This window comes from Indicator indicator, chromosome 1 (assembly GCF_027791375.1).
Source record: "Indicator indicator isolate 239-I01 chromosome 1, UM_Iind_1.1, whole genome shotgun sequence".
In the NCBI taxonomy this organism is placed as follows: domain Eukaryota; kingdom Metazoa; phylum Chordata; class Aves; order Piciformes; family Indicatoridae; genus Indicator; species Indicator indicator.
In genome coordinates this window covers 128,869,971-128,991,866 of record NC_072010.1, presented here as the reverse complement: position 1 = coordinate 128,991,866, position 121,896 = coordinate 128,869,971, and the positions used below count along the sequence as shown (strand labels likewise).

General features: G+C 43.1%; 1 protein-coding gene across 1 annotated transcript; it reads right to left on the bottom strand.

Moving 5' to 3' along the window:
• Nucleotides 1–975: 975 nt before the first annotated feature.
• RPS6KA3 (ribosomal protein S6 kinase A3) lies at nt 976–74,934 on the bottom strand. The gene is made up of 22 exons (XM_054391016.1): nt 74,863–74,934; nt 58,576–58,632; nt 40,024–40,140; nt 38,232–38,313; nt 32,562–32,642; nt 31,518–31,597; nt 28,459–28,565; nt 26,298–26,335; nt 25,211–25,353; nt 21,879–21,949; nt 18,471–18,559; nt 18,150–18,214; nt 17,946–18,048; nt 17,012–17,136; nt 14,962–15,087; nt 13,049–13,138; nt 7,771–7,929; nt 6,171–6,332; nt 5,905–5,981; nt 3,919–4,036; nt 2,801–2,941; nt 976–1,098 (listed from the first exon to the last, which is right to left on the bottom strand). Exons 1-22 carry the CDS (start codon nt 74,932–74,934, stop codon nt 976–978), a joined length of 2,226 nt encoding a protein of 741 aa, XP_054246991.1.
• Nucleotides 74,935–121,896: the final 46,962 nt, after the last annotated feature.

Below are 121,896 nucleotides of genomic sequence, written 5' to 3'. Positions count from 1 at the left end.
AGATGGGAGAGAACAAAAAAACAAGGGAGGGGGAAACAAAACAGAGTGAAATATGGAGCAGGTGATCTTTTCTCTGGGTTGTATTACCCTATTGTATGGTGAGAGAGATCCTCTGCTGAAATTTTCACTGCTAGAAACAGTTTCCTGATTTTCATAACATGACATGCAGTGCCAAAAAAACCCCAAAAAAACCAAAAACCAAAACAACTAACCAACCCCATGGAAATGTAGAAGAGACACAGCAAGGAGCAATCATATACTCATAGTATTACATTCAATAGCTGTTTAACAGTCAGGCTTCTCTTAGAGCTGTCTAACCATCCTGATTAAGCCAGGTGAACTGTTTAATCAGACTTACTTGTGTCAGGGATTAATAATATCTAAGTCAAACAAGGCAGGGATACATTAAAGAAAACCAGCACAGAAATGTCCTGCTTTGGGAAACTGCTAACAAAAAAAACCAAAACAACCAAACCATGAAAAAAAAAAAAAAAAAAAAGTTGGATGGCACAAAGTATATATATAGTGCTAATATAAACAGATGGTTTAAGCTAAGTGCTTAACAAACTGTCCATCTCTACAGGTAACAAGGAATAGTTTAGGGGACAAAAAACCCAAACAAAACCCCAACCATAATATTCCTTATAAAAATAATGCTATGTGGTGCAGAGTGCTTGATTCAGTGTAGTTTTGGACAGAGGTGGCATTGGTAATTTTGCTTTGTTCAGCGGTGAAGGTGATGGTTTTGAGTTGTGTGTCCTCTTGTCACCCCATCTGAAGCTCCAGGAAGATCAGTAACTTGCCATCAATGGTTGAAAGTGAGAATAGCTGAAAGCAGCAGCAGGAGCAGCAGCATTAGAGGTACCAGCTGGGACAGAGTGTGCTTGCAGGTATCTGTCAGATAGGTGCTACCTGTCGCCATGGGTTGTGCTATCATCGTAGACCACGGTACCAAACCATCTGCTTGAGGTCACTTCACAGGGCTGTTGAGGTGATCTTTTTTATCCCTCTCCTCTGAGCAAGGGTGGAGCGGCCAACAGGCTCCAGAACTGGTGACTGATTACGATTCAAAGCAGAGTAAGTTGCTGCCATTGCACCCTGCGGGGCAGAAGGGAACGAGACAAGGTTGTGACTGATGGGACTCACACCAGGGACCACACAGCACTAAATGCCACAGCTTCTGAAGGAGTTTTAACCTACAACACACAAACATGCCACGGGAGTTTTAACTTCCAGTCTGCTTTCACCTACAACACACAAACATGCCACGGGAGTTTTAACTTCCAGTCTGCTTTCACCTACAACACACAAACATGCCACGGGAGTTTTAACTTCCAGTCTGCTTTCACCTACAACACACAAACATGCCACGGGAGTTTTAACTTCCAGTCTGCTTTCACCTACAACACACAAAGATACCTCTGCGTTGCTCAAATAGCAGCAGTGTGAGGAGGGAGTGGTTTTCAGGGTAACGAATCCTTCTCAGATCAATCTAAAGCCACTCTGCCTTGCTTAGAAAGTCATACCCAGAAGCTACGCGGTTGTGGAATCTCTTTTTCATTCACATTTATAAAGATGTGAAGGGCAATGCTGGAGGATAGAGCCAGGCTCTGCTCAGGGATGTCCAAGGACAGCACAAGGGGCACTGGGTGCCAGCTGGAGCAGAGGAGGTGCCATGGGAACAGAAGGAAAAACTTTTTGCCTGTGAGGGTGGCAGAGGGCTGGGGCAGGCTGCCCAGAGAGGTTGTGGAGTCTCCTTGTCTGGAGACATTCCAAACGCAGCTGGCTGTGTTCCTGTGTGAGCTGCCCTGGGTGCTGCTGCTCTGGCATGGGGGTTGGACTGGATGATCTCTGGAGGTCACTTCCAACCCCTCACATTCTGTTATTATGTATTAGACAGATTGCTAAATGAAGTTCTCTCTCCATGCTTTATGAGACAGTTGGGGAATGAAATCCCCCTGGTAGGCTGTCTCTGCTTATCACTTTTATAGCCATTTCAGTTTTCAACAAAATACCTTAAAAATCACCCATGTTATTCTTCAGATGAACATTTATTTATTTACTTCACTAAATTACTAAGTTAGAAAGCTGTGAGCTGTGGGATCAGAACTTGTCCCTCTTTCTGTTTGTATTTTTGGATTCAAGGAATGTTTAATAGCTGTCTCAGAGTGTTAATTATAGTCTCTTCTGATCACTTTCATGTTGCCTGCAGGAGATTCTTGGATGTAGGACTGAAGGAATACAGAGAAAGTATCTCCCTCTGCTTGTTCAAAGGGAAAAAGCAGATTGTGTTCCAGACAAATAGCAGAACAGAGCCATACCATATTAATTAACATTACCTTTGGACTTGTTTTTAGCTTACATTGTGATCATGAAGTATACTAGGATTTTTTTAGCCACTAACAGTTAAGTTAACCTCTTCTGAAAGCATAAAATCAGCCAAACTGTTTTTCAACTCCACTATTATAACCCAACAACATTTCTCACTCAGGAGGATGTTTTCTTCTCTGCTGGTTTCCTAAGGCAAGTTAAGCCTCCCAGTGTCAGTCAGTCCAGTAAATTTCAAACCCAAGGAAATTAAAGCCTTTTGCAGGAGCCTTAGATTTACTCCCCACAAGTGGGTTCTTACAAAATCCTCTTAATTATTACAAGTTCACTTCATGGTATAGTGCAACTCCCAGTGATAACAACTTTTCAATAGGATTTAGAGGAACCCTACGCTACAGTAGCTTTTTTTTTTTTAATCCTTTTGTTCCCACTAATTTTAGCTGAATTGCATGCTAAGCAAATTTCTACTTACCTTCACTAAATGGGGAGCATCCTGCCTGTTCAGCTGGTATTGAGGCAGCTGGTCACAGTGAACTATCCAGGGGTGACTAAGAACTTGGGCTGCAGTCAGTCTTTGATGTGGGTCAACATGAAGCATTTTTGAAACGAGGTCCTGTCAATAGGTTACAAAGAGTCAAGGCAAATAGCAATAAACATGTCCAGAGAAGGGCCATGACGATGAGCAGAGAGCTGGAGCTCCTCTCTTATGAGGACAGACTGAGAGAGTTTGGGGTTGTTCAGTTTGGAGAAGAGAAGGCTCCCAGGAGACCTTCTTGTGGCCTTCCAGTATCTGAAGGGGGCTACAAGAAAGCTGGGGAGGGACTTTTGAGGGTGTCAGGAAGTGATAGGAATGGGGGGAATGGATTCAAAAGCTAGAGGAGGGAAGATTTAGATTAGACATTAGGAAGAAGTTCTTCACCATGAAGGTGAAGAGAATGAGACACTGGCACAGGTTGCCCAAGGAGGTGGTGGAAGCCTCATCCCTGGAGGTTTTTTGCAGCCAGGCTGGATGTGGCTGTGAGCAACCTGCTGTAGTGTGAGGTGTCCCTGCCCATAGCAGGGGGTGGGAACTAGATGATCCTTGGGGTCCATTCCAACCCTGATGTTTCTGTGATTCTGTAAAACTTCAGATTATAGTTTAAATCTGAAGCATTCTTTAGTGGCACAAAAATATGTTCATAAAGTCAGTTTGAAACAAGCTGCAAAACTGCCCAGCAATGCTAACACTGTGTCTTTGAATTATGTGATTTAATGGATCTTGGGCAACACAACAGGAAGGTATCCAATGAAGTGAGGCACATAAAGGATCAGATTGGTATTTTAAAGTAATAATGGATGGAGGTTGTGGAGTCTCCTTCTCTGGAGGCTTTCAAGCCCCGTCTGGATGTGTTCCTGTGCGACTTGTGCTGGATTCTGTGGTCCTGCTCTGGCAGGAGGGTTGGATTCAAGGATCTCCAGAGGTTCCTTCCAACCCCTAACACCCTGGGATCCTGTGAAATTCCCTAATCAAACATGGTACATACATGATAAACAATGTGTTACACTGGCATTTATTTCTCATCCCCCAAAGGACAAAGCAAATATACTTGCCTTAGCTGTATCTGAAACAGTGTTCCAATAACCACCGCTGAGAGAGAACTTTCCACTACCTATCCGGGCCAAAATCTCCTCTGGAGTGTCATCAGGACCATTTGCAAAAGGAGTGTAGCTATTCAACCAAAATAAATAAATAAATTCATTGTCAAGAACTTCAAACAGTTATTCTAAAGCTGATCAGAACCTTCAGTGAGTCCAACACCATTAGAGGCAACAGAGAGGCAAATAGGAACTATTTCTTTTTTTACACCTAACACATGAACGTGCAAAAGCACTGAACACAGAACTGGTTCTGCTGGAAGTGTTCCTTCTGTGTCTGAAAACCAGATTTTTCCTATAGCAATAGTGGTGCTCCATGAAACACAGGAAGTATTCTTTAAGCCTTCATGTCTTACAGTGAGGTAGTAAAACAATCTGTCCTAACATGAGATGTGAAGACTTAACCTTGAGCCTGCAGAAGAGCAAATGCTGTTTTGATACTAGAGGAAGGAACTGGTTTTGCTCTAGGTGTTCCTTCTGTATCAGGTTTGAAAACCAGATTTTTCCTATAGCAATAGTGGTGCTCCATGAAATACAGAAAGTATTCCTTAAGCCTTCATGTGTTACAGTGAGGTAATAAAACAATCTGTCCTAACATGAGATGTGAAGACTTCATGATGAGCCTGCAAGAGAGCAAATGCTCTTTTGATACTAGAGGAAGGAAGGTGCAGCCATTTTCCTTGCTTCCCTATAAGCGTTCTTGCTTCTACCAAAATATCCACAATCAAAAAAAAAAACAAGCCACAAAAAAGAGGCATTTAAAACTAAATGTGTGTCACCTGCTAAAATGTCTTTTAACCCAAGTGGCAATCTAAATAATCCATCACCAGGGAGGTGGTTGAGTCACTAACCCTGGCTGTGTTTAAAGGTGGTTTGGATGTGGTGCTTGGGGATGTGGTTTAGGGGTGACCCTTGCAGAGTAGGGTTAATGGTTTGACTTGGTGATCCTGAGGCTCTTTTCCAACCTGAATGTGTCTGTGATTCTGTGATCATAAAAAAAATAACAAATGTTTGGCAGGTGCAGCAGCAATATTTTTATCCTTTCAGCTTGTGAAATTCTAGTTGAATTAATTATTTTTTTTCCTCTTCTCCACTTAATTTCTGTTGCATACACACATGCATGTCTCTTGCACTTACTATATGCTAACTACATCATTCAAACCATCCGGTGGCTGAATTTTGCACACAATCATGCTTTAGTGCATTGCAATTCTAGTTCCTTCAACATATATGCTGCCTAACTACCTAATTTCCACATGAAACAACCAATTCTTACTCTTAAATCACCACAAACCACAAATTAAGCACCCAAAATAAATGAGACATGAGGCTAAGGATTTTTCAGATCAGTCCCTTGTATTCTACTAAAGGCAAGGCATACTCTTCCCTCACTGAAACCAAAGGTGAGGTTAATCAGTGCCTTGGTAGAAACATCCTCAGCAGTAAGCCTATGTTTATTAATACTTATAGCCTATGGTTATAAATATCTGAGGGCTGGGTGTCAGGAGGGAGGGGACATGCTCCATTGTCCCCTCTGATAGGACAAGGGGCACTGGATATAAGCTACAGCACAGGAAGTTTCAGCTCAACATGAGGAGGCTCTGCTCAGTGATGTCCAATGATAGGACGAACAATGGGTGTGAGCTGGGGCAGAGGAGGTGCCACAGGAACAGAAGGAAAAACTTCTTCCCTGTGAGGGTCCCAGAGCACTGGAACAGGCTGCCCAGAGAGGTTGTGGAGTCTCCTTCTCTGGAGGCTTTCAAGACACATCTGGATGCATTCCTGTGCAACCTGTGCTACATTCTATGGTCCTGCTCTGGAAGGAGGGTTGGACTGGATGATCTCTGCAGGTCCCTTCCAACCCCTAACATCCTGTGAGCCTGTGATCTTCTTATTGTTGGTTTGCTAATCTACAACAAAGCAAACTAAAATTCCACTTACCCAGTAAGCATGGTGTAAAGCAGAACCCCAAGGCTCCATATGTCACATGCAGCATCATAACCTTGTCTCTTCAAAACCTGAGGGAGACAAATACATTTATATATGCCTAGCAGTGCTTTGATTTATGTCACAGTTAGTGAGACTTCAAACTCGCAGTGTTCACAAAGTGATTTCACTTGTTACACAAGAAGGAAACAAATGTCTTACAAGCAAAGTAACATCCCATCCAAATAAACCCAGGCAGATAAAATGTCCTAGGTGCTTACCTCTGGTGCCACAAAATTTGCTGTGTAACATGGAGTCATCAGGAGACCGTTTTCTGCTCGGAGTTGTTTTGCAAAGCCAAAGTCACAAATTCTAATCGATTCTGGATTCCCAGATTCATCAACATAAAGAATATTGCTAGGCTTCAGGTCTCTGTGAACAACCTTTTAAAAAAAAAAAAAAAACAACCAAAAAACAACACAAAGCACTTTATAATTATCAATTTGTTAGTTCATTTCAAATCTCCCATCAACAATCAGTTTCCAGATTTCCAGCTTGCAATTTTCTGGTGCTCAGTGGTGTCCAGACTACTACAGTTCTCCCTTTGGAAACTCTTAACCTCCCACAAGATATCCTTCTTCTCCCTAAGAGGTTTGAAAAGGCAGTTCCAGATGTCCTGTTCTAATAGGTATTTCCTACTTTAACATGCATGCCTGCAAGGCTCTTTCAACCAGACCCTTTGCCTTGTAATACCTACAGGAGTCACAGACTTCCACAGCTGCTGATGTGCTGCTGTGCTACGTAACCATGCAGCAGTTCCTGCTCCAGTAACCCTCTGGAGTGCACTCTCTTAATTCAAATCACCTCAGTTAATCTCAGTGGAAACATTGAGGGCCTGATTAGGAAGGAATTTTAATAGAGTTCTGCCAAGATGATCAGGGGGCTGGAGCACCTCTGCTACGAGGACAGGCTGAGGGAGCTGAGAGGCATAGAATGCACTGGCTTGGAAGGGACCTGAGAGATCATCTACTTCCAACCTCCCTGCCATGTCTAGCAGGAGCCCTCCTACTAGGCCAGGCTGTGCTCAACCTAGTCACAAGCACTCAAATTGTTAGTTACTCCATTTTGGACATTAAAGTACCTGAACTGAAGCATCTTTATGGGATACACTGTAAGAGAGATCTTGCCACTTCTGGAATGGTGCTTTTTAGCATTCCTAGTCTAAGTATACCCAGGCTGTTCCAACAACCATGTCACAATCAGAGATGGTCCTTCCCCAGATCTTCTTGGTTTACATAAAAACCTGTAGATAGCCATTTTGTACATGCTGCAGAAACACCACAATTCTACTTGATGTAAGATTACTTCCAGGGTCATTAGGTCAGGACAGCTCTTCTATAAATGTGTATTGAGAAGGTGAGGACAAAACCAAAGGCCTGAGGCTCCCAGGCTGGACACACACATTTGTTGTGCCATCCAGCTGTCTTGGCACATTCTGAAGACTGGCAGCTCTCCTACACCAGCTAGTCCAAACATTTTCTTGTAGGTACCTTCATTACTTGACTTGAGGCAGTTACACAGAAATATAACATAAAACTATTTCCACAGAATGTGCTTCAATAGGCCAGAAGCCTACAATCTGTTATGTTCCACTGCTGATTTTAATGGAAGGAACTAATTCTTGTTATCAATCTGTACTGAAATGGGAATAGCAAACATCACTGATCTTATTATTTCAACACAAATCCCTGCTGCAGTGTAATTAGGTACCAAAAAACTACTTAATTATCACACAGAAGAACACAACAGGATGTGAGTTTATACTTCTGAAAGAGAACAACATTAACATTTATAAGCAAATGGAAGAGGATGAAAACTTACCCCTTGTGCATGGAGATATTCAACTGTTTTGGTTATTGTGAAGAGCACTGCACTGGCTTCTCTTTCTGAGAAAAATTTTTGCCTAAGAATTTTATCCAGCAGTTCTCCTCCCTTCATAAGTTCTGTTACTACATAGACATATTTTCCATCATCATACACCTGTAGAAAGTACAGAAAGATGTCAACTTCAAAACATTTATTCTCTGCTACCTCCCTGTGAAATGCACAGAGATATTACAGGTGTGTCCACAAGCTGCTTTCTCTAATTATTTCTCCTGTGTTTCTCACCCCACACAACATCCAAATGTTCTTCGTCATCACACATGAACACAAAGCCTTCTAAAAAAGGTAGTAGAGTAATGGAATAACATAAAAATACTGGAATGTAAATGTTTAACATCTAAAAAAGAGTGCCTTAACATGAAATATTCCCCAAGTTTTACTGAGAGAGTCCTCAACACAGGAAGGACATGGACCTGATGGACAAGGTTCAGGGGAGGGCCACAAAGATGATCAGGGGGCTGGAACACCTCTGCTATGAGGACAGGCTGAGGGAGCTGGGGGTGTTCAGCCTGGAGAAGAGAAGGCTCCCTGGAGACCTAAGAGCAGCCTGCCAGTACCTGAAGGGGACTACAAGAAGGCTGCAGAGGGACTGGTTACAAAGGCAAGGAGTGATATGACAAGAGGGAATGGATTGAAGCTTCAGGAGGGGAGATTTAGACTGGAGATGAGGAACAAATTCTGCACCATGAGGGTGGTGGAACACTGGAACAGGTTGCCCAGGGAGGTAGTTGAGGCCTCACCCTTAGAGACATTCCAGGTCAGGCTTGAAAGGCTCTGGGCAACTTGCTCTAGTGGAGGATGTCCCTTGCTGACTGCAGAGGGGTTGGACTGGATGACCTTTGGAGGTCCCTTCCAATCCAAACCATTCTCTGACTGTATGAAAGAAATTAAGAAGTAGTAACGAAGAGAAACCAGTCTAATTAAGGCAAACCCAGAGCTAATTCTAGAAGCAATTATTGCCCCAAATCACAAATATGAATAGAGATGATTCCAACTGAACAGGCAGACAAAAAAAAATCCAAGTTAATGTCAAATACTCTTTGTAAATTGAAGTTAATGCATCCAAAGCTGCTATGATACGATAAAAGCTTACAACTTACACATTACTCTGCACACAAAACCTATACCACAGTCTAAATTTCCATGGATTTATCTTCTACAGAAATAACACTTGAGAATTTTCACCAGAGGGCACTAGAGACTGAACTATACCAAAGCATGTTTGAAGGTATATTTAAGCACTGCATTTCAGCTGCAGTTTCTTGTGGTTTAAAGTTAATCCAGAAAGTGATTCCTGCTTTACCACAACTTTTTAGAGACTCTCTTCTCTATTATTTCAACCTGGTTTTTATGGTGATGCTGGAATTGGTCAGATTCATAGAATGGTTTAGGTTGGAAGGGATCTTAAAAATCATCTAATGCCACCCTCTGCCATGGGCAGGGACACCTTCCACTAGCTCAGGTTGCTCCAGGCCTCATCCTTGAACACCTCCAGGGAGGGGGCATCCATGACCTCCCTAGACACCCTGTTCCAGTGTCTCACCACCCTCACTGGAAAAAATTTCTTCCTGATCTCCAGTTTAAATTTGTCCTCCTCAAGCTTCAATCCATTCCCTCTCATCCTATTGTAAAAAAAAAAAAAAAAAAAAAAAAAGGGTAACAAGTAAATTTATATAAAACAATACTTTTAATCTGAATTTCCTTGTCCTAAGATGTCTGTAAAATATAGGCTACTAAAATTCTAAGCTTAGAATTTTTTTGTGCTCTTAACTATGCTAAAAGGATTCATTTTCTCACCAAATTAAAAAAAGAAAGGAGGAAGAGTGTTAAAAGAAATCATTGTGCAGGTTTTACAAGCTTATGATCTTAAGGAGAGGAAGACAGGATGGGTTTCTATCTTCTTATTTTTTCCCCCCGCAATGAAATACAAATGGCTGATCATCTGACCGTATTTGTATTCAGACTTTAAACATTGCCCAGTATTTAAAAGCAGAATTATCTAATTCTAGATACTAAACTGGCATTTCAGATTGTAATTTCTGTTTTAAACAGGCATACTCCCTCTAATCCTGGTATAACATGAGGAAATAAGCTTATTTCATTTGACATGACAGAGCACACACATCTCAGTACTGCAGGGGTATTCGAGCAAAATTTGCACCTGGTTACTATTTTACCTGCTTAACCCTTGCTGGTCCTGTCTGCCTGCAATAAAAAAAATAAACCCTACCCCAAACAAACCTCCCTCTCCACCCAGCCTCCCTAATAGGGTGACCAGTTTAGCTGTTTGCACTGAAGAAATACTGGTGAAGTTTTCTCCAGCTAGGTGCACAGCATCATGGGATGCTAGCTTTTAAAATGAACTCCTGGCACATCAATTAGCTGCCAGGCAAATTGGAAGAACCTATAGCAGAGAAATAGATGTAGGGGGATGAACAATGCAGTGAAGAAAGAGGGCATGGCTTCTGCAATGTGAAATGAGATTTCACATGTACCTACACCCAGGTAGGGGAAATCCCAAGCACAGATACAGGTGGGTGAAGAGTGGCTCAAGAGCAGACTTGAGAAGGACTTGTGGGTGTGAGTTGATGAAAAGAAGGCTCCAGTGAGACCTTAGAGCAGCCTTCCAGTACCTGAAGGGGGCCTACAAGAAAACCAGGAAGGGACTTTTTACAAGGGCTTGTAGTGACAGAACAAGAGGGAAGGGAGTGAAGCTTGAGGAGGTCAGATTGAGACTGGAGATTAGGAAGAAATTCTTTCTAGCGAAGGTGGTGAGACATTGGAACAGGTTGTCCAGGGTGGCTGTGGATGTCCCCTCCCTAGAGGTGTTCAAGGCCAGGCTGGATGAGGCCTTGAGCAACCTGGGCTAGTGGAAGGTGTGCCTGCCCATGGCAGGGGATTGGGAACTAGATGATCTTTAAGGTCCCTTCCAACCTAAACCATTCTATGAATATATATGAGACAGGAAGACAGGATATCCTGTATTCAGGTCTCTAAAACGCTTCTGAAAAGATTCTCTAGCTCATGCTGTAAATAACTCACAACAGGACAGAAGTTCTGTTACAGAGTGATGGCTAATAGGTAATAAAGGGTCAAACATATAAAATAGTCTGGCACAGGAAGTTTCTAGGTAATGCTTTGTTGGAAGCTGTTTCCTAGGCATCCACTAATGGCCACTGTCAGAGGCAGGATATTGGTTAAGAAGGACACCTGATTCAGCACAATATAGCTCCTGCTTTTGTTTGCATATCATGCAACTGAAAAAGACCACTGATAACAATCAGAAGGAAAAATCCCAGAGGACTGACCACTGCAGGAAGAACTTAAGTCTTTCAAATATCTATTGTTTCAAATCAAACACCTTCAGGATTAAACTGCATGAAAAAGCTGAGGCAAGAATGAAAATGTCCATCCTAAGCTGATTTCCAATATTCTTACATTTCTTCTTGAAATACATGGAAAAAATTATAGAATTTCTTGCAGAATAGTAATTTCCAATGCCATGCACTTAAATCCTGAAACATTGTATTTGCCATTTCCAAATGGAAATGTTTGAGTTTTGGTGTGGAACCAAAGGAAAAATTGAGTCAAGTCACACAGAATCACTTGGAGGGGACCTCCAGAGATCATCAGGTTCAACCCCCCTGCCAGAGCAGCAGCACCCAGGGCAGGCTACACAGGAACACATCCAGGTGGCTTTGGAATGTCTCCAGAGAAGGAGACTTCACAACCTCTGTGGGCAGCCTGTTCCAGGGCTCCATCACACTCACCATACAGAAGTTTCTCCTTGTGTTGAGGTGGAATCTCCTGTGTTCCAGCTTGTACCTGTTATTCCTTCTCCTATCAGTGGGCACCACCAAAAAGAGCTTGGCACCTTCACCTTGACCCCCACCCCTCAGCTATTGATAGACATTGATCAGATCCCCTCTCAGTCTTCTCTTCTCTACACTAAACAGCCCCAGGGCTCTCAGCCTTTCTTCACAGCAGAGATGCTCAAGTCCCCCATTCATCCTCATAGCCTCTGTTTGACTCTCTCCAGCAGATCCCTGTTTCTCTTGAATTGGGGAGCCCAAACCACACAGTTTTATTTGTACAATGGCACACAGTGCTCTTGATGGGTTTGAGGCCTAAAGGCTGAGTGCTCCTTTACTCTGACAGCTGCAATAGCACAGCACTATCCTGTGGGATATACAAGCAGACCAACTCATGCTGCTATATTAGACCTACACATCTCACCTCATGCATCTATATCAGACCTGGACAGGCTGGGGAGTTGGGTGGAGAGAAACTGAATGAAATACAAGGACAAGTGTAGAGTCTTGCATATATGAAAAAAACAACCCCATGGACCAGGATAGGTTGGGGGCTGACCTGTTGGAGAACATTCAGGTTGGAAAAGACTCTTGAGATCACCAGGTCCAAGTTCACCACCAAACCACATTACTAAGCTCCACAACTAAATGACTTTTAAACACACCCAGGGATGATGACTCATCCACCTCCCTAGGCAGCCTATTCCAATGCTTGACCACTCTTGCAGGGAGAAAGTGTTTCCTGATGTCCAGCCTAAACCCCCCCTGGTGCAGCTTGAGGCCATTCCCCCTTGTTCTATCACTTATTATCTACTCTCTCAGGTAGAAGAGACCAGCACCTACCTCTCTACATTGTCCTTTCAGGGAGCTGTAGAGGGTTTCCCCTTAGTCTCCTCTTCTTCACACTAAACAGTCCTAGTTCCCTCAGCTGCTCTTCACCAGACTCATTCTCTAGGCTCTTCTCTGCACCCACTCCAGCCCCTCAATGACCTTCTTGTACTGAGGTGCTCCAAACCGAACGCAGAACTCGAGGTGTGGCCTCACCAGTGCTAAGTACAAGGGGACAAATCCCTGCCCTACTCCTGCTGGTCACAGCATTGCTGATCCAAGCCAGGATGCCATTGGCTTTCTTTGCCACCTGGGCAGAGCACTGGCTCCTATTCAGCTGCTTGTCCATTAGAACCCTCAAGTTCCTTTCTGCTGGAAAACTTTCCAGCCACACTTCCTCAAGCCTGGAGTGCTGCATGGGGTTGTTATGGCCCAAATGCAGGGCCCAGCACTCAGCCTTGTTGAACTCGCATTAGGACACCTTTTTATTTTTAAATACTGAAAAATATGAATGTTTGGCATCTCTCAAATTAGAAAGTGATACGCAGTAAGGTCTTTAACAACATGCTACTTACATCTTTTAGGGTAATAATATTTGGATGCTGTCCATAGCGCAGTAAGATTTCAATCTCCTCCGTTGGATCTCTTTTACTCTTGTCAATAATCTATAAGAGCAAATAGATAGATACTGGTGTCATGCTTTTTGTCAACATCACATAGTGGAACAGTTTGCTGTGCTTACTAGCATAAAGAGAGCAGCAGTGTTTATTGTTGTTGGTAAATGGCATGGATTACAACCACAACAAAGCTTGTTCAATTGGAACAGTAAGGCAAAGCACAAAAAAAATGTTGGAAAAAGATGGAAAAAAAATTTGACTGTTGAAAATAATTTTGGAGGGTAATTAATCTGAGCCCTCAGTCTGGGATAAATAACACGAGGCTGTTTAGTAGGTAAGACCTCAGGCACTCATCATTTAGTCAAATAGGAAGTTCCTAATTTGACCTGAGATATTGGTTTGATGATGCTAAGGAACTGACTGTCATGAAGTTCATCTCAAACAAATATTTGTGCACCAGAGGATAAACAGGAAATTAAGGGAATCAAAAATAAGAAAAAGGAAACATTTCTGAAGAGTTAATTCAGATAAGCATTCCAGTATGGAAGTTCACTTCAATCACAGGAGGCTTGCTGCCAGGCTCGGAAGTTCTCCCTGTGCAAACAAGCAAAATATTCTTTTTCTCCACCCAAAAAGTATTCTTATGCCTCTCCTTTTTTTAACCCCCTCTCCTTCTGAACTACAAAATTTCCTCTAATGTATTCTCTGTCTTATCCTTTGTTCCTCTGGAAATCCTTAAATCTTTATGGCTACCAGCATCAACCCAACACTGGACACTAATCACTTGATTATTTTTTCTTGATTCCTTGAGACAAAAAACAAAAACAAACAAACAAACAAAAAACCCAAAAACAAAACAACCAACCAACACCAAAAAAACCCAACCTCAACAGGAGAGGAAGGCAATATTCAGAACAATCATTGCAGCTCAAAGAATTAACAGCTGTGCCAGTACTTCCTTCCAGCTTCAAGCCAAATTTCAAGTCAAATCTGTTCCTGGCCAGAGCCAGACTACAGACAAGTATGTAACCACCAAATTGAAACTGCATGGTTTCCAGTAGACAATCTGCATACAAGAACACAGCCAAAGAAACTAAAATACGTCAAATGAGGAGATAAACGAAGTAGTAAACTTCTCAGTTCAAAAAGTATGGGATTTTATTTATTTTTCCTCCTCTCCTTTTTTTTTTTTCTTCCTTTTTTTAAATTAAAATCTGCTCATTTGTACTTCTGCTTTCATAGCAACAATTCAGCCCCACAGTGTTATACAGACAAACAAAAAACCCTTAGCATTCCACTTCTGGGAACTCAACTGATTTCAGCCTTCAAAAAAGTGCTAGAAGGCCTAATAGAGTAACATAAAAAGAACATTAGAAATCCTGTAAAATAAAAGTTAAACCAAAAGCTGAAATTTATTCTGGAAGCTCTACCAGAGTTATACATTGTTATAAGCTTCTAGCTATCAGACAATTTATGGATCTCCTTTGGAAGCAAACTCCACATATACATCTATATTTAAATAAAACTAATCAGTCATATTCTTAACATATTATGGAAAGTCATGTTAGCTTTTCCTCCTAGAAGCAGTCATGGAACTCCCATCATTCTTACCCTAACTACAAAGGTGCTTCAAAGAGCTAAGGTTCCTTTTCACCACCCAAACCAGCAGATAGATAACAAACCCCATAGCAATTCAGTCTATCTGCCAGGAAACGTTCTGTTTGCTTGATGATCAAAAGTCACATTTGCATCTGAAATTCTTTAATATTTAAAAAAGTTCTTTATTTTCTATTTTCTTTATAGCCAATAAATTAATGATGCCCAACATCTACGGTGCTAAACCCTGAAAATTGTGTTTTGTAACAAATTACCTTCACAGCATATTCCATGTTGGAAGCTTTATGAATACACCTCTTGCAGATGGAGTAAGATCCAACTCCAATATCTTCCTTTACTTCATATCCATCAGTAAACTGGATGCTGTTCCTGTGCAACTGCTACCAAAATAACATTATCAATTAATGAATATTCTAAATATATAACTGATCACAGAATATATCTGATTGGAAGCTCATCCAATCCAACCTTCGACCCAGCACTGAAGGGTCAACACTCAATCATGTCCCTAAGCACCAGGACCACAGGCTGCTTGACCACCCCCAGGGACAGTGACTCCAGCACTGCCCTGGGCAGACCATTCCAATGGTTGAGAATCCTTTCAGAAAAGAAATATTTCCTACTGATCTTTATATTAAAAAGAAGTTTTTGAAATCCTGCTGATTTGCTTCAGATTTTGAACTGATGGCTCTGAGTTGGTCCAAGTGGTCTAAATAACTGCTACCTTTGCCTTGAGACAGCATGAGAAAACTCAGACATTAGCCACGTTATAAATAATGCACACTAGACTTTAGAAACTGTCAACATTATATTTCTGGCTATCAGTTCATTAAAGACAGACCCTCCAAAGCAAAGATGATCAAAACGTTGCATGATAAAATAATGGTATAGCAAAAGCATCACTCGTTCTATTCTCTGAATAGCTGTACGCCAGCTGAAAAATTCAGACATACTAAGCAGAAACATTTTAAGTGGAAGCTGCATGGAATGGCAGTCAAAAAGCCTGTCCCAGGAATGAAAAAATGCAAGAAGGACAAGTGTTGACTCTTGCAATGGAAGGAAGTGGTGTTCTGGAAGGAGGAGTTTGTGCAAAGGATGCAAAGCGTTGGCAGGAAACCATCTGGGCATCCTGCAGCACAGAAAAGAGGAAATAGGAGCGAGGAAGCGGTTGAGGGGCACAGAGGAAAGGCAGCAGAGAAATAAACTTTTACCAGAGAAGGAAACAATATACAAAGAGGAAGAATGGCATCCACAAAACTATGTGGGAATGAAGGAGCACAGAAAAGCTTGCAGAAGTTTTGAGCCAGGCTCCAGAAGCAGAAATCATTTTGATATAGACCAAATCAGCTTCTTTGCAATGAAAAAGGATCTAAACCCCCTTGAAATGTAAAAATTTATGACCCATGAAACATGAAATGTGTACAAATGAGAGTGCTGTGATTATACAAGACTTAATGAGAGGATTAAAGAAATATGAAAACTGTTTGTGTTCTGAATCAATTGTTTTTAAAAGAATCTCTCAAGCATTTACAAACTACCCTTGCAGTGAAAAATGCTCAAGCATACAGCAAACCTTTTGATTCCTACCTACATACCAATGCATTTTCAACACAACTTAGAGCACCAGTTTGCTTTCACAATCTGCTCTTCCTCAGTAATTGGACTTATTACAGAATCACAGAATGTTAGGGGTTGGAAGAGACCTCCAAAGATCATCCAGTCCAACCCCCCTGCCAGAGCAGGAGCACCCAGAGTAGGTCACACAGGAATAGATCCATGCGTTTTTTGTCTCCAGAGAAGGAGACTCCACAACCTCTCTGGGCAGCCTCTTACAGACCTCTGGCATCCTCACAGGGAAAAAGTTTTCCTTTCTGTTCCTCTGCAACCTCCTCTGCTCCAGCTGGCACCCAGTGCCCCTTGGCCTGGTATTGGTCACCCCTGAGCAGAGCCTCGCTCCATCCTTCCCACACTGCCCTGCACATCTTTATCTCCAGCTCCCTCAGCCTGGCCTCACAGCGAGATGTTCTACTGCCTTCAGCATCTTTGTGATTCTCTGCTGGACTCTTTCAAGCAGTTCCCTCAGGTCCTTCTTGAACTGAGGGGCCCAGAACTGGACACAATATTGCAGTTAATTAAACAGGTCTGCTCCTTTGGAGGTTTGTTCTGATAAAAGAATTTATTTTTCTTGTGAAGCTGGAAATGTCTGTCAGGATACTTCCTTCTGTGATGAAAGAAAAAAATCCCTCCACCAAGACACAGCAACGCTGCTTTACTGACTTATTTTTGTAAAGCAGAGATACTCACCTGGACAATTGAATGCACTCCAACTGTCTGCATTGCTTGGCTTTCATCATCTGATGTAATAGCTACAAAACTAAATCCCCGGAAAAGCTGATGTGCATTGGCACTAGGTGGGATACCAGGAGAATCTGAAAAAAGAATTCATCTACTTACAGGCAGAGTTTGTGAAGTTTAGAGATGAGGTTATGTCTAAGTCTGAAGAGCAACCCACACCTTTATTCTACAAAGTACACAGAAAGCAGAATTTGCAGAAAGTGCTTCTGAGGATCAAAGTACAAATCATTCCTGAAGTGTTTTGCATAAACCATCAAGTGACAAACAATGGCTACAGAGCTCCTACTGCTGCCAGACAATTTCCCTGTACAGAAAGCAGTGCTCTGCAGAAAATATTTACATATGGCAGCACGTCTGTTATATTTATAGAGAAGTAGTCAAATATTGGCAACACCCTAAATTAGCAAAGACACAAATTTCTATCATGTTTTGAACAAAGAAGTAGAAAGCTACGTAGAGACAGATTGTGCTGAAAGCACAACTTGGCCACCCAAAGTCTGCAATGACTTAGCTTCTACATAGAGATACTATGCAGAGTCACCACCATGAATTAAATGAAGCCACAGACTATAGCCTTTAAGGAGACAGAGACACAGAGAATCATTCTGAGTTCAAATAAGATTACTTGGATAAGTAGAGTTGAACTTCAGCATAGTTTTTTTAGCTGAGGGTGACTATTTTTAACCCAGGACAATTCAGTTGTCTTTCATGATATATTTAAGCCAAAGATCACAAAACCTTCTGTGAACAATGGAATACTTGTGTGTGAGCATTCATTTAACCCAACACCACCTGGATGGTCAAGACACTTTACATAAGCTGAACAGGAAGAATGTTTGTAACTTTTGAATATGCAAATGGTTTAATTCATCTCTTTTTTTACCTTTTGGAGTTTTTGCTGTAAACTCAGGGTCAAAATAAAATGTATCTTCTGGTCTGCCAGTTGCAGGTTTAAAAGGGGGATGGATTTCTCTCCTGTACAATTTCTGAAGAGAGCACATAGGCCAGGGTGAATTAAAAAGTTACACAACACCACCAAACACTGCACTCAGAAATTTAGTGAATTAATTTTGAATTAGGTACTCACATTCCAATCTATTTTGGAAAAGAACGCATGCCTCTTAATTTCTTCAACCCCATCTGGACCTGCTCCTTTTGTAAGGAAGAAAAATGTCTGTGAATTATCTTCTTCTCAGTCAAAAGAAGTAAAATTGCATTCTTTATGTCTTCTGTGTTACATTTACAGGTGGAAATAGTAGAAATGATACATTTTTGGATCATTAGAAGAGCAAACAGGCACTCTGTGTTCTCACTTCAGTCTACACAACAAACTGAATTCATTTAGTCAGTTTAGTGAACATTGATGTTATCAATATTGTGATCAAAAGTATTCTGCTAAACACTTTACCTAATCTGTTTGCTGGGTTTCTTTTGAAGAGCATTCGCAGAAGACTTTGTGCTTCAGGACTCAAGAACTGGGGCATTCCAAGTTTGGCCCTAGAGAACAAAAATAATTAATAGCATACAAACATATTGAAGGAAAAATTAACTCTTCATTCCTCCTGTCCTCTGTCATTAAAAAAATTCCTATCACACAAGATTGGCATCACTTACAAATTGCCTTCAGACATCAGAAACAGAGCAGAAGTGCTGTCAGTCATGTAAAATTGGAATTTTGATTCTTTTTCTCCTCTCTATTTTGACTTGTACATTCTTTTCAGTAGAGAAATTCAGAAACTTCAGTAGATGACAGTGAAAAAAAGCCCGTGGAAAAGAATACTTACAGGATAACAGTTTACAAACCTGCATGCTTTTGTAATATGCTTTGACCTGCTTCTAAGTCCAGTTCCTACCAAATGACACCAAACAAGAGGGCCACAAAGATGATCCAAGGGCTGGAACACCTCTGCTATGAAGATAGGCTGAAGGAATGGCGCTTGTTCAGTCTGGAGAAGAGAGGGCTCCAGAAGGACCTTAGAGCTGCCTTCCAGTAGCTGAAGGGATCCAACAGAAAGGCTGCAGAGGGTCTTTTCATAAGGGTGTCTAGCAATAGGACAAGGGGGAACAGTTTGAAGCTGAGGGAGAATAGGGTTTGACTGGATCTTAGGAAGAAGTTCTTCAGTAGGAGGGTGCTGGGATTGGAAACCAAGTGAGGTTGTGGATGCCTCCTCCCTGGGGGTGTTCAAGGCCAGGCTGGATGAGGCCTTGAGCAGCTGAGTCTCGTTGCGAGGTGTCCCTGCCTATGGCAGGGAGGTTGGAGTAGCTGATCTCTAAGGTCCTTTCCCACCCGAGCCCTTCCAGGCTTCACAGCACAGGTTTATAACTGTTGCTGCTGTGACTAGTTTCAGTTGCAGAACGCATCTTCGTCTATAGAAACTGTGAAAACTAATGTCAACCTTTCATTTAACATGAGGTGCAAGGGAAGGCAATCTAGTAGTACACTAAAACAATGACTACAGCTCTTTTCTCCCTCTTTTCAGCATTAAGGAAGCTGGGACAGGAGGGAGAAGTATGAGAAGCTTTGCCTGCTTTGGGGTCTCCATTAACACACTACAAGCAGATGTCTTTCCATCACAAAGGAGCACTTTCCACCAAATCCTCTCCTGGCCACAGGACACAGCAGCAGAAAGGACAATCACCAGGTCCTCAGAGTTCCCAGGCCATAGAACCACATGACTGACAGCAATTTCTTTCTGAGATTCATGATGGCTGAAGACAAAACTTTGTATGAAGGCAAATCTCTTCAGAGAAAAGATGCTTTAAAAAGTTAACTTCATTGCTGCAAACTATGATTTCTTCAAATTGCAGAGTTTCTCAGTTTTAGGTAAAGCACAGAAGAATAAACAACATTTCTTGCTAATGTAAGAAATCAAAAGCCCAGAAACACAGGTCTTCTAAGGAGAACACATTTGCTGTGGATTTTCAGGAACAGAAGATGAGAAAAGTAATTTATCTTAAATGATACATGATGAAAATATTAATTCATATGCACATCTGTCCATTTTAAATAGTTTAATGAGAATTTTTAGGAGGAATATAATACATTGACTACTATACAGAAAACAAAAATAAAACATACTGACAAAAAATGTGACCTTATCAGAAAAGACTTTCAAATGGCTTTTTTTTTTTTTTTTTTACTGTTCACATCGCCAACACCAAACCAGATTTATCTCTATGTAGTAAGTGTATAGAACATTAAAACAGAGGTAAAATTTCTTGGCTTCATGTCACATTTTTTGTGCAGCTCTCTGAAACTAACAACAAAGATTGGAAGGTGAGAAAAGAAAGAAGTTGGAAAAGGAACTAGAGATGCATGCTCAGATGAAATCTGAAGGTACTCATGAATGCCAATTAACTGGGGAGATACAAGGAGGATATTTTACAGAAGATTTCTTGTAGCAACAGTGGAAAGACTTTGGGGGGACAGAGTGGAGTCACATGCAGGCAGAGGAAAGAGAAAGATGTGACTTGTGAGACATGGATAGAAAAAAGATAAGCATGACTCCTCTGCTGCACTCTAAGTGAGAGTGCAGCAGAATTATCTCAAGCTAGCTTCTTGTAAATAAGAGGTGGTCAGAAGGAGTTTGTGCTTGCTGTGAATAGATAGAACCTTTTAGTTAAAGACATTTAATTATCACAACATGAAGATTTGAATTGGCATGGTGATGAGGCAGCAGAAAGACACTAGCATCACTAAATACATTTATTTGCAGATAGAAGATGAAGGGGGAAAAAAAGGGCAAAGATTAACATATTAAGTATGCAAAACCAAGGAAAAAGAATGAGTTTGTTTTCTAGTGACTTTCAAATTCTAGTTACTTAAACATATGAAATAATTTCATATTTTTCTACTTTTCATAAGAGGTTGTTGGTGCAAGAGAAATGCTGACTTCAATATATGGATAGACAAGCAATAACAGAGCTAAGAACAATGATAAACGATGAAGTGGAAAACAAAATAGTTTTATGAGCTTCCACGAGGAAAAAAAAAAAGGTATTAGTAAAAAGTGGATGGAAACAGAGAAGTGAAACTGTGGTATGAGGAAGCAGTTGTTTGCACAGTGGTAGAGGACAAAAAAAAGTGGGACAGTTGTGTTGTGGGTTGTATTAGCTCAGAGAATGTGTAGGGGTTCAGCAAGAGAGTGGAAAAAAAAAAAGGCAGGCCTTCATCAACAAAATCAAGAATGTTAACTGCATGAAGGAAAGCAACCTCCAAAATAGAGTTAATGCACAATCTGTACTGGAAATAGCAAAGGGGAAAATTAGAGCTTGGGCTAAGTCATAGCAAAGTACATAAGGGAGAATGCACTTCAGCAAATAGGGGAAGTGTCTGGGAAGCAAGTTGTTGTCAGCACCAGTAATATAAAGAAGTAGGGTGGGTCATGAGCTGGTAAGATAGAGAAGGATAAGGAGAGAAAAGTACTTTCTCAATTAAAAAAAATACCCCTAAAACCAACAACAAAAAAGCCCTGAAACAAGCAAACAAACAAAAAAAAACAGCAAAAAATGCACAGGTTATCAAAAAGGACAAGAAAGGTTAAAAATATTATGGAAATAAGATGGGAAAGATTGTATGGTTGGAGAAGTTATTATTACAGATTTAGAGAGCTGCTATGAAATTCTTTGCACCTAGTATGGGGGAGGAATAGAAAGGCAAATTAGATAGGTAGCAAAGGGAATTAATAGTATGGAATAGGGAGTGAGGATTTACCAGTACCTTTGGAAATGAGGGAAGAGTAGAAATTAGATATTGCAGCCCGGAGGGCATCCCTGTAGAATACCTGATGAGATATATAAATAAGAGTGTACTCACTTGAGAATCATAGTCATGGTTTCTTTTCTGTCTTTCCCTTGGAAAGGTAGAGTACCAGTGAGCATTTCAAACTGTATAGAGTAAAACTTTCATCAATTACATTACCTGGACAAAAATCTAATTTTTGACAAAACTACTTTAGCATCTTAACCTTCCAAAACTCATGCATGTTAACAATCAAGTCTGTGCAAAACAACTTCCCATTGTACAATGTCAATTCCTGTGAACACTGAGAGCAGCCTTTACCATTGTTACAGCTGCAAAACATTTTCCTCTGGTGACACCTTGCTTTTTTTTACTGCTCTTCTCTAAACAATTTAGACTATAATGCTCTGTGTTTCACTTCTGCCTAAAAATTTGATTCTTGGAAGACTTTCACCTACACAACTGCATTTTAGTTTTCAAGAGAGTGGGGAGTAGGGGAAAAGATTCCCCTTTTAAAAGTTAGTGATGATGATTTATCCTCATGCAGAGATCATTTTAAAAGTCCTTTTTTAAATTTTTTTTAAACTTGGCATGTACACAGCCTTCATTGGAAAGGGGAAGAAGGTTAGGTGGTTGACAGAGACATGCATGATGAGAAGTGGTTACTGTATGCATACAGTGGAAATAAAGCCTGAAGAAACACATAAGAGACCTCCACAGCGTGTGCATGCACATTTTACAGTGCCTGCTAGCAGGCAACAGACATTGTTAAAATACTGATTTGTTCTGAAAGTGACTGAGTAAAAATAGAGAAAGACAAAGGTGCTGCTGTTGGGCTGCAGGACACTGCAGGGATACCAGATCTAAACCAGGCAGTGAAAGTGCTCTGGCAGCAGTCACAGCAGCCAACACCCACTCTGGGGCAGAGATCCTGATTTTTGGTTTATGACTTGCAAAACAATTTAGTTCAATGAAATTTCAAGTGAGCAAAGTCAAAACAATGCTGAAGGAACCCTCTAAATAATAGATTAGGTCATTTTGAACACAAGGTATATCCTCTGTCCCCCTTTTTTTTAGCAGGACTCAAACACTCAGCCTTCTAAAAGCACTAAAAATGAGCAAGGATAACTTGGGGGAGGGATTTGTGATTGTACTATTCTTAGCCCTACAATAAGAGGATGAAGTTGCACTAACAGCATCCTTTAACCCTCCCTTTTTTAGTAAAATAGAATTTTAATTTCTTACTACCCTATAAAGCACACAGAGAATAACAGCTGCTACTTCTTCCCTACTGCTAGATACTTTTTCCTCTAAATATTATTTCATGTTTTACTAACAAATATTATTTGGTTATTAAATATACTGCCACTGAATATAGTGTCATTATTAAGTATTATGTCATTATTATACATTCTACTATTATATATTATTTTTGTTATTAAATATATAGCTACTGAATAGTTTTACTACCAAATATTATTTGGTTATTAAATATATTGCCACTGAATATTACTTCATTAATTCATTGTTCAATAATTCATTATTTAATTTCAAATATTATTTCATTACTAAATGTTTTACTTTTACATATTTTTGTTATTAAATATGTACTTATTGAATAGTATCTTATTATTAAATACATTGCCACTGAATATTATTTCATTAGTAAATACCTTTATTAATTTTATTTTAATATCAAATATTATGCTATTAGATTGCTATTAAATAGTATTTAATTCTTATAATTTATTAGAAAATATTACTGTCCTAGGTGTTCCTGCTCTGCAGAGGGGTTGGACTGAATGATCTTTTGAGGTCCCCTTCCAACCCCTAACATTCTGTTATTCTGTAACATCCACAGGCCAATAGGACTTCAGGGCTAATATTGATATTCCCTTTTATTTCAGCAGAAGATTACTTCAATAAATACATTATGCTTCTGAACCCTTTATTTACCTATGTTTAGATGTCTGGCATCCCTTAAATCAGTCCCTGTTTTAAAGGACAAATTGGAATATACTTCACAAGAATGGCCAAAACATTTAGTATCTAGCAGCCGGAGAAGAGAGGCCAAATGATTTCTTGAGATTTTTTTCTAGTCTCCACTTTCATGCTATCACTTCTGTTCAAGCTGGATACTGTGTACTCATACCACACCAACAACCACTTTAGTTCTCAATCAACACAGATTAATTAATTAAGAGACTGTCTATGAAAATCATTATGCAAACTAGAAATGCAATTAAATTTGTCTTAGAGGAAACTGCACTGTATTCCATAAACTAATATGGAAAATTTGCTTTTTAAGGTTGCATTTTTGTACCCAGAGTGTTTAAAACACAGGACACAGGCTGTGAAAGCTACACCAGTCACATCTAGTATCTTTCAGCAATTAAACTTACAACTTTATAGGCATTTAATTAAGTTTTCCAGCTTTATAAAGTGAAACTGAAGTTGAACTATGTTTGTGTTAACAAATATTCTGCCCCTCCGCTATAATTATCTTTTAAGTCACTGTGTTCCTACTGATCAAGTGTGCAGTGGTGAGGGATTGTGTGCACCTGGCTGGCAGAAGCTTAGTTATCAGGTGCTACTTTTACATAGTCAGTTTTCAGATCACAACAGCATTCTAGATGATTAGAAGGTGATAGGATGACATTTTCAGACACCAGAGTCCTTCTTGTACTACAAAGCACACACACTAATTGTACTGTTACAGTCATAGGTAGCAGAAGCAGTAAGAAACAAAACCATTCTCCTTAAAAATACAATTATTTCATTTTCAAGTTGAAAATGTACCCAAAGATTACAAATTAAAAGCCATTCAGTGAGCCTAAACCACCAAACAATTTGTCTTTTCCAAAACATATTTGAGACATGTTTTTCCTGATCCTTCAACTTCACCTAAGTTAGCTCCTAGCAGAAACACCATAAGCAAGTGAACAACTATATCCCATATATCAGATGAGTGTCATTTGGATTATTTTGATGTGCAAAAGCAACATCTGTCATTATTCCACTAAGCTGTAATGCCACTGGAGACTAATTCTAAAGCTATCACTCATGGTTTTTCCACTTGACAATGAACTAGGATTTAAAATTTGGATCTTCCCAGCTTTCCATTTTCCTACATACCTCAGTATTAATATTAGCCTCTGCAACATTCAAGCTCCAATAGATGCAGCAGATTGCAACTCAGTAACAAAATGAGGTCAAATAGTTGATGTTGATATGACCCCATTCTCGATCCAAACCTTGAGGTATTGTTACTGATTTTGTATAATTTAAGACTTTTTTTGGTACTTAGAATCCATCTCAAGCTCACCTTAAGAATTTAATGTTTCATTTGTTTCACCCAACCTCACAAAACATAGTTTTGCTATTATTTGTTTTTACCAGAAACCTACCATTAGAACACCAAAAGACCACCAGTCTGCACTCTGTGTATGACCTCGTCTGTTAACAACTTCTGGTGCCATGTATTCCACGGTTCCACAGAAAGAGTAGGCCTTCTTTTCATGATCAATGGATTCCTTACTTAAGCCAAAGTCTGGAAGAGAAAAAAAAAATAGTTTTAAATGTTTGGGGTTTTTTTTTTCCATTTTTTTCCTTTTTTTTTTTTCAAAAGCACCTGTGGTTAACACTTTGTGTGAAATGTCATGCCTATAACATTCACTCTGATCTGCTAAGACCTCACCTGGAGTACTGCATCCAGCTCTGCAGCCCTCAACACAAAGGAAATGGATCTGATGGAGCAGAGGACCAGAGGAGGGCCACAAAGATGATCAGAGGGCTGGAACACCTTCCCTCTGTGGACAGGCTGAAGGAGCTGGGGTGGTTCAGCCTGGAGAAGAGAAGGCTCCAGGGAGACCTAAGAGCAGCCTTCCAGCAGGTGAAGGGGCTAAAAGAAGGCTGCAGAGGGACTGTTCCCAAAGGCCTGCAGTGATAGGATGAGGGACAATGGTTTGAAATTAGAAGAGATTTAGATTGGATGTGAGGAACAAGTTCTGCACCATGTGGGTGGTGTAACACTGCAACAGGTTGCCCAGGGATGTAGTTGAGGCCCCATCCCTGGAGATCTTCAAGGTCAGGCTCAAAATGGCTCTGAGCAACCTGATTTAGTGGAGGATGTCCCTGCTGACTACAGAGGATTGGACTGGATGACCTTTAGAGGTCCCTTCCAAGCCAAACCATTCTATGATTCAATGATATACACCCAAAGACAAGACTTCGGAATTACAGAATTCTCCCCTCCCCACATTATGACATGTGAGATGAGACAATTGGAATGAGATATAATGAGATATAATTGGAAATCAGTTAACTATTTATATATTTAATTTATTTAAAGCTAATTATGGTATTTGCTCCAAAGGAAAATCACCTGCCAGTTAAAATTCCTTATTTTACCATAATGCTTTACCAGTGAAAGAAATCACAAAGATTTTATTATGAACAGAATAGGTTCAGGTGTTGAAATTTCCCCTTATTCACCTGTCAATTTGATATGTCCTTCCTCATCAAGCAGGATGCTGAAAAAACAATGAAAAGATTAGTTAATTCATTAGTTAATTAAAATCTTTTAAACTGTACTGATCACTCTTAAGGATTAACAGCATCCACAAAGACAAGCAGAACTGAACATGCATGAGAATGAATCATTAGGAAGGAATACTTTTCAACTGCACATTTTATTTTCCTTCCTTTTTGTCTTCTTAAAGCTGATGAAATATAATAAGAATATCTTGAACTTTCAGTTTTGGCCATCTGTAGCATGTGTCATTATCACAATTGTTAAAAATAGAGAGACAGCTCTACTTCTCTTAAACTAAGCAAGGCATATTCATGTCTTAAGGTATGTTTGTATGTTACACAAGATAGAGATTCATTTCTAATTACCACTTCAAAGGGTGATGGCCATTTCAAAGGGTGATGGCCACTTCAAATAACATCAAGTGGTGCAGCTGATAAATTTGAAGGATAGGTGCAACCCAGAGAGACCTGGACAGGCTGGGAAGGTTGGCTGAGGAGAATCTCACAAGGTTCAATAAGGCAAAGCGCAAAGGTCCTGCAGCTAGGTCATGGCAATCCTAGATTTCAATACAGGCTGGGGGATGATGAAGTTGAGAGCAACCCTGCAGAAAAGGACTTGGAGGTACTGGTGAGTGAGAAGCTGGACATGAGCTAACAGTGTGAGCTTGCAACCCAGAAGGCCAATGGCAGCCTGGGCTGCATCAAAAAAAGCGTGGCCTGCAGGTCAAGAGGTGACTCTGCCACTTCACTCTGCTCTGATGAGACCTCACCTGGAGTACTGTGTCCAGCTCTGAAGCTGGAGACAGGAAGGACATGGATCTGAAGAAGCATTTCCAGAGGAGGGCAACAAAGGGCTGGAACACCTCTGCTATGAGGACAGGCTGAGGGAGCTGGGGGTGTTCAGCCTGCAGAAGAGAAGGCTCCAGGGAGACCTATGAGCAGCCTCCCAATACCTGATGGGGGCCTACACAAGAAGGCTGCAGAGGGACTGTTTGCAAAGGCCTGCAGTGACAGGACCAGGGACAATGGTTTGAAATGAGAGAGAGGAAATTTAGATTGGATGTTAGGAACAAGTTCTGTACCATGAGAGTGGTGGAACACTGCAACAGGTTGCCCAGGGAGGTGGTTGAGGCCCCATCCCTGGAGATACCCAAGGTCAGTCTGGACAGGGCTCTGGGCAACCTGACCTAGTTGATAATGTCCCTTCTGACTGCAGGGGGGGTTGGATTAGATTAACTTTGGAGGTTCTTCCCAACCCAACCCATTCTATGATTCTATGTTAAGTATCTGATGACACACAACAGAGATGTACATGTTCTACAGTCACTTAGATTGGCCTCCAGGTGGAGAAAAACACAATAGCATACATTTATATCTGAAAGGCTCAAATGTTCCAGATGACAGCACTGACATTTTCTTCTTTACATCTTCTAATACTAAAAAAATAATTAAATTACTGGAGGAAAGATATAAGCAGGAGACAGAGTTCAGTCATTTGAATGAAACATGGATGGCTAACATACTGAGACCATATCTGAATTGTAGCTTCAAGCTTATTTTTTTCTGTGATCATTACTACACTTAATAAAGCCTGTGACTTACTATTTTCATATTTTACTTCTAAAATTTTAAACTCCATTCTACTCTTCCTGCAGTGCCCTTTAAAAACCAGCACTGAAAAAAAAAGTATAATTTGCTGTTAGGCTTTCAAATGCAAAGAAACAATATTCAAATGTAATTCTATGTTATACATTTGCTCTAAGTTTATCTCAAGTCCAGAAATTCTATAACAACGATAAAGACAAGAGGCCAAGAAGACCTCTTCTTGGTACACCCTAAACCACCTGCAAAATGAAAGGTAGAAATATTTCAGTAGGCTTTTTAGTGAAAGGAACATGGATTACAGTAACAGGAATTCTAGCACATCACCCTGAAACTCCTGTACTACTGGAAAAGAAATGCAGCATTTTAATTAAAAGAGTCCACAAGCTTCCCCCACCTCCCTCCTTGTCCAGGTTGTGCCATAAATTGCTGAAATTGATCATCTGGAAAGAGAAGTGCAGAGGTAGAAGTGCTAGGGAAATCAAATGAACACACTCCATTTGCCACAGAGCACTCTTACTTTTCTGGTTTTAGGTCCCGGTATATTATTCCAAGACTATGTAGATGATCTAAAGCAAGTGCTAGTTCTGCCAGGTAAAATTTAACATCATCTTCCGTGAACATCACCTGGAAAGGCAAAACAATGGAATTTACATGTAAAGTTTGTAAAGCTTCTGCCAGTGCCAACTAAGCAATGGTTAACAGGATGTTATGTAGAATGGTTCTTCATAATACTTGAATTAACCTCTATGTGACCCCTAAAAATTCAAATGTGTTGATTAGACAAAACCTAGCAGTTTATCATCAATACTCTTTCACAGAACATTCTTGAAAAAGAACTTGAGAAGCCAATGTATTTCTGTCTGCAAAACTGAGGTTATTTGCTTCTGACATGGACCTGATGGAGTGGGTCTAGAGGAGGACCACAGAGCTGATCAGGGGCTGGAACACTTCTACTATGAGGATAGGCTGAGGGAGCTGGGGGTGTTCAGCCTGCAAAAGAGAAGGCTCCAGGGAGACCTAAGAGCAGCCTGCCAGTACCTGAAGGGATCCTGCAGGAAGGGACTGTTCCCAAAGGCCTGCAGTGATAGGACCAGGGGCAGTGGTTGGAAATGAGAGAAGAGCAGATTTCAACTGGATGTTGGGAACAAGTTCTGCACCATAAGGTGCTGGAATACTGCAACAGGTTGCCCAGGGAGGCAGATGAGACCCCATCCCTGGAGATCTTCAAGGTCAGATTTGACAAGACTCTGAGCAAGCTGATGTGGTGGAGGATGTCTCTGCTTACTGCAGGTGGGTTGGACTAGAAGACCTTTGGAGGTGCCTTCCAACCCAAACCATTCTGTGATTCCATGACAGTTCAAGAGAACAAACAGACTGCAAAGGGACTGAAAAATTTTGGGAAGCATTTAAAGAACGTGACAACCTCCTTCTTGGATGTGACCAGTTCATTTCCACACAACAAACGGACTAAAGAAGTCCAAATCCCTGAATTTCATCTACAAAGTCAGAGAGACATCTTGGTGTTTAGGAGAGAGTCTCCACATACCATGAGAAAGAAGTTACAACAGTGATAAAAACTCCATAGTGCAGCCTGAGATGTAAGCACAGAAAAGGTAGATCAAAGAGCAAACTAAGGAAATAGCAGAAGACAGGTCTCAGGTAGCAATCCTACATTTTCTCCTAGGAATATATACCAATCCCTACTTACAGTCAATGAAATGAACATGTTATCCCCATTATACCAACAACCACTGTGATCCACTGAGAGAAAAAATAATTAAGAACCAAATCAAATAAATTCTTCTGAGAATTGACTAGTTTAAAGAGAGAAAGTGATACCAGAGCTTGTAAAAGAGGCTGTTGCTGATGTTACTTCTACAGAAAAGCCAATACTCAGTAGAGCCACACTCAAGAAGGTAAATCTCTACCTGGAACATTTAAAAGCTCAAGTTATGAAACATTTCATGAGAATGTTAACACACTCATGCTATGTACTGCAAAAACATTGCATGCAATTAATCTTTCTTAATATTGAATATCTGCAGTGTAGACATCCAGCTCTGAATTAATCACTTTCTCCTTTGTAGTCAATGGGGGGAAAGCAGGAAATTTTAGGCTACAGCTCATCTGCTCTATTTTAAAATAGCATTGAGGATGACATTGATTGCAACCAGGATTCCCATTTTACTTGTCAGTTATGAACAACCTGCCTAGACTCAGGTGTCTACAATGAATATTTCTTTCATAGATTCACAGAATGGTTTAGGTTGGAAGGGACCTTGAAGATCATCTACTTCCAACCCTGCTGCCGTGGGCAGGGACACCTTCCACTAGCCCAGGTTGCTCAAGGCCTCATCCAACCTGGCCTTGAACACCTCCAGGGAGGGGGCATCCATGATCTCAATGGGTAACCTGTTCCAGTGTCTCACCACCCTCACTGGAAAGAATTTCTTCCTAATCTCCAGTCTAAATCTGCCCTCCTCTAGCTTCGATGCATTCCCTCTCTTCCTATCACTACAAGCCCTTGCCAAAAGTCTCCTTCCAGCTTTGCTGTAGGCACCCTTCAGGTACTGGAAGGCTGCTTTAAGGTCTCCCCCCAAAGCCTTCTTTTCCCCAGGAACAGCCCCAACTCTCTCAGCCTCTCCCCATAGGGGAGGTTCTGCAGCCCTCTGATCATCTTCCTCTGGATGTGCTCCAGCAGCTCCATGTCTCTTTTTCTGCTGGGGGCACCAGAACTGGACACAGCATTGCAGGTGGGGTCTTCATGAGAGCAGAGTACAGGGGAAGAATCACTTCCCCCATCCTGTTCTTATGTTAAAATATTAAATCTGATAGAATCTGAGTGGCTTAAGATCAATAAGATATCATCAGGAAAGCAATACACATTTCTGCTTTGGAGTCAAGAGAGTACTGCAGATTTTAAGAATAAAGTATCTGTTTTACAGTACTAAGAACTTTGTACTTATCTGTGAGGCAAAGCAAACAGAGTAAATGATGTCATTGAATTAAATGTAACCATTTATACAGTCAGCAGAGAAATTATTGTATGTCTATACACGAGATGCACTGTATTCTACTCTCAATAACCATACAAATATGAATAAGGGAGTGGAACATTTCCCTGTGAGGCCAGGCTGAGGGAGCTGGGGGCTCTTGATCTTGGAGCAGAGGAGCCTGAGGGGTGCCCTCATTCCTGTTGATAAAGATGTGCAGGGCAGTGTCAAAAGGATGGAGCCAGGCTATGCTCAGGGATGCCCAATAACAGCACAAGGGGCAGTGGTGGAAGGTGAGGCATAGGAAGTTCCATGGAAGCATGAGAAAAAATGTTTTTCCCTGTGAGGATGACAGAGCCCTGGAACAGGCTGTTCAGGGGGGTTGTGGAGTCTCATTCTCTGGAGATATTCAAGACCTGTCTAGATGTGTTCCTGTGTGACCTGCTCTAGGTGTTCCTGCTTTGGCAGAGGGGTTGGATTAGGTGATCTCCATAGGTCCCTTCCAACTCGTACCATTCTATGACTTTCTGAATTTATAATCAAATTTTATCATTAGACAAGTATGAAATTAAAAAGAGTTTACCTCTTTGGATAAACGTGTAAACAAGTCTCCTCCCCTGAGAAAATCCAAAATAAGATACAGCTTCCCTTCTGTTTGAAAAGCTGAAAAGATCAATTAAAAAAAATAAATTAAATGTCATGCAATTTTACCCATGATCAGAAGAACAACATAGCCAATAATTCATCTTTATTTTCATTGTCAAAATTAAATCTTCTATTTTTTTTTTTTCTTTGTGGAAAACAAATTACTTAAAGGACTTAAGAAAGTGTTCCTTTCTGATAAATCAAGTAACTCCCATGCTATGCTACAGCAAAGTGAGTCACAAACAGGATTTCTATGAAAAAAATAAACTATACTGAGGTTAGGCAGCATTTCATTCCAGATTTTGGGAGTAAACAGCCTAGATTTAAAAAGGTGCAAATTAGTAACCTCTGGAAACTGAGCTTAACAGGGGAATTTAATCTAGTTTCAAGAGTGACAAGTAAAATAGTGAAAGCAACATTATTTAAGGCACGGTCCAGAGAAATCTATAGGAAATACTGGACTCAAAGAAAAATATAAACTAAAAAAGAACCAAACAAAGCAACTGTTCTCTTTCTGTTCACTTTTGACAAGACCTTAAGAGCCCTGATTTCCTAACCCCTTCACATGAATATTTTTATGGCTGCACATGCTATTAAAATGCAAAGGCATATTCCCACCAATTTGATGCAAAAGGAAGTCATGTCATTGCTTGTGTCTTCTACAGTGTAAATAAAGCAAGAACAGGATAGAATTTGAACAAGTGAATGATATACAAATGGTAAGATATTCTGCAATGGCTAGATACAGACAGACAACTGCTTTTTAATAACTCAAAGGGCTACAGACTGAGTGCTGTAAGGACTCAACACTGCATGAAGTTAGCCATGTGCTTAGTTTGCAAGAGTATTACTATACAGCAAGTCTTTGCACAACCAGGATTTAGGTAGTGCACTAACTTTCTATGATTCTCTTACCCACAAGCCAACTATCTAGACAAGCATGCATTTTTGCAATATAAAAATGATTTTTTCTGCAACTCACCATAGTGTAACTTGACAATAAAAGGATGGTTCACTTCTACTAGGATATCCCGCTCCATTTTTGTCCGAACCCGATCTCGAACTGCAACAGAACATCAGCAAGGTTAAAATAACAAAACTTTCTGTATGGAACAGCATTTCTCCTGAGGTACTTTATATTGTATCTTCATAATAGTACAATGGTCTGCAAGTCAATACACTTCACACAGAAGAGATTGGAGAGCCAATTTTTCATGGTGCAGGGTTTTCCGATACGTCACAGCGGAAGTTCCGACACCTGGGTCAGGGCAATCTCAAGCACAAATATAGGCTGGGCAAGGAGTGGCTTGAGAGCAGTTTTGAGAAGGAGGACTTCAGGGTGTCAGTTGATGAAAAACTCAACATGAGCCAGCAACAGTTGTTGGCAGCCCAGAAAGCAGTTGTGTGCCAAGCTGCATCCAAAGCAGTGACAGCAGGACAAAGAAGCTGATTCTGCCCCTTGTCGCTGCTCTCTTGAGACACCATCTGGAGTATTGCCTCCAGTTCTGATACCCCCAGCATAAGAGAGACATGGAGCTGCTGGAGCAGGTCCAGAGGAGGGCCATGAAGATGATCAGGGGGTTGGAACATCTCTGCTATAAGGACAGGCTGAGGGAGCTGGGATTGTTCAGCCTGAAGGGGGCTACAAGAAGGCTGCAGAGGGACTGTTTCCAAAGGCCTGCAGTAACAGGAGGAGGGGCAATGGTTTCAAATAAAAGAAGAGCAGATATAGACTGAATGTTGGGAACATGTTCTGCACCATGAGAATGCTGGAACACTGGAACAGGTTGCCAGGGAGGTAGTTGAGGCCCCATTCCTGGAGATCTTCAAGATCAGGCTCAAAAAGGCTCTGAGCAACCTAATCAAGTAGAGGATGTCCCTGCTGACTGCAGGGGTGTTGGGCCAGATGACTTTTGGAGGTCCCTTCCAACCCAATGCATTCTATGATTCTGTGTGAGGTAGTGAAGTTTGCTACAGTGCTTTAAGATGCTGCATTTCTTTCTTTCCTTTATTCTATATTTTGTTACTGTCCCTTTCCCTAATATTACAACCAACTCCAATCCAGGCTTTAAGTTGCCAGCATTGCTTGTACAGTTCAGAAGCCTGAGTTCTTGGACATTAAAACATAACAAGGTAGGAAAAAAAAGAAGCAAAAGAATCCTTTAGAAGTTTAGCTACCTGTTCCCAGCAATAGGCACTCACATTAACAGAGGTGCTTGTGAACAAGTTATAAATACATTATCATGACTGAAGCAAGCTATCAAGTTTGCATCTCCCCCCAGAACAGATTCCTAAAAATGGAAGCATATGGAATAAATGCTAGAACATAGAACAAACAACACATTTGAATGTTGACCTTTATATCTAAAGTCATGAAAATGTCACAAGATGATTCTGTGCTTTCACTGTTTCAAGGGTTCATCTAAATTATAGAACTGAAACTCAGAACACTTTTTTTAGGCAAAATCAGCTGAGAAAAAAATAAATCTAAATACTAAAGTGTCTATAGCTGTACAACAGGGCCATGGAAAACAAGCCTTATTTCTGAAAAGATAGAGAAAATCCAGATTTACAACATTTCCTCAAAGCCTAAGGAACTGAGCTCATTTCAGACGTTAGTATTAGTCACTATTTGGCTTAAATTTGATTTCGTTGACTCTAGTTCCACGTGTACTGATGGAGTCCTGATCTTTCTTAATACATGTGATGCCAGACTCCAGCAATGACTTGGCCCTGTTTTTCTCTCTTCTTCATAAAGGCATGCTGAAAGATGATACCTATCAAGAGCATATTATTGAATAAGCCTCTGTATTAAACAAAACTCACAGACTCATAGAATGGTTTAGGTTGGAACAGGCCCCAAAGATGCGATCTAGTTCCAAACCCCCTGCCATGGGCAGGGACACCTTCCACTAGACCAGGTTGCTTGAGACCTCATCTAACCTTGGCCTTGAACACCTCCAGGGAGGGGGCATCCACAACCTCCCTGGGCAATCTGTTCCAGTGTCTCATCACCTTCCCTGGAAAGAATTTCTTCCTAATGTCCAGTTTAAATCAGCCTCCTCAAGCTTCAATTCATTCCCTCTCATCTTACCACTACAAGACCTTGTCAAAAGTCCTTTTCTTGTAGCCCCCTTCAGGTACTAGAAGGCTGCTCTAAGGTCTCCTCACATCCTTCTTTTCTCCAGGCTGAACGACCCCAACTCTCTCAGCCTGTTCCCCACAAGGGAGGTTCTCCAGCCCTCTGATTATCTTCGTGGCACCCCCCTGGATCCCCTCCTCCAGGTCCCTCTTATGCTGGGGACACCAGAACTGGAGGCAGTGCTCCAGGTGGGGTCTGAGCAGTGCAGAGCAGAGGAGTAGAATCCCCTCCCTGTGCTGCTGTTCTCCCTGCTTTGGATGTAGCCCAGCACACAGCTGCCTGCTGGGCTGCCAGGGACCATTGCTGGCTCATGTTGAGATTTCCATCAACTGACACCTTCAAGTCCTTCTCTTTGCTCTGAACATCAGAAGGCTGGACTGTGTAGTTACATCAATGTGTTCTGCTAGTGGAATTGCAGTCCTGTGAAAACATTATCTCTAAATTTTGTTTGTGAATCCTGCACACCACCTCTGATTAAGAAGAAGTCTGGAAGGGCAATTTTATCTTCTATTTTAGAACAGAAAAGTAACTTTGAAATAGATTTGAAAGAGCTAAAGAACCTTTGACAAATCAAGTAATACAGTGTCTTAAAAATTATGATATTAGAGCTCTAAGAAGGTTGCAAAGACTGAAAAAAAATTCAGTAGATTTCATATTAAGATTTCAGCAGTAACCTTCTTTTGCTTGCAACTCTGCTCTTCCTAAAACATGAATTACAACCAAAGGCATCTGAAAGTTCAGATACAAGGTATTGAGATGTATGGCATCCTCCTGCTAGTGTCACCTTTGTGCTCAAGCCTTTTGCATTCTTGAATTCTTAGCACCTCCAACAGTATTCTTTTCCCACTGCAAGTCAAGGTTATGAGTGCTTATCAGTCTCTGCTGTCTGTAGGCAAAACCAGATTCACATCTGCATTAAACCACAATCAAAAGGTGATGGAAAGAAGCCTTCAAATGTCTTAAAGCAACTGCTGAATGACCTTTGACTCCAGTCCGGAGCTATTAACAGGCTGGAGAATGAAAAGCTCTTGAGGACATTGAAGTACCTTAAAGGAGTAGAAATCAGTTTCAGAAAATAGGAAGTAAATGATGAGAGTAACACATGCCACAAATCACAGAGGAATCCAAATATAGGAAACTGTTCAAAACCACTTAAAGCCTCTGCAAGAGTTTTAAGTGAAAGTGGTATCTAATGAGATAAGATATTCAGCACTAGATCTTGAGCAGAAAATTTCAGGTTCAACAGCAGAAGTTCACAGTTTATTGTGAGCTTCTCTTCTCTCCATTATTCTATGAATATTTTCATATGAAGACATATGTTAAAACTGCAAATCAATATTATAAATATCATATAGAGGAAGAAATACTATTTGGTGAAATTAGACCAAATTTATCACTGCAATGTCAGTGCAGTCAGGAGTTAGAACTACTGAGATTAGAAAGAAATATTAAACAATAGCACAAAGCAAGAGGTTAAGGGATTAGTGTTACAAGACAACTTTTATTTTAATCTGAAGGAAAAAATACTTTATCTCTTTTATAGAGAGGTCTGGACAGGTTAAATCCATGGGCTGAGGTCAGTGCAATGAGGTTTAACAAGACCGAGTGTCAGGTCCTGACCTTTGGTCACAACAACCCCAAGCAATGCTGCAGGCTTGGGGCAGAGTGACTGGAAAGCTGCCTGGTAAAAAAGGATCTGGGGTGCTGGTGGATGGCTGAACATGAGCCAGCAGTGTGCCCAGGTGGCCAAGAAGGCCAACAGCAGCCTGGCCTGGATCAAAACCAGGGGTAGGGCAGTGATGGTGCCCCTGGAGTCAGCCCTGGTGAGGCCACAGCTTGAGCACTGGGTTCAGTTTTGGGTGCCACAGCACAGGAAAGACATTGAGGGGCTGGAGAGTGTCCAGAGAAGAGCAATGAGGCTGGGGAGGGGTTTGGAGGCATCATACAAGGAGCAGCTGAGGGAGCTGGGGGTGTTCAGTGTGGAGAAGGCTGAGGGGAGATCTCATTGCTCTCTCCAGCTCCCTGAGAGGAGGTTGGAGTGAGGCTGGGGTTGGTTTCTTCCCCCAGGTAACCAGTGATGAGATGAGAGGCAATGAGTTGAAATTGTGCCCAGAGAGGCTTAGGTTGGACATGAGGAAAAACTCCTTTAGTGAGAGAGTGGTGAGGGGTTGGAACAGGCTGCCCAGGGAGGTGGTAGGGTCACCATCCCTGGAGGTGTTCAAGAAGTGTGTAGCTGTGGTGCTTCAGGATCTGGTTTAGTGGTCATGGTAGTTGGGTAATGGTTGGACTCAGTGGTCTTAAAGGTAATTTCCAACCTTACTGATTCTATGATTCTGTGACTACAGAATTGAGATTGTTCAAGCTTAAACTTATTTTGTTATGGATACCGTTCAAGACCAAAAACATCTGAGGAAAAAAAAAATTACAACTCATTTTTGTTCAAATAACTTAGAATATTAACTTAGTATTTTATCAGCTATATTCTATACCCAGAACAAGTGCCAAAGGTTTTGGAGAAAGGTACTGATTTAATGAAAGACTTAAAACTCCTGTACTTAGAACTTTTAGAATAAAATTGTTGGCATAATGCACTTCAAATATCATGACCTAAATATAAACTGAGCAAAAGGCATTAACTGTATCCTTGGCCATAGGCAGCAAGGGAAAAAAAGGAATGATATTATGTTTCAAATAACAGCTCAGGAGCAAGTCAGGTGGCAGATGTAACACAAACAACTGTCAGCTAACCAGCTTAGCGTGGAAAGCAGCCTCCTTTCCCCTACAACTCATCAATCTAGTACTGCTCTTTATTTAATCCTTCTAGATTTACAGCATAAGGCAGTGCATTCCATGATTTCCTGTTTGACAGAGGACAGTTCTAAGAGACAGTCTGTAGAACAGGATGAATATAAAAAATAAGTTTTAGTGTAATGTCCTTGATTTATCTTTTTTTATCCCCTCTCTCTGCTAAGATCTCACCTGGAATACTGCATCCAGCTCTGGAGCACTAACACAGGAAGAACATGGACCTGATGGAGTGGGTCCAGAGGAGGGCCACAAAAATGCTCAGGGGACTGGAGCACCTCTCCTACAAGGACAGGCTGAGGGAGCTGGGGGTGTTCAGGCTGGAGAAGAGAAGGCTCCAGAGAAACCTAAGATCAGCCTTCCAGTACCTGAAGGGGACCTACAAAAAGGCTGCAGAAGGACTGTCTGCAAAGTCCTGCATTGATAGGATGAGGGGCAATGGTTTGAAATTAGAGAAGAGCAGATTTAGATTGGATATTAGGAACAGGTTCTGCACTATGAGGGTGGTGGAACACTGGAATAGGTTGCCCAGGGAGATAGTTGAGGCCACATCCCTGGAGATCTTCAAGATCAGGCTGGACAAGGCTCTGGGCAACCTTGTCTAGTGGAGGATGTCCCTGCTGAGTGCAGAGGGTGTTGGACTGGATGATTTTTGGAGGTCCTGCCCAACCCAACCCATTCTATGATTCTCTAAACAGTGCTTACCTTTCAAGGTGGCCTTTTTCAATACCTTCATTGCATAAAGCTGTCTAGCATCTGATCCTGAGATTTTTTTGACAAGAAAGACCTGCATGGAAAGTTAAAAAGAATTCTTAAAAGATACTCAAGGCAAGTCAGAACAAGATACTTTGCAATGAAATCAGTCAGTATTATTTCCATGAAACTCAGCCTTGCTATTCCTCCCAGTACTAATCATTACCTTCTTTGACAGTTTTAGATTCTGCAATGCCAAAGCAAACATTTCTTAAATTTTATTCCTACTATTCCTTCATTTTATAATCTGAAAGGTTCATTCAAGACAAACATAACACCAAATTAATTTTGGTTTACCTCAGTTGATTTCAGTAAGTAAAAGAAAGAAAAAAGTTCGATTCTTTCAGAAGCTGACGTATTTGAAACACAAAATTCCACTTTTTAATATCTAAATAGTTTTGTCGTATTGAAATTCATGAGAAGGCATAGCAGAAGTGCTAATGAGATAACTGGCATATTTGAAGAGAAAGGCGTGTACAAAAGTTGATCCAGAAAACTAGATTGATCAATGCATAACAAAATAATTAATCCCAATCCTCAACCTATAAAACTGTAAGAACAGATCCCTTGTGTCACAAAACTGAGGTTTTTTTTATCATGTGCTGTAGATGAGTTTTGCATGTACCAATGGAGAACAACAAGCCACAGCTGAAGTGTGCTTCACTTGACAGAATCATCATAAAAACACATGATAGCTTAGGTTGGAAGCGACTGCAGAGATCATCTGTTCCAACTGACCTTTAGGATCATCAGATCCATCTGTAACCCAGTTACCATGACCACAAGTATATCCTCAAGTGTAGTTGAGGTCCCATCCCTGGAGATATTCAAGGTCAGGCTGGACAAGGCTCTGAGCAAGCTGATCTAGCAGAGGATGTCCCTGCTGCCTGCAGGAAGGTTGGACTGGATGACCTTTGGAGGTCCCTTCCAACTCAAACCATTCCATGATTCCATACTTCATATTCAAGCTAGATTTGGCATTGTATGCTAGAGCTTAACATCACATTCAGCATTGCAACTAAAAATGGGTGTAAAGACTTCAGGTGTAAAGCCTTACACGTCATGCTCCACTCTGTCTCAATGATCTTTCTTGCCACATGAAGTAAATGCTTTGCTTCCTGGTTGAATATGGACAACTAAAAGTATGAATCACATACACCTAGTTAGATCTCAGTGTGGGCAGTTCTCACTGAAGGCTTTTAGAAATATTGAGTCCTTAGCAGATCTTCAAATAAATATTAAGGTACACTGCACCAAATTATGGCAGAGATTGCCTAGCATGAAAATGATCAGGAGAAATAATGTTTAATTCAGTGAAATTTGTTCTTTACAATCTGCTACAAAAATAAATTCTGCCTCGGTAGTGCTGACGACCTACCATTAGCTAGTTAGCAACTAGAAATACTTATCAAAAAAGTTTCAACCCTCATCTCCTCATCATAGAGGAGTAATTATAGAAAAATGACGTTCTATTTTAACACTGAATATCCAATTATTCCATAGCAAGCCAATTTTTCCACAGAACTTTGAGATCTACATATCATACAAACTAGAAAGAGAAAATCTACTGCTTCAAAAAGCTCTGCCACAATGACAGTGGCTGGTGAGCACTCATTTACAAAGCAGTTTTCACTTGCAACGTTGCTTTAATGCAAGGTTGTGGCTGTTGTACATACTTCACTCCTAATGCTCTCTCAAGACTGTATTCCTGAATAATTGGCTCCACAAGAGTTCAGTCACCAACCTTTCCAAAGGATCCTTGTCCTAGTACTTTCAGAAGTTCAAACTGTGAAGGGTCTGCTTTCTCATGTCCTTCCTTTACGTGGTGAGTTATTGCAATTTCCTTGATGTTTCCTTCTTCCTGACAGACGAAAAGAGGGAAATGAAATTCCATTACTGATACATCTTCCAAAAAAATGTTTACACATTCACAGTATGTTGAAAAATACCAGCAACACTGAATCCAACCAACTGTAAATAAAAAACACCCAGTGATCCTATTTGCATAATTAAGAGGTAGTTTTACAATCACAGAACCACAGAATATTAGGGGTTGGAAGGGACCTCCAAAGATCATCCAATCCAAGCCCCCTGCCAGAGCAGGAGCACCTAGGGCAGGTCACACACGAACGCATCCAGGTGGGGTTTGGAATGGCTCCAGAGAAAGAGAATCTCCAACCTTTTTAGGCAGCCTGCTCCAGGGCTCTGGCACCCTCACAGACCAAAAGCTTTTCCTTCTGTTCCCATGGAACCTCCAGCTTGCACCCAGTGCCCCCTGTCCTGTCATTGGACATCCCTGAGCAGAGCCTGGCTCCATCCTCTTGACACTGCCCTGCACATCTTTATCCCTAGCAATAAGGGCACCCCTCAGGCTCCTCTGCTCCAAGACCCAGCTCCATCAAGCCTTTTCTTCCAGTGCCTTCTGCATCTTTGTGGCTCTGTGCTGGACTCTCTCAAGCAGTTCTCTGAGGTCCTTCTTGACCTGAGGGACCCAGAACTGCACACAACATTCCAGTAACAATGTGGCTTAAACTCTTAGGCATGTGCCAGAATCCAAAAAGCAACAGAGTTGATAAACAGTGCTTAGACTATTATTGTTAGATTCAAAATCTTCATTGCAGGTCTACAACCTATGAATGGAAAGCCATCTTCCTAAGAATCTAGTCTTCTTAAAGCATACCTACAGTGCATCAAATTAATCACATCTCTTAGAAAAGCCCTCTTTAGCTGAGCATGAGCCAGCAATGTGGACTTGCAACCCAGAAGGCAAATCGCATCCTAGGCTGCATCAAAAGAAGTGTGGCCAGCAGGTCAAGAGAAGTGATTTGGCCACTTGACTTGCTCTGATAAGACCTCACCTGGAATATTGCATCCATCTCTGGAGCCTTCAACACAGGAAGGACATGAACCTGATGGAGTGGATCCAGAGGAGGGGCACAAAGATGAGCAGGGGCTGGAATACCTCTGCTATGAGGACAGGCTGAGGAAGCTGGGGGTGTTCAGCATGGAGAAGAGAGCTAAGAGGCTCAAGGCGGGCTACAAGAAGGCTGCAGAGGGACTGCTGGCAAAGGCCTGCAGTGACAGGATGAGGGGCAATGGTTTGAAATTAGAGAAGAGCAGATTTAGATTGGATGTGAGGACAAGTTCTCTACCATGAGGGTAGTGGAACAGTGCAACACGTTACCCAGGGAGGGACTTGAGGCCGCATCCCGGGAGATAATGCAAGATCATGTTGGACAAGGCTCTGAGCAACCTGATCTAGTTGAGGATGTTCCTGCAGGCTGCAGGGGGTTTGGACTGGATGACCTTTGGAGGTCCCTTCCAACCCAAAGTATTCTCTGGTTCCTCAAATCTTTTTGTTATCTACTCAGATTCAGGACACATAGCAATCAGGTGTGCAAGTGGTTTAAAAGCATCACAAAATGTAGTAGGAAACAAGAAACTGACTTGTTCTCTACACCCAAATAAAAAAGTATTTTTGACAGCAATGCAATTATTATGCAACTAACTTTCCAGCAGTTATTTTGGGCTCCCTCTAAATAAAAACTCAAACCACGACTTTGCATTCCTGATACTAAGAATATTCCCAGTCTTCCCAGTTCTCAGGATTCAGATACTCTTCCATGTTTATAAGCCAGATGTAGTACCACTCTCTTCAATGAAAACTTATGTCATATCCTATTTTAATACCTTGTCCATAGCATATATTTGGGAGCAAGACATATGCCCACAAACTTGCAGCTTTGTTTTCTGACATAATTGCTGAACATTTTAATCTAAACACTGATTTACAAATCCAGTTAAAAACCCCAAAAGCTAAGCAAATTAAGTGCAGAAGTAACCACTCCTCACCATCCAACTGAAGTAAAATACAAGCCTTGCACACAGTGAAAATAAATCTCAGCCAACTGCACCAAGTACCTTGGTTGATAGATGCTGTCTTATAGCAAAAGCTGGAAGAGAAGTCAGTCTAGTACTGAAATTTGCCTTAAGCTCTGCTTCTGATTCTTCTCTGGTATTTGGTGAAAACATTTGTCCCATGTGATGAAGTCACGTGAAATAAGATGATGTATTGGGTGCTGAAAGTCTCTGGTCCTGCTCTCCTTTCCTCCACTCCCTGCCAACTTCACACCACTAGAGTCTCACCAGCAATCTTGCCATTGCAATGGTTAAGATCTTCTTTTCACTTATAACTACACCCTACTGCCCACATTTTATTAGGAACAAGTTCTTTACCACGAGCACAGTGGAACCTTGCGACAGCTTGCCCAGGCAGGTGGTTGAGGCCCCAGCCCTATAGATATTCAAGGTGAGGCTCAACAGGGCTCAGGGCAACCTGATCTAGTTGGGGATGTCCCTGCTGACTGCAGAGGGGGTTGGACTAGATGACCTTTGGAGGTCCTTTCCAACTCAGACCATTCTATGATTTCTCTACTTTATAAGCTTAGGAAGCTTCCTTTTCTCAAGCCTTTTAATGCAGCAGTGTAGAAATTAAAGTCCTAAGAAATAAATCTTTCTTTTTTCTTTGTTTTCTAGCCCCTCGGTGCTCCCTTAAGGCCTTCTTCACACTAAGAAGCACAATTACCACAGAAAGCCACGTGCTTAAAATAAATACATAAAAAAATCCTGTGTTAGTCAATTTAAATTGGTTGCTACTGACTTCCTTTAGAATGAAACTAAATATAGAATTCAAGGAAACAAACAGAAGGTAACATTGCTCTTGAGTTTCCTTAACATTTCCTTAACAGTATAATACTGTTAAATCAACACTGGCCTAGAAAGGAACTGAGTGACAAACAAGTTTGGGTGTGAATTTAAAACACCACCTCAATGAGGTTGTAGTGAGGTGGGGGTCAGTTTCTTCTCCCTAGTATCAAGAGATAGAGTGAGAGCAAATGGCCTCAAATTTTGCCAGGGGAGGTTTAGATTGGATATCAGGAAAAATTTCTTTACTGAAGTTTACTGGCAGTTTAGTTTTTATAACAGCAAAAGTAAAGTACCTGAAGGGCTCTACAAGAAGGCTGCAAAGGGACTGCTTCCAAAAGCATTCAGTGATAGGACAAGGGGCAATAGTTTGAAATTAGAGAAGAGTTTAGCTTGGATGTTAGGAACAAGTTCTACACCATGAGGGTGCTGGAATGCTGCAACAGGTTGCCCAGGGAGGTAGTTGAGGCCCCATCCTTGCAGTTCTTCAAGGTCAGGCTCAACAAGGCTCTGAGCAAGCTGGTCCAGTGGAGGATGTCCCTGCTGACTGCAGGGGGGTTGGACTGGATGACCTTTGGAAGTTCCCTGCAACCCAACCCATTCTATGATTCTATGATTCTATGAGTATTTTCTATTTAGAATAGCATTTTAAAATGCCTTAAAGATCTGCTTTATATATTTATTTTGTGTACTGATAATTCACAGTTGAGAAACAGCCAGAATCACAATTCAGTGAAGTGCACAAGTCTGGAATGTCAACTTCTGTAGTTAGGAACCAGAATGAGAGACTGAAGAAGTGAATAAATAAATAAATAAATAAATCTTTCTGCTAGTTTTAATCACAGCAACTAAGTCAGAGCTATATTGCTGGTACTTAATACCTCCTTGAAACATCAGTCAACTTTCAAGATAAGACAAAAGCTCTAAAACAAATTCTAGAATGAAGTTTCTGAAATACAAATATTCTAGCAGTATGCAAATGAACCTTTTTTCTCTAAGACAGGGAATAATCAGAATTCCATCAGAATCACAGAATTAACCAGTTTGGAAAAAAACTTTGAGATCATCAATTTCAACCTATCACCCAACACCATCTAATCACTGAGTGCCTCATCCAGTCTCTTTTTCAAACAATTCCAGGGACAGTGACTCCACCACCTCCCCGGGCAGCCCATTCCAGTGGCCAAACTCTCTTCCTGTGAAGAATTTCTTCCTAACATCAGCCTAAACCTCCCCTGGCATAGCTTGAGACTGTCCTCTTGTTCTGTCACTGGTTGCCTGGGTGAAGAGACCAACCCCCCCCTGGCTACGACCTCCTTTCAGGTAGTTGTAGACAGCAATAAGGTCTCCCCTGAGCCTCCTCAGTGTATCAGTGTAAAGGACAGCTCACAGTCTGCTTCCCTGTAATACTGTTTAACTGCACTTAATGAGTTTTAGCTTACCTGGCAAGCTCACTGCTGCATCAATTAACACAATTTTCAAAAAAGCAAATCCAATTAATAAAGAGCTAACCGAAAGCTTATTTTCCACTTGGACATTAAGCACAGCAGCAGCAAAAATACTGCTTTTGTCAGTTTTCATTTGTTAGCACTAGGCATGCAGCTTCACAGAGTCTTCCACTTTTCATTGTGGAAGAAGCAACAGCTTTGTTTTCATCCCTCTCAATCTTTTTCAGGAATGTTTTGCTTCCTGAACAAATGCATGTTCTTGAGGCAGAGTAACATTCAGTGCAAGTGAAGATAAGCCTGAACACAATCAAAGATTCCCCAGCAAGTTACTTTGCACAGCTCCAACCACAATTGCAGGTTTCCTTTTACAACTCTGTTAACCTTCCTTGTACTTCTCTGGGTTCAGCTGGACATTGCTGTGTTTGGAAAAGTCACAGGATCACAGAATGTTAGGGGTTGGAAAGGACCTTCAGAGTTCAAGTCCAACCACAGACAATAATTTTCAGTTCTGTAATCAAACAGAAAACATTTCTGGAATATTATTATGTTATAAACATTGGTGCTGAAGTTACATAAAGCAGTTCTGCCCTGTAAAGACAGTAAGCTTACTGGATATCAAGTGATTTTAAAACGATGACTCAATGTTGGCACAGTTCCCAAGCTCATATGCATAATTTCCTTTTCCTCCCCTCCCTTGAGTCAGGAAGTCTCCTAGATGCATTTTTACTTTCCTAGCTTGTTATAAAAGTAGGAGGAATTTTCAGTATTACCTGAAAAAAAACCCCAAAACCCTATGAGCTATGCTTTTTGAAGTGGGTGGAAAAAACAAAAGCCAACAAACTGAATCCAAATTATTTTTACTTTTTGTATTAGCGCTTATGGAAATCTTTAATAAGGTAAAAATGGGAGTTAACAATGTGAGGTGTGCACCACTCTAGGTATTTTTAAACATTTCAGGCACATTCTATACAGATTCATAAATTCTACACCCATTATGCTCCTACATTAAAATTCAAAACTGCCTTTAATAATAAAAATAATAATTCAATTCCAAGAGGCATTTCACAATATCCCATTACTTCAGTAAGCACTGTTAGTGAGCTAAACCATGGAATAAAATATCCTATCCCTTTTACCTGTGACTAATAACCAGTTCAGGTCACTCAACAGAACTAATGATTACTTACATGCTGATAGACAAGCAATTGTTGTAAAAAGCTGATTAAAAATGTTGCTTTTGAAGTGGTAGTTATTCTAATACAACAAAAAAGCAAAGCACTGCCATGCATAAAATTAATTCCAGCTGACATAAGGATATTCTTTTTGTATGTTTTGCCTGCTTTATACTAGTATCAGGAAAAGCAAAAATAGAGCAGAAATTCTAACTGATGTGAACATTTGAAGTCAGGCTGATGACAGACAGAGAGTTGGGGTTGTCCAGTTTGGAGAAGAGAAGGCTCCCAGGAGATCTACTTGTGGCCTTCCAGTATCTGAAGGGGGCTACAAGAAAGCTGGGGAGAGACTTATTAAGGTGTCAGGTAGTGATAGGATTGAGGGGAATGGATCCAATCTAGGGGAGAGAAGATTTAGATTAGAATTTAGGAAGAAGTTCTTCCCCATAAGGGTGGTGAGACACTGGAACAGGTTGCCCAGGGAGGTGGTGGAAGCCTCATCCCTGGAAGTTTTTAAGGCCAGGCTGGATGTGGCTGTGAACATCCTGATCTAGTGTGAGGTGTCCCTGCCCATGGCAGGGGGGTTGGAACTGGCTGATCCTTGAGGTCCCTTCCAACCCTGACAATTCTGTGATTCTGTGAATCATTTTAAAAGATGAAGAAACTTACAACTGACATCAGATTACTTATTGCAGGTGGCATCTATTGTTTCACCTGACTGAAAATAAGATTTCTTTAAAGCAAACTCAATTTGCAAATGCTTAATTTCAAAGTAAGGTGTTAGGTCTTTTTGTGTGTTCCTAAATTGTTAAATTTCTAAAAAAAGAATGCTTAGAAACATTAAAGAAAAAATAATACTATAATAATAATAACAATAAATTGTAGTAATAGTATTACAATTTACTGCATTCCAGGTATAAAAATCACTGTATCCACGTATAAAAAAAAAAAAAATCACTGTATCCAGGTATTTATTCCTTACTCTCCATACTTTCTTCTCTTTCCCATTCCTATCTTTCTGTCAGAACAGTTTTGAGCTCTAGAATGATGTCTATGTCCACATCTATTCCAGGTAGCCAACTCAGATAATGAAGACTGCTGAAACAGTTACTGAGACTGAACTCTTCCCATACTTCTGGTCTTACAGATGAAGCAAGGCAGGAGTTTGAAGAATAAGTCCTGTCCCAGAGTAACAAGACAGAGGATGGATGAGGACCTTTGCACAAACATGGCTGGCCAGGCTGGGAGGGTAACTCTACAGATGCTTTCCCACCTCAGAATAAAAATACAAAGGGCAGGATAGAAGAATGAGTCTACTCCTTCCTTCCCAAAGCAAATCTGTGCAGTAAGCTGCTCAGCAGGTGAAGCTGAAAATCCCTGTAAGCATTTTAAAAACTCAGTGTTGGTCACCTGAAGTAGTTTTGCAATACAGTTCTCTTTTGATCAAACATCACAGAATTATCTCATGAACTAGACTGTGCATGTCAGCACTGGAAAAAAATAGTCATTGGGTGGAACCTCTCATTTCCCTTCAGGTTTGATAGAGGTTTTCTTCCCCAGTTTGTAAGTTCTAACATTTCAGAACATTGCAATGAAAAAAGAATATTCAATAATAAATCAATAACAACAAAAAGTAATTCACAAGCATCATCAGCACTCATCTATGAAAGCTGTGATTACTGTTTCATTGAGATAATATCCTAAATATACTCTATAATTTATATAGGCTGAAAACCCTTCCTTTGGTCTGCACTGCTTAGCATTTTAAAATCAAGAGAGTGGTAACGACAATACAATCAAACTACCATAAGTAGATAAATTAATGTATTTTTTTTTTTTATCAAGACTTCTAAGAAATCCCTTTAATTTTGCCTGTGGAAGAGAACTATGAATTGAAAAATATTTATTCTACAAGGTTTATATTATAACACCTGTATATAATGCAGCCTGTGTTCAATTGTTTTAGTCTTCAGTGTTTCAATTACAGCAAACAAATTCAATGTCATTTTCCAACACATACTGCAAAGTTTAAACCAGTACATAGAGGCTAGCAAGTGTTAAATCAGTATCCCTTTTGTGACCTGCTTCACTTTAGATGTTAAAACAGCACACAAAATGTTTTTAGTTTCTATGATGAAATGCTCCATCACATTGCATGTTTAAATGCATTGTTAAATAGCTCAGAAACAGTGCTTGGAATAATACAGAGATATTTCTCGACTTAAAAAAAAACAAACAACCCTTGTGTTTGAATATATGCTCAACAAGGAGGCAAATGATACAAATTAAATGTATGCAGTGACTAAATTATCATTTTAAAATTTGAAGTAACAATAGCATTAACTCTAATAAAATACAATAGTCTTAGTACTGTTTGCAGAAGTAAATCTAAGATAGTAACAAGCCTCAGTTATTTTAGTTGCTACCCCACACATACAACAATAGTCTTAATACTGTTTTCAGAGGTAAATTTAAGATAATACCAAGCCTGAGTTATTTTAGTTTTTACTCCACAAATAACCACGCTTTACAGTTCAAAACACTACACTAACTGTTAAAATAGCCACTAAGTATTAACATTAAAGATTACTTACTGATCTTAAAAATACATTACTAATAAACCTAGACTCTCACTGAAAAAAAAAATACAGCTAAAATTATAAATTTCTAGGTAAAAATTTCCAAACAAGGCTTAAATATCAACAGGTACCTTAAAAACATCTACAAAATACAAGCACACCACCACCTCCCTGAAAAGAAAATTCAGCAAGCTTTGCATACAAACATCACCGAGCCCAAAGCAGCCTAAAACTGCTTTTAAATTCTAATAAAAAATAAAATTTCCCCTTCAACACCCCCCTCCCTTCTTTTAGATAAGAAACTAAGCTCACCCGAATAGAACGAACACGGAGAGCCAGAAACTTAAACATGACTAAGGAACCATGGTGTTTAGATTTTCTACTGAGTGATCACAACTCTAAGGAGAGAAGACCAACCCTGGTGTGGCTTTTTTTTTTCTTTTTTTTTTTTTCTGTGACCAGCTGTTCCAGCAATTAGAAAATTTCCTGTCAGGCAAGTCAGACACAGTTAGGGGGTGGGGAGATAGAAGGAGGGAAGAAGGTCAAAGAAAAAAAAAAAAAAGAGGACATTGATTCCCTCCCCCCATGGCCTGTAAAGAAAAACTGGACTGCAGTGTGGTACTCATGTTGCAGATGCTCACAGCCTCACAGAATGTTGGGGGCTGGAAGGGACCTTGAAAGCTCATCCAGTCCAAGCCCTCTGCCAGAGAGCAGGTCACACAGGACGCATTCAGACGGGGCTTGAATACCTGCAGAGAGGGAAACTCCACAACCCCCTGGGCAGCCTGTTCCAGTGTTCTGTCACCCTCACAGGGAAAACATTTTTTCTCATGTTTACGTGGAACTTCCTAAGCCTCAACTTCCACCCATTGCCCCTTATCCTGTCACTGAGCATCACCAAGACAACCCTGACTCCAGCTCCTGGGCACTGCACCTGTACATGCTCTTAGAGATCAGCACAGGAAACTTAAGCAGATTGACTGATAGCAACGTGCTGGTGCAGATATTATCACAGTCTCACAGTATATCAGAGGTTGGAAGAGACCTCCAGAGATCATCAGGTCCAACCCCCCTGCCAGAGCAGGAACACTTAGGGTAGTCTGCACAGGAATGCATCCAGGTGGGGTTGGAAAGGCTCCAGAGAAGGAGACTCCACAACCCCCCTGGGCAGCCTGTTCCAGTGCTCCATCACCCTTGCTGTCAAGAAGTTTCTCCTCATGTTGAGGTGAAATCTATTACTGGTTCCTAGAAAACAAGAGCAACAACAAAACAAACAAACAAAAAGTTCATCATCTATTTCAGATATCATGCTACCATGCAACACTTCAGACGAGAGAAGAGCAGATTTAGATTGGATGTTAGGAACAAGTTCTTGTCCCTTCCAACCCAGACCATTCTATGATTCTTGATTTCAATAGTGAGGTAGAATAGTCCCTCCTGGCTGTATTTTTATTATTTTTAACTTCATTTTACAAAATATTTTAAGATATTGTCTATCACTGCTTCAACGCAGAGAATGCAAGATGCATATACTTCAGGACTACTTCTTTTACTAGAGCTTTTAGAGGACCAAACTGACTTTTGTGCATAGCCCCTTGAAATTCTGCATGGAAAAAACGCTACAGAGATGTGATAAAGGTTAGGCCAAGGACTCCCCAAATCAAGAGACACAGGGATCTGCTGGAGAGAGTTCAAAGGAGAGCTATGAGGATGACTGGAGGACTTGAACATCTCTCCTGTGAAGAAAGACTGAGAGCCCTGGGGCTGCTTAGTCTGGAGAAGAGAAGGCTGAGAGGGATCTTATAAATATCTGAAGGGTGAGTGTAAAGATGAAGGTCACAGGATCATAGGATGTTAGGGGTTGGAAGGGACCTTTGAAGACCAAGTCCAACCCCCCTGCCAGAGAAGGACCATAGAATCCAATACAGGAACACATCCAGATGGATCTTGAAAGTCTCCAGAGAAGAGGCTCCACAACCTCTCTGGGGAGCCTGCTCCAGTGCTCTGTGCCAGGCTCTTTTAACTGGTGCCCAGTAATAAGACAAGGAACAGTAGGTACAAGCTAGAACACAGAAGGGACCACCTCAATATGAGGAGACAGTTCTGTATGGGAGGGTGACAGGGCACTGGAACAGGCTGCCCAGAGAGGTTGTGGAGTCTCCTCTGGAGACTTTCAAAATCCACATGGATGCATTCCCACACAGTGTGCCCCAGGTGATCCTGCTCTGGCAGAGAGGTTGGACTTGATCTCTGAAGTTCCTTTCCAACCCCTAACATTCTCTAAATCTGTGATTTGAGTTGGATTATCCAGCTCCACTGTATGACTTAGGCATCAATACTATATTATTTTGAAGAGAGTGAAAAATTTCTTGAAGTAATAAAAATGCCAAAGCTTTCTTTCAATGCTTAAAAAAACCCCAACACTTAAAATGTTTCTAAGAATTAGAATTGAACTTAATTACTTCAAACTGCTAGAAGTGAAGTTTTAATTCAATCTCTCCAGATTTAATTGTTGATGTGAACACAACTGAAGGAGAATTAATCAGTTTTAAATGTGGGCTCTAGGTATACATAAATGTAGAAGTATCTTACTTCTTACAAGGACAGGTGGAGGGAGCTGGGGGTGTTCAGCCTGGAGAAGAGAAGGCTCCAGGGAGACCTAAGAGCAGCCTGCCAGGACCTGAAGGGGGCTACAAGAAGGCTGCAGAGGGACTGTTTACAAAGGCTACAGTGTGCAAGGACCAGGTTTGAAATTAGAGGAGATTTAGATTGGATGTTAGGGACCAATTCTTTACCATGAGGGTTGTAGAACACTGCAACTGGTTGCTCAGGGAGGTAGTTGAGGCCCCATCCCTGGAGATATTCAAGGTCAGGCTCAAAAAAGGCTCTGAGCAACCTGATCTAGTGGAGGATGTCCCTGCTGGCTGCAGAGGGGGCTGGACTAGATGACTGTTGGTCCCTTCCAAACTAAACCATTCTATGATTCTAAGATATTTTTCTGTACATTGGCAGTATCTTTAGCCTTTTTGAGGTTTATTAAAAGCACTGAATTACACAGTGCATGATCTACTGGAACACAGAGCAAGGCTGTTTTTCTTCAAGCAATAAATAAGAAACAACATTTTGTTAAAGGCATATACAAAGTACTCAGCTATAAACTGATCCAGGTGATTCCAGTTAGTAATTCCACACCAGAGCAAACCACTGTATACTTCTTCCTGTGCAAGACATTAAAGCAGACAAGTCCTCCAAACTATCTTCCTTGATTGTGTTCTTACAAATATCTGGATTATTGCAATATCTAATATTTTCATTCCTCTTCAGAAGTCAGTAATTTATTTCAGTGACAGAACGTATTGCTTCTATCTCTATACCACATCCTGGCCATCTACAGTATCAATTTCTAACTTTGCCTTTAAAAACTGGATGTGTCTCCCCAGTGTGAGCAAAGATCCCCTTCCCAAATGCAGAGGTGAAGCAAGCACAAGCAGCACCCCATAAGCAAAAATGTGCCTTTTTTTTTGGTATTCATAGAATGGTCTGGGCCAGAAGGATCATCCAGTCCACCCCCTACCCTGCAGTCAGCAGGCACATCCTCAACTAGATCAGGTTGCCCAGTGCCTTGTCTAGACTGACCTTGAGTATCTCCAGGGATGGGGCCTCAACTACCTCCCTGGGCAACCTGTTGCATTGTTCCACCACCCTCACGGTGCAGAACTTGTTCCTAACATCCGGTCTCAATCTGCTCTTCTCTAGTTTGAAGCCATTGTCCCTTGTCCTGTCCCTGCAGGCCTTTGCAAACAGTCTCTCTCCATCCTTGTTGTCATCCCACTTCAGGTACTGGAAGGCTGCTATTAGGGCTATTCAGAGCCTCCTCCTCTCCAGGCTGAACTATCCCAGCTCCCTCAGCCTATCTTCATAGCAAAGGTGCTCCAACCCCCTGATCATCTTCATGGCCCTCCTTGTACTCCTCTGTGTCTTTATTTATATCACATCCACAAGGACAGATCTTTCATATTCTATGTAGTAAATACACACAATTATTATTACAGTAGATTACACAGGCATTAAGTAACTACTACTGCACATTGACTCCTCAATTCCTATGTGCTTTTCACAGCGTGTTAGAGACCTTTTGGAAGAAATAGCCTCTATTATATCAGCAATAACACAGCATGAAAAATGATTCAATATTTGGTTTCAGATAAACAGATCTTCTAGAACACAAGGAGGTTACTGCAACATAAGGATTTCAACTATCTCATAAATAGCACAACAATTACTTGAAGCTTTCTTCTCCTCAATTGTTTTGAAGCTCCAGCTAAGCTTCCCTCTCCAAAATTAAATACCTCAAGAATTGTAGGTTAACAGCAATATAGTTTTTTACTTTGAAGACTGCGGATGGGGTGGGGCATGGAGGATTATACTGACCCCTTACAAAGACTTAAAACAAACTGAAATAAATAAATAAATAAATCACAGACTCATAGAATGCTTTGGGTAGGAAAGGACTTTGAAAGGTCATCTAGTCCAACCCCTCTGCTAAAGCAGGGTCACACACAGCAGGCTGCCCAGGATCACAATGTCCAGGTGGGTTTGGAATCTCTCCAGAGAGGGAGACTCCACAATGTCTCAGGGCAGCCTGCTCCCCACAGCAAAGAATTTTCTCCTCATCTTCAGAAGGAACCTCCTGGGTTCCAGTTTGTGTCCACTGCCCCTTATGGTGCCCTGTCGCTGGGTATCACTAAGAGTCTGGCCCCATCCTCTTGCTCCCTGCCCTCTCAAGCTGTTCTTCTCTAGGCTAAGCAGCCCCAGGGCTCTCAGCCTTTCCTCCTCACAGAGATTCTCCAGTCCTCTCAGCACCTTTGTAGCTTCTGCTGGATTCTCTCCAGCAGTTCCTTGTCTTTCTTGGACAGGAGAGCCCAGATCTGGACCCAGTACTCCAGATGTGAACCAACCAGGGCAGAGTAGAGAGGGAAGAGAACCTCCCTTGATCTGCTGCTTAGTTAAGGTGTCAAAGAACACTACAGTATCACAGTGTATTAGAGGTTGGGAGGGACCTCAAGAGATCATCAGGTCCAACCCCCCTGCCAAAGCAGGATCACCTAGGATAGTCTGCACAGGAATGCATCCAGGTGGGTTTGGAAAGTCTCTAGAGAAGGAGACTCCACAACCCCCCTGGGCAGCCTGTTCCAGGGCTCTGTCACCCTCTGTCACCACCCTGACCACTAAGGTCAGGTGGTACCCAACATGTCCTGAGCAGCTGCAGGACACTTTGAATTACTCCTCATTCTTTTCCTTCATAAACTCAAGATGAAAACCCAAAGCTGTTTCCTACTGGCAATGGGAGACCACACTCCCATAAGCTGTCTGACTTTACCTTGTCAAGAACACATATGAAGTCGAGTGTCAAGAACACTCAAAGTACAGTCAGCAGGAATCTCCAAAGCACTCAACTAAATTCTGTGGTAGCAAGGAGAGCTAAAAGCAGAAGTTGTAAGACCTACACTAACTAGGCAAAGACAAAAAAAGATACTGTGGGTAAATAACCATCCATTCTCTTCTCCTTTTGCTGTGTTAGTGTATTCTGCTGCAGAAGGGATGCTGTATCTGCTAGGGGTGACAGGAAAAAGGCATTTCAACTGCAATACATGCACAATTACAGACTAGTGCTCTCCCAACCCTTTTGTATGACCTCCCAGTGAAGAACAAAGCACAGTGTTGGAGGGTCAGCAGGGTTACTCCACAACAATAGTTCTTCTATAACTGGCATGGGTCTGCAGCAGGTGGAAGAAATTTCTTGTGTTCTGGGAGAATAAAGCCTGCCTGGTTCCCAAAGAACACTACCAGCCAACCAGAAACATTAAGATATATGCTACATAATTCATTTTGAGATCTCTGAGAAGAGAGCTTGCCCTTTTAAATATTCCTTCCTATAAGGAGGACACAGGTTAGAGGGCAGCAGTCCCCAACAGGGAAAGCTTGTGATAACAAGGACAAATTGCCACAGCAAATTGCTCCCCTTACCTTGAAGTCTTCCATAAGGATTTGTATTATACATGTTTAGCACACAACTGTCTCCAAAACAAAAGGAATTTGCTGTGCCCATCAATGCCATTCCTGTCAATTGCAGAACTCCCCTTGCACAATGCATTTCCTCCTCTCTAGTACAGAAATACAGTGAGTTCATCTCCCATCTTCCCCTCCTCTTCTTTTGAAATGAGTGTTCTGAATATACAAAAATGAAGAGGAAGAGTCATCAGACTTGCTGTCCAGATATTCAAGAGAATGGGGCTCATAGCCTCCACAGAGAGCAGAACTGAAAAGATGCCGGAGGAACTCTCAAAGCAGTGCAGAATATGCAGAAAACATAGGTTTTATTGAATAAAATGGGCATGCCACAGTGGGATGCTCACTTTTACACACTAACATGAAAAGGTGAGGCATTTAAGGGCAGTCCATTAGGTAGACTGACAACCTTTCAATGCCTGCCCTCAGTCTGAGAAGTGTAACAATGCAAACTAAGTGTTTGTGCTGCTAGACAAGGAAGGCTCTGCAGTATGGACTGCTCTCAATTATCTGGGAAAAACAAAGATAGAGTGCCAGAAGGAATGAAAACCTCTCATTTGGTGAAGGTCAACACTTGAGGAGCAGAGATACTTTCTGGAGTTTTCAGAGCTGAGTAATAGACTTCTCTTGACAATAAATATGTTTGCATAGCCAAAGCTGCAATATTCTATTAATCAGGGGGTGTGGCAGTTTCCATCTGCTACTTTACAGGCTTTTCAGGGCTACCATCTGCTTTCTCATCATGCAGCAAGTAAGCAGCTTGACTTAACATCGCTTACATTCTCAAATTATTCAGTTTTCTGACCAAGACACAAAAAGTATGTTGCACCTAAGGCACTAAGTGCAAAATAAACCACTGAGAAAATCTATTAGAGGATATCACTGAAAGAAGTTTGCTGTATCCTTCTCCCAACAGCTGATGACCTGCAGGGAGGGAAGGAAGGAAGGAGGATAAGTTGCTCCATCACCTTTCCAGGGATGGAGGGGAGGCTGACTTGTCTATAGTTACCATTCTACAGTTATCTCCAAAGAACTGTGGCAACTGAACTTGCACACCTTACATACATCCCAAAATATTTTGTCTTTCTACCCAAAGTGTGAGTACCTGCTAGGCCTGTTCATCCTACTGTCCACACTTAGTGCTGGGACCACCTAAGTGCTCAAAGTCCATTTAAGCACAAAGTTAAACAGAAGAGCCTTAATGAGTTTCAGTTATAATTTAAAATTAGTCTTCATCTTGCACCAAAACAGGTGTGAAACACTGAAATAATAACACATCCCAGCTGAGGGAGTATTTTATCTGCAGCAAAGGCTAGCTTCCAGCTATAACTGACTGATCAGCTGTAGTAATTTTTCATTTACTCTGCCCCCCCCAGATTTAACATCACTATTAGCAACATTTTAATCAGCACAACCTAGAAATAAATGCAAAGTAAGTTCTAAAATACTGCTCTGAGGCATTAAAAAGATAACACAAAGGCCTGCAGTGATAGGATGAGGGGCAATGGTTTTCATGGGGCAGAGGCTACAGAGCAATCTCCACTCTGGTACCTGAAGCAGCTCCTGCCCCTCCTTCTTCGCTGACCTTGGTGTCTGCAAGGCTGTTCTGCTCTGACTTTTTCAGTCCTTACTCTCACAGCTGCTGCCCTGTGGTTTTTACCCTTTTGTAAACATGTTATCATAAGGGCACACCACCAGCACTGTTGACAGGCTCAGCTTTGGCCAGTGGAGCTGTCTGGAATTGTCCCTGTCCTATGCCATGGGGTGCTACCCAATCCCTTCTCATAGAGGTCACCTTCCATCACCAAAACCTTGTCATGAGCACCTAGTACAATAAAGAATGTAAGTTTAGCAGACAAACACAAAGCAAAACAGCCTGTAGGAAGAAAAAGAAGTTACAGACTCAATACAAGGGAATTATCAAGTGATGGCACCAGCCAGAATAAATTAACAAACAAACCCAAACCTGAACACTTCCCCTGAGAGAGATGTTCTAGTTCAAGCAAGCATTCAAGCAAGCACTGTAGGCTGTGTTATGCAGAATAAAATCATAGAATCACAGATTTGTCAGGGTTTGAAGGGACCTCAAGGATCAGCTAGTTCCAATCCCCCTGCCATGGGCAGGGAGACTTCCCACTAGATCAGGTTGCCCAGAGCCCCATCCAGCCTGGCCTTAAAAACTTCCAGGGATGGGGTTTCCATCACCATACTTCACAGGTGGAAACAGCTTTTAACTATCTTATCACAAACTAAAGGCTGCACAGCATGCAATACCAGCACATGAAGTCTAAGCTTCAACCAAAAGTGGAGTTCCAAAACCCGTATTTCATTGTTAAGGCCATTTATCACCAGGCTTGCCAGTCAGCTAGCACCCTCTAACACAAAGCTGCAGGTAAACACTAACAGTCAGAGGCATGGCAGTAAGAAACCTGAAGAAGAAACCTGACCTGGTCTTGTCACATTATGAAATTTTGTGAACTGCAAGTCTGACATAAAGATAAGGAACTTAAATTATCAATGTACCTTCCTAACTGTGATCTGCTTTTTAGCCTCAACCTCTATTTTTAAGAAGCCTGGGTTGAAAATTTCTTTAATTAATGCCTTTCAGTAATGAAAGCAGTGGAAACTACTAAGTCCTTCTTTGCCCTTTTTGGAGCATCTTCAAGTGTCTCCATGCAACCATTTCTATAGTCCTTAGCTTTGTCAGCTCTGAACCAATGAACAGAAGTCCTCTTCCACTACAACTTGACCAAACTAGCATCATAAGAGTAAAGCTGGAATCTATATCACCAGAGGAAAGACTTAAGAAACCACTAGGCCTCAATGGACTAGCTTTGCTATTCTTGAATGCACTCCAACATGACACATCTCAACTTTTCAACCAGAAGTTCAGGAAAAGAACTTAAAACTGTGTATCTTGATTTCTTGGTTCCATGGAGAAAGGGAATAAAACCAATCTTCCAGATTAATACAGAATTTTTAATGCAAATAATCCAGTTTTACACAGGTCAGTACGAAAAACATGAACTTAATCACATTAGTAACAAAAGAGCAGAGATCAATACTGCCAAGAAATCTTATGACAGTATGGAAAAACAAAAGTGATGGTAGCTCTTACACACTGCTTATCAAAATAGGAGGGGAAAAAACTCCCATGTTGTGCATTGCCATGCTGAAAGAATCATATTCCATACAGTGAGCACACATCCATCTGCAACTCAGTCTCATGAATCACAAAACAACTGTGGTTGGAATGGACCTCCAGAGATCATCTAATTCAACCCCTTGCTAGAGCAGGTTCCCCAGGAACATGTCCAGGCACATTCTGAATGTCTCCAGAGAAGGAGACTCCACAATCTCTCTGGGCAGCCTGGTCTGCGGCTCCAGCACCTTCACAGCAAAGATTTTTTTCCTCCAGTTCAAGTGCAGGCTCCTGTGTTCTGGTTTGTACTTGCTGACCCTTGGCCTATCACTTGGCACCACTGAAGATAGATGAGTCCCATCTTCATGACCTCCAACCTTTAGATATTGATTAGCATTAAGAAGATCCCCTTTCAGTCTGCTCTTTTCCAGGCTGAACAGCCCCAGGTCTCTCAGCCTCTCCTTGCAAGAGAGATGCTCCAGTCCCCTCAGCATCTTTGTGGCCCCCCATTGGACACTCTCCAGTATTTCCCTGTCCCTCTTGAAATGGGGAATCAAAATTGAACACAATAATCCAGGTAAGGTCTCATCGGGGCAGAGCAGAGGGTGTCTCTGTGGAGTTTAACCATGAGAGAATCCTGTGTTGTAACATGACCACAACTGAAACCTTATAATTGTTAACAACAAAGCACACTCTGGAACTCAGAGATGTAAAATATGGTCACCTGTGCCCTCACAAGGCTAACAGAAGCCAATGGAAGTACTTTGCTCACTGACACTAGGAAAAGTGGACAATAAAACGGAACAACATGTGTTTAAGATTTGCTAAGATAAGAGTTGCTCAACCTCTCTTCCTAGTCAGGAATTGTCTACCTAGCCACATGTCACTATCAAACCTTCTCAGGCCCCAACCCAGTTATAATTTCTACCATATTCAGCTTTGTGCTTTTGACAGGAATCCTACCTCATACTAAAAATACTAGGGAAAGCATAAAAGTTCATCAGAATCAAAGCAGACAAGAGAGTTAGTAAGAAAGAACCTCTCTTAATTAAGGCAGTAGATTGCACCTCATACCTTGTAAATGTAAACAAAACATTAGTGGCAAACTGCCTGTAAATGAAGTAGTATCAGTGTGCTCCAGTATTGTACTAGCTATCTTTATTACAACCATCTTTTACTCACACTTTGTGGGTTGATTTCATCTTCTCCCATAGGTTCATCCACAATTTGCTGTCCATTCTGTAAAAAACCCAAAAAACAGACACAGAAAGTTACTAGAAACATAGAATCCAAGTACAGCACTCAAGATAATGCAGCTGTGCTTTTACAGCATGCCACTGTACAGGATCAACTGTTCTCCACACGCTATAAAAATACCCACTGGAAGTAAACACAGAGGACTGGCATGCAACGCCACCCTTGCTTTCAGCCTACTGTTTATCTAACTGGATGAAGTCACACTAAGAAATATGTAAAACAATCTGACATTTGAAGCCTTACTACTATACCTCTAGACTTTGTTTCTCAGCACTTGAACTTCTGCAAAGTTAAACCTGAAGATGGAACAGCAAAAAGTCACAACAAAGAGCAGATAAATAGGTTCTTTCTCGGGGTTCAGAGGGCCATTAGGATGATCAGAGGATTGGTGAATGTCCCCTGTGGGCACAGGTTGAGAGAGTTGGGGCTGTTCAGCTCCAGGAAGTCCTTAGAGCCGCCTTCCAGCACCTGAAGTGGGCTTTACAAGAAAGCTAGGAACGGACTCTTTACAAAGGCTGCTGGAGTGGGTCCAGAGGAGGGCCCTGAAGATGATCAGAGGGCTGGAGAACCACCCCTATGGGGACAGGCTGAAAGAGTTGGGGATGTTCAGCTTGGAGAAGAGAAGGTTCTGGGAGAGACCTTGGAGTAGCCTTCCAGTACCTGAAGGGGGTTACAAGAAAGCTGGGGAGGGACTTTTGACAAGGGCTTGTTGTGATAGGATGAGAAGGAATGGATTGAAGCCTGAGGAGGGCAGATTGAGACTGGAGATTAAGGAGGAAATTCTTTTCAGTGAGGGTGGTGAGACACTGGGAACAGCTTGCCCAGGGTGGTTGTGGATGTCCCTTCCCTGGAGGTGTTCAATGCCAGGTTGGATGAGGCCTTGAGTAACTTGGTCTAGTGGAAGGTGTGCCTGCCCATGGCAGGGGGGTGGAGCTTGATGATCTTTAAGGTCCCTTCCAACCTAAGCCATTCACTGAATCTACTGTAGCAAGTAAGTCCTTACTCTACCATATTTACTTCAAGCACTTATATCTACATTGTATAGCCTCCTAAAAACTGTGAATGCAATGCTAATTTCATTAGCCAGCATTTACTATTTTCTATCCTTCTTTAAGGACCACTTTAACAAGCCATACAAAAAGAGGCTTTTTAATTTGAAATTTAGCTATAAAGATTTTTTTCAAAAGCTTAAATACCTTATTGGTCAACAAATGTTTCCTTTTCTTTGTCAGTGATGCTATGCTTGGAGAATCTCCAAGAGACATCTTTCTCAAAAAAGAATGACCTTGCTTACACAACAAGCAAGAATATTAGCAAGTTGCAAGGAAAACAAAAATCTATTTTCCTAAGTTATGGTACAGGGTATCACCTAGGGCATTATTCTTACTCTGCTCCTAAAGTTTAACTGGAATTCAGTATGATTTTAGAAACCAAATCTATTAAAAATGGTTACATTTTCTATTATGACTAGGGGCAGGATTTAAATCCCTTTGTGCACTGCCTCTCTAGAGAATGGAAAGCCCAAATAATTTATTTTTCCAGAACTCAATTCACTTAAAGTTACCTGATTCTATGGATTAAATGTTTTCTAGACATCAGAAAATTCATAAAAGCTGCTCAGACATTCAGAGATTTTTAGCTCCACTCTACACCTTTCTTTCCCCAGTTCACTTTTTCAGGAAATTTCTTCTGTGGAACCTTCTTAGCATTTTTCAGTAACAATTTTTGCTTAATATAATCATCCAGCTTGCACATGGCTGGAGGAAATCTTTTGGATGAAGTGACAGATTAAATCCTAACCACTTATGAGTTCTAATTTTCAAATATTGCAAATACACTGAATGTTCAATCTCAGACAATTACCAGCTCTCTACCAAGTTCTCTCCTGAGCATATTTCTTTGCTAAAAGATGCAGCTGCATAAAGCCAAATTATGAGCATTATGGATTGATTGCCCATATGACAGAGGCTTTATTTTTATTATTTAAGGGAGTGGGGAGGTAGAGAAAGCTGGGCTTATGGCTGTTTCTCCAGTGCAGAGTTCTGGCATATGGGAGCACTGCCACTTTCTCATATTAACTCACTTCAGGAATACACAAGAGACTCCTGCTGTAACTCTGGTCTACTCTAGAAGCCACCTTTCCATGATGGAGAACCATCAACAATCAGTTTCACATGCTATAGTCTACTACAGAAGTGAACTGGCCTTCCAGTATCTGAAGGGGGCCTACAAGAAAGCTGGGGAAGAACTTTTCAGGATGTCAGGTAGTGATAGGACTGGGGGGAATGGATCCAAGCTGGAGGAGGGGAGATTCAGATTGAGTATTAGGAGGAAGTTCTTCATCATGAAGGTCATGAGACACTGGCACAGGTTGCCCAGAGAGGTGGTAGCAGCCTCATCCCTGGAGGTGTTTAAGGCCAGGCTGGATGTGGCTGTGAGCAACCTGCTGTGGTGTGAGGTGTCCCTGCCCATGGCAGGGGGGTTGGAACTGGATGATCCTTGAGGTCTCTTCCAGCCCTGACAAGTCTATGATTCTATGAATATAACCTTGCTAAGATAGCTCAGCTAAGGGCAGTCAGTACAACCTTCAGATTGTACAGCTAAGGGCAATTTGATAAGATGATGTGCCAAAAAGCCTCATTTCCCCCCGCTGAGGCATGTTTTACTCAGAAAGTACAGGCAGGGAATATTGTATTACCCTTCCTTAAGATACACAACCACTTGAAATTATCAAATAGAAGACCACAAAAACACCAGCTTAGCTAAGTAACAGAAATGAGTGTTTTTAATAAAGCCTGTTTACAAGGAAGCATTTTATGTATACATCTCATTACTAGCAAGGCCACAAGTGACATACTTTCCCTTCTCTCAAATCTATGGCATATATGTAAATGAACATTTGTGGCTTAGCTCCACATCCCTATATTCTGCTCATGCTATAAGATAGCTTCCCAAACATCTTGTCAATACGAAAGAAAAAGGAGAAGAAAATCAGCAGAACAAATAAGACAACTGACTTGAGCCAGAAAGGAGGAGTTTATAATGTCCTAACAACTAATGAGGGCTAAACTCTGGGGCCTAAAATAGGGCAATTTGTGTATCAGAGCCATGTGCTCTAAACTGACTCCACATGCAGATTTCCAGAATAGTAATTCCCACCACAACAATCATTCTGCTGAACAATAACATACTTGATCTGCAAGTTAAATAAGAATTTACTACACAGTAAGCTTTAAGATTTCACATTTATTATTTTAATGCAGCTGAAACATAGTTGAAACTAGAATACACTATCAGAAACTTGAGACAAGCCTCACTTTGAAGACAAAAAAAAAAAATCATAGAATGATTTAGGTTGGAAGGGACCCTAAAAATCAACTACTTCCAATCCCCCTGCCATGGGCATGGACACCTTCCACTAGACCTTGAACACCTGCATGGAGGGGGCATCCATGGCCTCCCTGGGCAACCTGTTCCAGTATCTCCCCACTTCCACAGTAAAGAATTTCTCCCTAATCTCCAGTATAAATCTGCCCTTCTCAATCCATTCCCTCTCATCCTATCACTACAAGCCCTCATCAAAAGTCCCTTCTCAGCTTTCTTGTACCCCTTTCAGGTACTGGAAGGCTGCTCTAAGGTCTCCCTGGAGCCGCCTTTTCTCCAGGCTGAACAGCCTCAACTCTCTCACTCTGTCCCCACAGGGGAGGTTCTCCAGCCCTCTGAGCATCTTTGTGGCCCTCCTCTGGACCTGCTGCAGCAGCTCCATGTCCCTCTTATGCTAGAGGCACCAGAACTGGAGGCAGTACTGTAGGTAGGGTCTCACAAGAACAGAGGGGCAGAATCCCTTCCCTGTGCTGCTGCTCTCCCTGCTTTGGATGCAGCTCAGCACACAGCTGCCTGCTGGGCTGCCAGGGACCATTGCTGGCTCCTGGGAAGTTTGTCACCAACTGACACCCCCAAGTCCTTCTGCTTCAGACTTCTCTTAAGCCACCTTCTCACCCAGCCTACGTTTGGTTTGGTATTGCCCCAACCCAGGTGCAGGACCTTGCACTTGGCCTTACTGAACTTCATGAGGTTGGCTTGGACCTACTCTCCAGCCTGTCCAAGTCCCCGCGGATGAATCCCTTCCCTCCAACATGCCACTTGGACCACAGAGCTTGGTGTCAACCTCTTGTTTTAAAAAGGCTCTAATCTTTAACCTCATCAACTTTTTGAACATTTTATCAGTCTACTAGAAAAAAAAAAAAACAAAACACCAAAAATCAACACAGCAAACTTTCACGACACAGGTGAGCTGGTTTGTATAGTCTGGTTTTCCTCTTTAATCCTGCATTGCTTTCAGTTACATTTCAGTTCACTTCAAGCAATGCTTTCCAAACTCTTACTGCAACTAGGAACAAACTCGAGGAATCAGCATGTGCACCATGTGGTCTTGTCTGAGCCAGATCACTGGGTTAGCAAGATCTTTTCAAATAGCTCTACTCAAGCAATGATTATGCTGAAGGAATCACTGGATGGCAGAACCAGTTTTTCCCAGAGCAGTCTGGGCCATGTAAGGTAAAGAAGGATATGAATATATGATTTATGTTCTGCTGGTATATGATCCTATTAAATGAAAAGCAGCTGTGTATTCAGGAAGTCTATGAAGCATACTGCCTTTCTTAGGAGTTCAAATGTAAAGCCCAAAGGTCTCTGTTGGAAGTGGCAGTGTTTAAACCACTGTGGAGTGAGGAGGTCAGCAGCATGCTTAAGAGGTGAGCAAACAAAACGTGTTCCTTTTCGCTGGGCGTATTCTCCTTCTAGTATGTAACTGGAGCCAAGGGCATGTCTCAATGACATAATAGACTGGGACTAGATATAATAGTTTGATGCATGCAGAATGAGAGAAGGCTGAGTAAATCTTCCACATGTATACATTGGTGTAATTTGAAAGACTTAAGACTCTAGACCTTGATTATTCTTCAGCTGCACTCCCCCTGTGGTGGGACACTAAGCAAGCAAAGTGGATCAAAGACCTGATTATTTCTAGTCCCCTGAATCCAGAAGCAGAACATATTTCAGATGATGGAATTAGAGAACAATAACAGAAAAGGTCCACAGAAAGCTTCTACTGACACCTGAATACGCCAGCAGTTAGGAGAGTGCACATACCTTAGAAAGGTAAGCTACAAAATCCACTCAGATTCCACTCCCTACTCTGTTTTCCAGTGGAAACAGTCACATTCAGTTCACTACAAGTTTGATTCCCAAAAGCTTTTAAATCTGTTGCCACACTTCACTAATAGGGTAGAAATTAATACTTAAATTTGGGTTCCAGCAGTTTTCCTGATGGCATATGGACAAGCAACACAAGAGTTCCTAAAGGTTCCCTAATTAAGCACAAAGCAGACAAACATCAGGGAATCTGCATTAGGCAGCTAGTAAATGAATGTTCCCCACAAGAACTGACAGAATCTCTTGACACAAAAGTCAATCAACCACAAAACAGGGAATCAAGCACCAGTATTTCTAGTAATCAAAAATTACAGGTTCAAACCCATTGACCTCTTAACATATAATCAAATACTTGATTTGCCTGGGAAAAAGGCAGTTTAAAGAAAGTGGATCTTGTTGGGTTGGGTTTTCTCTTTGTTTGTTTTTGTTGTTGCACATTTTGTTAGTGTTTTGTTGTTGTTTGGTTTCTTTTGTTGTTGTTGCATGTTTGGTTGTTTTTTTAAAATTTATTTAATATTTTGTTGTTGTTTGAAGTTTTTTTCTAATCCAGATTATTTCACTTCTTGGCCAGTAACCTGTGCTCATAAATAACCACACTGGAAGACACCAAAAGGTAGCAGTTAGTGGCATATATTACGTTATCAGTACTGAGAAAATATACCAAATCCTTTGTAAAAGAGTACAAGAAATGCAGCCCACATCCCACCCACAATCAGTTAACCACTTTTTGTGAAGCAGAGAACATGCTGCACTCTGCACACTGCAACTACACATTGATCTGCAGTCTTCATGTCATTTGTAAATTACTTTTTTTCTTGCAATTATAGTTCAAATATTTCCTGCCAGGGATCCAAAAATTCTACTATCTTGGGCATCTGCACAACAAACCTAATGCTATTCCTACCTATCCTTCTGATCAGCACCGGACCCATGAGGAGTAGCTCAAGAGCAGTCTCAAAGAGAAAGACTTAAGAGAGGTCTCAGCTCATGAAAAACTCAACATGAGCTGGCAATGTGTACTCACAGCCCAGCAGGCAACCATGTGCTGGGCTGCATCCAAAGCAGGGAGAGAAGCAGCACAGGGAAGGGATTTTGCCCCTCTGCTCTTGTGAGACCCCACTTGGAGTAATGCATCCACTTCTGGTGCCCCCAGCAGAAGAGGGACATGGAGATGCTGCAGCAGGTCCAGGGGAGGGGCACAAAGATCCTCAGAGGGCTGGAGAACCTCCCTTAAGAGGCAGGCTGAGAGAGTTGGGGCTGTTCAGCCTAGAGAAGAGAAGGCTCCAGGGAGACCTTAGAGCAGCCTTCCAGCACCTGAGAGAGACCTAAAAGAAAGATGGGAAGGGACTTTTTATAAGGTCTTTGAGGTGATAGGATGAGACGGAATGGATTGAAACTTGAGGAGGGCAGATTGAGACTGGAGATTAGGAAGAAATTCTTTCCAATGAGGGTGCTGAGACATGTCATCCAGGGAGGTTTGTGGATGCCCCCTCCCTGGAGGTGTTGAAGGCCTTGAGCAACCTGGGCTAGTGGAAGGTGTCCCTGCCCAAGGCAGGGGGGTTGGAACTAAATGATCTTTAATGTCCCCTCCAGCCTAAGCCATTCTGTTATGTAGAAAACACCACCTAGGACCCAAAACAGCAATGCAAATTTACCAACTTTGTGCAGAACATCTTATTTTAATAATAACATCAGGTACCCACCACTACCTTCACAGAGGGTTTTTTATAGCTATCTAAACCATATGAGTTGAATTTTTAAGCAGACAAATCATGGTTACCTGTATTAGTATTTTTTTTTCCTATGCTGCCTCATTAGTTTCATTACTACTACAGATAGGACACACTTGAAGATTTCAGATTTAATTCAGCGTCTCCACTCTCACATTCTGTTTGCAAACCAAAGTTCTGCCTATTTGGATTCATCTTCCTGAACTTTATGTTCTTCCCTACAGCTTCATAGATCTTTTTCTTTCCTGAAGGATGTAATTTTGTCCCCACAGCTTCCTTAATATTAGATACCACCAAATATCTTCTTCCACCACCAAAACATCTCTGATTTGTGTTTTGAGCATTAGTAGACTATTTTGGGATGTTGAAGTAGCCTCTTTGCCAAATATTATTTTTTTTTTAACCAAAACAGTTATCAGTTATTTTAAAATCCCTTATGAAATTGGTATAAGCTGTAGTTTTGGGGATAATTATCCTCAACATTTCCTAATTATTAATACTGGGATTAAGTAAAAGTTAGCTGCTGCCTTCATACTATTAACAGAGTACAGTATATTATATAACTACTGAGTTTTTCCCTGCCATTGGTGCCCTTTAGCAGAATCACACCCCCTTAATCATTTTTAAAGCGTTATATTCTTACACTTAGCAATTGGACAACTCAAGAATTATGAATTGCATATCAGGGCAGGATGATGTTTTGAGTACCCAAATGAGCAGACAAGATAAGATGTCTGAATCACACCACTTAAAAAATCATTATCTAGAAGTTTTAACATGTCAGTAACACAGGTGATGATTTAACTGTGCTTTGGAATTTTAATTTAAATAAATTACCTGGATGAGTCTGAAGTTTCTCCCAGGTCATTCCTAGTTTTCAGCTACCAAAACTTTCAGACCTACCCAACAGCTTTTAAACTGTTGTAGGATTTAATAAAAACCCTTTTTCTCTCTGATTAAAGCTTCTGAAATAAAGTGTAGGATACCCCAAATAAGCATTTTAAAACACACAAAAACTTCCTTTATTATTTAGTCATCATAACACTGACTCTACATAGATCCCAGCACTTAACATTGGTGCTTTCAAGGGACTCTCAACTGACAGATAAAGCTCAAGAACTGTATGATCCTTGACTTGAATAAATCTCTAACAATGCTTCTGGCTCATTTCAAAGTGGATTCCCACCGAAATATTCGAAACAAATTTGCTGCTAGCAGCACAAGGCACTGCATGGAAATATACTCAGCAAAAGCCTTTTAACTATATACACTTAAACTTACTATTCTAAGCAGCAGTGAGCTACCCTGAGAAAAAATTCATAGGTCTGCACAAAAATAGTTGAAAATAAACTGAAAGGACCTTGAGAGGTCATCCAATGTATCTCAGTGCACCAAGGCATGATCAGCTATTCCTACAACGTTGCTCATGAGATGTTTACGTCTAACCCCTTAAATCTCCAGTAACTGAATTTTCACAATCTACTCCAGTGCTTAACTAAAATATAAAGCATTAATAGGATCTGAATTACTGACTTGTGCCCTAACTCCTGAGCTCTGAGGACATGTGGATCCAAAGCACTTACCTAAATCCTGACCTGATTAAAACTTATTACATTTAATTAGCAGAACTGAGCTATCATCTTAGATTTCTCTAGCTGTTCTTCCACAGATATATGCAATAAATATTGCATGTACTATTTTTAACATAGTACATGCAAGCATTAACAATTCATTTTGTTTGTTTGTTTGGGTTTTTTTGGGGAGAGATGGGGAGCCCAGCAAAGAAAGAGCTAAATATATAAGTCTGTATTTTAAGGAAACATAAATCTACTGCAAATATTCCCTTAATTCCCCATAATTTATTCTAAACTTCATTGATTAAGGGAACTGACTTCTTCCTCTGCTAGTTATAAAAGAAACAGGAGGACATTGAAACTTGGCTCTCTGTAGACAATCAGTCTCAGATATAAACCATTAACATGCAGATAACTTAGGTACAAAGCCAAACTTCCTAAGTTCAGCATATACAGGTAAATTAAACTATGTGAGCCCTCAACACAGGAAGGGCATGGACCTCATAGAGCAGGTCCAGAGGAAGGCCATGAAGATGATCCACTCTGAAGATGAGCATCTCTGCTACACGCTTAGGGAGCTGGAGTTGTTCAGCCTGGAGAAGAGAAGATTCCAGGCAGACCTAAGAGCAACCTTCCACTACCTGAAGGCGGCTACAAGAAGGCTGCAGAGGGACTGTTTGCAAAGGCCTGCAGTGACACAACAAGGGGCAATGCCTTGAAATAAGAGAAGAGGAATTTTAGATTGGATGTTAGGAACAAGTTCTTTACCATGAGGGTGGTGGAACACTGCACAGGTTGCCCAGGGAGGTAGTTGAGGCCACATCCCTGGAGATCTTCAGGGTCCAGCTGGACAAGGCTCTGAGCAACCTGATCTAGTGGAAGATGTCCTTGCTGACTGCAGGGGGGTTGGACTAGATGACCTTTGGAGGTCCCTCCCAATCCAAACCAGGCTGAACACCCCCAGCTCCCTCAGCCTGTCCTTGTAGCAGAGGTGTTCCAGCCCCCTGACCATTTTTGTGGCCCTCCTCTGGACCTGCTCCATCAGGTCCATGTCTTTCCTGTGCTGAGGACTCCAGAGCAGGACTCCAGGTGAGGTCTTATCAGAGCAGAAGGCAGGTGCACTTCAGCTTCCCTGCCTCCTGCCATTCTAGGCCAACCAACATGCTCTGGGTCTTCCAAAGGGGACCAAGGCACACACAAAGGAGCATGCACCAAGTCTTTCCCCCATGAGTCTGGGGGCAGCCAGCATGCACAGCAAGGATGTGTGCTGCTGCTCCTTACAATGCAGACACAAGTTTTCAGACATGAGCTGGTTTCTCAGAATCTCTTTGTATGATAAAGGACAAAGGTTGAAATGTAATATTGAAGTCAACTAAAGAATTACACACATTTATGCTCAATTTGTCATTTAGCTGTTTCAACAGATTCTATTAAGAAAAGAGGCTAAGATATGGAGCAGCTTCAAACCCAGGATTTCCAAGGTGATTATACAACAAATGTCAACTGCTAGAAGACAGACAAAGACTCCCTGTTAAGTGAAAAAAAAAGAATTGACATGCAAGTCAAAGTTCTAACAGTAACTAATTTTGGCAATCATGCTATGTAAGGAATAATACAAATCATATTCATCATGGTCCTGATTACATCCTGAAACCACCACTTTATGAACCCAAAGGACAAAGAAGATTTTCTTTTTTTTTCAGAGCTATGTTTTACTGGACATTTAAAAACGAACCCAAATACTATTTCTTCACATCTTCTGTATATACTTAAGCTCATTCTGATACATTAATGCTTGAAATTAAATGCTAAATGGTCCAGGGAGGTGGTTGAGGCCCCATCCCTGGAGGTGTTTAAGGTGAGGCTGGATGATGCCCTGGCCAGCCTGATGTAGTGTGAGGTGTCCCTGCCCATGGCAGGGGGATTGGAATTGGATGATCCTTGTGGTCCCTTCCAACCCTGACTGATTCTATGATTCTAACTTAATTAAATGGAACCTTAGAAACTGTGTCAGAAAAGAGACCTAGACAATAATGATGTGCTTGGAAGACACATGCTACTTTTTACACAATTGAATTGCTTCCCTCAAAAAAATAAAGTTGAGGGGAAAAAAAAAAGGCATGCAGTACATTTCCTCCAAAATGAGTTAAGTGGAGCATTAAGCATACCACAGGGGGTTCCTCGCATCAAAGGGAACATATGGTAACTGTTACCGATAAGAATGAGCCAGCAGTAACTTTGTGGTTGGGCCACTGCAGTAGGTCCCTGAAAATCAGAGTTCATCTCCTAGCTCTAAAACAGAGCCCATGAATGATGTTAGATGAAGTCATTAAACTGATGAGCTTCATTTTCCCATCTGCTACACATGACTTCCCCCCAACACCCTCTATTTCCAATGTGTAAAACATTTAATCTTATTTCAGAGAATAAGTAGCTCAGTATCATGTTCGCAAGCATATAGCACAATACTTGCAGTAAACAAACACTTTAGCTGATCTAAACTTAAAAATTCCCTGAAAAGATTCTAACTTACTCAGTTTTACTGATTAAATTATTCCACTCTTGAATGTCACCAGGATTGAAAAAAGAAAGTTCTACTCTTGCCTGAAAAAAAAAAAAAAAACAAAACACAACAAACCTGCTTAGGTTTCATTATTGGAATACAGCTATGAATAATATTTGAAAAAATAAATAAACCAAACCTTGCCCCCCAAATCAAAGCAAACACCACACAAAAACACAACCCAAACCCAGTAAAAAGAGTATCTTGAATGAGTCCTCAAAGTTCATAGGCGTGCCAAGATGGACCAAGTCATACAGCTAACATTTCTGATGTGCAGAAATAGCTAAACGCCCACCTTAGTCTCTGTAGCACTGAAAAGCTAAGTCGGGCGTTCCAAATGACAAACAACTGCAGCTAGTGTGACAGATCACAATCAATTCAAAGACAACAGACGTGCCTTTAAACATGTCAGTCTGTTCACATCTGCTTTGTGTGAGGCGTCCTAGCAGTGGTGAGGAATTACCGATGCTGTAATGAACACAACAGTAACAAGGGAAGAACTGCTGGTGTCAGAAGAAAACCAATGGAATGATTCAAGGTGTCAAACTCAACACCTTCCATGTGGAAATCAAGAGCTGCTGAGCACATCCAATACACTATGAAGGTAGTGAATTCAGCAGAGCAAAGCTGCTGCCCCCTCCTATCCCACTCGTTTGACAGCAGGCCAATCTGCACTATGTCACATTGCAGGGTTGTGTTAACTAAAACAAAAAAAAACCAGAGCAGGTAAAAATTGTACCATTAAGGAGCTGAAAAACCTGAAGGGAAAAAAAAAAAAAAACACAAAACACCAACCCATACCTAAACATTTTTCACACAGATGATATGTTCCTCTAGATACTATTTACACATATATAACATCTGTTATCTCTCTATCACAGCAGCTTGTGGAATGCATGGTATATGACTTATTTAGATGAGAATTAAATTGACACTTGTCACTTTTAATCCAGTGCAAGAAAATGGCATGCCACAAACCTGTGAAAAGCCCAGACTGAGAATGCACTCTACTGACAGCAAGTATGGATGAGAAGTGATAGCCAAGTGCTGCAGAGAATTCTGCCTGTCACAAAGAAAGGATGGATGGTCTTCAAAATCTGCATAAACCATTTAGGTGATTCCATTTTGTCTTTGGATTGCTTTCCTGTGGTGGCTATACAAGAAATTACTCTAACTACAGCGTTTGTTCCTCTGGAACCCAAGTAAAACACTGATTACACAAATGAGTACAGAATGTAAAGAGACAATCACAACCACAGCAGCTTCATGGCTTGAGGTGGCAAGACATCTGATAAATTTCAGATCCCATGCCAGAAGTATCCACTGACAGAGAATGTCACACTGACATCAGAATGGAAATACAAAGCAAAAATTACAGTATAGAACAGTTTGGGTTGGAAGGGACTTCCAAAGGTCAGCTAGGCCATTCCCCCTGCAAGTCAGCAGAGACATCCTCCACTAGATCAGCGTGCTCAGAGACTTGTCCAGCCTCACCTTGAAGACCTCCAGGGATGGAGCCTCAACTGTCTCTCTAGGCAACCTATTGCAGTGTTCCACCACCCTCATGGTACAGAACTTGTTCCTCACATCCTATCTCAATCTGCTCTGCTCTCATTTCAAACCACTGCCCCTTGTCCTGTCACTCCAGGCCTTTGCAAACAGTCCCCCCACAGCTTTCTTGTAGCCTCCTTCAGGTACTGGCAGGCTGCTCTTAGTTCTCCCTGGAGCCTTCTCTTCTCCAGGCTGAACACCCCCAGCTCCCTCAGCCTGTCCTCATAGCAGAGGTGCTCCAGTCCCTGATAATTTTTGTGGCCTTCCTCTGGACCTGCTCCATCAGGTCCATGACCTTCCTGTGTTGAGGGCTCCAGAGCTGTACACAGTACTCCAGGTGAGGTCTTACCAGAACAAAGTGGCAAAAATCTCATCAGCATAATTGTTAAATGCTAACAACCCTTGCCTTGTGCAAGGCTCAAATAATTCTGGCTACAGAAGATAAAACAACGAATTTTGCAAAAGGGGATTCACATCATTTAGACACATAAATAGATGATTATAAATCCTGTCAAGAGCAGTGGAAAAAAAACTGAATTTTCTTCACAGCCAATTTCGAGCACCTAAAACTCCTAGAGATAGATGGCATAAAGTCTAGCAAATGGCATCTCCTTTCAGCTCCTTCAAAGTCCTGGAGTCCAAATTTTGGCTGATACAACTGTAATCATTCTTCTCCTGTCAATGTTTATATGCATGGATGGGAGTACAGATCAAAGGATCAGGCTAGTGATTCAGGCATTCAAATGCAAACTCAGATCATCAATACTTAATTTGCTTGATGACTTGAAATAACAGGCACATTTTCACCATGAAAAAGAAACCTATGTTTGTTACAAAGCTTAAGCAGACCTTGAGCCAATAAAAGAAAGCAGCATTCTACAGGCTTTAAAGGTACTCTAAAACCCAAAAGAAAACAAACCCACACATTATGCTATAAAGAGAAATTAGTTTTTAAATAGTGCAACAATTTTATATGTTGAAAAAAGCTGTTAGAGATGCTATGTGGATCACTCACCTATTTGTACCAGTAGAAAAGATGTCCTACTACTGATGTCTGAACACTATAAATCCATGTTTTATCTAAAAAGCCCCCATCTGTGTGCATTATTTCCTACTAAAGACCATGTTCTACAGATCTGCTCTCCTGTACACCTAAGCTACGGCAGCTGTTCATGGTTAACTATACCATCTCCCAAAGTAATTCTACTTAAAGGTATTCTATTTCTCCTATTAAATTCGCTCTCACATCACAACAAAGCACCCCCTCAGCAGTATCACTACAAAACCAAACACAGGACTGCACTGGGAAGCAAATTAAAAAACAAACAAACAAAAATATTAAAAACTCAATGAATTGTTAAGACAAGGAGAGTATCCCAGATAAGTTTTAAAGTGTAATAATTTGCAATTCCATATGGATAAAACAACATTAAAAGAGCTGCGTCAGTCAATCTGAGACCTTAGCAGAAATTCTTTACCTCACTCAGTATTACAGCTGAAGACATTATTACTATCAATCTACTATCAGACTGAAACCGTAATGACTTTCCAGGTGGATGAAAAAAGTATTTTTGCCCAGGGATACTCTTGCAGGATTGGGTCTGTAATTAGGATATTGCTATGCTACATGTAAACAGCTCATGCAAACTGAAAATATAAGTTATGTATTTACATCAGTTGTTTATGCATTTGACTGAAATATTTTAACTAAAATATCTTTTCTTACAGACTCATTTCAGGTAAGCAACCTTTCCAAGCCCACCTTTGTCTCTTCGAGGGGTCAGCTAAGAAGTTGTTACAGGTGCAGTCTAGCACTTTCAAGAACTGGGCTTTGTTCTAGGCTAGAGCCTTACAGCACAAACCTGTCAGTCCAGTGCTGTTTCATGTTTTGATAGAGGTCCTAGAATTTCTTTTTTCTGATAAACTGCTCTAGACTCATGTCAGTGTAAGCTCAGGAAAATATAAAATATAAATCATGTCTGAAATACACTAAAACAAGTACAATTAATCATGCACATCCATGTATTTCAGATAACTTTTTACTACCTTTCCAGCACATACACCATTACTGAAGTTACACAGACTACATTCAGTGTAGATGGAAAACTAAAGGAACAGTTACAGCCTTTTCTCTAAATCATTAGTCTAAGTGATCTTGCAGAAACATTTCCCCTGGCACCTTCTTCCCTTACCTCCAAGCATCACACTACTACTGTAGTTCACCAAGATTACCACTTCAGAAGTCAGTGAATAACTGGCAAGGACTTAAAAGACAGATCTGCCTGTCAAATCATAACTGCAGATTCTTCTGACCTCCACAGATGCAGTCACTTTAAGCAAAAGGAAGACAAGACAAACATCAAAAGGACAGATACTCCTGGTACTGTACAAACTTCACACGGCTCTATTTCTTTGCTCCACTCACTAAGGATGAAGTCCTAACCTTTTGTCTGACTGTCGTGAGCTGGCCTGAGTCCATACCTTTCAAGATCAGCATCACTTGAAGCAGCCTAGCTGCCTATCAGCTGGAGCAGATTCAGGTAGAAGCTGCACTGTCAGAGGAAGCTATCCTGTTTCAGATAGGAGTCTAGTCGCAAACTAGCACACGCATTGTGGGCTAATAGAGAGTCACGAAGCGAGCACAACTGACTGTGTAGGAGTAGTGTTTACATAGAACCGAACCAACACAGTAGTACACTGTAGGAAAAAATGAAAATATCTGAAGGCATCTATGGCCTCCGTGAATCTAGCTTCCAGCCACTCTCACTATCCCAGTCTGGGAAAGCCGACACGCAGCCTGCCTAACAAGGACACGAACTCCCCGCTACCAACAGCGCGAAACCACATTGCGCCGCATCTCAGGGACGTTCCCGTAAACGCCGCCAAGCACAAAGCTTCACCCATGCGAAACATCCCTGCGGTTACCCAAACGCTTGCGAAACTGCAGAAACAACCCCATCCTGCTCAGATAAGGGGGCTGTGGCACCCGGGCGGGGACGGCTCAGAGGGAGCAGCAGCAAGGCGAGGGCACTGGGGAAGGTGAGGGCAGGCCCCAGCACTCACGGCCCCCCACCCCCCGAGTCGCGCTTGTGAAGGCGGCGGGGCCGCCCCAGGAAGGGAAACTCGCTGTGACAGTAACCAGACACCGCGCTGGAACAAAAGCGCCCGAGTCGGCCGCCACCGTAGAAGCAGGTTACTCCCTGCCGAGGAAGGGGCGGAAGGGGAGGGAGCGAGCCGGGAGCAGCCCGGTCCCGTGAAACACGCCCCAAGCTCCGGCGCGGGGGAGTCCCGGCCGGTCCGGGCCATGAGTCAGTGCCCCAGAGAGGAAGCGGCGCCCAGGGGACAGCCGGGCGGCAGGCGCCAATCCTCATTCCGCGCTGCCCGACCGAGCCGCTCGAGCGCTCGGTGCCCCGCAGCGCCTCGTCCTCTGCCGGGCCGCTGCCCTCCGTCCCCCCCGCCTGCAGTTGCCGGGGCTCGAGGAAACTCTGCCCGTCCCTTACGCGGCGGAGTCGGTGGGAGTCAGGTCCCGTCCCTTCCTCACAACTTTCCCCACAACAACACTCACCCACACGCCCCGTACCTCAGTGCTGCTCTCGGCTGTGCTCTCTACAGCCATCTTCTGCCAAGGGTCCGCCAACTGCGCTAGGGGCATCTTCCCCGCTCGCCTCCCGCAGCCTCTGCGCTCCCCTTTCCCGCACCCCGGCGGTGAGGCGGGGGCGGCGAGACAGGCAACGCGCACCTCCGGAGGGCGCAGAACACCCCAACTGGTTCCAGCAGCGGCTCCTGCGGCGACTGCTGCCCGGTGCCGCCGTCCGTCCGTCCCTCCCCTCACCCCCTCCCCGCTGCCAGGCGGAGCCGCGCTTCCGCCCTCCCCCCGGCCCGCCGCTCGAGCCCGGCTTCCGCTCACAACATGGCGCCCGGGCCGTACCTGTCCGGCTGACGGCGCCTGCGCGCCCTGCCGCCGGGCGGATTCACCGCAACTCCGGCCCTCACCTCCCGCAGGTGCCAGGCTGGGCCGCTGGGCGGGGTGAGGCGGAGAGCCAAGGGGGATGGTGCGCCTGCCTTAGCGGGAGGTGGCAGCCAGATACGACGGAGCGCGGGCGAAAGGCAGGACCGGGTCAGCCCCAGACACGGTCATGCCGCCACCTCCTAGCCGGGGAAGCTCTTTCGGTGACCGCGGGCGACCGGTCCGGTCGAGACTTGCGGTGCCGAGGTCCGTCACCGTTCTCGGGCCTCGGTCAGCTTTGCCCAGCTCTATGCAGAGCAGCGGCGACCAGGCCTGCTGATTTGAAGGGCGGCAGCAGCTGAGGCGGGATTCTGTCTGGGAGGCGCCCGTGTGGAGATTCGCCCTCAGCGCTGGCGCGGCCAGCTCCTGTCAGACCAGCCCCAACGGAGAGGGCTCGTACAGACACAGAGAGAAGGCTGGGCCGGGCCCAGGGCTGCCGTTGCTCAGGCAGATGAGCTGTGAGGAATGGGAGCGACGAAAAGTTTTAAATAGAGTGGATGGAGAAGTTGAAAGGTGAGTGAGGAAGATGTAGCGTTGTGCAGAATATCGTTAGGCAAAGAGGGAAAGGAATTGAGGTGTAGGAATTTGGGTTTATCATAGGACCATAGGATGTTAGGAGTTGGAAGGGACCTTCGAAGGTCATCAAGTCCAAACTCCCCCTGCCAGAGCAGGGCTACAGAATCCAGCACAGGTCACACAGGAACACATCCAGATGGGGCTGGAAAGTCTCCAGAGAAGGAGACTCCACAACCTCTCTGGGCAGCCTGTTCCAGTGCTCTGGGACCCTCACAGTGAAGAAGTTCCTCCTCAAGTTGAGGTGGAACCTCCTGTGCTGGAGTTTATATCCATTGCCCCTTGTCCCATGCCAGGGTGCAACTGGCCAGAGCCTGTCCGTTTCCTCTTGACGCTCAGCCCTCAGATATTTATAAACATTTATTAAATCCCCTCTTAGTCTTCTCCTCTCCAGACTAAACAGCCCCAGGGCTCTCAGCCTCTCCTCATAGGACGCATGCTCCAGTCCCCTAATCATCCTGGTCCTCCCTTGGACTCTCTCCAGCAGACTCTTGTCCCTCTTGAACTGGGGAGCCCAAAACTGGATGTAATATTCCAGGTGATGTCTCACCAGGGCAGAGTAGAGAGGGAGGAGAGTGACGGTTGGCTCAAAGTGGGAAAGTCATACTTCTGCAGGCCAGGAGACATGAAGATAAAGGCAGCAATGAAATCTCACAGGTTCTGAAATCAGCCCTTATTCTACTTTTTCTCTTCAACTGTTAGCTAGTACACAAGAAGATAACTTCAATATATACTGAAATCCATCAGTATATGTAGTCTTACATGGTTCTCTTAAAACATTAAGCACTATAACAAACCCCCATCCTTTTGCCATGTCAGGTGGCTTGGCTGGTGCAGAAGAATCCTTGCAGTATTAGACCAGCCACTGAAGATGGGTACTGGTATCAAACATCTTGCTATCAAAGCCAAATGTTTCAGAACTGTGTCTGAGAGGCCACTTTGTTTTTAATAGCTCCCTGCCCCTATTCCACCCCCTACAAGCATTTCTAGATTTTGACAGGTCATGTGCTTTGTTCCACTCTTGATAAAACTTAACAGTCCTTAAATATTTTTGAGGTTTTTTTGGGGGTGGGAGGAAGGGCAAGAGTGCTGGTAATTAAAAATGCTTGTGCATGTATGCACACACAAACACAGGCTCCTTCTGTTTCTGCTTGGTAGCATTTTTGATCCTGCTTTATTTTCATGTAAGCATAAATACCTATCTACAAAGAGTTACAAAGGAGTGGACATAATGAATCAGGCTTCAGCTGGTGCTACAGGGACTTCCATATCTGGAGTGAAAGGTCATGGTTGAATGATTACTTGAAGTCATCACCAGTGCCAAGAGAAGCAGCTGTGCCCTCCGCTTGCTCACTGCTGTTCAGTCTGGCCCTTGCATCAGCCTCTCTTTTGACGTGGTGTAATTGCTTGTGCTGCCACGTGGTGAGTTAGACTGGGGAACAGATCTACCTCAAATGAAAGGAGAGCAAAATGTGGCAACAAACCCCACAATCCAACACTCATCTAGAAGGTGTAGTGTTGTATTAGATGGAATTATAGGACCTAGGGGTCCTAATGAGCCAGCAATGTTCTCTTGTGTCCAAGAAGGCCAATGCCGTTCTGGGGTGGATTAGAAGGGCTGTGGTTAGTAGGTCAAGAGAAGTTCTTCCCTGGTGAGGCCACATCTGGAATATTGTGTCCAGTTCTGAGCCACTCAGTTCAAGAAGGACCTCAGGAACTGCTTGAGAGAGTCCAGCACAGAGCCACAAAAATGATTAAGGGAGTGAAACATCTTCCTTATGAGTAGAGACTGAGGGAGCTGTGACTCTTTAGCTTGGAGAAGAGGAAAATAAAGGGGTGACCTCATCAATGTTTAAAAATATGTAAAGGGTGTGTGCCAAGAGGATGCAGCCAGCCTCTGCTCAGTGATGCCCAATGACAACGCAAGGGGCAATGGTGGAAGTTGAGGCAGAGGAAGTTCCATGGAAACATGACGAAAAAATTTTTCCCTGTGAGGGTGACAGAACAGTGGAACAGGCTGCCCAGGGGGGTTATGGAGTCTCCCTCTAGGGAGATATTCAAAACCCATCTGGATGTGTTCCTGTGTGATCTGGTATAGGTGCTCCTGCTCTGGCAAGGGGGTTGGACTGGATGATCTTTTGAGGTCCCTTCTGGCCCCTAGCATTCTGTGGTTCTGTGATTCTGGGATAATGCAGTGTCTCCTGCATTAAAGTGAATAGGATGTGAAAAAGTAAATGCAATTCCAAAAGTGTGAAATCTTTTTTTCCAGTATTACAACTATAGTACTGAGGTATATCACTTGGGTTTAATGCACAGGGACAGTAGTAGGTAAGAATTTACTGTTCGAATTTACATGGGAAAAACCTCCAAGGAGTTAAAAAAAAAAAATCAGTGCAATGTATTGGTACAGCTACTAGATGCAGAGAGTCTCTTCTTTTCAAGACACCTGGATTTAATTCCTAGCAGATCACAAAGGACAATTGTGTAATTTAGTAAGTCACTTAATATAGAGGAGATTCAACTAAAGAGACTTAGCCTTAATGATGTTTTCAAAAGTGTGAAGAGGCCTTGATTGGAGAAGTGTAAATACATCCTGGCAAAACAGACTGAGGAAGCCTTAGTGCTAATTAGAACTCCTTGCTCCCTGCTTTAGTTGCAAATCTGAAGAACATCCCCTTAACCTCATTGAGAAATTGAAAGGATGGTTTCATTGGTGTTTGGAAAGCTGACAAAGGCTGAGGGAGAGAGACAAAGTGCTGCAAGAAGTTTCTAGCTGGTGTGAGTTGTCATAGCAGAGGCACCAGGAGGATTTGCTGTATGAACCAGGGTTACAGAGAGTTATAATCAATAATTGAAAAGGGAAGAAGTGAAATGAACGTCTATTGTGTGTTAAGACTTAACCTGACCTTTCAAACAACATCTGCTGAAGGGTGCTTTCACCATTACAGGCCCCTGGATGATGGAATTGTACAGGAATGCAAACATTTCCTACAATTTCCTCTGGCAGACTCTTCTTTGAAGTTCTGATCCTGTAATTGTAGTAGAAGACACAGTAATGACAATAAGAGTACTTCTAAATCGTACATATATTAGAGGTAGGGTGTGTGACTCACCCCTTGAAACTTGAGCTTTTCTGGATATAAGTGTGTTTACATAAAATAGCAGTGCAAGAGTAACACATAATGGCTCAGGCTCAATAGTGTTACTGCTCTGCTTCCTATCTGTGGTCACTCTGCTCGCAGGAAATACTCTGCCTGTGGTTTCTACATCCTGAGTGAGAATCTGGAGTTCAATAAAATACGGTTTTGTTACAGCATACCTGTCTCTAACATATGCTATCATTTTAGTTTTTCTGTGCATACTGATAGCTTACATTTGTCTTCTGAGTGACAAAGCTTATCCTACTCACCACAGAGCAGGAGAAACCTTTTGCTGAGCTTTGAAATCTTAACATGAAAACCTGCTATCAAATGCTGAATACAAGTTGTCACCCCATTATGGTAGAACATTTGAGAAGCAGATCAGGCTTTCAGATTGTGTGGAGTGTGGCCAACAAGGCAAGAGAGTTGATTCTTTCCCTTTACTCTGCTGAGATCCCACCTTGAATACTGTGCCCAGTTCTGGTGTCCCCAGCATAAGAAGGACACAGAGCGTTGTGAGTCCAGAGAAGGGCCACGAAAGTGATCCAAGGGCTGCAGCACCTCTGCTGTGAGGACAGGCTGAGGGAGCTGAGGGTGTTCAGCCTGGAGAAGAGAAGGCTCCATGGGGACCTTAGAGCTGCCTTTCAGTAGCTGAAGGGATCCTGCAGGAAGGCTGCAGATGGACTTTTCATGAGGGTGTCTAGAGACAGGACAACGGGGAACAGTTTGAAGCTGAGGGAGAGTAGGTTTAGACTGGATCTTAGGAAGAATTTCTTCAGTAGGAGGGTGGTGAGACTCTGGAATAGGCTGCCCTGGGGGTGTTCATGGCCAGGTTGGATGATGCCTTGAGCAGCTGAGTCTAGTTGTAAGGCATCTCTGCCTGTTCACAAAAGAGAAAAACCCAAACCATACAAAAGTGATAGAGGTAGAATTAAAATGGTGTCATATTATACAAGGTAGTGTAGAAATAACCAATTTGTCAGCTTCACAAGTCACTGCTATAGAACACACCAGGCCTAAAGGAGGCCACAGTATTACATGTACCTTCCCCCCAACTTAGGAGTGAAAAGGTTACACACCTTGCTGTTATTGTTATGGAATTAGTCCTAATTTATAGAGTCCATTGATAAGCAAAGCCCAAATTACCTAGCTTTTTTTTTTTTGATCTAACATTACTCCTCAATTTCCTGATTTTATGCTTTCCCACTTAAATAGTTTTAAGGTCCTCTTGATTCCTCAGTCTCTTTGAGTACTACCTACTAATTCATGTGCTCTAACAACCTTAGTCTTCACTTCCTTTTATAGATTACCCAGTGCCTCTTAGCCAAGAATCCTTTTTGAATCTAGAAAGCTTTACTTTCTCTTTCTTGACCAGTACACTCAACAGGAGCCTCCTGACTGAGCTAACAGCTGTCTTTTATTCTGCCTGACACCTGATCCTCATTCCCAGAAGTCTGCTGATCTTTCCTGGAATACCTGCTGTTGAAATGGTCAGACCTAAAAATATAGTTTGCTACCACTGCTGGCTTGAAAGATCCATGTGTTCTCTCAGAGCAGTTCACTTGTTCTTCCATCAGCATCTCACATTTGTGTCTTGCCTCTTTCCCTGTAGAATAGAATGGAATGGTTTGGGTTAGAAGGGAAGAGACCTTTCAGGATCATCTAGTCCAAACTACTGCAGTGACCATAGACATCTTCAACTCAATCAGGTTTTTCAGAGTCCTACCCAACCTGACCTGATGTGTTTCCAGGGATGGGGCATCTATCACCTCTCTGGGCAACCTGGACCAGTGTTTCACTACCCTCAACATAAAAAATGTCCTCTTTAGATCTAGTCTAAATCTTCCTCTTTTGGTTTCAAACCATCACCTCTTGTCCTGGTCACAACAGTCCCTGCTAAAAAGTCCCAGCTTTCTTATCAACCCCCTTTAAATACCAAAAGGCCAACAAAAGGTCTCCCTGGAGCCTTCTCTTCTCTGTAGAGAAACAAACAGTATCATTCAGAGGGGGACCCAGCTTTGTGTCCAGTCACCACATCCATACATTTTCTCCCACAATCAATAAAACCTCTAATATCATCATCAAATGCAACTCACAAGGGATCAGAGGGGTGCATGGCGTGTAGCAGGCAGCATGTGGTATTGTCCCCATCTTTTTATATGATGGCTGCTGTTCCAGTGCAGCTGGGGAATTCCTGCTGCAAGCCCTGGCTGACCTCAGAGATTCACACTTCTGTGTACTCTTGATATGTGACTTATGTGAAAGAGGAACTTCACAGCATGTACCAACTAGAACACAGGAGACCTCAACAGAACTTGAGGAGGAACTCTTTTACTTTGAGGGTGATGGAGCCCTGGAACAGGCAGCCCAGAAAGGGTGTGGAGTCTCCCTCTCTGGAGACATTCCAGACCCACCTAGACATTGCACTCCTGTGTAGCCTGATCTAGGCATACCTGCATTAGCCAGGGGGTTGGATTAGATGATCTCCAGAGGTCTTTTCCAGCCCCTACCGTTCTATGAATATATGATTCTATATTCTGAATATGGATATTTTTGATCCCCAGCAATCATTCCAGGTCCATACAATGACACAGTTCCACAGTGAGTGCTTGTTTCCATCACCCAAAGTCAGCACTTACTGAAGGGAAGCATGAATGTGATGGAATAATCTGGAAGGAGTGAAGAGAAATGTGTTAGCTGAAACCACCCTGTCCTCCTCATGGGTATTGCACTCTGCCCCTGCTGTGTTATCTCACTTTGTCCTATTTGATGGAGTAAAGACATCCCTCAAGACCGTGCTTCAGAGCAGCCTTGCCAAAAGGAGTAGTGAGATGAGGAGACAGCAACGTTTATCCAGCTGAAGGTTGTGTTAAAACATGGTCCTTTATTTGGAGCTTTGGTGTTGCAGTAAGGTGACAGGTGAGTCAAAAGGGATAAAATCTCTGCTCTCTGAGCTGTGAAAGCTTCTGGGCTGTGATGTGCTTAAGCTAAGGAGTGGTACAGACTTGATCAGGCAAGATGCTGTAGGTGAAGAAGGGGAGGTTGTGGAAGAGTTTTGGGTTGTTGGTCATTTTCCAGTAAGCAAAAGGGAAGGTAATGTAAGTTGTAGGAGGAAACAAAAAGGAGAGGGTAAGAATAAGACATGGCTCTTTGAACAGGGAAGAGGAAGAAAAGCACAACCATTCTAAAGAGCTTACAAGGAGCCCTTGTGTCTTGGAAATGAGTAGCCAGTTACTTCTACATAAGAATTTTTGTGTCAATATTTAGTGAATCACAGGAGACTGGAGAGGCTGATGTGTTAAGCGATAAGCTGTAGAGCTGCTCTAGGCAGTTGTGGAAATCTGCCAATATTTTCATTTTTAGAGTCACGGATACAAGATTAATGAAGCAACCATGCAGTGTCTCATTTATTCCAAGATAAAATTTCCAATGGCTTCACTAAATGTTTGTAGTGAGAAGCAAATTTTAAGCTCACGAGTGGGCCTACAATTTCATGGAGTCTTTGGTATTACATCACTACTAGAAAGGATTAAACAAGTTGTCTGGATTATCTTCCTTCTCTACTGATGCATTTGCAGCAAAAGTGGAACTTTGATTTCAAAGAAGCTGCTTTGAAAAAATCACAATTTTCATATAGCAATGACTTTATTTTCCCTGCTTCACCAGAATGAAATCTCCTCTGCTGCACAAAAATGAGCTACTTGTCCTACATGAGCAAAAGCTATGATGAGGGCTTTGATCAGTGCTGACAGTGCTCCTGCAGTATTTCAGTGTCTCATTTCTTTGTGCTTTCTAGAACCACTACTAATGACGTTGGTTAAGAGAGGGTGTAAACTGCAATAAGATGGCCATCACCAGAGATTGGTGAATTGGTCTGTTGCAGGGATTCTTTAATTATTAATTTCATTGCTATGGATTTTTGTTTGTTTGTTTTGTTTTGTTTAATAGTCTTTCAGGACAAAGAGATCATAGAATCAGAGAATGGTCTGGGTTGGAAGGGACCTCCAAAGGTCATCCAGTCCAACCCCCTCTGCAGTCAGCAGGGACATCCTCCACTAGATCAGGTTGCCCAGAGCCCTGTCGAGCCTCACTTTGAATATCTCCAGGGATGGGGCCCCAACCACCTCCCCGGACAACCTGTGCCAGTGTTCCACCACTCTTATGGTGCAGAACCTGTTCCTAACATCCAAATCCTTTATGAGTTCCTTAAAGCACCACTCATCTTTATGAGAAAATGTGTCCACTGTAGTCCAGTGCTGTTGTTTATATGTATATATATTGTATATATGCATTCCACACTGGGTTTATTTTTCCCTAGAAACAAGCAGGAAATCTGCCAGTAATTTCCTTACAGCCAGCTCTGACTGCTGAGTCCTCTTAATCCCCTGTACATTTCTTCTCCATTTCATCTTCTGAAGATGGACCCAGTTCTCTTGATTTAGTTCTTGTGTTTCTTTTAAGGTATTCTTCATTGTTCTCACACACCCCAAACTGTCACTAGACAAAAAAAAGCAAGTTGCCTGCTCTCCCTGTAGTACATGAAGTGGAACCAAGGTGCTTACCCACCACATGTAATATCTGTTTCAGCACTTACCACATCTCCTCCTCTCTCCTGCCCTGTCATCTTCATTTTACCTACATCCACATTCCATGCAGTGCATCAAAAACTTTGCTTCCTCTTTTCACACTTAAACCCTTTCTCTTAATAACTTGCTGTACAAGAGAGCTCTCTAATCCTCCTTATCAAGTCATCTTTGTGTACCTTCAGGAGCTGCATATTTGCGATTCAGTGTTTTCTGTCTGTTGCCACTGCCAGGAGTTGCAGTCCCATTGCTGCAATATTCTCATCACTGTGTGTTTTGTCACTCAGACACAACTCCAGACTGCTCCCATCTGTCTTGACATTTCTGCACCTTCACTTCTTTCAGCCTCTTACTCAAGTTGGGTTTGTGGCTCTGTCCCATCTCATTTCACTTCTCTTGTTTTATCCTTTACCTTGTTCATGGTTCTGTATCCTTCTGCATCTTCTTTTCTACTGTTTCTCAGCTTCATGCATTTTTTATGTCACCTTGTACTTCAGGCTTCTGCTTTTCCCCAAGATCTTCCTGAGTCTTTTTGTATCCATCTTAATAGACTCTCTCAGCTGTTGTCCCAGAAAGTGTATTTTTTCCAAGTTAGAAAACTCTTCAAAGTGCATCTTTTGTAGTGTCAAAAAGTAGAAGCTTTCCACCTCCGTTCTAAAGCAAGGAGTGCACTTGAGGGAGATGTATTTCTGCAGAGGTAGGGCCACATCCTCTGGGACTCACAGATTGGGCATCTGAAGACTGACAGACTTCAGATAAGATCATTTTTGGACGTTCACAAATTCACAGATTGCATTGAGTTGGAGTGCATCCTCAAGGTCATCTTGTCCAACCCCTCTGCAGTCAGCAGGGACATCGCCAACTAGAGGAGGCTGCCCAGGGACACATTCAGTCTGATCTTGAATGTCTCCAGGGACAGGGTCTCAACCACATCCCTGGGCAGCCTGTTCCAGTATTTCACCACTGTCATTGTAAAGAACTTCTTCCTGATGTCTCCCCTCCTCCAATTTCACACCACTGCCCCTCATCCTATTACTCCAAGCCCTTCTAAACAGTGCCCCCCTGTAGGTCCCCTTCAGATACTGAAATATAGCTCTAAGGTCTCCCTGGAGCCTTCTCTTCTCCAGACTGAACAGCCCCAAGGCTCTCAGCCTGTCTTCATAGGAGAGGCGCTCCAGCACTCTGATCATCTTGGTGACCTTCCACTAGACCTGCTCCCGCAGGTCCATGTCTCTCGTGTTCAGAGCTCCAGAGCTGGATGCAGTACTCCAGGTGAGGTCTCACCAGAGCAGAGTAAAGTGGCAGAATCACCTCTCTTAACCTGCTGGCCACACTCCTTTTGATGCAACCCAGGCTGCCATTGGCTTTCTGGGCTGCAAGCACACACTGTTGGCTCATGTCCAGCTTCCAACACCCCCAGGTCCTTTTCTGCAGGGCTGTTCTCAATTTCATCATCCCCCATCCTGGACTGATATTGAGGGTTGGCCTGACATAGGTGAAGGACCTTGCATTATGGCCTGTTGAACCTTGTGAGATTCTCCTCAGCCACCTCTCCAGCCTATCCAGGTCCCTCTGGATGGTACCCATCCTTCAGATTTATCAGCTGCACCACTCAGCTTGGTATCATCTGCAAACTTGCTGAGGGTGCCCTCAATCCTGCTGTCTATAGCATTGATGAAGACCATTTTGGCAAATGGTTTCAACTTTTCCCTTTTTTTGATTTAGGTGCAATTCTTAAGTTTTTGGAGGACTTGTCCCCACTTAACATGAGGCTAAAACTGCTGTAAACCTTAGGTATTGGTGCTCCCTGAAGAAGGGAAAAAAGAAAGAAAAAAAGTTGTATTCAGTTAAAAGCCTTTGAAAAAGGCATGGAATAACAATTGCAAAAAAATACCTAATTTGAGGGAGTGGGTGGAAAGCAAGTAAATTAGGAGTAGGCATAAGAAAAAGTTAAGCTTCCCTTTCTCTCTTTTATACCTCTCCTTTCCCAGTGCTGTGGAGACTGAAAATAACTCCACTCTGAGTGATGTCATCACCATCAGAGGCATGCTGTCAGCTTAATTTGTTTTCTGACTTCAGCAGGGGAAATAGACTCTGACTGCTGACTCACTTGTTAGGGCTGAGGGAAAGCAGTTATGCTTATTTCTATCTATTTGGCCACAAGTTTGGGGCTTTAAATATCTACCTTCTTTGTAGCAGGTACAGGTACTCCATGAAGCAAAAAAAGGAAATTAAGAGTCTGAAATAACTCTGCACTTTGTTCTCATGGAGCTGTCTAAAGCAGGGATATGTAAGATTTTTGCAGAGTTGCTCCACTGAACAGTTAACCATAGAATGGTTTGAGTCAGAGGACACCTCCAAAGCTCATCTAGTCCAACCCCCTCTGCAGTCAGCAGGGACATCCTCCATTAGATCAGGTTGCTCAGAGCCTTTTCCAGCCTCACCTTGTACATCTCCAAGGATGGAGCCTCAACTACCTCCCTGGGCAACCTGTTGCAGTGTTCCACCACCCTCATGGTGCAGAATTTGTTCCTAACATCCAATCTCAATCATTTCAAACCATTGCCCCTTGTCCTATCACTGCAGGCCTTGGAAACAGTCCCCCTTCAGCCTTCTTGTAGCCTTCTTCAGGTACTGGAAGGCTGCTCTTAGGTCTCCCCAGAGCCTTCTCTTCTCCAAGGCTGAGGAACCCCAGTTCCATCACTTTTCTTCTTCCACAGCAGGCCACACTGGTTGTTTAGTTGCTGGTTGCCTGGGTTGGTTGGGTTGTTTCCTTAACCTCAGTCTCAGCATTTAACATCATACCAGTGGTGGCAGCAAGCATTAGTTTGGCTGCAGATCCATTGTTCAGATGCTTTTATTTTTATTTTCTTGGCTTGTTCCTAATGTTTCTGCAAGCTGAAGTGAAGTCTTGTGGAAAATCTGTGCAAATGCTTTCCTCCCCCCCCCATCCATTTCATTATCTTGAAATAAAAAAATAAATTATTTTCATGAACCTTTGAGGTTGAGCAGAATTTCTCTTCTGTACAAAGAATATTGCATGAAAGATTTGACAGAAAATTAAAAACAAACAAACAAAAAAAATGACAACAACAAAAAAAGGAAGTTTGCACTTGATTTTGGACTGGCAAAGTAGCAGCAAACAGAGACTTTTCCTGACAGCACACTTTTTTGTTTTTTGGCTCTCCTGCATGTAAGTATCCAGGGGCCAGCTTCTCTGCTGGTAGAAGATGAGAGGGCCTCTAGGTTTTTAAAGCACTTTGCATCTTTTAGGGATTTAAAGCTTTGACTGCCTCTGACTTGCCTAAGGAAAGTGGAGTTGTGTCCATCATGAAAAGGTTAGGAGTATTTGAATGCAGTGAATGGCTCTAAATACTCGGAGCAAAGAAGAACACAGACAAGAAATAAGAGAAAAAAGTTACAGGTTGTTTCAGCTGAATGATTTTCCCCAGGATGTTTAACTAACGTTGCCTTAGTTTCTATTTATGTTTCTGTAATCCTTAGAATTTATTTAATACCAGATCTAATCTTATTTTCTACCTTTACCTTGTTTGGGTTTAGGTCTTCCTTCCAGAGTTTAAGTTGGGAGCTACTCCTTGCTGTTTTTGTTTTTTCACCCTTTTGTTAGGATCCAGGAGTAGAACATAGATGCTGGTGTGTTTCTAAATTCTCATGGACTTATATTTATTTATTTATTGGTCTCACTTTTTACTCAGGTACATGCATTTTAGTGATAGAACTGTGCATTTCTTTATGGAAAAGGAATTACAGAAATTGATGTCAAAACAATAAGTAACTTCGATCGTTGTTTTAATGTACCACAGAATCACAGAAACATTCAGGTTGGAAAAGATCCTCAGGATCACCAAGTCCAACCAATAACCTTGCTCTACAAGGTTCACCCCTAAACCACTACATTGCCTTCTCTTGTACCTCACATTTAAATGAAATGTTGACATTAGTTTTCACATTTTGTATAGGAGACATTCTGCAACTGAAATTAGTCCAAGAGCTGTTGGAGTGAGTCCAGAGGAGGACCACAAAGATGATCCAAGTGCTGGAGCACCTCTGCTGTGAGGATATGCTGGGGGAGTTGGGAGTATTCAGCCTAGACAAGAGGGGCACCTTAGAGCTGCCTTCTAATAGCTGAAGGGATCCTACAGGAAGGCTGCAGAGGGACTTTTCAAAAGAGTGTCTAGTAACAGGACAAGGGGGGAAAGGCCTGCAGTGATAGAAGGAGGGCAATGGTTTGATATTAGAGGAGATTGAGATTGGATGCTAGGAACAAGTTCTTGAGCAGGAGGGTGGTGGAACACTGCAACAGGTTGCCCAGAGAGGTAGTTGAGGCCCCATCCCTGCACGCCTTCCAGGTCAGGCTGGAAAAGGTTCTGAGCAACTTGATCTAGTGGAGGATGTCCCTGCTGATTGCAGGGGGGTTGGAGTGGATGGCCCAAACCATTCAATGATTCTATGAAGGTACAAAATGCAACAAAAGTAAAGAAACCATGGAAGGAAAATTCTTCTTCCCTTACGCACTGTGTCATTTTGCCTTACAAAAGCCCATTTTCTGGTGGTAAGGTCTCAGATCAAGCCCTGAAATAAGCTCTGTATTTGTTTCACCCATTTATTCCTGGCACATCTACTGATTTGCCCTGCTGCTTCTCTCTCATGGGATAGCTATTTCTATGAGCAATATTCAAAATGATACCTGAGCAGCAGCTGTCTTGCATGCTTTGTGCTTGTCAGCAAAGCAAAAGAAACACAAAGGTCAACACAAGTTCAGCAAAGGGCCAGGAGGGCGAGCAGAGGACTGGAGCATCTCTCCCCTGAGGACAGGCTGAGAGAGTTGGGGTTGTTCAGTTTGGAGAAGAGAAGGCTCTGAGGAGACCTCATTGTGGCCTTCAGGTATCTGAAGGGGACTACACGAAAGCTGGGGAGGGACTTTTTAGGGTGTTGGTTAGTGATAGGACTGGGGGGAATGGATCCAAGCTGAAGGAGGGGAAATTTAGATTAGACTTTAGGAAGAAGTTCTTCCCCATGAGTGTGGTGAGAGACTGGAAGAGGTTGCCCAGGGAGGTGGTGGAAGCCTCATCCCTGGAGGTTTTTGCAGCCAGGCTGGATGTGGCTATGAGCACCTGCTGTAGTGTGAGGTGTCCCTGCTCATGGCAGGGGGTTGGAACTGGATGATCCTTGAGGTCCCTTCCAATGCTGACAATTGATTCTGTGAAGAGGTAGTTCAGTTTGACTTTTTAGCTGGAGGAAGAAGCTAATAGTGCTGTTAATTGCACGCCTTTAAAAATGCAAATCTTCATTACAGCTATTGTTCCCAATTCAAAAATCAGTTGGCTTTGCTGTCTGTCACAATTCCTAGCTGCAATTCTTGAGCACCAGGAACTGCCTCTGTACAAAAGGCTGCAATCAAGCACTTGCCAAAATTAAATAGATGCGTGCATTGACATGCTTATTATAGCATTATGATGCAATATGTGCCAGGTGGATGCACAGAATCAAACCCACAGAGATATCTCAGCTTTAGGAGTTTGTATTGTTTGGTAAAACATTACTAATGCCCTTTTTTTTCCTTCAGAGGCATTGAGACAACATACTTTCAAAAAACTTCCTCTGGGGTGGAGGAGCAGGGTTTAGTAAGGCTGAGAATTGTTGGTTCTCCTAGCATATCTGTAGCACATTTTGATGGTAATGCAGCTAAACTTCACTGTCTGGAAATTCTGAGGTAGAGTGGGGCAATAAAAATTGACAGTTTGGTTGTATTGAGATTTGTTCTGTTGACTTTGAATGCCCTTCACAACCTGCAAGCAATAAAAAGAGGGATAAATGTGCAGCTTATGTGTGGTTGCACATTGGGTCACTGCCTGAAGCTGAACCTGAAAATATGGGGAAAAAGCTTAGTCATTTGAAATCAAGCTTAGTGTTGTAGCTGGCAAAGGCTTTCTGCACTCAGGCAGTACAAGTGAGACAACAAATTATCATTTTCCTTGTGGGTGAACCTCTACCAAGCTTCCCCTAGGCAGCCACTGGCAGACCCTGTGTCTCAAGTTGCTACTCTCACACACAGACCTTTCTCACCATCATGTTAGTACTAGGGATTTATTGGAGGTAGATTATATGATTCACAGATCTATCTACCCTGTGGAGAAGGGCTTAGGGAGTTCTGGTGGGTGAGAAGCTGAACAGGAGCCAACAAGGGCATCCTGGGCTGCATCAAAAGAATTGTGGCCAGCAGGTCGAGAGAGGTGATTTGGCCACTCTGCTCTGCTCTGGTGAGACCTCACCTGGACTACTGTGTCCAGCTCTGGAGCCCTCAACACAGAAAGGACATGGATCTGATGGAGAGGGTCCAGAGGAGGGCCACAAAAATGATCAAGGAGCTGGAGCACCTCTGATATGAAGACAGGCTGAGGGGCTGCTCAGCCTGGTAAAGAGAAGGCTCCAGGGAGACGTAAGAGCAGCCTGCCAGTACCTGAAGAAGGCTACAAGAAGGCTGCAGAGGGACTGTTTCCAAAGGCCTGCAGTGATAGGACAAGAGACAATGGTTTGAAATGAGAGCAGAGCAGATTTAGATTGGATGTTAGGAACAAGTTCTTTATGATGAGGGTGGTGGAACACTGCAACAAGTTGCCCAGAGAGGTAGTTGAGGCCCCATTCCTCATCTCCTCCTGGAGATGTTCAAGATGAGGCTGGACAAGGCTCTGAGCAAGTTGATCTAGTGGAGGATGTCCCTGCTGACTGCAGGGGGCTTGGACAGGATGACCTTTGGAGGTCCCTTCCCACCCAAACCATTCTATGATTGCTTTGCACAGCTACTTGAAAGTTGCTGAGCCTGGCTACTGACACTTAGATGGCTAAAACTGTATGAAAGAAACCATTTCCTGGGGGAAGTGTTGTGGGAGTGCCAGGTGGGAATAATGGGATAAAGTGCTTTGGGATGTATTAATTGATTCAAATCTGACTATGAGAAGCTTTTTTGAACTGCAATGCTTAGATGATTGAGGTAATTGTAGGAAAAAGAGACATTCAAGCAGGTGTGTGTGACTGCCAAAATCTTCTCTGGGGTATTGTGTGCACTTCTCAGCATCAGTGAGTGAGGCAGAGGGAATTCAGGGTGGAACAGGTGCAGAGAAGTGGGAATGAAAAGTGCTTCACTGAAGAGAGCTTGCTCAGCTTGGAAGAGCAAAGGCTGAAAGAGGTCATGGCTGCTCTCTGTGAATGTAAAACAGGTAAAACACCTGGAAGGGAGGGAGCCACTTATGCTGAAGAACATGGCACAGGAATTAATGAGTGTAAATTGGCCATGAAGAAATGGAGACTGAAGGCTAGAATGGTTTATGCACATCAGGGCACCAAATTTTGCCTGTTTTAAAACCACAGTGGAAATAAAGGAGAGCAGAATCTATGTAGTTTTAAGCCAGAATTTGGTCAGTTTATAAAAAGAAAGATGCAGGCTGTTTGCTGGTAATAGCAGAGAGGTAGAAGTTGATACACTGGGAAATTCCACCCATCCATTGCTCCTGGGTCAGTCTCTAGCCTTTCTACTTGGGCAGACAAAGCTGTTGTCAATAACAGAGAAAACTAAAGCTAACCTAAAATGAAAATATCAGTGGCTTGCTGTGAGAGGGTGAGTAATTATTTAGAAGACAATATGCCCCTGTGGATATGAGAATCGAGTTCCTGTTGGTAGCATTTAGATATTTAGGCATGAGTGCCAACATACAAACCCAATTAGATGAAGGCACCTAGGCTAAGGTAGAGAATAAGCTTTGTAAACAGAGATGACATTACATAGGTGGCCTGGCCAACACTTAACCTAGCACCTTGAAGGAAAAGGAAGAAAGCATTTCCGTTTCTACATGGTCCTTAAAACTCAAAATACTCAAAGACTGGAAGTATTTTGGACTGCAGACTTTCACTGTCCTTCATCCAAGACAGTAAAGCAGGACACAGCTTCTCAGATTCAAAAGAAAATCTTACTGGTGGCTGATACCTGTGACTGGAATAACAGATATTGGACTAGATGGGCCAATGTTGTCTGTTTTTAAATGTCTGTGATAGTTCTTCCCAAGAAGTGTAGGCATTTAATACTAGCTTCAGTGTATTATTCACCCCCAGGATAGAAGGATCTCATTTCAGGATCTCTGATGCTAAAATTAGGGTCTGGTAGTGAAAACTGGCAGTGGGAACCTCAAGGATCAAGAAGGGTGGTACAGAAAGGATAACATAAAGCCACCACTGTTCACCTTCATTTTTTGACCTGACAGACTAAAACTGCTCTGCATTTGTAGGTCAGATTCCAGATATTCATAGATTCATAGAATGGGTTGGGTTGGAAGGGACCTTAAAGATCATCCAGTTCCAATCCCCCTGCCACAGGCAGGGACACCTCCCACCGGAGCAGCTTGCTCAAGGCCCGGCCTTGAACACCTCCAGGGAGGAGGCATCCATGACCTCCATGGACAACCTGTTCCAGTGTCTAACCACCCTCAATCTAAAGAATTTCTTCCTAATTTCTAATTTCTTCCTAAATCTGCCCACCTCAAGCTTCAATCTATTCCTTCTCAACCTATTGTAAAAAGTCTCTTCCCAGCTTTTCTTGTATTCCCCTTCATGCGCTGGAAGGCTGCTGTAAGGCCTCTCCAGAGCTTTCTTTTCTCCAGGCTGAACTGATGCCACTGTCCTCAAAGAACTGAAGACACTCATTGCTTTTTATCATAGAGCATTGGCATACTGGTAACTGCAACTTGTGCTAAGAATTCAGGCTCCTCAGGCCTGCTGGTGGCATTTTTAAGTCAGTCCATCCTCTGAAGTTAGGTTCTTCCTGAGGGCTTATAAAAACATTAATGTAGCACAACGTAGCATTAAGGCCATGTCTCACTGGTGCAGACTGTACTGGTTTAGCCACCCAGCCTGACAAACTGCTGCCAGTGCCAAGCCAATCTATCTTCTTTTTTTTTTCCCCCACACTTATATCATTTTTATCCCTGAGTGGGATTTCTCAGACATACTATTGTTGTCAGGGACATAAAACTCCATTACCATTACGCTGAATACTCTTCCCTGCCCCCACAATGCCTTCAGATGGATCTGAGCTTTTACTAAACAGTGGTTTCATAATCACAGCTTGAACAATATAGTTGTGCTTAACAGAAGTGCCACAGTACAGACAGGGCTGAGGCCCCTTCGTGAGAAGGACACAGAGCTGTTGGAGTGAGACCAGAGGAGGGCCATAAAGATGATCCAAGGCCTGGAGCACCACTGCTGTGAGGATGGGCTGAGGGAGCTGGGGGTGTTCAGCCTGGACAAGAGAAGACTCCTTAGAGCTGCCTTCCAATAGCTGAAGGGGTCCTACAGGAAGGCTGCAGAGGGACAGGACAAGGGAGAATGGTTTGAAGTGAAGGGAGAGTAAGTTTAGACTGGATCTTAGGAAGAAGTTCTTCAGTATGAGGGTGGTGAGACTCTGAAATAGGCTGCCCAGGGAGGTTGTGAATGCCTTCTCCCTGGGGGTGTTCAAGGCCAGGTTGGATGAGGCCTTGAGCAGCCAGGTGTCACTGAGAGACTTCCCTGCCCATGGTGGGTAGGTTGGAGTAGATGATCTCTAAGGTCCCTTCCAACCTGAGCCATTCTATGATTCTTATTTAATTCTAAAACCCCTACCCTCTGTACAGTGCTATTTGGAGGGTTTTTTAAACTACCTTCTAAGTCAAGATGCTGTACCATAATATTTAAAAAGAAGTCTTTGACTGGATCAGGGTAAGCTTAAGATGTATGGGTGACATGCCAAGAAAATAATTAAAACAAACTGGAAAACTGCATTGCATGTCAAACATCTTCGAACTGCAGCAGTAACTGCTGAGCAGTAGCTGGGGTTGATATTACTGTTATTTTTCAGAAAGGAGTTCAAAAGTCCAGCTTTTTAAAGAAGTGCCATTTTCATTGTATTAAGTTTCACTGTAATTGATAGAAAGGCTCTCAGTGATCTGAAAATAGAACACCAGCCAGCTTCTGCTATGGGAAACTCTGATGGAACAGCCTTGTGAAGTTTAATAGCTGGCAGCTGCAGACAATGGACTCACAGACTGTGCTTACCTACAGCAGAAAGCTGCTTTCTCCTCGGGGACTAGCACAAGCTCCTGACTAGCAGCAGGTTCCTGCTTGTAGGCTCTCACCCTTGGGGTGGATGTTCAACCACCCAGATACCTGCTGGGAGGGCATACAGCGTCTGTCAAGGACCCCAGAGTTCTCTTGATCTGCATAGGGGATGAGTCCTCATGGAAATGCCAGAGGAGCTGAACAAGGCCAATGATTGACTCACAAGCAGAGAAGAGCTGGTGGCAGCCCTGGTCACACAGGCAAGCCCTGGCCCCATAGGACAGCTCTGGCTGCAGCAATCACAAGATGCTGGAGGTTAGGGTCCAGAGGAAGGCTGGAAGGTGAGCAGAGGACCCTGGTGTTTGAAGGAGCAAATGGGATTGTTGAAGGATTGCCTGTTGTGATCCCCTGGGTAGCTGCTGTGAAGGGGAAAGGTACCCAGGACAGCTGTCTGGTTTCTAAAGGCAACTTCCTGAAACCTCAGGAGTGTACCATCTTTTCATGTGGGAAGACTGGGGATTTCAGGAGAAGGTCTTCATGGCTAGATGGGCAGCTTCTTATTGAACTAGAACACAAAAGGGAGTGGGGAAGAGGTGGAAACAAGGACAGGCAGCATAAAGCCGCATTAGGCACTCAGTATCAAAATCAGGAAAGCCAAAGCTGAGCTGGAGCTGAGACTGCTGAGAGGCACAGCTGGGAAGAAGACAGACTCTGTGGGAATGCTGATTTCAAAGAAGTTCAGGAAAAGCAAGGGCCCATCAATGGGTGAGGAAATCCTAGTTGCAATGGAGCAAAGAAGGATGAATTATTCAGTGACTTTTTTCACCTTAGCCTTCCCAAGCAAAAGCTGCACTGGTACTGGTATGATTTGGGATGGAGAGGGGCAGCCCTTGCTCAGTGGTCAGGGATCAAACAAGTTAAGAGACTTGAAAGAAGCTGGATGTACCCAAAGCCAAGGATTGTGGTATCAGTGTATGGGGAAAACATTTTGAAATTCAGCTTTTTTTGAACAGCAGAGCTGCTGTGAAGAAGAAAATGAAGATGCATGTGACCAATTTTTAGCTGTAGCTGAGCTCTGTTAGCTGCACTGACTGTTATAATGAAAGAAATTCCCACATCTGAGTGAACCATGGGATTTAATTTTCATATTTCTTGTCCTACTTTTATGTTTCTGAGACTTTACATGCAGCAGCCTTCATTTTTAAGAGCTGGGATTTGGTGTATTGTATTTCTGAAAAAAGAAGGGAAGTCCTGCTGAGTTCATCCCTGAGAGAAAGGGGAAGAATCCAAGACCAGGTGAAGTGATACTTTTAGAAGCTTGACCTGACAGCAACTTTCACAGCTGCCCTGGGTGAGATCAGCTGGTACTCTGTGAAATACTCATTTGACATCTGGGCAGGAAATGCTGTGAGGAAGTGAGCTCTCACCACCCATGGGTCAAGAGTCCCAAAGCTTCTGCTTAGTTTTAGCTCAGCCAAATGCTCATCCAACTCAGCTGGATTTCTCTTCAGAACTTCAATCTGCACATGGACTGCAAGCCATGCTCAAACTGACACACAGCCCAGCCACCCCACCAACATAAAAAAATAGATAAATGTACAGACCCTTCAGTTTTGTCAGTTGTCACTTGTGAATGTCAGTGTCCACAGTTTGGCAGCTGATCTAAGACTCCTATCACACTCGCCCCAGCTCTTCTTTATGTTCTTTAGGAGCCAGCTACCAACCTTGCTATCTCTGCTTCTCAAGTACTGCTTTAGCACAAGGGAGTGCAGACTGGCAAAACAAGGCCAGGAACTATCCATCTCACACTGGCACCTTTCTCCCAGAGGGGTGACAGATTTGTCTGTCTCTGCTATTTTGGAGTCTCCTTCTCTGGAGACATTCAGAACCCACTTAGATGTATTCCTCTGTGACCTACTCTAGGTGCTCTTGCTCTGGCAGGAGGGTTGGACTGGATGATCTTTTGAGGTCCCTTTCAACCCCTAACATTCTGTGATTCTGTATTGGAGATCAGGAGCTCTCTCAAGTTATGGTGGGTTTAACCAGAGGGTTCAAAAGGGACGGTGGGCATGGGGACATTGTGGTCAGATAAGTCATTCAGAAACCAAGCTAAATGTATAGTGAATCTAAGAAGGAAGAGAAAAAAGGAAGCTAAGGCTGGGAGTGACAGATAAAACCAAGTCTCATTTTCCCTTTCATTTGAATCAGTGGGAATGCTGCTCATTGATGTGGGCAGTGACTGGCTAGAAAGCAGCCCTGAGGAGAGGGACTTGGGGGTGCTGGTGGATGAGAAGCTCAACAGGAGCTGTCAATGTGCACTTGCAGCCCAGAGAGCCAACCAGAGCCTGGGCTGCATCAGGAGAAGTGTGGCCAGCAGGGCAAGGGAGGTGATTCTCCCCCTCTGCTCAGCTCTGGTGAGACCCCACCTGGAGTACTGCATCCAGTTCTGGAGCCTCTGTTACAAGAGGGATATGGACATGCTGGAAGGTGTCCAGCAAAGGGCCACCAGGATGATCAGAGGGCTGGAGCTGCTCTGCTGTGAGGACAGACTGAAAGAGTTGGGGCTATTCAGTCTGGAGAAGAGAAGGCTCTGAGGTGACCTTCTTGTGGCTTTCCAGTATCTGAAGAGGGCCTAGAAGAAAGCTGGGGAGGGACTTTTTAGGCTATCAGGTAGTGACAGGACTGGGGAGAATGGAATAAAGCTGGAAGTGGGGAGATTCAGGCTGGACATGAGGAAGAAGTTCTTCCCCATGAGAGTGGTGAGAGCCTGGAATGGGTTGTCCAGGGAGGTGGTTGAGGCTCCATCCCTGGAGGTGTTTAAGGCCAGGCTGGATGAGGCTCTGGCCAGCCTGATCTAGTGTGAGGTGTCCCTGGCCATGGCAGGGAGGGTGGAACTGGCTGAGCCTTGTGGTCCCTTCCAACCCTGACTGATTCTGTGATTCTAATAGGAACTGACCTGGACCCAGATTCAGCTGCGTGTCGGTCTCTTCTCCCAGGCAAGCAGTGACAGAAGGAGAGGACACAGTCTCCAGCTGCAGCAGGGAAGGTTTAGGCTGGATGGTAGGAAGAAACTCTGCACAGAAAGAGAGATTGGCCGTTGGAATGGGCTGCCAGGGGAGGTGATGGAGTCATTGTCCCTGGAGGTGTTTAAAATAAGAATGGATGAGACACTCAGTACCATGGGTTAGTTGGTTAGATGGTGTTGGGTAATAGGTTGGACTTGATGATCTCTGAGGTCTTTTCCAACCCGGCTGATTCTGTGATTTAATTTAAAAGGTGTATAGTGAAGAAGGGGAAAAGGGAGGTATTATCAAAGAAGCAATGATGCTTGCTTCTTTTTTTTTTTTTTTCTCTCACTTCTGTTTGTTATTAATATTTGGATATCTATTAAGCCATGAATAACTTCTTTGAGCAAGAATTATAGGAAAAATTACTTGTTTGGGGGCTAGGTGAGCATATAAAATAAATGTGTTGATAAACTGGAAGAAAGAGAGAGAAATGTTATATTATCAGTTAAGAAACAGTGAAAGGGACTCATTTAAGATTGAATGCATATCTTCATCATTACTGTTGGGGTCTGGAGCACCTCTGCTACAAGGACAGGCTGAGGGAGCTGAGGCTGTTCAGGATGGAGAAGAGAAGGCTTCAGGGAGACCTAAGAGCAGCCTTGCAGTACCTGAAGGGGGCTATAAGAAGGCTGCAGAGGGACTGTTCTCAAAGGCCTGCAGTGATAGCTCCAGGGACAATGGTTTGAAATGAGAGGAGTTTTAGACTGGATGTTGGGAACAAGCTCTTTACCGTGAGGGTAGTGAAACACTGCAACAGGCTGTTCAGGGAGGTAGTTGAGGCCCCATCCCTGGAGATCTTCAAGGCCAGGCTTGACAAGGCTCTGAGCAACCTGATCTAGTGGAGGATGCCCCTGCTGACTGTAGAAGAGATGGGACTGGATGACCTTTGGAGGTCCCTTCCAACCCAAACCATTCTATGATTCTATTTTCTGTCTCGCTTTGCTTAGGCAGTTTACCTGTTCTTTAAATCCATGTGCTTTTAATGATCATATAGGTGATACAGTGCCAATGTATAGACTGACAGTTAACTCTCACCTGGGTTATCAGCTGTGCACTCTGAATGCCTATAATGAAACATAGGGAGCTGCTAGAGAGAGTCCAATGCAGAGCCACAAAGATGATGAAAGAAGTGGAACATCTTCCTTACAAGGAGAGACTGAGGGAGCTTGGGGGTATTTAGCTTGGAGAGGAGGAGCCTGAGGGGTGACCTCATTCATGTTGATTAAAGATGTGCAGGGTGAGTGCCAAGAGGATGGAGCCAGGCTCTGCTGGGTGATGCCCAATGCCAAGACAAGAAGCAAAGGGTAGAAGTTGAGGCATAGGAAGTTCCATGGAAACCTGAGTAAAAATGTTTTCACTGTGAGGGTGACAGAACACTGGAACAGGCTGCCCAGGGGGTTGTGGAGTCTCCATCTCTGGAAATACTCAAGACCCATCTGGATGCATTCTGTGTGATCTGCTGTAGGTGCTCCTGCTCTGTCAGGGGGTTGGACTGGATGAGCTTTTGAGGTCCCTTCCAGCTGCTAACATTCTGTGATTCTGTGATTCTATGAAAATGTAGTTATTTAGTCTCCTATTTTTTTCAGACCAGAATTAGATCAGGATCTTTTCTAGTGACATCATCCACAGTATCAAACCCTTCAGCCTGCTTCCTTCAGATTGAGCACAGGATGAGCACTTGATTTGTTAGTTTGGCTACCCATTGAGCAGTGGTGTTAATAGTTATGGACTTCACTGGGCAGGGCATGAGCTGAAGCAGCAATAAAAGCTTTCATTTGGGCAAGAGCTTCAGTGGATGTTTAGAGGTAGGTGAATTCTACCTCTACAATAGAGGTAGGCCAAATGTCCCTTCTCTGAGTTGTGCCTAGGGATGCTGTGATTCACCACACACATTCAGGCAGAAGGGAGAAAAGGCAAAGAGAGAAGGGGAGAAGTTTTTCTGAGACAACCTCTTCCTAGGATCCTGCAAATGGTGACATCCAGATGTTTGGAGGGGAACCAGGCAGGAACTGACTCTGCAACTTAATTCCTTGAGGAGCCAAAGAAGACACAGGCTTGGTAAATAAGAATCCATGGAAGTTCTCTGCTTCAGGGTTATTATTCTTAAATTTGCAGGCTATAATTTTAGAAAAAATCATTAAACTAGGCATCCTCTGACAGAAGGGTGTCTACTGCCTGAAAACTTTTGTTGCTCCTGCTTCTTTTGCCCTCCTTTCTTCTTCCCAAAGTGCATCTTTTGTGTCATTCTCTCCAGTTGTCTTTGTCAGAATCATAGAATCACAGAATTGTCAGGGTTGGAAGGGACCTCAAGGGTCATCCAATTCCAGCTCCCCTGCCACAGGCAGGGACATCCTCCACTAGATCAGGTTGCCCAGAGCCACGTCCAACCTAGCCTTAAAAACCTCCAGGGATGAGGCTTCTACCACCTCCCTGGGCAACCTGTGCCAGTGTCTCACTACCCTCATGGGGAAAAATTTCTTCCTAACATCCAATCTGAATCTACCCATTTCTAGTTTTGTTCCAGAGACTCAGCCTCTTCTCATTACACAATTTATTGCTTAGTTGTCATTGACCTCAGGTATTCAGAGCTGAAAACTGTTTTTTCCTGGGACAAGAGCCAAGGTTAGACAGGAGGGACACATGAAAGTCAGGTTTCATTGTTCCCCTTCACCCTGTGTTCAACTCAAGAACTGGCCTTGTCTCCTCCCATAGGTTCTGTGTCAACTGGGAGCTGCCAAACACAGCAGAGGAGGCAAAAGAGACCTGCACTCAATACAGGGAGGTCATGGACCTGATGAAGCAGGTCCAGAGGAGGGCCACAAAAATGATCAGGGCTTTGGAACTCTTCTGCTATGAAGATAAGCTGAGGGAGCTCTAGGCTCTGGGGAGACCTAATGGCAACCTTCCAGTACCTGAAGGGGGCTACAAGAAGGATGGAGAAAGACTGTTAACAAAAGCCTATAGTGATAGGATGAGGGGTAATGGCTTCAAACTAGAGAAGAGCAGATTTGGACTGGGTGATAGGAACAAGTTCTTTACTATGAGGGTAGTGGAACACTGGAACAGCTTGATCAGGGAGGTGGTTTGGGCCCCATCCCTGGAGATATTCAAAGTGAGGCTTGATAGGGCTCTGGGCAGCCTGATCTAATTGAGGATGCCCCTGCTGACTGCAGAGGGGTTTGGGCTGGATGGCCTTTGGAGGTCCCTTCCGACCCAAACCATGTATGATTCTATGATTCCAAACGGTGCCTTCACCTGACCTCTCAATGCAGATGCCTGATGAGATTTAAAAGCCAGAGAGACATTTCACAGAGCTCTGCAGCAGTCAAGGCTGCCCACTGGGCTGCCACACACCACACAACTTCCAGTCCTAGGTGGCAAGCTGTCAAATTGAAGCATGGTATGATCTATAGGGAAAATTTGCTTTATAGGATGTATAACCATATAGAGAAGAACTTCATGAGCTTAGAAAAGCTGCTCTTAGTTATATAGAAAGAGGAGGGCTGGAGTCTGAAACGGAACTGCTAAAATGCCACTCATCTGATTTATAATTTCCAGTTTGGGGGCTGTGCTTAGAGCTGTAATCAGTGTTTTGAAAGGAGTTAATCTCAGAGTGTGAGGAGTGACTAATACTATTATTCTCCTTTTAGATTGCTTGCACAGAGTTTCTCTTCCTGATTAGAAAGAATTCTCTGCCCAAAAGGCCCAGCTACTTGCAGCTTCTGCATTCACAATCAAGGATTACTTTCATTTAGGAGATTACTTGGAGAAATTTCAAGTTCTGCTCAACATTTTCCTGTTTTCATCTCTCATTTCTTCTTCTGCCTATATTATCCTCTGGCTGGCACTTCACAGAGTGCTATCCATAAAGGAGAGTGGTTGCTACAATCTCATCTCTCTTCCTGCGATAGTGTTGAAGATTCAGTGTGGAGATAGTGAGTTTCAAAATTATCCCCCTTGTGAGCTTGCAGCTCCATCTCCCTTCTCTGAAGAAGGAGACACCCTTTAATAAAGAACCTATTAATTTCATAGTCTGGAACTCAGCAATCCAAAAGTAAGTAGGAAAATCTGAACTCTGCTGCTGCTCAGGAGTTGTGCACTGGCTGAAATGTCAGTCCCCTGTCAAAACTGAGTGCAGGCAGAGGTCATACCCACAGGTCCAAATCCAGCCTGAGACACCTGTCCTTCAGAAAAATGAAAGCCTTCCTTCTCTTCCTTCTCTTCCTTCTCTTCCTTCTCTCTCTTCTCTTCCTTCTCTCCCTTCTCTCCCTTCTCTCCCTTCTCTCCCTTCTCTCCCTTCTCTCCCTTCTCTCCCTTCTTTCCCTTCTTTCCAAGACTAATGTCTCTAATTATCTGCTTTTAGTAAGCTCCCTGTTTAGTGCAAGGCAGTGCAGTTACCAGTGGCTCAAGCTTCAGCAGTTAGTTGCTGCTTTTTTTTTTTTGCTACTTCTCAGTTTCAGAAGAGATCACCACATTGGGTTTGAACTTCTCTTCCAGCAGATGGTTGTTTCAGTTTCCCAATAAGCTACTCCAGCCTTGTGATGCCTGGTAACATGTTCTCTTCCTAAAGGCACTTACACAGAAAGCCTCTGCTCTTTCCAGTTCCTCTCTGGGACTGTCACAGCCTGTCAGGGGGAGGCAGTGTGTCTGGGAGTGCAAGCTTGTCATTAGAAATGTATCTTGACCCAACTACAGAGTTTGTTGATCCTGATAAGCCCCTAGTGGAATGAAATATTCCATCTAGACCTGTACATTGCAATTGATGTGAGCTTAATCTTAGTTTGTTCTTTATCCATTTTATATTTTGAATTTGCTGGGGATTACAGAGGTTTGATACAGAACATCACACAGCTACAGGAGCCTTTTTTACAGATTTCAAAGAGCTCTTTATTATTTGACAGTCCTCATTCAGTAGGAGGTAGACATTTCTGGCTCCCAAATTGGTGACATTACTTTGTTTTTCTTTCATAAGTAACACTTAACTAGTGTTGCTAATAATATTTCAGCTAAAGAGGTTCTAAATATGACAAAGTGTTGAAAACACACAAGGGATGTCGTATAATTGAATGAAAGCTTCACTCCTTGTGCCCAACACTTTAATCCATCCATTCAAAGCCTAGAGGTTTCTTGGTCTTTGAACTGCACTTATCTGATAAGTAAGCTTTTGAAAATAGAGGTGAGACTGAATTAAAAAGGAATTTTCAAGCCTCTTAAGTACTGGGAGTGTGCAGATAAACTGGAGCTTATATTAAAAGCAGCTGCAGTGCTAACAGTCTACAGCCCCCAAAACAGGTCTGAAGTTGAATTATTGGTTGAACTGTGGCAGTATTTGGTTGTGGTGTGATCTGGTTCTCCATATGTTACTCTGCCAAACAAAACCTGATTCGAGTTCCAGATCAGTATCGTTGTCTTCTGGAAGGCATGTGCCTGACAAGCTGCACACGTGTGCCAGGAACTGGCTGTGGCTTTGACAGCTGGTCCCAACTAATTGCCTCCAGCAAGGTAAACAGGGATCTGGATTTTGGAAAAGAGATGAATGGAAGAGAGCTATGCAGTGTGGGAACCCAGGAGATTAACAGGAAAAAAAACAAGTGTGGAGTTGTGCATCTGGGAAAGAACAACCTCATGTATCAGTATAGGTTGGGGACTGACCTGTTGGAGAGCAGCTCTGGGGAAAAGGACCTGGCAGTCCTGGTAGACAACAGGATGACCATGAGCCAGCAATGTGCCCTTGTGGTCAAGAAGGCCAGTGGCATCTTGGGGTATATCAAAATAGGTGTGCTCAAGAGAGGTTCTCCTCGCCCTCTACTCTGCCCTGGTGTGTCTGTTTCTGGGCTGCTCGGTTCAGGAAGGACCTCAGGGAACTGTAGCTCTGTGCTGGACTCTTTCAAACAGTTCCATGAGGTCCTTCTGGCACAACGTGAGGCTGTCTCCTCTCATCCCGTCACTGGTTACCTGGGAGAAGAGGCCAGCCCCCACCTCACTCCAGCCTCCTTTCAGGTAGTTGTCAAGAACAATGAGGTCTCCCCACAGCCTCCTTTTCTCCAGACTAAACAACCCCAGCTCCCTCAGTTGCTCCTCATAGGACTTGTTCTTCAGGTCCTTCACCAGCTTTGTTGCTGTTCTCTGGACACCTCAATGTCCCTTCTGTAGTGAGAGGCCCAAAACTGGACAGGATTCCAGCTGTGGTCTCAGCAGGGCAGAGCAGAAGGGGAGAAGAACCTCCCCAGCCCTGCTGGCCACACTTTTCTTGCTGCACCTCAGGATCCCATTGGCTCTCTTTGGCCACAGGAGCACATTGCTGTCTCCTGCAGAACTTACTATCCACTAGGACTCCAAGGTCTTTTTCTGTGGAGCTGCTTTCCAGCAGGGCAGCTCCTAACCTGTCCTGGTGCCTGTATCTTGTGATAGTTTTACCATTAGCTGCCTTCTGTGAAAACCCAGAACATTTCCCCCCAAATATGCTGTAAAGCTTCCCCAAGGGCAGAAATGATGATAAGCAGGTTGACACTTCCCTGCTCTGGCAAAGCACTGAAAGGGTAACTCCAGGTTTCCAGAAGCACAAAGTACATGAACATGTTCACTGTACAATTACTCTGTTTGTGCAGCCAATTGTAGCAATTGGATAATTGGGTCCACAACTGCTTAACTACATCACTAACTGCACATTACTAAATTATATGTGAGCAATGTAGGGAAAGTGCCTTTCTCTAAAAGCCTTTGTTGCAGAAACTTTTATTTCATGGAGGCTCATCCTACTTAAAAAAAACATCCATCCCTGAGCACCGGAGTATTTTGTTTGTTCTTTTGAATCAGAAGAGTGTAGAAAGAGAAAGAAACCAAACAACTGAATGGGAAAAGAGGCTGTTGTGAGCACAAGTTCTTGCTTTTCTGCTGATCCACAGAGATTTTCAAGGAACACCCTGGGAAGTTGAATAAGGAAGTATGAAAGAAGGAGGTCTAGCCTGTGGAAGGAGCATTCTGCCATGGGCTTCCAGTGACAGGTTGTTCCTCTCCTGGCCTTTTAATAACTCTTGTTTCAATTACTTTCATTGGAATAAAGACCTCCCCTGGAGTACTGCATCCAGCTCTGGAGCCCTCAACACAGGAAGCACATGGACCTGATGGAGCAGGTCCAGAGGAGGGCCACAAAAATGATCAGGGGCTGGAACACCTCTGCTATGAGGACAGGCTGAGGGAGCTGAGGGTGTTCAGCCTGGAGAAGAGAAGGCCCAGAGGAGACCTCACAGAAGTCTTGCAGTACCTGAAGGGGGCTACAAGAGGGCTGCAGGGGGACTGTTTCCAAAGGCCTGCAGTGATAGGACCAGGGGCAATGGTTTGAAATCAGAGAAAAGGAGATTTAGATTGGATGTTAGGAACAAGTTCTGCACCATGAGGGTGGTGGAACACTGCAACAGGTTGCCCAAGGAGGTAGTTAAGGCCCTGGCCCTGGTGATCTTCAAGGTCAAATGCAAAAGGGCTCTGAGCAACCTGATCTAGTGGAGGCTGTCCCTGTTCCCTGCTCCCTGCAGGGGGGTTGGACTAGATGACCTTTGGAGGTCCCTTCCAACCCAAACCATTCTATGATTCTATGATTCTATGATTCTATGAAATAGGCTCAATACAAAAAAGCCAAACATAGAAGGACTCTTGCTATGAAATGATTTACTCTGCTCAGCTATAGAACCCAGGCCTGGGAATATTCCGGCACTAAAATTTGCATTGATTCAAAAAGTGATTAGGCAAATTAATGATAATTAAAAAGAGCCTGGAACAATAAAATACCAAAGTCTCTTAAATCCTGAGATTAAGCATTCACCTCTGGCTCAGGAAATAATTGTCTGGTGTATTGCTTGGTGTGGGAGAGTATCTTCATATTCTTATTCTGCTTTTATAGAGATGATTCTCCTCCTCTACACCACTCTGGTGAGACCCCATCTAGAGTACTGTGTCCAGTTCTGGAGCCCCTATTACTAGAAAGATCTGGAATGTGTCCAGAGAGGGGCCACGAGGATGAGCAGGGGGCTGGAGCTGCTCTGCTCTGAGGACAGACTGAGAGAGTTGGGGTTGTTCAGTTCTGGAGAAGAGAAGGCTCCAGGGCGACCTTCTTGTGGCCTTCCAGTATCTGAAGGGGACTACAAGAAAGCTGGGGAGGGACTTTTTAGGATGTTGGTTAGTGATAGGACTGGGGGGAATGGATCCAAGCTAGAGGAGGGGAAATTTAGATTAGATGTTAGGAAGAAGTTCTCCCCCATGAGGGTGGTGAGAGACTGGCACAGGTTGCCCAGGGAGGTAGTGGAAGCCTCATGCCTGGAGGTTTTTGCAGCCACGCTGGATGTGGCTGTGAACAACCTGCTGTAGTGTGAGGTGTCCCTGCCCATGACAAGGGATTTGGAACTAAATGATCCTTGAGGTCCCTTCCAACCCTGACAATTCTGTGATCTTCTGTTGTTCACTGTCAGACACTTGTCTGGATGGCTTTGGGTCAGTTCTGAATGACTATTTGTGTGATCAGTACAGGGATCCTCTGAAGTAGGAGATGCACCAAGCAGTGTTGCTGCTTCCATTGTCCCTTTCTGATGAGTCTAACTTAATAAGAAGAGAAGTGTTTCACATTGGCAATACTTAACTTCTTTTTTGGCACATAATTTCTATGGGAATGAATATTAAGTTGTCACAGATATACACTCTTTTTGTTTTCATGGGTAACACCCTTGAGAAACTCCAGATCAGTGAGAAAAGGGGATGCTTCCTGAATGAATTTCACTTTATAGCCTGCACACACAATTCCTGAGCTGGTAGAAAATAGTTATAGAGTAAATAATATATATCAAAAGCAGTCCCTGTGTAAGGAAGATTTTCAGTTTACGTGTTGAAGTATCATGGTGAAAACCCAAGCAAATAATCCGGTAGAAAAATAGAGAGGAAAAATACACCCAAACAAAACAAAAAGGGTTTGCATATTAATTTAAAAGAAAAGTCTTAACTTTTGCAATTGATAATTCATAAAAGGGCCAGTGGCAGTAGGCAGCAAACCTCATGTTCTTCAAACAGTTTTTATTACAGTGTTGATCTCAACTGCCTGTCTTTTCAAGTATCCAGGCATTTTTTTTTTTCCCTTCTTGTTGTGGCTTCTAGATTTTATCTCTGTTTGTTTTGCCTTTTCACCATAATTTCAGCATCTTCTTCATCTGGGCTTTAAAATACTTTTTCTTATTTGCATATGCCTGAAGTGTTTTAGAAAGACTCTCTGTATTTTTTTTAATGTTTGGGACATTTTCCTTGTCCTTTTTCCTTAAGAGAGCCCTCCAAAAGTAACATTCACAGAGTCACAGAGTCACAGAACCACAGAATCACTGAGTCACAGAATCATGGAATCACAGAACCACAGAATGTTAGAGGTTAAAGGGACCCTGAAAGCTCATCCAGTCCAACCCCCCTGGCAGAGCAGGAGCACCTAGAGCAGGTCACACAAGAACATATCCAGGGGGGTTTGGAATATCTCGAGAGAAGGAGACTCCACAGTCCCTCTGGGTAGCCTCTTCACACTCTGAGAAATGGCAATTTCCCTTCATATTGCTCTCTCAGTGACTCAGCTAGCTTCTGAAGGTGATCAAAATAAAGATGCCACAACCTGGGGGCTTTCTGAGGTATTGAAAATTTTACAGACTGTACAAGTTTGAAAGCTGGAAAGAGTCTCATGTGATAGCACTGTGTAGTTACTAGTAAATGAAGCTGCAGACAAAGAAATTGTGTTTGTTCCTGTTTCTTGGAGGGGTTTATCTCTTTTTTTGTGGCTACTCCACTGACAGTGCTGCAGTTCTGCTGAACAGCTCTGGCTTGTGACTGGTGATGCAAGTGCCCCTGGAAAAGACTGAGAGGGGGTTTAATAAATGTTTCTAAATATCTGAGGGCTGGGGGTCAAGAGGGAGGGGACAGCCTCTGCTCAGTTGCACCCTGTGACAGGACAAGGGGCAATGGATGGAAACTACAACACAGGAGGTTTCACCTCAACATGAGGAGGAACTTCTTCACTGTGAGAGTCGCAGAGCCCTGGAACAGGCTGCCCAGAGAGGTTGTGGAGTCTCCTTCTCTGGAGACTTTCCAGACCCATCTGGATGCATTCCTGTGTGACCTGCATTGGATTCTATAGTCCTGCTCTGGCAGGGGGGTTGGACTTGATGATCTTCAGTGGTCCCTTCCAACCCCTAACATCCTGTGAGCCTGTGACAGCTTTTCCTGCCAGCTGGGCTTGGCAGGTAGGAGGACCACATTGTGCAATGCTGGGGTCTTCAAGAGCCAAATACTTCTTCCTCTTACACATTTGCCTCCTCAACACACACTCCTAAATCAATGCAGCTGCCCTTCTCAGAGCTCTTAGGGTAGGTACCACAGCTGTTTGAAAGTTATTAACCCCCAGTGACATGGTATAGTCACATACAGAGAAGAAGGCAAGGAGAATTCTATGGAATTCTATGGTATTCTATGAATCCATGAGAATGCTAAAATCAAGTACCACGTAAAGCAAGAGTTTTGCTTTGTATTGAATTCATAAAATCTATGGTCACTGATAGATTTTGTGAACCACTCATATAAAGCTGCAGATATTGGAATTAATGAAGATATTAGAGAAGCAGTGAAGAAATGACATCCTAGCCTATGGCCTACCAAGACCAGTGGTAATGCTGCCATTGCTGTTACTGCTGAAGGCATAACAGGCAGAAATCTGTGTAAGTTGTACCCATGGGCTGTGGAGGAGCAGAGCCTGGAGTGGGGGCAGCAGCCAGGTGCTGGTGGATTTGGTGCCCTGGTATGTGCCTGTTGGGTGCATCTGCCCTGAAGATAATCTTAGTCTCCAGCCATTGTGAAGATGGCCTAAAATGTCAAAGTGACTTGACACAAGCTACACCTTCTGGTCAAGCATGGTGGAAGAGACTCAACACTGGCAGGCAAGTTAGTGTTGGAGTGCAGGGCACTCACAGAATCTGCTTCTTGGGATGCAGCAGAATAGCTGAACAGCTCAGCCCTCTTCCTTACTCTTACTCCAGGATGCTCTCCTTGTCCTTTCTGCTCTCCTAGCAGCCCTGAATAGTTTCACTTCAGAGAGTCAAGGTTTCACAGATAAACATTTGAAAGTAACCTGACAATAAAATGTCTCAGAAACTTAAACTCTTCTTTATCCTCTCAGTATCCTAAGTATTTTTATTTCCTATTGTGTGTGTCTCAGTTTTCTTAATTTGCTTTAGAAGGACCTAGGAAATCACACAGTAAGCAATATAAATTTATCAACAGATTCAGGATCATGAAGCAGTGTTTGCTGGAGCAATTTAGCTTAGATTTGAAGCCAAGCAGCATGGCTGCTTTTTGCACTGGGAGAAACATTTGTCTCTTAGGGAAAAAAATGTACAATAATTAGCCTGAGGTACTCAGGCCTCTATTTCTCATTAGCCTTTCATTGTTGTGAAAATCTCTTCTGAGCTGAATTTTTTCATAACTTTAAACACAGAAGAAGTAAAAGAATTAATTCCTTTGGATCTTTAATTCATCGAAACGACATCAGTCTCAGCAACCACAGAGCAGAGGATCAGTGTGTGCAGACGTCAGACTTGTGGCTCTCATGGGTATCATCTCCTTATCTCTGAAGCAGTCAGCATGGCACCATAGTGTCCTGTGCTTCAGTGGGGTGGAGTGGAAGCTGCTTGGACTAAAAGCCCTTTTACAGTGTCCATCACCTATGATATCTGTGTATCGTGTCTAGTGTCTGTGAAAAGCCTAAATTGTGGTTTAATGACACATAGCTAGTAAGAGTACTTACAACTGAAAGGTAAATAGTAGCAGACTTATGAATGTTGTAACAACAGGGAAGTGCTTTGAATAACTGAGATAACACCTCAACCCAAGATAAGCCATGAATGCTTCACCTGTATCTGAACAGGTCTCTGGGAGCTTATCACGACATGCATGAGTAATTTCTCATCTGAATTAGGGAAGTGGTAGAATGAGCCAGGAACTCAAAACAGATCAATATCAAAAGCAACCTTGAGTGTTAAAGGCAACCATTTCCAGGCAAAGCCTGGGTAAAGCCTCATTTGCACTGGGGAAGGAAAACTGAAAGAGCTGTATTGATGAAGCCATAAGTGGTTGGCATTCAGCTCTTCATGTGATGCTGGAGTAGCTGATGCTGCACTTTTACAGACCAAGACCTGACTTATGGATTGTAGATGAAGAACAAGAAAAGAGCCTTGAAGGAATCTGTTGGTGAGCATGACCTTTCCCTCACTGTTCAAATCATACAATCACAGAATCCTTGGAATTACAGGATGGTTTGAGTTGGAAGGGACCTCCAAAGGTCATCTAGTCCAACCCCCTCTGCAGTCAGCAGGGACATCCTCCACTAGATCAGGTTGCTCAGAGACTTGTCCAGACTGACCTTGGAATGCACCAGGGATGGAGCCTCAACCACCTCCATGGGCAACCTGTTGCAGTGTTCCAGCACCCTCAAGGTGCAGAACTTGTTCCTGACATCCAATCTAAATCTGCTCTGCTCTCATTTCTCGTTCTATCACTACAGGACTTTGGAAACAGTCCCTCTACAGCCTTCTTGTAGCCCCCTTCAGGTACTGGAAGGCTGCTCTTAAGTCTGCCTGGAGCCTTATCTTCTCCAGGCTGAACACCCCCAGCTCCCTTAGCCTGTCTTCATAGGAGTGGCATTCCAGCCCCACATTCATCTTTATGGCCCTCTTCTGGACCTGCTCCATCAGGTCCATGTCCTTCTAGTGTCTAGGGCTCCAGAGCTCCAGGTGAGATCTCACCAGAGTAGAGGAAAGTGGCAGAATCACCTCTCTCAATCTGCTGGCCACGCTTGGCATTGTCAAAAAATAATTTGCTGAGTATTACTTTTAACTATTGGTGTTTTATTGGTAAAATATAAAATAATTTTTTTAGGATCATTTTGATAACTGAATTGTAAAACTGTAATGGAGTTTGGCTTTTTACTGGCACCTGACTGTTTTGTTTTCTAGGAATAGTAACAACCACAATCAATACCTTAAGGATGAAAATGCAGCCTGTCTCCTGGGTTATATCCTGTCAGTGAAGTTATAGTTTCATGCTTTAAACCACTCTGAATGCTTAATGGATTTTCTTAGTGAAGATAGCTCACTGCTCTAGTTTCTTGCCATAGGTGAACTTTATGAGCCCTTCCTAAAACAAATAAATTAAATTAAACTGTTTACTGTTCACTGTTCATGAATGCTTCAGCCATGGAAAAATGATTGTTTCATGAGTAGGAATGATTATGTGCTGAAATCCTTAGGGATTCCTGGCCTCTTGGCACCAGGGGCAAAATTTTAATGAGAGAGGATTCTGTCCCTTCTGTGGTAGAAGAAAGTTTAGTGTAGTAGGTATGAGCCACTCATGGGTTAATGTGAGGGTGTTCTTTCCACTCTTTAGATTACTGCACAAATTAGCAGCTTCCCAGAGAGGCTGTGGCTGCCCAGAGAGGTTGTGGAGTCTCCTTCCCTGGAGACATTCAAACCCCAGCTGGATGCCTTCCTGTGTGACCTACCCTGGGTGATTCTGCTTGTGGCAGGGGGGTTGGACTTGATGATCTCTGGAGGTCCCTTCCAATCCCTAACATTCTGTGATTCTGTGTTAAAATGCTTCGGTTTTACCCTAGTATAGAAATGGTCTTAGCTGGAAGCCCTCAGTGTTGATTTCCTTTTTTGCAAGTTGAGGCAGGCTTGGCCCAGGCAGCAGACAAACTGCTGCAATTCAGCTACGCTAAAGCTAAGGAGCAATAAAATGCTGAGTGTTTCATAAGCCAAGAGACCACACACACTCTCTTCCTCCTCAGCAGAACAAACTCAGCAGAAAAGTGGCACTTTTGCTAGCCCCCAGTGAAACCTCCTGTGAGCAGGGTGTGCAGGGGCAGCCTGTTGAGCCTCTTGCACAGGGCTGGTGTGATCCTTTCTTCATGCCCCAGGGAGGCGCATCCTGGCCCAATGCCCTTGGCAGAGCTGTCCTCCTGCCCAGCACCCCAGGAGGAAAGGGATACTTTGCTTCTTACTGTGCTAATTCCTGTGGCCCTCCTGCTCTGCCACTTTTCTGTGTGCCTTTCCAGATCCAGATGAGAGCTCCTGTGCATGCAGGCCTGCATTCACAGCAATGTCATGAAAAGCCTCCCTCTCTTCCCCCAAATCTGGACTTGAGGAGAGGCTGAGGGAGCTGGGGGTGTTTAGCCTGGAGAAGAGGAGGCTCAGGTGAGACCTTATTGCTCTCTACAGCTACCTGAAGGGAGGCTGTAGCCAGGTGGGGGTTGGTCTCTTCTCCCAGGCAACAAGTACAGAACAAGAGGACACAGTCTCAAGCTGTGCAGGGGGAAGTTTAGGCTTGAGCTTACAAAGAAATTCTTCACAGAAAAAGAGATTGGCCATTGGGATGTGCTGCCCAGGGAGGTGGTGGGGTCAACATCCCTGGAAATGTTTAAGAAGAGATTGGATGAGGCACTCAGTGCCATGGTCTGGTTGATTAGATAGGGTTGGGTGATTGGTTGGACTTGATGATCTTGGAGGTCTCTTCCAACCTGGCTGGTTCTGTGATTCTGTGATTCAAAGAGGGCAGATGAATTGTTTGTTTGGGCTCTAATTGCCGTCTACAGTTGCCTTGTGCAGCAACCCTGTGTAAGAAGCTGTTGAGTAGGACAGGTATTTTTCTGTAGTTTCATTGTGATGACAAAGGCTGAAAGAGGAAGAAAGTCACTGTTGCTAGTATTTACTTTTCCCATATTAGTGCACAAATGCTGTGCAACCTTCTGATGGTCTGTGTTGAGTTAATTTTAAAAAATTTCCCTGGTGTGGGAGTTTCAGAAGAGCTACAAATGGACAGCTGCTTCTGTCAGGTCTCATCAGGCCACCACAGGTCTCTTCCAAGGCTCCTCTTCACCAGGGAAGGCCTCCCAGGTCATGGCTGAGAGCAGCCAAACCTGGGGAGGCATTTCTGTAGCCCTCTCCATCAGTCCTTCCTCAGGACATTCTCTCTTCTTCATGAGAACACTTCTAGTCCAGGCACATGGCTTTTTTAGATCAGAAAGGCTTTGGTTAACCCTTTTGTTTAGTACAGGTGTGACCTAGAAGTAAATGACATTCAAAACAGATCTCTCCACACAAGACAGTAAATGTGCATTTCCTTTTCAGAGGTATCTGCAAGGAGGGTTTTTTTTGTTGTTTGTTTGTTTGTTTTCTTTTTACAAATATCCTTCGGTCTTTCCCACTTTGTAAAGATTTAATATTTTAATTTCTGGTGAATTTTATTTTATTTTTCCAACAGCTAGCTGGTTGAGCAGGGACAAAAGACAAAGACTGCTTCTGGGTAGCAGTTTTATGTTCTTTTGTTGCTTAAAGAAAAGCTGATGAACAATTAAATTCATTTTGTGTTTGAACAGCCATAATGCAGTGTGAATTACAGTCCTCATCTTCAGCTGCATTTACTTTTCAAATGATACAGGTAATTGTGGGAGGCAGAATTCACTTTGCCATGTTGAATATCATCTCATATGTATGGATAAATGCCTGGATCAGTCCAAGCATCTTTCTGAGAAATAATCTGTCAAAGTGTAGGAAACACAGTGCAGAACAACTGTCACCAATCCTTTTGTAAAGGTAACAATATATTGCATCATAGAATGGCTCAAGTTGGAAGGGACCACAGAGGTCATCTACTCCAACCTCCCTGCCATGAACAGGGACACCTCTCAACTAGACTTGGATGTTTGAGGCCTCATCCAACCTGGCCTTGAACAGCCCCAGGGAGGAGGCATCCACAGCCTCCCTGGGCAGCCTATTCCAGAGTCTCACCACCCTTGTCCTAAAGAACTTCTTCCAAAGGTCCAGTCTAAACCTTCTTTCCCTCAGCTTCAAACCATTCCTCCTTGTCCTACTTCTAGATGCCATTATGAAAAGTCCCTCTGCAGCCTTCCTGTAGGATCCCTTCAGCTATTGGAAAGCAGCTCCTCATAGCAGAGGTACTCCAGCCCTTGGATCATCTTTGTGGCCCTCCTCTGGGCTCACTCCAGCAGCTCTGTGTCCTCCTTGTGATGTCCTTCTTTAGCTGTTCAAGCATAGGAAAGCCTGCTACCATGAAAGCACTGATGAATGCAATGCTCTTTGGTCATGTGCATTAAAGTGCTTCCTGATGGGTAGCATTTGGCACAGCTTCCTGTATTTTTTCTCCAATGATTATTCGTGTGCAGAATCTTGACATGCCATTCCTACTTTGCAAAAGGCAAAGTAAAGTGTCCTCTGCTTATTCTGTTGTGGGGATTAATGCTCCCATGTGAAAAAGTGCAGATCATGGTCACTTTTATGAGTCTACAAGATGTGAGAATCCTGCAGGAAAGTCCAGTTACACCCCTGGGACTGTGTTTGCTCCTTTCCTGCCCCGCAGAGGAGTTTCAGTGTTTCCTTTCCCTCCCAATCTCTATCTGCTTACGGAGGTGGAAGCAGAGCTCACCTGCGAGTACATCCCAGGCACTGCTGAAGCTGAGCTCAAACTCCCATGGGATCCACACACCCAGATGGTCTATAGAGTGAGCCAGGATGCAGGCTGCTCCAACATACCACACAGGGTGCCCTCAGGACACCCTTGTCAGGGCTGTTCTCTGCTCCTTTGGTGTTGTGCTTCACTCATCCTTACAGCTGCAGCCTTCTTCAGCTGCGTTTAGCTTATACAGCCGTCTAAACCATGGTCAAGGACATGTCAGAAGCACAGCCAAGGACACTGTGAAGATCCCAGCTATGCCCACTGCCTCCTCTTCCTGCAGTCTTTGTCTCAGCACACAATGTACTTATTAGTTTGCAAGGGGGTATGTTGTTTTCTTCTCCTTACGTAAGCTGCATTCCTCCTCCCATCAGAGCAGAAATGCTTGGACGGAGCAGACACAATTAATGCCTGCTCCATGTCCTCTTCTATCAGAGAAGTCAGAGCAAGGAGAAGCTTTGGCTAAGGCTGAAATCTCCATTCAGTCTTCTCCTTGTGCATGAATGTTATTGCAGCACTTGAGGAACAATAGCTTGCTGACATAGTTGCAAGCACTAGCAGGGCATACTTTATTAATGCATTTGCAGGGGGGATTGGCAAGCTTTGTCTCACAGCTCCCAAGGGTTACCCTTGTGAATGCCAAAGAAAGTCTCAGTTGCTTGCCTGCTTGGGTACAGATGTTGGACCTGAATTACCTTTCAGTACAAGGTCCTTCATTGTCTCCCAGGATCACAGACTCATAGAACTGTTAGGGTTGGAAGAGACATCAAGGATCACCTAGTTCCAACCCCCCTGCCATGGTTGTTTAATTCCTTCAGGTCACCTTCTGTACCTGGCCTTTAGCTGGCATATCTCAATGTGCTTTTCCCAGCAGAAGCACTGCTGCCCTTGAACAAGGAATGTGCCCAGGCTGGCACTGGGGTGGCAGTGCATGCACATCACTGCGTGCCTGTTACACACAGTAAATGGCAATGCGAGGGTTGGGAGCGAAGGACATGGACCTGATGGAGCAGGTCCAGAGGAGGGCCATGAAGATGATCAGGGGTCTGGAGCACCTCTGCTATGAGGACAGACTGAGGGAGCTGGGGGTGTTCAGCCTGCAGAAGAGAAGGCTCCAGGGAGACCGAAGAGCAGCCTTCCAGTACCTGAAGGGGGCTACAAGAAGGCTGCAGAGGGACTGTTTGCAAAGGCCTGCAGGGACAGGATGAGGGGCAATGGTTTGAAATGAGAGAAGAGCAGATTTAGATTGGATGTTAGGAACAAGTTCTTTACCATGAGGGTGGTGGAACACTGCAACAGGTTGCCCAGGGAGGTAGTTGAGGCTCCATCCCTGGAGATGTTCAAGGTGAGGCTCAACAGGGCTCTGGGTGACCTGATCTATTAGCGGATGTCCCTGTGCACTGCAGGGGAGTTGGACTAGATGACCTTTAAAGGTCCCTTCCAACCTGGGCGGTTCTATGATTCTGTGACTATTTGAGCCTAATGTCCATTTGTCCCAGGGTGGCTGAGCCATCCTCTGAGGGTTCTCTAGGCTGAGTCCAGTGCTCGCATCCCAGATTAGACTGTTTGGGTCTGAGTGGTTTAGTTTGGCTCAAGTGCTTGAGGAGCTTTCCTGGGAGAGGCCCTGCTCTGGGTTTCATCTCTTCCAAGTGCTGTGCTTCAGCCTCAGAGGCATGCAGTGGTTGAAACAAAACCACCAACCTTTGCCGGGGCAGTTTTTGAGCCCTCATGCTTTGCTCCAGGGGTTTGTGAGGAGCACTACAAACTCACAGCACTTGCACACTACTTCCTTCCTCAGTTTCCTTCTTAAAGGCAGGGATCTTCTGAGGTTTCTGGATGCCTGTGATCAGGCACAAAGACATGCCCATTCAGTGAGTCAGTTTGGCTTCCAGTGACTAAGCCATCCAATTTGCAAAGGGAGGCAAATTATAACGGTAATAACAGTTTGTGCTACCACTGGAAGACTTCAAAGTGCTTGCTAAGCAGTTTTCCTTATCAGGATTATTCAGAGAAATGACAGTCACACAACTGATATTTCATGGTCATTTCTATTATCTTTCTAAATGGCTTGCTTTTTTTTTTTTTTTTTTTTTTTTTTTAGTGCAGCTGAACCCACTGCACTTCTGAGACCCTCCCAACTCCTCCCTTTCCCCAGCTATAATCAATCATCATTTCCACTTTGGAAAAGGATACATTAAACTGCATTGGAGTGAAAGCAAACTGAAGGAATAAAATACTCATCTGGTTGTTTTTGTTTTTTTTTTAATGGAACCTGCCAGTTTTGAAAACATCAGCTGTTGCCATGACTGCAAAATAATCAGCTGCCAGGGAAGCCAGAGGAGCCAATTCCCCCTATTGAAACCCTTGGGACTGCTCAGGTACACCTCAAAAGAGAAAGTGAGCCAGCTCAAGGACACAGATGCTGCATTAATATTAATGTGGAGACTTCTCCAGTCAGTTTTCCTCTTGGCTCTTCAACTGTACTCCCCAATGCCTTGTGTGTGGCAAGAATAGGAGAGTCTAACTGAGAAGTTACACTGATCATAGACTCTTGGTTGAATTGGGAAATGTAATGGACCAAATTAAAGCTGCTTGGCTGAATTCTTGGGCTGTGTTTTGATTCTGTAAATGCAAGAAAGCTGTCAAAGGACTGTTCTTCCTGGCCAAGAAACCACTTTTCTTGCTGTAGATTGAGTCAGGAGTCAGTGAGGATTGTACTGAGGTCTGTCTGAAGGAGACTTGCCTGCTCAGCCCTGTTCCCTCTGCATTTTAGCAAATAATTTTTCTTGCTTCCATCTTCTATTAATTTGTGTGAAAGCCATTCAAAATGCAGAATACAAATGGAACAAATTCCCTTTAGCTTGTTGTTTTTTAGGCATGTGGTGGTTGGTTGACCCTGGCTGAATGCCAGGTGCCTGGCAAATCCTTGCTATTGCTCCCATTCTCAGCTGGACAGAGCAGAGAAAATACAATGAAAGGCTCCTGGGTCAACATAAGAACAGGAAGATTACTCAGCAGATATTGTCATGGGCAGAGCAGACTTTACATGGGGTAATTAGTTTAATTTATTGCTAATCAAATCAGAGAAGTGCAATGAGAAATAACCCCAAACCTTAAAACCCCCTTCCTTACATCCATCCTTTCTTCCTGGCCTTAGCTTTAGTCCAAATTTTCTCTATATCTTCCCCACCCCAGCCAGCACAGGGGCACAGGGAATGGACCTTCCTCACCCAGATCTTCACCATGGGCTTCAGGAGAATCTCTGCTCTGGCACCTGGAACATCTCCTTCTCCTCCATCTTCACTGACCTTGGTGCCTGCAGAATTTTTTTCTCTCATATTCTCTGCAATTGCTTTTGAACATTTATTTTTTTACCTTCTTGAATATGTTATCACAGCAGTGCTGATGGGCTTGGCTTTGGCCAAGGGTTGGTCCACCTCAGAACCAGGTGGCATTGGCTCTGTTAGAGACATGGAAAACTTCTAGCAGCTTCTCAAAGAAGCCACCTCTGTAGTACCCCCCACTACTAAAACCTTGCCATACAAACCCCATACCAGGGATCAGCAACTTAGTGTGAGTGAGGAACCCAGAAATAGTGCAGCTCATTTGGGATCAATGCACAACTACATTCCCAACCTTACCCTCTGCCACATTCCTCCCAATCCTTAATAAATCAAAATCATAACAATAAAGGAAAGAGAATAAATCAACTGTCCACAATGAAGTGTTGTTTAAATAGTGACTCTGTCAGATTAGAAGATATTTTATTTGTTTAGCCATTAAGAAATGATGAAATGATCAGGGGCTGGAGCACCTCTGCTATGAGGACAGGCTGAGGGAGCTGGGGGAGTTCAGCCTGGAGAAAAGAAGGCTCCAGGGAGACCTAAGAGCAGCCTGCCAGTACCTGAAGGGGGCCTTGAAGAAGGCTGCAGAGGGACAATTTACAAAGGGCTGCAGTGATAGGGTGAGGGCAATGGTTTGAAATGAGAGAAGAACAGATTTAGATTGGATGTTAGAAACTAAGTTCTGCATCATGAGGGTGGTGGAGCATTGGAATGGGAGGTGGTTGAGGCCCCATCCCTGGAGATCTTCAAGGTCAGGCTCGACAAGGCTCCGAGCAACCTGATCTAGTGGAGGATGTCCCTGCTGACTGCAGGGGGTTTGGACTAGATGACTTTTAGAGGTCACTTCCAACCCAAACCATTCCATGGTTCTATGAAATAAAGCACACAGGAAGCACAGAAATGATCTAACATAGCTGATTTCTGCCTCAGACAATGTAAGTGGTTCCTTTCTTGGAAAGAAATAAGATCTGTACAGGTGTGCACATACATAAATGTAGATAGTCTTGCATAGGTATATGTATAACAATTTGCACTTCATTTTTAAAACTATTGCAGTTATGAAATAAGGCTTTACTCTTGAGGATGCAGGCTCTGTGCACAGTATTTGGATGAATCCTGGTAAGTGTAAGCAGTAGGTTTGGCTAAAGCTGAACCATATGATCCCAGGTGGCAGGGAGCAATTCTTTCTCTTGATGGACCAACTACCCATAAATATCTCTAAAATGGGCCTTGTCCTCTTGATGGCTTTCATGTTGTTATAAAAAGCTGGAAATGCATGCAGACAATAAGGAGCTGTGGGTGGCTAATTGAGCCATTCGTTTTGTTTCTAGTTGTGCTCACAACATGATGTCAGACTTCCAGAAAATGTAAGGGGTGTTATATAGTACTCCAGGGAGATACAGCAGTACTCCAGGGATTAGCAATGAGTGATCCTGTTGGGACATCATGTTCATGGAACTCTATTCCAAGCATTTTTTTGAGGGTCATCAAAAGAAGTTTTGAAAAAAATATATTTAGCACTCTTCTTGGACAATGATTTATCAGAATGGCAGAAATTACTGTTAAATGCTTGACTTAGTTTAAATCTGAATATTCTTTTCCATTTTAGAATACTACATTGTAAACATATTTTTATGCATTATGTATGCTGGGGTGGATTAGAAAGGCTGTGGTGAGTAGGTCAAGAGAGGTTCTCATGCCCCTCTACCCTGCCCTGCTGAGGCCACATCTGGAATATTGTGTCCAGTTCTGGGCTCCTCAGTTCAAGAAAGACCTCAGGGAACTGCTTGAGAGAGTCCAGTGCAGAGCCACAAAGATGATTATGGGAGTGGAACATCTTTCTTATGAGGACAGGCTGAGGGAGCTGGGGGTATTTAGCTTGGAGAGGAGAGCCTGAGGGGTGACCTCATTCGTGCTGATAAAGATGTGCAGGATGAGTGCCAAGAGGATGCAGCCAGCCTCTGCTCAGTGATGCCCAATGACAGCACAAGGGGCAATGGTGGAAGTTGAGGCATAGGAAGTTCCATGGAAACAGGAGGAAAAACGTTTTCACTGTGAGGGTGACAGAACACTGGAACAGGCTGCCCAAGGGGTTGTGGAGTCTCTCAGTCTGGAGATATTCCAAACCCAAATTAGCAGCTTCCCAGAGAGGCTGTGGCTGCCCAGAGAGGTTGTGGAGTCTCCTTCTCTGGAGATATTCAAAACCCACCTAGATGCATTCCAGTGTGATCTGCTATAGGTGACCAGGACTCTCAGGACCTTTTCTGCTTCCTGCTCTCCAGCAGGTCGGTTCCCAACCTCTACTGATCCATGGGGCTGTTCTTTCCCAGGTGCAAGACTCACCTTTGATGTCTCACCTTTCTATTTTGAAGCTGTGTTACTCTGTAGACAAAACCATCTCATTCTTCTTGGTCTTTTTTGAAATACAACTGCTGCTGTAGAGTGTTGTGAAATTAAGATTATGAATTTGCCTCCTACTAAAAGCTGGATACCCAAGACAGCAGGGGACATAATTAAAAACCCTAACAAATATGGACATAATAAAGCTAGCCAGGCAATTCCAGAAATAAGGCTTATGTCATACAGAAATGATGAAGTGATGCTTGTAGAGGTCCATGCTGGTATCTGCTCTGAAATATAATTAGAGCATTTACAGAGTTCAGAAAGGCTTCAGAAAGAGATAGGAAGACCCTTGGAAGACAAAAAGTAGTGACTCCATCTGACAATTTAGCCAGAGTGCTTTGTGACTGGAAGGGGAGCATGAAGAGAATGTTTCCCTCGGCATGAAGGAGTACAAAATTCTCCCACACCCATTCTTCTGCAAACAATAGCTCCACAGCTATGAGTGCTTGGCAAGTTAAGCCATGCAGGCAGTAGGAGGTATAGAAATTGTCTAATTCCTCAGCTCTCTCCCCTTGTCATTCAAATGGGTCAGCAGAGCTGAAGAAGACTGAGAGGGGATCTGATCAATGTGTATGAATACCTGAGGGGTGGGGGTCAAGTGGAGGGGGCCAAGGCTTTTTCAGTGGTGCACAGTGATAAGACAAGGACCAATGGACACAAACTTGAACATAGAAGATTTCAGCTCAACATGAGGAGAAACTTCTTGACAGTGAGGGTAATGGAGCCCTGGGGCAGGCTGCCCAGAGAGGTTGTGGAGTCTCCTTCTCTGGAGCCTTTCCAACCCCAGCTGGATGCATTCCTGTGCAGACTGCCCTGGGTGCTCCTGCTCTGGCAGGGGGCTTGGACTGGATGATAACTGGAGGTCCCTTCCAACCTCTAATGTACTGTGATGCTGTGATATATGAACTCCACTACAGGCCATATTTTCACCTTTATCTGTTAATTGTTTTGCCCTGCTATGCTCAATACTGGTCTACTACAGCTTGTTCTGGGGGAGAAGGACGTGTTTTATGGACTTGGCTTCTCTTAAGAGAAGAGACTGGAAGAGGTTTAACGCTGCCAGAGCATGGCTGTCAAGGTGGCTGAAAATCACAGGATCAGATGGGATCACAGGATGTTAGGGGTTGGCAGGGACCCCTGGAGATCTTCAAGTTCAACCCTCCTGCCAGAGCAGGGCCACAGAATCCAGCACAGGTCACACAGGAACACATCCAGAGAGGTGTCCAGAAAATGGTGTTAAGGAGAGTCCAATATGAAATGGAAGCTTTCTGTGAAGAGCTGGCTGCTCCTGGGCACATCCAAAGGATCTCCAGGCTGACCAGGGTGGTTTTTGGGAAAGGGTGAATAGTCAGTGTCTGGTGTGGAGTACCAGTGGATTGGTACAGTCACCTGTGTGGCTTGTGGAGAGCACAGAGCACGTAGCCTGCATTTTGCTGAGTTTCTATTTTCTCTGCCTCTGACACTTTCTCTTCTTTTCAAAGTCACCTTTAAAAAAGAAGCAGAAGCTACCTTAAAGCCATATTGCCCCCTGCATTTATATTCTAGTATTGCTCTGAGCATAGAAATGAAATAGAACAGGAGGCTTTTTTTTGTACTCCCTGTATCTCTGTATCCTTTATATGTCCCATGTAAGTGAGATCTCTTCACCTTGGGCTTAAGATCTGATAGCATCTTAGCTGTGACAGCTGACTGGTTTCCAAATCTCGTGTTGCATTTCTATGTAAAAAGGTTTCCTTCCTGAGAGTATTTTTTTTCCTGTATTTTAAAAAAATCCTTCAAAAGTGTATCCCTCTGAGACCACACCTGGAATCCTGTGTCCAGTTTTGGGCTCCCCAATTCAAGAGAGACAGAGACCTGCTGGAGAGAGTCCAACAGAGAGCCAGGAGGATGAGTAGGGGACTTGAGCATCTCCCCTGGGAAGAGAGACTGAGAGCCCTGGGGCTGTTTAGTGTGGAGAAGAGAAGGCTGAGAGGGGATCTGATCAATGTCTATCAATAGCTGAGGGGTGGTGTGAGAGGGCCAAGCTCTTTTCAGTGGTGCACAGGAATAAGACAAGGAACAATGGATAAAAGCTTGAATACAGAAGATTTCAGCTCAACATGAGGAGAAACTTCTTTACGGTGAGGGTGCCAGAGCCCTGGAGCAGGCTTCCGAGAGAGGTCTCCTTCTCCTTCTCTGGAACCATTCCAAATCCACCTGGAAGTGTTCCTGAGTGACTTGCTCTAGGTACTGCTGCTTTGGCAGGGGGGTTGGACTGGATGATCTCTTGAGGTCCTTCCTACCTCTTATGTACTGTGATACTATGATATGGCAACCATTCCTTTACCTACCTCCTTCTGATTTCTGACAAGGATTGGCTGTGTGCAGCAGTTCTCATCCTGAGATTGTAACTGACTTCTCACAACAGCTTACTGGCCTTTATCTTTGGTATAGCCATAAACTCATTTTTAACAGAAGTGGGCTCTTCTAAAGATGAGTTCATTGGGATTATTCCTGCTCTGTCAGAAGGGAACAGCTGATTAATTTGCTGAAGCAGCCCTGTGCAATCTCATGCTCATGGACTGCACAACATTAGGATATAGCTTTAGCCACAAAGTGCAACCTGAAAATAATTCTGCTTTGCTCCAAAGACATATGTGGATTGATTGTTGTTGGGTTTTGTTTTGGTTTGGTTTTGTTTTGTTTTGTTTTGTTTTGTTTTTCTCAGCAGAGGTGATTTAAGCTGTGAAAAAGTAGGATGAGTTCGAGAAAGGGAAATGTGATTAGATCAGGTGGGTTTTATCTTTATGAGCTTCTGGTTCTCTTGTAAGAATTGTTAGTTTTAGCTTTGAAATCAATCACTTATCACTTGCATATT

Excerpts from the sequence above, each read along its gene's own strand:
- RPS6KA3 (XM_054391016.1), bottom strand. The coding sequence starts at position 74,934 with ATGCCCCTAGCGCAGTTGGCGGACCCTTGGCAGAAGATGGCTGTAGAG. Across the intron at positions 25,354-26,297 it reads AGGACATATCAAATTGACAG|ACTTTGGCTTAAGTAAGGAA; the intron begins GTGAATAAGGGG and ends TTTCTCTTCCAG. Across the intron at positions 17,137-17,945 it reads TACAGCAAAAACTCCAAAAG|ATTCTCCTGGTATCCCACCT; the intron begins GTAAAAAAAGAG and ends TTCTTTTTTCAG.